We start from the raw sequence: 144179 nt of genomic DNA, 5'->3' as shown, positions 1-144179 counted from the left end.
CATGGAAGAAGGGCACGCTCAAGGAATGGGAGTGGGGTTGTTGCACAGCACATTGGGAGGCAGCTGCACCTGTAAATGAGAGGGTTACTATATGGAAGAAAGGCTGCACACTTAGGCCCCTTTCAGACGGATGGCTGAACTGCGTGTTTGCCTAGCAGTTCAGTCTCCCACCTGCCGCCTGCCAGTGCAGTTCGGGTGCAATTAAAATGCAGCCAAATTGCAGCTATTGTAACACCATGCATGTCAAGTTGTCACGCGATGGTGTAACTGGGCGGAGGAGGAACACGACATGTTGCAGCCGCGCTCAGATGTCACTCCATGGGGGGCCGCTTGTACAGCACTGGTACCGGGGTGCAGGAAAGCAGCTGACAGGTGGTAAATTCATTGCTTGTTAGCTGCCTGTGCAAAAGGGATCTAACAGAAATGTGGAAGCACTAGAAAATTAGCCTAGGTGTGTCAATTCTGGTTCTGAATGGTGACTTACCCTACTTTACTACAAGACTTTTTGCGATCAACCTTCATCTTCCATTTTCAGATTGCAAATCTAAAACAGGTCTGCATTGACCAAACAGCTCTTTTACACTACAGTATAGCTAGAGAATAGGGGAGAACTTGTGGATTCTACTAAACCAGAACTGGATTTTTATTTTTAATTGTCCATTACTAAGTGGTAGAACTTTGCAACCACCTGTGTCATATCAGATCACAGTAAGAATTGCAAAATCTTTATAGTGAAATAGCAGTCATGTGATTGTGTGTGTGTGCATGCGCCTGCAGTGCAAACCTTTGTAGCAAGTGTAGATTATCCTACATGTATTCAAACCAGTTGTCACTGCACTTGTGTATTGCAATTGTACAACTCCTGTTTTGTTTACTCGCTTTTTAGCCATCCTCACTACAGTACAATGTGATGGGAGACAGGCAGTTGCAAACATTTTCTGCCCGATAATTCACTAAGATCATGCTGGAGATAATAAGGCAAGAGAAATCGTACCTCCACACAGTGCGAGAGTTATCTTATCTCTTCATTCCTTAAGTTACCTCCTCTGTAGTTAATTTACCTCCTCTGTAGTTAAGTTACCTCCTCTGTAGTTATTTTCACATGCAGTTAATTAACAACCTGTCTTTAACTCTGGAGTTATTTTAAGGATTGAAGAGTTAACTTAAAGACAGAAGAGTTAACTTTAGGTTTGCCTGAGGTAAAATGTTTCCTGAATACTACATGCCCCGTCACCATGGTGATAACTATAGAAACATTATTAAAGACAGGCGATAAGCTTAGTGAATTGAGGCCAATGTTTAAAAAAAACAGTCCAAGTTTGCTTGATCACACAGGCTCCACTACTATCCAACCATAGTAAATCAGGAGCTTAGCCTCCATACAGTTTGAAAAGACCTTTTTGTTGTAGGATATTGGGAGCGTTTTGGGATCGCCAGCAATTCCCAAAAACACCTTGCCAATGAAAGTGAGTGTGGGGGAGGGGGATCCCATTAGTACAATTGCAATTAGGGGTAATTGCAATTGCAGGACATGTAGCAATTTGAGTGCTCAATGCAAAGTATATAAGCTCTGCATAAATCACTTATCAAAGCAATTTTTGCAGTGCTTTGGGGGACCAAGCAATTCCGCTATTAAAAACGTTATTATACTGTACTTACCGGGTTTCTGTATTTCCTTCTTCCGTCCGTAGCCAGGGCCGGATTTGTACTCTTTACTGCCCAAGGCCACTGCCACCAGCCCCCCCCCCCCCAGCGTGATGACACCTCCCCTCCAGTATAGGTAGCCAGATGACTCCCTTAATCCCTCCTTTTCCCACCTCCCTTTAGTATAGGTAGCCAGCTTGCCTTCACACCGCAGCCATTGGTGTCACTTATTTCTCAGCTCGTCTCCAGTGCCAAAGCTTCCACTTCCTTTCCATCTCCAATGCAGCCCAAGTCCATAGCCGCTGGCCACAATGCAAACGTGCACAGAGAGTATTATTATTATTAAGTATTTATATAGCGCCGACATATTACGCAGCGCTGTACATTGTATATATATATATATATATATATATATATATATATATTGTCTTGTCACTAACTGTCCCTCAAAGGAGCTCACAATCTAATCCCTACCATTGCCATATGTCTATATTATGTAGAGTAAGTACTGTAGTCTAGGGCCAATTTTTAGGGGGAGACAATTAACTTATCCGTATGTTTTTTTGGAATGTGGGAGGAAACCGGAGTGCCCGGAGGAAACCCACGCAGACACAGAGAGAACATACAAACTCTTTGCAGATAGTGCCCTGGCTGGGAATCGAACCAGGGACCCAGCGCTGCAAGGCGAGAGAGCTAACCACTACGCCACCGTGCTGCCCAGAGTAAGGTGGCTGCTGCACAGGTGGCTAGCAGCAGAGTACTGCGGTCAGGCGCTCACCTGATCTCCCTGTGTTGCAGCATTTGCAAGCTTGCAAATGCTGCACCAGTTTAGCCTGCTGCTTTATTGCCCTTGCTCCTGTGGTGCCCTAGGCCATAGCCAAGTGGCCTTTCCCTAAATCCGGCCCTGTCCGTAGCCCCGCTCTTTAAAGGAAGAGGTCACAGCCGCTTCTCTGATTGGTCATAGAGGAGCACCTTTGACCTCTTCTTTTAGGGGCGTAGCTACGGATGGAAGCCGGATATCCGACACCTGGTATGTATAATAAAGTTTATTTAAAGAAAAAAACACCACGCGAATCCCAAATCAGAAGCGCTGTACAGGTTGCTGTACAGCGCTTCCAAGCATCTGGTAATCGCAATCGCAAACATCCTAATCGCTGCACACAGCACTGCTGCGATTTTAAAGTGTTGCAGCGATTGCTAGTGGGTTCCCAGCTTTACTTCTATTTGGAATTTGAATGTGTATATATGTCAAATGTTAAAGTCCAAGGATTCAATTCACTAATACCGGTTCGGTAAATAACCTCATGTTGTAAAAAATATATATATTTTGTGGAGTATTCACTATGAATTTTTATACATAAGATCATAGTTGGGTAAATAATCAAACAACTTTATGACAATTCATACAGTATTTAAGTATTTTAAGAATTCATGCGCTATTTCATTCAGTATTTGATGGATTATTGCAGTAATTGGAAAACGGAAGCCAGAACTGATACAGATAGCATTTGTAATTATAGTGACAATAAGTAAAATGCACTACAGTCTGTGCCCCACCTATCAGTTAATGAATCTCAAACATTTCTTTAAATCAATATCCTATAAAGAACTCAACACCAAAACACCTGTTTAGAAATGCTCAGTGAAGCTGCCCCCTCTACATTCAGCACAAATAAAAATTCCATCATGTTTGGTTAGTGCTACATTTCTGCCCATTTGTGCTGCATTCGATTTGAAAAGCAATTTTTTTTCATTTGATGACATCATTAAGCCCCCTACAACAGCAATCGGACACAAAAATGGTATAGTTGGTTAATGCCAAGTATGTACCCATTTGTGCTGCAAAATTCACCATTCTATCTGTTATAGTTTGAGATATTAAAGATTTTTATAAAGGTCAATTGTTCACCCAGCCGACCCCCCCCCCCCCCCCCCAGCGCATGGACAGGTTAATGGTATGGTTGGTTAGCCCCGGGTTTGTGCCGATTTGTGCTGCGAAAACCACTGTTCTATCCCTAATAGAACATAACATAACATATCCCTCAATGAGATATAAAAGATTTTTATAAGTGTCAAAAGTTCACCTAGCATTCATTCACGTAAATATTGAGAGGTTTCTGGTCCATTTACTGTCCGTTCTTTATAACTCTCAAAATAAAAAAAGCACTGAAATAATTTTAAAATTCCTTTTGCTTCTGATCAACAAAAAATTGTTGCACAGATGCCCAGCCCATAATCTGAAAAGCACAAAACACACACTGCAAATATTTCACCTACTGTAACAATTGGTGTAGCAACACAGACGTCTGATTATGTGTGATCTGCAGAATCACCAATAATACAGACGCTATACCTGATTATGTGGTGATCTGCAGTATCACCAATAATACAAGTATAGCTGGCAGAATACAAAGTATGTAGTGCTTGGTGCAACAGTAACAGAATAGTTTAGCTGGACCTCACCAGAGCAGCTGGTGGGCACTATTGGTACACAGTAACTGAATAGTTTGACAAAACCTCACCAGAGGAGTTGGTGGGTACTATTAGAACACAGTAACTGATTAGTTTGGCTTAACCTCACCAGAGGAGCTGGTGGGTACTATTAGAAGAGCACCTCACCAGTGACAAGGGCTCACTGGTGAGTAGAAAGTTCAGACAGGCTAGGATCAGTAACAGGCGGGCAGGTGCAGTACAGAATCGGCAGGCAAGAGTAGTAAGATGTCAGGCAGGGTTCAGCAACAGAGTCAGATGGGCAGAAGTACAGAAACGATAAGCAAGAGCAGAGTCAGAGGGTAGCCAGAGTCATACACAGAATATCAAAATACAGTAATACAATAATCCTAGTGCCGTGAGTCTCCTCTGATGTCAGCCGCCCGGCTGGTCAGCTGACGGGCCTCCTCCCCACATAAAGGTCCTGTCTCCGCACGCGCCCGCGCGATAGGGCAACCCTATGTGCAAAAGACAAACCCGTCCTCGGCGTACTAGACGCCAGAGGCACGGCCGAAGTCCCTGAACAGGAAGGCAAGTCAGCTGCGGAGACACCCTGCGTGCCCGCAGCCGCCATTACTGCGGATGTTACAGTACCCCTCCCCTGAGGCGTGGACTCCGGACACGATCCACCTGGTCTGTCATGATGCAACTTATGAAACTCTTCCCTAAGTTCCTCTGCATGCATGCGACAAGCCGGCACCCAAGATCTCTCCTCTGGGCCATACCCTCTCCAGTGTACCAGGTACTGTAGGGAGTTACGCACTACCCGAGAATCCAATATCTGCTCTATCTCATACTCGGGTTCCCCATCAATCACCACAGGGGGGGAGAGGAATCCACATGCACAGCAGGCTTCAAGAGGGACACATGGAACGATTTGACACCTCTCATAGAGGGCGGAAGTGAAATGACATAGGTAACATCATTGATCCTTTTGGACACTGGGTATGGCCCTATGAATTTGGGACCCAGTTTTGCAGAGGGCTGCTTCAAAGCTAAATGTCGAGTAGACACCCACACCATATCACCTGGTGAAAAGACCCACTCTACAGATCGTCTCTTGTCTGCCTGCTTTTTCTGGGTAGCAAAGGCCTTCTTAATATTTCTCCTGACCATACCCCAGATCTCCTTTAAAGTTCCCTGCCACTCCTCCAGAGCCAGGAAAGGAGATGACACCACGGGCAGTGGGAAAACTTAGGTGATCTCCCTGTTACAACCTGAAATGGGGAGAACCCAAAGGAAGCACACTTCAAATTATTATGGGCAAATTCTGCAAAGGGTAAGAACTTGACCCAATCCATCTGGGCATCCGCCACATAGCACCTAAGGAACTGTTCTAAGGACTGGTTAACCCTTTCGGTCTGCCCATTAGTCTGTGGGTGGTAGCCGGAGGAAAACGGTAGATTCATACCCAAATGATGACAAAAGGCCCTCCAGAACTTGGAAACAAACTGGACTCCCCTATCTGACACTACACTCTCTGGGATACCATGCAATCTGAAAATGTGGTGAATGAAGAGCTCTGCCAGTTCCTGTTCAGAGGGGAGTCCGTCGAAGGGAACAAAATGGGCCATCTTACTGAACCTATCGACTACCACCCATATGACTGTTTTCCCATCAGATCTGGGCAATTCACCCACAAAGTCCATGGACAGGTGAGTCCATGGCTGCTCAGGCACCGGTAATGACTGTAGTGTACCCACAGGAGCCCGTCTAGACGACTTACTCCTGGCACAAACAGAACAGGTTCCAACAAAGTCTTTACAGTCAGAGACAATAGACGGCCACCAGACACATCTGTCCAGCAACTCCTGCGTGCGGGCAATACCTGGGTGACCTGCATTCTTATGGGCGTGAAAAACATGTAGAATTTGAAATCTGAACTGGAGTGGTACAAACAGAACCCCATCTGGTTTCCCTTCGGGAACCTCCTGCTGAAAAGGGTTCAAGACAGATGCCCAATTTTCCCAGGTCTCAATGTCAGGGGCGTCAAAGGACTGTGGTGACCCTCCCTCCACTTGAATCTCGGTAGCGCCTATAATGACTTTCTCCAAACAATGATGACGACAGTAGGAGGACCAACTCAACAGTTGTCTGGAACTCCAGTAGATCTGAGGAAAGTGTTTCTTTAGCCATGGCATACCAAGAATTACAGTGGAGGTGGACATTTTAAGAACCAGGAACTGTATTTGTTCTTTATGCAACACTCCTAGCTGACATGTTAGCACAGGAGTCTGAGTAAGTGGTTGTTTCCCCTGCAATGGTGAGTCATCCATTGCGGTAACCACCACCTGGCGTCCCACAGAAAGGAGAGGAAAACCAAATTTAACGGCAAAATCATAGGCAATCACATTAACTGCAGAACCCGAGTCTATAAAGGCCTGGGTGGAATGAACTTGAACCCACCCAGGCAATAGAACATGGGAGAAGTAAACGATTGTTTTTTAAAGGTAAGACTGGATCGCCTAGGGTAGTACCTCCAGCTACACCTAGGCGATAGAGTTTTCTGCCTTTCTGGGACAATTTGACACTATATGTCCTTTCTCTGCACAATACAGACAGAGTTTCTCAGCATGTCTCCTGTTCTTTTCAACCTCTGAGAGTTTGGTCTGTCCAATCTGCATTGGCTCATCCAGAAGCGGAGGGGAAGGAACAGGAGGTGAAAAAATACCAGGAGCGATTCTCCCTGGGATTTTACCCCGAGTTTGCTTTTGGTAGCGAACTCGCCGATCAATCTTGATTGCCAAGGATATAGCCTCATCCAAGGACTTAGGCTCAGGGTGACCTAATATCAAATTGGCTACAGCATCAGACAATCCCATCAGGAAACACTCCAGCAGCGCATACTGCCCCCATCTGGCTGATACTGCCCACCTTCTAAATTCAGCTGCGTAAGTCTCGACAGGGATATGCCCTTGTCTGAGAGTCTTAAGTTTCCTCTCAGATGTTGTAGCCAAATTGGGATCGTCATATATAACTGCCATCGCTTTAAAGAAATCCTGCACAGAGGCCAAAGCCTCACTACCCTCGGGGAGACTGTAGGCCCAGGACTGGGAATCACCAGTAAATAAGGTCTTTAAAAAAGTGACCTTCTGACTCTCTGTACCTGAAGATACTGGCCGTAACTCAAAATATGATAAGCACTGGTGCTTGAAGTTTTTCGAAAATCAGAGCGATGCCCCGAGAATCTTTCAGGAGGGGGCATCCTGGGCTCAATAACTAGAGGGGAGGACACTTGTGCATTAGGACCTTTAAGACGGGTAACTGTCTCAGCCATATGGTCAATCTGGGTTTGCTGTATGGTAACCGTCTTGATGAGATTGTTAACGGTCGTGGTCAAAAGTTCAACCCGATTGCACAGTGTCTCCATAATTTTTTGGTCTGCTGTTCTGTAACGATTGGTGTAGCAACACAGACGTCTGATTATGTGTGATCTGCAGAATCACCAATAATACAGACGCTATACCTGATTATGTGGTGATCTGCAGTATCACCAATAATACAAGTATAGCTGGCAGAATACAAAGTATGTAGTGCTTGGTGCAACAGTAACAGAATAGTTTAGCTAGACCTCACCAGAGCAGCTGGTGGGCACTATTGGTACACAGTAACTGAATAGTTTGACAAAACATCACCAGAGGAGCTGGTGGGTACTATTAGAAGAGCACCTCACCAGTGACAAGGGCTCACTGGTGAGTAGAAAGGTCAGACAGGCTAGGATCAGTAACAGGCGGGCCGGGCAGGTACAGTACAGAATCGGCAGGAAAAAGAGTAGTAAGATATCAGGCAGGGTTCAGCAACAGAGTAAGATGGGCAGAAGTACAGAAACGATAAGCAAGAGCAGAGTCAGAGGGTAGCCAGAGTCATACACAGAATATCAAAATACAGTAATACAATAATCCTAGTCTTGTGTGAAATCCCTGGTTTCCTCCCAGATCAAAGCACACCGGATACTATCTAAGGTCTGAGCGCTAACACGTGAGTATTCGCAACAGCAGACAAGTTGCGAGTGAACAGTGAAGGCTTATGAAGCAGAGGAGACCCCACGGCCACGCCCACAACAATCAGCCAATCCGGAGCGCCGTGAGTCTCCTCTGACGTCAGCCGACCGGCTGGTCAGCTGACGCGCCTCCTCCCTGCATAAAGGTCCTGTCTCCGCGCGCGCCCGCGCGATACGGCAACCCTATAATAATATCGGACATGACAGAATTTATCTATCAGACTATCTAACACAAAATTGTATGATGTCTACCTAGCATAAAATAAACAGTTTACAGCCAGGGACAGCTCATTGTGAATGGGGGAGGAGGGAATATGCAAATACAGGTCTTTCTCTTCAGATCCTTTAGTTGTAGCTAAATAATCTCTCACCTGTTCTCATATAATTTGTGATAATGCAGTGCGTGTGTTAGCAGGGCAGAAACAAACAGAGAGGTGGAACCTACTCACATGGTACATCCCTGCCTTACCCACTCTGACTATGTTACAAAAGCTTATAAACAAAGCTTTCCTTTCACCCAGGCTGTGATGAGAGACCTCTGAATAGCATTATAGTGTTGCTGGCTAAAAGCTCTATAGGTATGTGGGGTTTACAGAAAAACAGTTTCTTTGATAGATGTTCTTTGATTATGAGGTTAGGTTCACAGTGGTCAGTTGCATAATGTATGCATTAAAATGTGTGTGAACTGCAATAAAGACTGGACATAGACTTCACTGCAAAGCCTGCATGCAGCAAGTTAAAATAACGTGATCCACAGGGGCAGACCGACAACTCATGGGGCCACCGAGCAATAGGAGATTATGGGGCCCCGTACACCCACAAGCCACACCCGCTTGCGCGGCAGAGGTATATAGGTAATATAGGTAGCCATTACAGTTGCCTCCAGTATTAGTTACATAGGTAGGTGCTTCCAGTAAAGGATAGGTAGGTTCCTCCAGTATAGGTTAGATAGGTAGGTGCCCGCAGTATAGGTTAGATATGTAGGTGCCCGCAGTATAGGTTAGATAGGTAGGTGCCCCAAATATAGGTTAAATAGGTAGGTGCCCCATATAGGTTAGATAGGTAGGTGACCGCAGTATGGGTTAGATAGGTAGGTTTCCCCAGTATAGGTTAGATAGGTAGGTGCCCGCAGTATAGGTTAGATAGGTAGGTACCCCGCATATAGTGCCTAAGCTTCTGTGACGTAGTAAAGTAAAGGTGCCCACACACTGGCTCCATTTTCCTGGCAGATTCCTGGCAAGCTGAAAGATCTTGCTGGAAAGGGAGCAGTCGGTTGCACAGTAGTAGAGGCTTTCAATTTTTGGATAGAGTTGTCTCGAACCTCGAACGCAAACATGCGGAAAACGTTTGTGAACATGCGAACTTTCGAACCGCCATAGACTTCAATGGGCAGTCTATGGCGGTTCGAAAGTTCGCATGTTCACAAACGTTTTCCGCATGTTTACGTTCGAGGTTCGAGACTACTCTATCCAAAAATTGCAGGTGAACCTTGTTAGAACCTGCTTCTATATCACCTTGCTTCGACACCAGTAACTTCTTACAGTTACGTCTCACAGACTGTGAGATCACTTGACTCTCCACACAGCAAGCAGGAGATAGACTTTCTCAGGCTTCTTCAATGTTTACGTTATTTATTCAAGTAACAGAAATACAGATAGATACAGTTTATCATCTCCTGGCAAAGCAGACCTCCATGTTGCGTTACAGCTGCGTGAGTACCTTCCTGCTGAAAGTACCCAGGTCTTCTTGTATCTACTCTATGTTACATCTAGACTACCTACGTACAGCAGACATTATATCAGATTACAGAAAGGAAGCACATACTTAGAGGTCCCAGTCAGCCTTGCGAGCTATTGCGAAAGTAAAGAGCAGAATGAGCTCCCATAGCTCCCTCAGCCTTTAATACTGACTAGGAAAGAGTTAAATATGACATCATCTTCGCCACCCCCTAGATCAGACTATTGGTGGACCCACTCGTGGTGTCATCATACACACCTACTTGATTAATAATCAATGAGGCTTCTGACCTATATGCAGGAATGTGGATATTTACATAACATGGCTGATGTTTATTGTTCTAGTGGCGGTACATGCGCAGGTCAGGGAGACCTGCGGCCTTGTACTAGAACAGCTTCTTGGTATGTTCTAGTTCTGCTGACAGAACTGCAGATTTTCTCTCTCAGAGAAAATCCCCTTAAAGGGCCGATCTGCACTCCAAGCCTTTTTGACTAACTCAGTCCCAAATAACTGAGGCCTACTTAAATTATAACAAACCTTCAAAACTACAAACATTAATCGTGGCCACTAAAGTGATGGAAAAGATGTTTCAAGGGGCCTAACACCTGTAGGGTGGCATGATGGAGTGGGATGCACGCCAAAAGTCCCGGGGAAAAATCTGGATTTTACGCACAGCAGGGTTTAAGGGCAGAAATTACATTTTATTGCTAAATTGTGAGAGAACGCGGAAAAGCCGCCGCGTGTGCTGCAGAGGAGGTGGCGGATTCCGCGTCCAATGCAGCGGTTCGCGTCTGGTAACAGGGCAGAACATGGAAAAGCCGCCGCATGTAACAACAGTAAGGCGGCTGGTTCCGCGTCCAGCACGGCGGTTTGCACGCAGCAGCATGTGTCTGGTGTGGCTGAGTCTGTTAGTGCACACAGGCTTAGGAATACGCGCGCGCGCGCTGAGAGGCAGAACTCTTATACTGGGCAAGGAGAGATCAGCTGATCACGCCGCTCAGCTGACTCCAGAGCAGGTTACTATTGGTTGATCAATTAGGGGTGGTGCCGGAGAGCACTACTCCATATATAGTTACTGCTGGCCAGTCTCAAGTTGTCTGCCGTTGCGAACACTACGTGGAAGCACTCAGACCTTAGTCAGATCCAACAGTGTGTTTGAACCAGGTGGACCTGGGAATTCACACTGAGCCAGATTACTTGTACTGTTATTCTGTTTATGCTCAGACTAGTTCCAGAGTGTAGAGACTATGGACCTCACACCCAGACTAGGGAACTTGTGTTATCTATCTGTTATACTTCAGACTAGTTCCAGGGTGTAGAGACCACGGACCTCACACCCAGACTAGGGAACTTGTGTTATCCATCTGTTATACTTCAGACTAAGCCTGTGTGCACTAACAGACTCAGCCACACCAGACACATGCTGCTGCGTGCAAACCGCCGTGCTGGACGCGGAACCAGCCGCCTTACTGTTGTTACATGCGGCGGCTTTTCCATGTTCTGCCCTGTTACCAGACGCAAACCGCTGCATTGGACGCGGAATCCGCCGCCTCCTCTGCAGCACACGCGGCGGCTTTTCCGCGTTCTCTCACAATTTAGCAATAAAATGTAATTTCTGCCCTTAAACCCTGCTGTGCGTAAAATCCGGATTTTTCCCCGGGAACTTGTGTTATCCATCTGTTATACTTCAGACTAGTTCCAGGGTGTAGAGACCACGGACCTCACACCCAGACTAGGGAACTTGTGTTATCCATCTGTTATACTTCAGACTAGTTCCAGGGTGTAGAGACCACGGACCTCACACCCAGACTAGGGAACTTGCGTTATCTATCTGTTATTCATCAGACTAGTTCCAGGGTGTAGAGACCAAGGACCTCACACCCAGACTAGGCATTGTTGATATCTGTTATGACTTACTGCTTTCCTGACTATCCCGTTGAACTCTGATTCGGTACCTCGCATATCTGATATTCCGTTGCCAGACCCTGCTTGCCTTGGATACCGAATCAGCCTTCTGTCTTTGTACTTTATCTGTCCGTGTGTTGCCAACCAGGCGTGCCCGACCTCGAGAGCTATCTCTCCTCTTAAGAGATAGTGTCCAGATCAGATAGTGACATCCACCTTCAGGTGTCACTCACTCTCTGGCCCTTCCTATCTCCAGCCTGACTCCACCCCTTGGAGAGTCTCAGGCTGCTGGAAGGTTCCTGTGCCCTCAAGAGCAGTATTCCTTTACTGCCTATAATCACCTGCTCAGCAGGTGCATTACTCAAAGTACTACTGTTACACCAAACACTCACATACCTATAGGTGTCCAGAGGTTAGCAATATATCTGTATTATCGGTGATTCTGCAGATCACCAATAATCAGATTCTCTCTACGTGCTGACACCAATCGTTACAGAACGGCAGGCCAAACCCAAATGGACGCACTCCACAGCCATCTCGGTGCACTCACCACAACGATGGAAAATGACACCCGAGTGCTGGACAGTCACCAGACTCAAATCAACGCTTTGTCTGGGACTGTACAAGTTTATCAGACGGCTGTGGATACCGTGCAATCTCCTCCTAGCACAGACATACGCATGTCTGTACCTGAAAAGTTTTCTGGTCACAGATCTGACTTCTGGAATTTTAGAAACAGAGTGTTATCATACTTTGAGTTAAGGCCTTATTCATCAGGGTCCGTAGCACAGAGAGTAACCTTTATTAAAACTCTATTGTCAGGGGATTCCCAGACTTGGGCATATAGTCTTCCCACGGGGGATAAGGCCCTGACCTCGGTGGAGGAATTTTTTAAAGCAATGGCTATAATTTACGATGACCCGGACATTGCCTCTACCGCTGAGCGTAAGCTCAAGTTGTTACGGCAGGGCAAAGGACCGGAAGAAAACTATGCTGCAGAGTTTAGAAAGTGGGCAGTGTCAGCTAGATGGGACTCATTCGCCCTTTTAGACTGTTTCTTATCAGGGTTGTCAGACGCAGTTTCTGATCTAATGTTGGGTCATCCTGAGCCCAAATCCATTGATGAGGCCATTTCATCGGCCATCAGAATTGATCGTCGTCTACGATACCAAAGACAGACCCGGGGTAGGAACAATGCGAGATACTTGTCCTACGCAGCATCTCCTTCTGTTCCATCTCCTCCTGCTTCACCTCCGCCGGAACCAATGCAGATTGGTCGGTCGAGATTGTCTCAGGTGGAACAGAGACGCAGAGAAACAGAGCAGCTCTGTCTATACTGTGCAGAGGGGGGTCATAAAGTGCAGAATTGTCCCAAGAAGTCGGGAAACGCTGCCGCCTAGGTGTAGTCGGAGGTAATACCCTAGGCGCGCAGTCATTACCTCTAGGTGATAAACGTTTTCTTCTCCCTTGTACTATATCCTGGCAGGATAAGACAGAGACTACTGAGGCCTTCATAGATTCTGGCTCAGCAGCTAATTTTATGGATTATGAATTTGCTAAGAAATTGGGGAATTCCGATCTCCCCACTAAAACAACAGATTCGATTCAATGCAGTGGATGATTCCCCACTGCAGAGTAACCACCCTGTCTCCCAGACCCCGGACTTGGAGGTCACAATAGGGGTGTTGCCAGGGGTCTAGTCCTGGGAAAAGAAGTGAGTGGACTCACCTGGAGAACCTCTGCGGCGCGCCAAAAAATGGGCGTGGTCAAGCACACAGTGGGCGTGGTCATGGGTGGGGCCAAATATACATGACCTTAGCAGTGATGTAAAAGGTCTGCCAAGGAAGTTTGAGCTCTGCCGTAGTGTATCCCCCAAAAATTGATGTAATCTGACAGCATTTCACCAAAAAGACACATAATCTGGTAGAAGTTCCTCCAAAATACAGATAATATGGAAGTGGTTCCCCCAAAATAGACAATGTGGCAGCAGCAGTTCCACCAACATACACATAATTTGGAAGCAGTTCCCCAAAATACGCGAAACCTGACAGCGGATCACCCAAAATACACGTAACACCCAAAAGACATAATCTGGCAGTAGTGGTCCCCCAAACATACACATAATCTGGCAGCATTTCCCCAAAATACACGTAATCTGGCAGCAGCCGTTCCCCTAACATACACATAATCTGGCAGCTGTTCCCCAAAATACATAACAGCGATTCCACAAAAATGCAGATAATCTAACAGCAGTTCCCCCAAAATAGGTACCCCCAGGTAGCCAGGTCTATAGGTGTCCCCAGTATAAGTAGCCATGAGTATAGTAGTCCCCAGTATATGTAGCCAGAGGTATAGTTGCCTAGTATATGTAGCCAGTGGGATATGTCCCCAGTATATGTAGGCAGGGGCATATGTCCCCAGTATATGTAGGCAGGGGTATATGTCCCCAGTATATGTAGGCAGGTGTATATGTCCCCAGTATATGTAGGCAGGGGTATATGTCCCCAGTATATGTAGGCAGGGTTATGTCCCCAGTATATGTAGGCAGGTGTATATGTCCCCAGTATATGTAGGCAGGTGTATATGTCCCCAGTATATGTAGGCAGGTGTATGTCCCCAGTATATGTAGGCAGGTGTATATGTCCCCAGTATATGTAGGCAGGGGTATATGTCCCCAGTATATGTAGGCAGGGGTATATGTCCCCAGTATATGTAGGCAGGGGTATGTCCCCAGTATATGTAGGCAGGTGTATATGTCCCCAGTATATGTAGGCAGGTGTATATGTCCCCAGTATATGTAGGCAGGGGTATGTCCCCAGTATATGTAGGCAGGTGTATATGTCCCCAGTATATGTAGGCAGGGGTATATGTGCCCAGTATATGTAGCCAGTGGGATATGTCCCTAGTATATGTAGGCAGGGGTATATGTCCCAGTATATGTAGGCAGGGGGTATATGTCCCAGTATATGTAGGCAGGGGGTATATGTCCCAGTATATGTAGGCAGGGGGTATATGTCCCAGTATATGTAGGCAGGTGTATATGTCCCAGTATATGTAGGCAGGGGTATATGTCCCCAGTATATGTAGGCAGGGGTATGTCCCCAGTATATGTAGGCAGGTGTATATGTCCCCAGTATATGTAGGCAGGGGTATATGTGCCCAGTATATGTAGCCAGTGGGATATGTCCCCAGTATATGTAGGCAGGGGTATATGTCCCAGTATATGTAGGCAGGGGGTATATGTCCCAGTATATGTAGGCAGGGGGTATATGTCCCAGTATATGTAGGCAGGGGGTATATGTCCCAGTATATGTAGGCAGGGGTATATGTCCCAGTATATGTAGGCAGGGGTATATGTCTCAGTATATGTAGGCAGGGGTATATGTCCCCAGTATATGTAGGCAGGGGTATATGTCCCCAGTATATGTAGGCAGGTGTATATGTCCCCAGTATATGTAGGCAGGTGTATATGTCCCCAGTATATGTAGGCAGGTGTATATGTCCCCAGTATATGTAGGCAGGTGTATATGTCCCCAGTATATATAGGCAGGTGTATATGTGCCCAGGTAGCCAGGTGTGCCCCCAGCCCCCCACCCGGAGGGAGCAGAGCAGGGAAGGCGAGCTATAGGGACAGCGGGGATGGGCGGATATCTCCCCCCCATCCCTCACCTTTGTGCGCCCCTTCCTGCCTCTCCCCTCCGGCGTTTTTAAGTGTCGGGCCGGCGGCAAAAGTGGGCGGAGACTTACCTCGTTCCAGTCGCATGGGACGCTCCGCTCTGTGTGCGGCTAGAAGACCAGACTAGCCGCACACAGAGCGAAGCGTCCCATGCGACTGGAACGCAGGAAGTCTCCGCCCACTTTCGCCGCCGGCCTGACACTTAAAAACGCTGGAGGGGAGAGGCAGGAAGGGGAGCACAAATGTGAGGGATGGGGGGGGGAGATGTCCGCCCATCCCCACTGTCCCTATAGCTCCCCTTCCCTGCTCTGCCCCCCTCCACACAAGCCAGGGTGAACGGCGTTCACTTTGAAGAAAAAGTGGGTGGACGCCGTTCACCCGCGTTCACGCAGGACTCGACCCCTGGGTGTTGCATAAAGAAAGTTTACCATTTCTTGTGCTACGAATGGCAACCTCCACGATCATTCTTGGCATGCCATGGTTACAAATTCACTCGCCTCAGATCAATTGGGCTACGGGTCAGCTAACAAGCTGGTCTGCCCATTGCTATCATCATTGTCTAGCGAAAGTAACCTTTGGTAAAACCAAGATCCACATGGAGGGATTGCCAGATCAGTATTCAGAATTTGCGGACGTGTTTTGTCCCAAGTCAGCAGATAAACTTCCTCCACACCGTCCTTTTGATTGCCCCATTGATCTCAGGTCTGGTTGTATGCCCCCTTGAGGTCATCTCTATAATTTATCTGGGCCAGAGAAATTGGCCATGCAGGAATACATCCGAGAGAACTTAGCTAAAGGTTTTATCCGCCCTTCTCGGTCCCCGACAGGGGCAGGGTTCTTTTTTGTGAAAAAGAAGGATGGAGGCCTCCGTCCATGCATTGATTATTGGGGCTTAAATAAAATTACAGTAAAAAATCGCTATCCTTTGCCTTTAATAGACGATTTATTTACTCAAGTCACCAATGCTAAGATATTCTCGAAACTGGATTTAAGGGGTGCTTACAACCTTGTGCGGATCAGGGACGGTGATGAATGGAAGACAGCCTTTAACACGCCCGACGGGCACTACGAGTACCTGGTGATGCCCTTCGGGTTGTGTAATGCCCCGGCCGTCTTTCAAGAGCTGATTAATGAAGTCTTTAGAGAAGTATTGGGCAGATTCGTCTTAGTATATTTAGACGACATACTAATCTTCTCGTCCAACCTCTCTGAGCACAGAAAGCATGTTAAATTTGTGTTACGGAAGTTGAGACAAAATATGCTGTACGCTAAACTGGAGAAATGCATTTTCAAAGTGACCTCTGTTGCCTTACTGAGGTACATAATTTCAACCTCTGGCCTCTCTATGGACCCTGGAAAAGTTTCAGCTGTTTTGGAGTGGCCCCAACCTGTGGGACTGAAGGCTCTCCAGAGGTTCCTGGGGTTCGCCAACTACTATAGGAGGTTCATAAAGGGGTACTCTACGGTGATCTCACCTCTCACCAGTCTCACAAAGAAAGGGGCAGATACTCATCACTGGTCCCCTGAGGCCCATGCTGCTTTCTCCACTCTGAAGAAATTGTTCTGTACTGCACCCATTTTGAGACATGTCGACACCACCTTCCCCTTTATTGTGGAGGTAGATGCCTCAGAGGTAGGGGTAGGGGCTGTGCTGTCTCAGCGTTCTGGGTTGCAGGGAAAATTACACCCCTGTGCCTATTTTTCACGTAGGTTTTCACCCGCAGAGAAGAACTACGATATAGGCAATAGGGAACTTCTAGCCATTAAGTTGGCCTTCGAGGAATGGCGACATTGGCTAGAGGGTGCAGAACATACCATTACTGTCTATACTGACCACAAGAATTTGGAGTACATTGAGGGCGCTAAGAGACTTAGCCCCCGACAGGCCCGGTGGTCATTATTTTTCTTGAGATTCAGATTTGTAATCAAGTATACCCCTGGTAGTAAGAACATCAAAGCTGATGCCTTGTCCAGATGTTTTGAGCCCGAGACAGCACAGCCCTCAGACCCAGAAACCATTCTTCCTCAGAAAGTGGTTCTGGCCACCACTGAGACCTGGAGGGACTGGACAGAAACGTTGGGTCCGTTCCAACAGGATGTACCAGAGGGGAAGCCTGAAGGGGTCATGTTTGTACCATTGCCTTTTCGTCTACAAATACTGCAGTTGTTCCATTCCCACAAGAATGCTGGGCATCCCGGGGCCACCAGAACTCAGGACCTCGTTGCGAGATGTGCCTGGTGGCCGTCATTGGCAACTGACTGCAAAGAGTATGTAAGAGAATGTGCAGTGTGTGCTAGGAGCAAACCCTCCCGTCAGGCACCTGTTGGGACATTGCAACCATTGCCAGTCCCGAGTGAGCCATGGACCCATCTGTCCATGGATTTTGTGGGCGAACTCCCCAGGTCTGAGGGCATGACGGTCATTTGGGTGGTTGTCGATCGATTCAGCAAGACGGCCCATTTTGTCCCCCTGAAAGGACTCCCCTCAGCCCAGGAGTTGGCCGATCTCTTCATCCAACATATTTTCCGGCTGCATGGTATTCCGGAAAATATAGTGTCAGATCGGGGAGTCCAATTTGTTTCTAAGTTTTGGAGGGCATTCTGCCATCAGTTAGACATGGAGCTATCTTTTTCATCAGGCTACCACCCACAGACCAATGGCCAGACCGAGAGAACCAATCAGTCTCTGGAACAGTTTCTGAGGTGTTATGTGGCAGATGTTCAAACCGACTGGGTCAAATTCCTGCCATTTGCAGAATTTGCACACAACAATTTAAAAAGCTCCTCCTCAGGTTTTTCCCCATTCCAGGTGGTGACAGGAAGGTCACCTAAGTTCACCCTATTACCAGTGGCTGCCACTCCGTTTCCAGCCCTGGAGGATTGTCAGAATTCCTTAAAGCAGATTTGGGGAATGGTAGAAAGAAATTTGAGGAGGGCTTTTCAGAGTCAGAAGAAACAGGCTGATAAGAGACGTTCCATAGAGTGGGAACTCCTTCCAGGAGACTTGGTCTGGGTGTCCACACGACATTTGGCTCTGAAGCAACTGTCTCCCAAGTTAGGTCCCAGATTTGTGGGTCCGTTTCCAGTGACCAGGAAAATCAATGATGTCACTTATGCCATCGATCTCCCTACCAGCATGCAAGGTGTGAGATCGTTCCATGTGTCCTTGCTCAAGCCGGCAGTGCACGTGGATTCCGCTCCCCCCCCCCCCCGTGTTGATTGATGACCAACCTGAGTATGAAATTAAGAAGATTCTAGACTCCCGGCTTGTGCAGAACTCCGTGCAGTATTTAGTGCACTGGAAGGGGTAGGGCATTGAGGAGAGAACTTGGGTGCCAGAATGTCGCATGCACGCAGAGGAGTTGAAAAGGGAGTTCCATAACTTGCATCCTGAAAAGCCGGGCAGGAGATGTCCGGAGTCCACTCCTCGGGGGGTACTGTGAGAGAACGCGGAAAAGCCGCCGCGTGTGCTGCTGAGGAGGCGGCGGATTCCGCGTCCAATGCGGCGGTTTGCACGCGGAAGCGTGCGTCTGGTAACAGGGCAGAACGCGGAAAAGCCGCCGCATGTAACAACAGTAAGGCGGCTGGTTCCGCGTCCAGCACGGCGGTTTGCACGCGGCAGCATGTGTCTGGTGTGGCTGAGTCTGTTAGTGCACACAGGCTTAGGAATACGCGCGCGCGCGCGCGCTGAGAGGCAGAACTCTTATACTGGGCAAGGAGAGATCAGCTGATCACTCCGATCAGCTGACTCCAGAGCAGGTTACTATTGGTTGATCAATTAGGGGTGGTGCCGGAGAGCACTACTCCATATATAGTTACTGCTGGCCAGTCTCAATTGTCTGCCGTTGCGAACACTACGTGGAAGCACTCAGACCTTAGTCAGATCCAACAGTGTGTTTGAACCAGGTGGACGTGGGAATTCACACTGAGCCAGATTACTTGTACTGTTATTCTGTTTATGCTCAGACTAGTTCCAGGGTGAAGAGACCACGGACCTCACACCCAGACTAGGGAACTTGTGTTATCCATCTGTTATACTTCAGACTAGTTCCAGGGTGTAGAGACCAAGGACCTCACACCCAGACTAGGGAACTTTTGTTGTCCATCTGTTATACTTCAGACTAGTTCCAGGGTGTAGAGACCACGGACCTCACACCCAGACTAGGGAACTTGCGTTATCTTTTATTCATCAGACTAGTTCCAGGGTGTAGAGACCAAGGACCTCACACCCAGACTAGGCATTGTTGATATCTGTTATGACTTACTGCTTTCCTGACTATCCCTTTGATCTCTGATTCGGTACCTCGCATATCTGATATTCCGTTGCCAGACCCTGCTTGCCTTGGATAGCGAATCAGCCTTCTGTCTTTGTACTATAGGTGTCCAGAGGTTAGCAATATATCTGTATTATCGGTGATTCTGCAGATCATCAATAATCAGGTATATATCTGCATTCTTGGTGATACTGCAGATCACCAATAATCAGATTCTCTCTGCGTGCTGACACCAATCGTTACATAAATTGGAGGCCTAAAGTGCTTTAAAACATCTTGCATGTGTATACATCAATCAGGTAGTGTAATTAGTGTACTGCTTCACACTGACAGACTAAACTCACTGTGTAACGCACCGCAAACAGCTGATTGTGTGGTGACGGCCATGCTAGACTGGTGTGCACCATGAGGAGAGTGCAGGCGATGGCGGTTTTCAAGCCCATATGGTCGCTGGGCTGAGGTAGCTGAATGACAGAACAACAGTGACTGAGTGTCCAGCTGATCGAATTTGGTCTGTCCCCAATAAAGCAACGACCTTATTATCTTGGGTGTGCCCCCCAACACACTCATATAGCCGGCGGTCATTGCTTCATTGTGATACACAAGCCCCTTCACTGCGGCAAGGCAACGATCACGAAGGGGAATTGACACATGTACATGCCTTTTGTTTTGTTGTTGCAGCCCCAGTGCATCCAGAAAAATTAGGCAGGCATGTACACGCACCAGAAAAATTATTATTCTTTTTGTTCAGGAATCCACCTGGAATCCTGGACCCTGTTCGTGGTGGCGGAGAAGGAAGTCAATCGGCCTGCGGGCAGAGATGCTGTGTGGGGACTGACTTAGTCTTAGGGCAGGCAGTTACACAGCTTGCAGGTAGAGATGCTGTGTGTGTGGGGACTGACTTAGTCTTTGGGCAGGCAGTAGCCCTCCGGGATCTATGCCTCATTCATTTTAATAAAGGTGAGGTACTGAACACTTTTTTTGACCTAGGCGACTTCTCTTCTCACTGACAATGCCTCCAGCTGCGCTGAAGGTCCTTTCTAGGACGCTTGACGCAGGGCAAGCCAGAAGTTGGATGGCAAATTGTGACAGCTTTGGCCACAGGTCAAGCCTGCGCACCCAGTAGTCCAGGGGTTCATCGCTGCTCAGACTGTCGATGGTTCTTTCTTTACCGTTGTTAAAGAAAGGGTACGGCCAGGGTATCGGGGTTCGAATTCTGGTCCGGACTGGGTGCCTGAGAAACGGCTACCGCCACACATCCAAGGAAGGCAGCAGGCACGGCACGCAAGTCCCGACCCGGGGAGGTAGTGACGAAAAATAACAATACAGGACTCTTTTGAGGCCCTGTATAATGATGAGTACACTTGAAATCCTTTAACGGGAATATGTCATGGATTGCAAGTCTGCCATTTATTCAACTGTATGGTCAACTCTCTTTGGTACTTTCTGCACCATGATGACCACGGGTAATGGCCGGGGAATCAGGGTTCGATTCCGGTCCGGGGTGGGAGCCTGAGAAACGGCTACCACCACACATCCAAGGAAGGACCCAAATGTGCTGTATAAGTAATGTACCTGCCCTGACCGTGCTTTTCAGACCAGGCATCTGTGGTCAGATGGACCCTTGACCCAACGCTGTGTGCCAGAGATGACACCACTTGCCTTTAACGAGAATCTGTTATGGAGGGCAAGTCTGCCATTCATTCAACTGTATGGTCAACTCTCTTTGGTACTTTCTGCACCATGGTGAACACGGGTAATGGCCGGGGAATCAGGGTTCGATTCCGGTCCGGAGTGAGAGCCTGAGAAACGGCTACCACCACACATCTAAGAAAGGACCCAAATCTGCTGTATAAGTAATGTACCTTCCCTGACCATGCTTTGCAGACCAGGCATCTGTGGTCAGATGGACCCTTGACCCAACGCTGTGTGCCAGAGATGACACCACTTGCCTTTAACGAAAATCTGTTATGGAGGGTAAGTCTGCCATCCATTCAAGTGAAAGGTATGCACTGACTCCCAGGTATAATACAATGTGCAGTGACAGATGCAGTGAAAGGTATTCAGTGACTGCTGGTATAACAATGTGCAGTCACACAGGTGCAGTGAACAGGTATGCAGTGACTGGTATATAAAACTGCATGCTGTCACGCAGGTACAGTGAACAGGTATGCATGGACTGGTATTACAAATGTGCAGCTGTCACACACACAGGTACAATGAACAGTTATGCAGTGACTGCTGGTATATAACACTGCGTGCTGACACACAGGTGCAGTGAACATGAACAGGTATGCACGGTCGGACTGGTATTACAAATTTGCAGCTGTCACACACAGGTGCACTCAGTGAATAGAGATGTCGCGAACGGTTCGCCGGCGAACTTCGGGTGGTTCGCGTTCGCCAGCGAAGGCGAACTTTCCCGGAAGTTCGATTCGCCCCATAATGATCTTTTGAGCAGAACTTTGACCCTCTACATCACAGTCAGCAGGCACATTGTTGCCAATCAGACTGCACTCACTCCTGGAGCCCCACCCCCCCTTATAAAAGGTAAGGTCCTTGTGCCGTTTTACTCACTAGTCTGCCTACACTAATTAGTTAAGGGACAGCTGCTGACAGACGCTGCTAGGGAGAGTTTAGTTAGGCACTTATAGGCTTGTTCCTAGCTAATTGTTATTACTTCCCTCCTTCCCTGGAAGATGAGACCCTCCTCCCAGAGGGAGGAGGGTCTCATCTTCCAGGGAATTGTAGAATTTCAAAAGCCAGCTTATATACCTTGGCCGGGAATTGAATCCAGGTCTGAGTGCTTGGTAGATAGCTCTCTTAACCGCTATACCACCACCAACACTACATGCTGAAGGCAGCCTAGCATGTACCATTATGATATATCCTAGAGAAAAATAAGCTTGCTTAAAGATGTGTAGGCTTTTAAAAGCCAGCTAACATACCTTAGCCGGGAATTGAACCCAGGTCTGAGTGCATGGTAGATAGCTCTCTTAACCGCTATATCAACACTACATTCAGAAACCAGCCTAGCATGTACCATTATGAAATATCCTAGAGAAAAATTAGCTTGCTTAAAGATTTGTAGGCTTTTAAAAGCCAGCTTACATACCTTGGCCGGGAATTGAACCCAGATCTGAGTGCATGGTAGATAGCTCTCTTAACCGCTATACCACCACCAACACTATATTCTGAAACCAGCCTAGCATGTACCATTATGATATATCCTAGAGAAAATGAGCTTGCTTAAAGATTTGTAGGTTTTTTAAAAGCCAGCTTACACATACCTTGGCCAGGAATTGAACCCAGGTCTGAGCGCATGGTAGATAGCTCTCTTAACCGCTATACCACCACCACCACTACATTCTGAAACCAGCCTAGCATGTACCATTATGATATATCCTAGAGAAAAATGAGCTTGCCTAAGGATGTGTAGTATGTCAAAAGCCAACTCACATTGGCCAGTAATAGAACACAGTCTCTGTGGTACAATTGGTTAGCGTGTTTGGCTGTTAACTAAAAGGTTGGTGGTTCAACCCCACCCAGGCATGGCCTTGCCTTTTGTGTTCAACAGTTGTCCGAAGAGAACCCCAGATAGTCATGTAGATTCATCTCTCTCTCTAGTAGGGATGGTCACCGCTTTCTGCGGAATTGTATTTTCCGCAACTTTGGGCGGAAATTGGTAATTCCATTCCGTTTGGTCGGAACGGAATTGCTTTTTCAATCCGGCAGAATTCCGAAATTGCCTGTGAAATTCTGCTGGTATCTGTTGATGCCATTGAAGTGAATTTTCAGCTTAAAACCATCAAGTCCTAGAGAGAGAGAGAGAGCAAGCTCAATTTTCTCTTGGGTATATCACAATGGTACATGCTAGGCTGGCTTCAGCATGTAGTATTGGTGGTGGTATAGCGGTTAAGAGACCTATCTACCATGCACTCAGACCTGGGTTCAATTCCCGGCCAAGGTATGTGTAAGCTGGCTTTTAAAAGCCTACAAATCTTTAAGCAAGCTCATTTTTCTCTAGGATATTTCATAATGGTACATGCTAGGCTGGTTTCAGAATGTAGTGTTGGTGGTGGTATAGCGGTTAAGAGAGCTATCTACCATGCACTCAGACCTGGGTTCAATTCCCGGCCAAGGGATGTGTAAGCTGGCTTTTGAAAGCCTACAAATCTTTAAACAAGCTCATTTTTCTCTAGGATATATCATAATGGTACATGCTAGGCTGGTTTCAGAATGTAGTGTTGGTGGTGGTATAGCGGTTAAGAGAGCTATCTACCATGCACTCAGACCTGGGTTCAATTTCCGGCCAAGGTATATAAGCTGGCTTTTGAAATTCTACAATTCCCTGGAAGATGAGACCCTCCTCCCTCCGCGAGGAGGGAGAGAGGGGTACACTGCCTGATGTTGTAAAGCAGTGTAGGCCTGTAATTGAACATTGAATGAGATTTGTGACCTTAAAATAGGGGTTTATGTGAAATCTAGATTTTTGCCTGGGACTTTTGATGTGTATTTCACTCAATCATGTCTTCCTCCAGGTATTAGACCCCTTAAAACATGTTTTCTAGCCTGATTGGCTGTCATGTGTCTGCTGACTGTAATGTTGTAGAGGGTAAAAGTTTTTAGCCCAATTATGTAGTATAGGAGCGGGTCAAACTCGCTATAAAGTTCGTGTTTCGACTTGAACGCGAAGCACCGATGTTCGCAGCCGAACCATTCGGGACAACTCTATTTCTGGACAACCAGCAGAACCTTGGCAGGTCTCCCCCATCTAAAATGTAGTCCCCCTGCCAGGTCCTCAGGTCTCTCCCTCTAATGTGATCCCCATCAGATGAGCCACCACCATCTGCTGGGCACCAAGGTCTCACCATCTAATGTGCTCCTTCCGGCCGAGCCACCACTTCCTGCTGTGTCATCAGGTGTCCCTCATCTAATGATTTTTGTTTCATGAATATAACATTACATATGTTCATAGGATGTTTAACAATGCAGAGGGGACTACTGCCCAAGTAATCACATAGAAGACAGCTACAAAGGCGTTTTTTGACTATTTCTACTGACTCAACACAAAGCAGCAATGCAACAAACTAACATGAACATAATAATGTCAGAACTTTATAGATTAGGTAACATTTTGTTCTAAAGAAATAAATCAACAAACATCATGTGGTAGAGGTGCATTATGCACATTCAATGTCATGCTTCTGTACAGACATAATGCAATGCCATGTTCTGTGTAAAATACTACCATCTAGTGTCTGAACAGGTACATAGAATATGTGTAAGGAACAGCAACACAGTGCTGGTGAAGTAATTTTCCATGTTTCCCTATGAGTACGTTTTTGTTACTGTTTCACATATATGTAGTTTAGCAATGCTGCAGACCCAATACTTTGCTATGCATACGAAAAGCGCATGAAATATGCTCTAAATTAAAGCCTAGCTTCTCAATTGGCCTCAATTCACTAAGCAGTTTAGAGTCTAAAGGACAGTTCCAAGGGAAAAAAAAACAAAACAATATCTACTTCCTCCAGTCCCTGGCAGGCAATCTGTCCCTCGCCACAGCTCTGGTATCCCGGGGTCCCCTGCGTTGCAGATGCCGACCTCGCCAGGTGGCCTCATGTGGCCTGGAGCGTTCTGTACAGGTGCCGAACGGCCGTGGGCTCACACAGGCACAGAAGAGGCCGACCTGGCAAAGTCAGCATCTGCAAAGGAGGGGACCCCAGGACACTGGAGCTGTGGCGAGGGACAGATCGCCTGCCAGGGGCTGGAGGAAGCCCCAGGTAAGTAGAGCTTGTTTTTTTTCCTTGGATGTGTCCTTTAAGGCTAGGTTCACAGTGGAAGCTGTGTTGCGTTCCCTGTGAGAGCAGCAGGGCTGAAGAGTTGGAGCAATTTTGGATGCCTAGAGTGGGAATCGTAAAAAAAATGCTCCAACTCCTAATTCATTTACTGTAACTACAATGGAGTGGACCAGGAGAACGAGGGAGCAGACTGACTTCAAGGGGCTGATGCCCCATGAAAGTAAAAATACTTTTCCCATTCGTCCCAGGTACACTGTAGCCCCTTTACATTTACCATGTCACATCCCAGTAATCAAGCCAGCAGCAGCTCGTCGCTGTGGTCATTAAGGTCTATAACACATGACACATAGCTTGCAGTGGGAAATCACGGAAGTGCTCTGGGCGCCACAGAAGTAAGGGCCCATATCCGCTAGTACGGAAATTAGGCCGAATCCACAGTTGCCCCGCAGGCAAATCGCGTGGGAAAACTCTGCCATTGGGATAATGCAGCAGCTGTCTGAATCACTTGCCATAGTCATTCGGACGACATTGCAGCATTTTTCCACCCACGCGAGTGGCAGTGAATCCCATAGTCGTGCATGGCACGGCCTCCTTGATTTGGCTGCGTACTCGCACAACAGGAAGTGCTGTCACGCGTCTCATAGGATGGAAACGGAGTCTTAGCCATGGTGTGACTGAAGAAAATGCAACTTCCAGGAATCGCAGGGTAACGCACTGCAGCATGTGCATTATGCCTAGTACACAAGATACGATTTTCCGTAAGATTTACCTGCCAGATAAATAATTTCCAACATGTTGGAAATTATCTATCTAACCATCTATCTGCCTATTAAGCAATTAAGCATTGCTCTACTCAGCAGGAGATAACCAGAAGACAATGCACCAGAGATAATGACCAGTCTCTACCAATACTTTACAGAAAATAATCTAATTACAGAAAATCTAACAGAAAAATCTTACAGAAAATTGTATGGTGTGTACTAGGCATAAAACGTGCCATGTGAGTCTCCGGCTGTGGTGCGATTCTTCCAAATCACACCGCTACAACAGCAGAATAAATGAATGTTATAGGGTTCCAATATATATTGCTAAAATCATAAAGTTTGTAATACCCAGTTACAGACAGCATCTTATATCAGCACCACTAAAGAACTCCTCGCTAACTCAAGACACCCCATGACAAACTCAAACTATGAAAAGCAACCAGCACTATTCATTATTTTCACTAATTCAGCTCGGAATCTATCTACTAGCCAATTCCCACCCACGTTCTCCGTGATTGGTCAGTAGGTAAGCCGGAAGATAGTGCATAAGTGAAAGGTACGTTGGCTTAGTTGAAACGCAGACATACCGTATCTAGCGTATGACTATGGGAGGGGGCGCGGCTCCAGCCAGCCAGTCAGTCTGCCTTCATCTCGGTCGCGCGCAATCTAGGCTTCCTCCACCGCTATCGTCCAATCACTGAGGAAGTGGGCGGAGGAAGTGGGTGGGATATTCGAAACTCCATGCTGTTGAGCGGCGCAGATGAATGTCGTCTGTTTTGATACGGAGTATGGCAACGCGGGAGTTATAATCTTTACTGAGGCGCTTACTACATCATTAGTTGTTGGTCAGTCAATGCTTGTTGTCTGTTATTATGGCTATTTTATGTGTTGTTTTTTTTTTCATTAAGGGATGCGGGTTGCTTTCTGATAATGGTGTCAGATTTTTTTTAACTAGTGCTGTGTTCCCTGGAGATCTGTCATGAGTGGTTTGTGTTCCCTGGAGATCTGTCATGAGTGGTTTGTGTTCCCTGGAGATCTGTCATGAGTGGTTTGTGTTCCCTGGAGATCTGTCATGAGTGGTTTGTGTTCCCTGGAGATCTGTCATGAGTGGTTTGTGTTCCCTGGAGATCTGTCATGAGTGGTTTGTGTTCCCTGGAGATCTGTCATGAGTGGTTTGTGTTCCCTGGAGATCTGTCATGAGTGGTTTGTGTTCCCTGGAGATCTGTCATGAGTGGTTTGTGTTCCCTGGAGATCTGTCATGAGTGGTTTGTGTTCCCTGGAGATCTGTCATGAGTGGTTTGTGTTCCCTGGAGATCTGTCATGAGTGGTTTGCGTTCCCTGGAGATCTGTCATGAGTGGTTTGTGTTCCCTGGAGATCTGTCATGAGTGGTTTGTGTTCCCTGGAGATCTGTCATGAGTGCGCGGTGTTCCCTGGAGATCTGTCATGGGTACTCGGTGTTCCCTAGAGATCTGTCATGGGTGCTCGGTGTTCCCTGGAGATCTGTCATGGGTGCTCGGTGTTCCCTGGCGATCTGTCATGGGTGCTCGGTGTTCCCTGGCGATCTGTCATGGGTGCTCGGTGTTCCCTGGCGATCTGTCATGGGTGCTCGGTGTTCCCTGGCGATCTGTCATGGGTGCTCGGTGTTCCCTGGCGATCTGTCATGGGTGCTCGGTGTTCCCTGGCGATCTGTCATGGGTGCTCGGTGTTCCCTGGAGATCTGTCATGGGTGCTCGGTGTTCCCTGGAGATCTGTCATGGGTGCTAGGTGTTCCCTGGAGATCTGTCATGGGTGCTAGGTGTTCCCTGGAGATCTGTCATGGGTGCTAGGTGTTCCCTGGAGATCTGTCATGGGTGCTCGGTGTTTCCTGGAGATCTGTCATGGGTGCTCGGTGTTCCCTGGAGATCTGTCATGGGTGCTCGGTGTTCCCTGGAGATCTGTCATGGGTGCTCGGTGTTCCCTGGAGATCTGTCATGGGTGCTCGGTGTTCCCTGGAGATCTGTCATGGGTGCTCGTGTTTCCTGACGGTTCCTCCTCTCCTTGAGAAAGCGGGGTTGCGCCCGCGTAACTAGTGGGGTTGCTTGAGGGGATCTGCCGTCTCTCCTGCTGACTGCTGCTCAAACCTACTACTGACCTGGGCTAAGTATCACCTCTCAGATTGTTCCTATGCACTTAGTCTGTGGGCTGCTACACTGTCATTCACTTACTTGCAGGTTACCTTGCATAAGCTCTACATGTATTAATTAATATAAATAAATATTTTTTTTTGTTTTTTCTTCTGCACGATAGCACTTTTTCCACATTAGTGGATCTTCTCAGTTTTGTCAGCAATAATGTGGAATGTTATATTTGTTTGTGTGATCATATACACTTTATCAACTTGAGGGTCTATTGTTGGATTTTTGTTTAATTGCTGTATTAGACCTTCTTTTTGAGCTATTGCACAGCACCATAATACTGAACCCGGGTTCATACAAGATACGGGTCCTATACAGAACCTGTACTCTTGTATTTAATATATATCTATATACATACTTATTGTTATTTTTGAGCAACATGCATATAATGATTCAGTATGGAGAATTTTTTATGGGATGTTTTATTATGTGGTTTTATTAGCTGCTGGGAGTGTATCCTTGTCCATGTGTTGTACCGTTAGGTAGATCATTTTGTAATAAAGATCCTTTATATTTCATTATCATATTGAGTGGTGCTTGTTCCAGGGTTTCTTTGCTCTACATACAGTTCTACTTGTTGACCCTAGCACACTCAACTACCTCCACAAAGGTGCGACCCAATCTTTGTTACTTGTTGTTCCCTGGAGATCTGTCATGGGTGCTCAGTGTTCCCTGGAGATCTGTCATGGGTGCTCAGTGTTCCCTGGAGATCTGTCGTGGGTGCTCGGTGTTCCCTGGAGATCTGTCGTGGGTGCTCGGTGTTCCCTGGAGATCTGTCGTGGGTGCTCGGTGTTCCCTGGAGATCTGTCGTGTGCGCTCGGTGTTCCCTGGGAGTCTGTAGTGACTGCGGGGTCTGTCGTGAGCGATCTGCGTTTCCTGGGGGGGGGGGTCGTGAGCGCTCTGTGTTTCCTGGAGGGTTTTTAGTCATGAGCTCTCTGTTTCCTGGGGGTGGTCTGTTGTGTGCCCTCTGTGTTTCCCGGGGGGGGGGGGAAATCTGTTGTGAGCGCTCTGTGTTTCCCGTGGGGGGTCTCTGTTGTGAGCCCTCTGTGTCTCCCGGGGGGGGGGTCTGTTGTGAGTCCTCTGTGTTTCCTGGGGTGGGGGTTGCCTGTCGTGAGTTTTCTGTGTTTCCCTGGGGTCTGCCGTGAGCGATCTGTGTTTTTACCCGGGTTTGTCAGGAGCACTCTGTTTTCTGGGATGTCTGTTGTGAGTGCTCTGTGTTTCCAAGGAGGTCTGTCGTGAGTATACTGTTAAGGGGCCCATACACTTGTCGATTTCAGCCATCATTTGATCGATCAGAAATCGATTCTTTCAAATTTATTGATCGAAAGATGGCCAATTGTGGCCGATTTCGATGGATTTGATCTATCTGACAGGATGGAAGATCTAGGTCGATCTGCTGCTGGTAGCAGATTGATGGCCAATAGAGTTAGATTGGATCTAATGGTCCAATAATGCATTTAGATAGATTTCCAATAGATTTCATTGTGAAATCTATTGGGAATCTGTTCCTAGTGTGTGGCACACATCAGATTCCTGTCGGATTTGACTTGACAGAAATCTGATAGTCAAATCTGCTGCAAATCTATCAGTGTATGGCAACCTTTATTGTGTGTCTTTTAAGGGGTGTTGGCTAATGTGTGATGTTGTCTGACACTGGTGTCTCAGATGGGAAAGGTGTCCGTTACTGACCTTTCTCATGGGTGGCTTTTCTTACTGGGTCCTTTCATGGGGTTATGGTCTTCCTGCATGACTGAACTGTTGCCCAAGGGATCGCAATCTCTTTGGGTAACAAATATTGTGCTTGTATACACCTTTTATGTAGTACAAAAGTGTGGCTGCATGCTAGATGTCTAGGCTAGTTTCACACTAGCATTAGCAAACATCAGGGACACCAGTAGAGAACCAAATGGTGCTGCAAGTTGAGTTCACCAAACACCATGCCAATCGATTGCCGTCATTCAATGCTAGGGTTAACGCTGTCTTTGAACCTCCGTGTCTACGTTTCACAGGCATTCCTCTATCAGTGATGGGAATGACATCACAATGCTGACGCTCAGTGCTAGTATGAATTTGGCCTTAGCAGAATAGCTGTAGATGTTAATTTTGAAAGTATAGGATTGTTTACCACCCAGATTTTTGAAACAGGTAAGAGAGACTATTTTTGGGCAAAAAATGGAAACCTGTTCCATGCAACACTACTAGCTGTAAGCACTGTAAAGAAAGTACCCCTGAATAGGGGGGGAAATTGCATGGAGGTCAAAATGCTGCCTGTTGTCTTCTGGGTCCTTCCCCGTCTCTGGTACTCAATGTATTCAACTGGATACCTCCGTGGAATACTTTTCGGAGAGTTCCCTGAGCGATTCTAAACTGCGCAGACACGTTCTGAATTGTATCCATATAAATGGCCCACCCTGTATAGCAGCAACAAGCGTTTGTCAAATAAGTTCTGAGGGACCTTGTGCAGAAATGGTGGCCCCCAAGATGAATTAGGAAGCATTTGGACTATCCATGTTTTGTTTCTGCTTTGGACGTTACACGTTCACTTCAAGTCTTAAAATTACTTTTCGTGAATTTCCTGCTGACGTAGCTTAACACACTCACTCACTCAAACTAATATTTTGGCTAGTTAACTAAAATGAAGCAGTGGTAATGTGCAGCTTCTTTCTCTTTTCATTCACAGCCCCTTCAAATTGTGACCATGTACCTGAGCTCTGAACAAGTAGCACTGGTTGGCCAGGTGTTTGAATCCTATGTCCTTGAGTATCACCAGAGGGAAATAGTAAATATACTGACGGAAAATGATGACGATGCCCACTACTCAGTAGTTGTTAATGCCATGACATTATTTGAAACAAACATGGAAATTGGAGACTTTTTCAATGCTTTCCCTAATGAGGTGTTACAAGTCTTTGACAATGCTTTGCGAAGAGCAGCAATGAGTCTTATGCACTTGAACTCACAACATGACAAATTCATCATGAAGCAAAATCTGCATGTCAGAATCACAGGTATGCTACATGTCTACAACTTTTTTTCAATATTCTGGTAGATGGAATAATGTGTTGCTTTTGATGTAATGATGTGGTTTTCATGCATCCCTTCATAGCGATGGTCACCGTGTCTTGGATTTCTCTCCTATTAATAATGAGAACATTTAGGGTTGAGTTTGAGAGTCTTTGTAGTGACACTACCAGAAGTGTCAGGGGCTTACTGAATGTCTTGTGTACCACCAAAATGGTTATATGCTTTGCAATGGTTTTGCCAAACTGTTGTTGCAGAATATTATGGTGCAATTGGTGAAATGATTGAAAGTATACCTGAAGTGAAGGATATGCTGGCTGACATATTTATTTCCTTTTAAAGTAAGCAGATTTCTGGCTGTTTTGCTGAGTCTCTGTTTTTAATACTCCTAGCCATAGACCCTGAAAAACATGCAGATCAGATGTTTCTCACTGAAGCCCGACTCAATTAGCTACGTGCTTGTTTCAGGTGTGTGATTCAGACACTATTGCAGTCAAATGGATCAGGATGCTAGGCAACCGGTATTGTTTAAAAGGAAATAAATATGGCAGCCACTATGTTTCCCTCTCAGTTCAAGTGTCCTTTAACTAGTTAACCACTAAGTGGTTTTTTTCCCCTTAAGGACCAGAGCACTTTTCACCTTTCAGCACTGCTCCCTTTTATTCACCAAAAAATTAATCACTTCTTATCACAACAAAATAATCTATATCTTGGGTTTTTTTTTTTAGACCTAATAGCAGATTTATGTGAGGAGATCCGCTCACGCAGCCGTTGTGTGGCCTTTCCAACATATAACAGCTCGTAAGGGCACTTCAGTAGATATACTACGAAGGAAGAGTCACATGTATACAAACCGCATATACAGAATTCGGTTCCCTTTGACGGGTGCCTGAACTTATCCCATTTCAAAATCAAGCTGCACATATGACATTTTAACCACTTGAGGACCGTAGGCTTTACCCCCCTTAAGGACCAGACCCTTTTTTTCCATTCAGACCACTGCAGCTTTCACGGTTTATTGCTCGCTCATACAACCTACCACCTAAATGAATTTTACCTCCTTTTCTTGTCACTAATAAAGCTTTCTTTTGGTGCTTTTTGATTGCTGCTGCGATTTTTACTTTTTATTATATTCATCAAAAAAGACATGAATTTTGTAAAAAAAAATGATTTTTTTAAATTTTCTCTGCTGACATTTTTCAAATAAAGTAAAATTTCTGTATACATGCAGCACGAAAAATGTGGACAGACATGTTTTTTAATAAAAAAAACAAAAACATTCAGCCTATATTGATTGGTTTGGGTAAAAGTTATAGCGTTTACAAACTATGGTGCAAAAAGTGAATTTTCCCATTTTGAAGCATCTATGACTTTTCTGACCACCTGTCATGTTTCATGAGGGGCTAGAATTCCAGGATAGTATACATACCCCCCAAATGACCCCATTTTGGAAAGAAGACATCCCAAAGTATTCACTGATAGGCATGGTGAGTTCATAGAAGATTTTATTTTTTGTCACAAGTTAGCAGAAAATGACACTTTGACAAAAAAGAAAAAAAAAGTTTCCATTTCTGCTAACTTGCGACAAAAAAATAATAATCTGCCACGGACTCACTATGCCCCTCTCTGAATACCTTGAAGTGTCTACTTTCCAAAATGGGGTAATTTGTGGGGTGTGTTTACTGTCCTTGCATTTTGGGGGGTGCCTAATTGGAAGCACCCCTGTAAAGCCTAAAGGTGCTCATTGGACTTTGGGCCCCTTAGCGCAGTTAGGCTGCAAAAAAGTGCCACACATGTGTTATTGCCGTACTCAGGAGAAGTAGTATGATGTGTTTTGGGGTGTATTTTTACACATACCCATGCTGGGTGGGAGAAATATCTCTGTAAATGACAATTTTTGATTTATTTATTTATTTTTTTACACACAATTGTCCATTTACAGAGATATTTCTCCCACCCAGCATGGGTATGTGTAAAAATACACCCCAAAACACATCATACTACTTCTCCCGAGTACGGCGATACCACATGTGTGGCACTTTTTTGCAGCCTAACTGCGCTAAGGGGCCCAAAGTCCAATGAGTACCTTTAGGATTTCACAGGTCATTTTTGTTTCAAGACTACTCCTCACGGTTTAGGGCCCCTAAAATGCCAGGGCAGTATAGGAACCCCACTAATGACCCAATTTTAGAAAGAAGACACCCCAAGGTATTCCGTTAGGAGTATGGTGAGTTCATAGAAGATTTTATTTTTTTGTCACAAGTTAGCGGAAATTGATTTTAATTGTTTTTTTTTTTCACAGTGTCATTTTCCGCTAACTTGTGACAAAAAATAAAATCTTCTATGAACTCGCCATACTCCTAACAGAATACCTTGGGGTGTCTTCTTTCTAGAATGGGGTCATTAGTGGGGTTCCAGTGGGGTGTTATTGCCGTACTCAGGAGAAGTAGTATGATGTGTTTTGGGGTGTATTTTTACACATACCCATGCTGGGTGGGAGAAATATCTCTGTAAATGACAATTTTTGATTTATTTATTTATTTTTTTACACACAATTGTCCATTTACAGAGATATTTTTCCCACCCAGCATGGGTATGTGTAAAAATACACCCCAAAACACATTATACTACTTCTCCTGAGTACGGCGATACCACATGTGTGACACTTTTTTGCAGCCTAGGTGCGCTAAGGGGCCCAACGTCCTATTCACAGGTCATTTTGAGGCATTTGTCTTCTAGACTACTCCTCATGGTTTAGGGCCCCTAAAATGCCAGGGCAGTTTAGGAAACCCACAAGTGACCCCATTTTAGAAAGACACCCCAAGGTATTCCGTTAGGTGTATGGCGAGTTCATAGATTTTATTTTTTGTCACTGGTGGTGACTGGTGGTGGTGATGGGGAGTGATTGATGGGTAATTGATGGGATTGATGGGTAATTAGTGGGTGTTTAGGGTAGAGAACAGATGTAAACACTGCACTTGGGAGGTGATCTGACGTCGGATCTGCGGGCGATCTATTGGTGTGGGTGATCAGATTGCCCGCAAGGGGCAGGTTAGGGGCTGATTGATGGGTGGCAGTGACAGGGGGTGATTGACAGGTGATCAGGGGGGATAGATGCATACAGTACATGGGGGGGGGGGGTCTGGGGAGAATCTGAGGGGTGGGGGGGGTGATCAGGAGGGAGCAGGGGGCAGTTTAGGGCATAAATAAAAATTAGCGTTTACAGATAGTGACAGGGAGTGATTGATGGGTGATTAGGGGGGTGATTGGGTGCAAACAGGGGTCTGGGGGGGGGGGGTTCTGAGGGGTGCTGTGGGCGATCAGGGGGCGGGGGGGGGAAAATCAGTGTGCTTGGGTGCAGACTAGGGTGGCTGCAGCCTGCCCTGGTGGTCCCTCGGACACTGGGACCACCAGGGCAGGAGGCAGCCTGTATAATACACTTTGTATACATTACAAAGTGTATTATACACTTTGTATGCGGCGATCTGGGTGCTAGTAACCTGCTGGCGCTTCCGAATGGCCGGCTGTGTGTGTGTGTGTGTGTGTGTGTGTGTACACGTGTGTGTGTGTACACGTGTGTGTGTGTACACGTGTGTGTGTGTACACGTGTGTACGTGTGTGTGTGTACACGTGTGTGTGTGTGTACACGTGTGTGTGTGTGTGTGTGTGTACACGTGTGTGTGTGTGTACACGTGTGTGTGTGTACACGTGTGTGTGTGTACACGTGTGTGTGTGTGTGTACACGTGTGTGTGTGTACACGTGTGTGTGTGTGTGTGTGTACACGTGTGTGTGTGTGTGTGTGTACACGTGTGTGTGTGTACACGTGTGTGTGTGTGTGTGTGTGTGTGTGTACACGTGTGTGTGTGTGTGTGTACACGTGTGTGTGTGTGTGTGTGTGTGTGTGTGTGTGTGTGTGTGTACACGTGTGTGTGTGTACACGTGTGTGTGTGTGTGTGTGTACACGTGTGTGTGTGTACACGTGTGTGTGTGTGTGTGTGTGTACACGTGTGTGTGTGTGTGTGTGTGTGTGTGTGTGTGTACACGTGTGTGTGTGTGTGTGTGTGTACACGTGTGTGTGTGTGTGTGTGTGTGTACACGTGTGTGTGTGTGTGTGTGTGTGTACACGTGTGTGTGTGTGTGTGTGTGTACACGTGTGTGTGTGTGTGTGTGTGTGTGTGTGTGTGTGTGTGTGTGTGTGTGTACACGTGTGTGTACACGTGTGTGTACACGTGTGTGTGTCTGTACACGTGTGTGTGTGTGTGTACACGTGTGTGTGTGTGTGTGTGTGTGTGTGTGTGTACACGTGTGTGTGTGTGTGTGTGTGTGTGTGTTTACACGTGTGTGTGTGTGTGTGTGTGTGTGTACACGTGTGTGTGTGTGTGTGTGTGTGTACACGTGTGTGTGTGTGTGTGTGTGTGTGTGTGTGTGTGTGTGTGTGTGTGTGTGTGTGTGTGTGTGTGTGTGTGTGTGTGTGTGTGTACACGTGTGTGTGTGTGTGTGTGTGTGTGTGTGTGTACACGTGTGTGTGTGTGTGTACACGTGTGTGTGTACACGTGTGTGTGTACACGTGTGTGTGTGTGTGTGTGTGTGTACACGTGTGTACACGTGTGTGTGTGTGTGTACACGTGTGTGTGTGTACACGTGTGTGTGTGTGTGTGTGTGTGTACACGTGTGTGTGTGTACACGTGTGTGTGTGTGTGTGTGTGTGTACACGTGTGTGTGTGTACACGTGTGTGTGTGTACACGTGTGTGTGTGTGTGTACACGTGTGTGTGTGTGTGTACACGTGTGTGTGTGTGTACACGTGTGTGTGTGTGTACACGTGTGTGTGTGTACACGTGTGTGTGTGTGTGTGTTTGTGTGTGTGTACACGTGTGTGTGTACACGTGTGTGTGTGTGTGTGTGTGTGTACACGTGTGTGTGTGTGTGTGTGTACACGTGTGTGTGTGTACACGTGTGTGTGTGTACACGTGTGTGTGTGTACACGTGTGTGTGTGTGTGTGTGTGTGTGTGTGTGTACACGTGTGTGTGTGTGTGTGTGTGTGTGTGTACACGTGTGTGTGTGTGTGTGTGTGTGTGTGTGTGTGTGTACACGTGTGTGTGTGTGTGTGTGTGTGTGTGTGTGTGTACACGTGTGTGTGTGTGTGTGTGTGTGTACACGTGTGTGTGTGTGTGTGTACACGTGTGTGTGTGTGTGTGTACACGTGTGTGTGTGTGTGTGTGTACACGTGTGTGTGTGTGTGTGTACACGTGTGTGTGTGTGTGTACACGTGTGTGTGTGTGTGTACACGTGTGTGTGTACGTGTGTGTGTGTGTGTGTACGTGTGTGTGTGTGTGTGTACACGTGTGTGTGTGTGTGTGTGTGTACACGTGTGTGTGTGTGTGTGTGTGTGTGTGTGTGTGTGTGTGTGTGTGTGTGTGTGTGTGTGTGTGTGTGTGTGTGTGTGTGTGTACACACGTGTGTGTGTGTGTGTGTGTGTGTGTGTACACACGTGTGTGTGTGTGTGTGTGTGTGTGTGTACACGTGTGTGTGTGTGTACACGTGTGTGTGTGTGTGTGTGTGTGTGTGTGTGTGTGTGTGTGTGTGTGTGTGTACACGTGTGTGTACACGTGTGTGTGTGTGTACACGTGTGTGTGTGTGTGTGTACACGTGTGTGTGTGTGTGTGTGTGTGTGTGTGTGTGTGTGTACACGTGTGTGTGTGTGTGTGTGTGTACACGTGTGTGTGTGTGTGTGTGTGTACACGTGTGTGTGTGTGTGTGTGTGTACACGTGTGTGTGTGTGTGTGTGTGTACACGTGTGTGTGTGTGTGTGTGTGTACACGTGTGTGTGTGTGTGTGTGTACACGTGTGTGTGTGTACACGTGTGTGTGTGTACACGTGTGTGTGTGTGTGTACACGTGTGTGTGTGTGTACACGTGTGTGTGTGTACACGTGTGTGTACACGTGTGTGTGTACACGTGTGTGTGTGTACACGTGTGTGTGTGTGTACACGTGTGTGTGTGTGTACACGTGTGTGTGTGTGTACACGTGTGTGTGTGTGTACACGTGTGTGTGTGTGTGTGTGTGTGTGTGTGTGTGTGTGTGTGTGTGTGTGTGTGTGTGTGTGTGTGTGTGTGTGTGTGTGTGTGTGTGTGTGTGTGTGTGTGTGTGTGTGTGTACGTGTGTACGTGTGTGTGTGTACGTGTGTGCGTGTGTGTGTGTGTACGTGTGTGCGTGTGTGTGTGTGCGCGTGCGTACGTACGTACCGCGCGAGGGGGGCGGAGCCAGTTCCTGGCGGAGGATCGCGTTTCTCCGCCCATGCCCGTACAAGGACCGCCGCCAATTGTACAGGCGGCGGTCCTTGCGGGATCCACTTTCCGGCCGTCATTTGTACATGCGTCGGTCGGGAAGCGGTTAAACAAGGAAAAGTCCCATTTTGGCCACTCTGCCCCACAGCGTGTGAGGAACAGGACTGAAGCTTGTACCTAACAGTGGGGGCTCTCTTGAAAGATAACATAGGTGGATATTTGAACTCAGGAACATGCGGAAAGACACTCTGTAAGTGGCCCCAATGTTGCCGCACAATGGACCCCAGCTTCTGGCTGCAGGTATTGTCGCAATCTGTTTCGGTTCACTTCACCCAATTCTGCCACTCTATCCCACAGTTTCGTGTTCAGGTCATTGATGCTGTGCCCATTCATTTAAGGGGGGAGAGAGAAAAGGAACTACTTAGACGTGAGGCGGGTTGGATCAGGAGACTGGGTACCCTGGGTGGGGGCGGTCTCAACCGTGACTATGATCTGTCTTTCTGCATTTAAAGGGGAATTGAAGAGAGTGGTATATGGGGGCTGCCATGTAGGGCTGCACGGTTTTTCGGTTTAAAACCGAAACCGCGGTTTGTGACAAGACGATCTAGTGATCGTCAGTATCCTCGGTTTTTTCCCCGCTGTCTGTATGCTTTTATCTGGCCCCCTGTGCGCGGATTGGCCAGAGCAGTGAATATGCAGTAGTTTTAATGAGCGGGGGGCGGATCTACTCGAGCGAGCAGAGTGGATCCGCCCCCCCGCTCATTAACCCTAATGCATATTCACTGCTTCTGGCCAATCCGCGCACAGCGGGGCCAGATACAAGCGCAGTGTTCTCTCCAGAGCCATTTACCTGGGCAGGCCGCCTGGGTGAGATCCATGAGCGCCCGGGTAAAATTATCCCTGCTCTGTGCATTTATTAGTGATCAGCGGCGGCTGTATCATTGCAGCCAGCCGCTGTCACTCAGGGACGCTATCTCCGCCCTCCTCCTCAGCTCCTGGCAGTTGTGTGTTGTGTGGAGGGGCGGGAAATGCAGGAGACGTCACACGAGAGAGCGCGGTTCTCGGAATGTTCAGCCAGATGCTGTCCTCCTTCTCTCCCTGTACTCGCAGCTCATAGAGCTGAGCTGCAGCTGGGAGATAACACAGCTCTGATCTTTGTCGCATGTCCAGCCAGACGCTCTCCTGCTTTCCCTGTACTGGTCCCAGCCGCAGCTTGTGCATGTGTGTGATCTCGCTGGCTACTACTAATGGAGGAGGGGGCCCTCTAACTCAGCCCCCGCAGCCAGAACTTTAGGATGCTTGACCCTTTCACCCCACAATTATCCTGTCATGCCCTGATTGATGATAGAAGTGAGTGTCACTCCTGTGAGGGAGCTGCAGTTTGGGGGGGGGGGGGGGGAGTGAGCCAGTGTACAGATGACCACAGACTCACCCATGGCATCGACAGACAGAGGCACAGAGTGATTAGTGAGAGACACCCTGGCCTTTGACAGCTGCTAGTTTCATAGTTAAATCAGCTGAAAGGTAGTTAAACTTTAAAGGACACTTTACCGGTTAAAGGAGCATTGCCAGTTACTTACCTGGGGCTTCTTCCAGCCCCTTAAATTGTTCTTGTCACTTTCTAGTCATCCCGCACTGCTTTTTTCCTCTATGAACACTGCATGTGCAGCCACATGTCACTCGCCTCCCCTATCACATTCTCATGACCAGTAGCGTTTTGCACTTGCGCGGTAACTAATAATTGCTACTGTGCATGGGCAAAGCACTCCTGGCCACTGGAGCATGATCGAGGAGGTGCGGAGCTAAGGAACAGAGGAGAGTGGAATGGCGGTGAGGGAGCAGGAGGACTTTAGGGGGCTAGAAGAAGCCCCAGGTAAGTAACTAGCCTAATTTTACTTTAAGAGATTCCAGTACAAAAAAAAAATCGTGAAAAAATCGAAATCACAATTTTTGAGAGAAAAATCGCAATTTCAATTTTTACCTAAAATCGTGCAGCCCTACTGCCATGTTTATTTCCTTTTAAGCAATACCAGTTGCCTGGCAGCCCTGCTGATCCTCTGCCTTTAATACGATTAGACATAGCCCCTGAACAAGCATGCAGCAGATCAGGTGTTTTAGACTTTAAAGTCAGATCTGACAAGACTAGCTGCATGCTTGTTTCTGGTGGTGTTCAGATACTACTGCAGAGAAATAGACCAGCAGGGCTGCCAGGCAACTGGTATTGATTAAAAGGAAATAAATATGGCAGCCTCCCTATACCTCTTACTTCAGTTTCCCTTTAATTAGATTCAAGTTATGTTCATGGCTAGGCCACTGGATGGTCATGTGCCGCTAGTCATACCGGGTTGTTGATAGGATGCCTGCCTAATCCAGGTGTGTGTGTGTGTGTGTGTGTGTGTTTTTCCCTGTGCGGGTTGAACTATTAGTACACTGTGGGTAGCTGTTTTGGTGATTTATTTTTCTTTATTGTTTTTGTATTGATACCAACTCCCAACAATGAATAATGTTTGGTTTTGAGCTGCATCGCAGTGTTTCGCGGCCTGCCTCTTTGTGACAGGCTGTGTCTTTTTCTGCCGCATAGCTTGTTTTTTGTTTGTTTTGGTCACTCAGTAACTGACTGGATGTTATTTCCCGTCAGTATACTTTGGTTTGGCGTTTTTGCGGTTTTCCGCATTGCTTTACGAGTTATTTTGACGATAGTACGTGTTGGCAAGGCATATTATGTGCCCTAGTATTTTCCACCTCTGCTTTGCAGATTACTCTTGCGGATTTCACTTACTGCGGATTTCCACACTAGCATGCGGAAATGCATCCGTCATTCTGATACCGGCGGCGGTTTTGTTGATTTCTGATGCTATGCTGCTCCCATTGCCCTCTGGGAGAGTGGGAGGAGCAGGCAGACTGTGATGCAGTTCCCCATCGGGCCACTCGCTCTAGCGCGCACTCCCGCTGGTAAACACGCCGCCGGCCGCTCGCCCGGAGATCAATGAACGGGAAAATCCATTCCCGTTCGTTGATCTAAGCCCCGCAATGATCCGCTGCTTCTCCGATAAACAGCACGATCATTGTGAAAAATAAAATAACAACTTTCTCAGCCTCCTAGTACTTCCTGCAAGCGTCCGGAAGGACGCTTGCAGGTCGCATTAAACAAAAAGTTACTGTTGCCATCTTGTGGCCAAATAGTAAAACTACACCCTAAAGCATTTTTTTACATACAAATAAATTAGTTTTACACAAAAAATTAAAGAGACACTGAAGCAAAAAAAAAAAAAAAATGATATAAACAATTGGTTGTGTACTATGAATAATTACTAGACGTTTAGCAGCAAAGAAAATATTCTCATATTTTTATTTTCAGGTATATAGTGTTTTTTCTAACATTGCATCATTCTCTAATATGTGCAGAGTACACAACACTCAGCATTCAAAATGATTCTTTCAGAGCAGTCTGTGAACTAATGACCTCTCCTCTGGCAGAGAAAAAGTATAAAGTAATAGTTCAATAACACTTGAGATAATAAAAGTCAGATAACAGCCCTCTCCACGACTTTGAAAGTCGCAGAGCGTAATTGCTTTTTTGCATAGAGATAACAACTGGAGTTTCTTAACTCTTCCTGTACTGGAAACAATTAGACTGATGTATCTGATCTTAATGTTTTATTTCTTAGCTGTACTATGCATACAAATCATAATATCCTAAAAAAAAAAAATAGCTTCAGTGTCTCTTTAACTCTTTACCTCCCACACTCCCCATTTTTTATTTATTTTTTAATAAAAAAAAACAACAAAACACAAAAACAAAATTACAATAAAAAAAATGCATAAATAGTTTTTAAATATTTATGTCAAGAGGATATAACACTGTTACTTTATAAACTATGGGCTTGTAATTAGGGATGGATGCAAAACTGAAAAAAAATGCACCTTTATTTCCAATTAAAATATTGGCGCCAAACATTGTGATAGGGACATAATTTAAACGGTTTTATAACCGGGACAAATGGGCAAATACATTTCATGGGTTTTAATTACAGTAGCATGCATTATTTAAAAACTATAAAGGCCTGAAACTGAAAAATATTTTTTTCCCACATTTTTTCCTATTTTCCCATTAAAACACATTTAGAATAAAATAATTCTTGGCATAATGTCCCACCTAAAGAAAGCCTAATTGGTGGCGAAAAAAACAAGATATAGTTCATTTCATTGTGATAAGTAATGATAAAGTTATAGACGAATGAATGGAAGGAGCGCTGAAAGGTGAAAATTGCTCTGGTGGTCAAGGGGTAAAACCCCTCAGTTGGGAAGTGGTTAACAGCTGGTGATTTACATACTTGTTTCCCATCAGGTCCTCTCATTATTCTCTGCTTTGCGATTAGATGTTGGTATCTACACTTGTTTGTTTGGTCCATGTGACCTTATTGAGATGGTATATAAATGCCTGTGTGCCTGTTTTTTCTTTTGAGTGAGCCTATACAGCTTGAGGAAGGAGTGTCTCTCAGAAACAGCGTCTGTTGCTGTTCCTGGATTTCATCTCTTTTATGCAATAAAGAGCTTTAAATACGTCTACGTGGTGCTGCTGATCTCTGATTTTCCTGATTTGGGTGCTGCTAAACTACAGCACCATATGACAGTGTTTTTCCCCAGAATTTTTATCCAGCTGGGTGGCATGAAAAAGTAGCTGGGTGGCATTAAAAAAATAGCCGGGTGGGGGATGAGAGAATGCAGAGCTGGTGCTTCTCTGCTTACAGCATAGGAGGAGGTGAGCCGATGACAGCCGGGTGCTCACCAAACTAGCCGAGTGGAGGACCCGGCTAAAAGAGCCTAGGGAGAACACTGTATCAGCCTAGCACATGTCTACCCTCATTGGAGTGCCTATCAACTTCGCTTAAAGTGTACCTGAAGTGAATAAGATTCTTACCTCAGTTGTGGGAAGCCTCTGGATAGTGCACAGGTTCTCCCCACACCCCACCCTCCAGCCCACCATTATAGGTCTGAATCCATCTAAGCATATTTGACAAGAGCTTGTTAAAGGGGAACTGAAGTAAGAGGTATACGGAGGCTGCCATATTTATTTCCTTTTAATCAATACCAGTTGCCTGGCAGCCCTGCTGGTCTATTTCTGAGCAGTAGTATCTGAATAACACCAGAAACAAGCATGCAGCTAGTCTTGTCAGATCTGACTTTAAAGTCTAAAACACCTGATCTGCTGCATGCTTGTTCAGGGGCTATGGCTAATCGTATTAAAGGCAGAGGATCAGCAGGGCTGCCAGGCAACTGGTATTGCTTAAAAGGAAATAAACATGGCAGCCTCCATTTACCTCTCTCTTCAGTTCCCCTTTAAATATGCTTCTCATGTCTGTGCTCTCCCCAGTGTATAAGTGCCATCTGTACTGGGCATGCGTGAGTACGGTCTGTGCCTGCCTAGTCCAGCAAAGCGGTTTGTGCACTTTTTCTGCACACAAGCAGTTTTGTTCTACTCGGCACTCGCAGATTGTACTCATGCATACACAGTACACATGCACTCATATATGGAATGCAGTCAGAAAAAGAGGGTCGAGCGCAGCAGTGCTGTGATAAAGTAGCATCTAGGAAGCCTCTGGACCATCTAATACAGTGGTCCTCAAACTAAGGCCCGCGGGACGAATGTGGCCCCCTGAGGCTTTTTTACCGGCCCCCCACACAGAAAATGTATTACTTATAGATGCGGCCAGCTACATCTTTAAATATTGGTGGTCCGCATATGGAATAGCAGTGCTAGCACCACCCTTCCACATGGAAGCCAGAAAGCAGTAATTTCGCTGATTTCCAATCAAATTCCACATCAGGTGACATTGCTGTCCAATTGGACAGCAGGAGTCACCTGGGTATGCTTCACTGTCTGGCCCGCAAAGACTTCTACATCATCTTGTGTATACTCCGGCCCCCCCAGCAGTCTGAAGTATGTTGACCCGGTCCTCAACCCAAAACGTTTGGGGACCCCTGATCTAACACTTCACCTTTTTTATACCTGCTGTCATCTCCAGGTGCCTTTGCTCTGTGCTGTCCTCTTCCAGAACACTTCACCACCTCTCAACCCCCTCACCTCACATAGATATTGCTGTGGCCCCAAAACACCTTTCCTATCGGTAATATTGGTTGATTTCTGCAATGTTTAGGCAACAATCGTCAGTGTTTTCAATCACCATGATTTAATCAGCCAATGAATGTTTCATGCTGTATGGGCAACCTTAATAATCAGATTTCAGCAGAAATCTGTTGGTTGAATGTACCCAAAAAGTTGTATCACTCGATGCAGTGTAACATTAGGCAGCTATCAATCTTTGGTGGTCCACCCCTGCTCGCATGGACACTTTCCAACATGCTTGATCATACTTCAGTGTCCCCCCCCCCCCCAGGCTCCTTTAGCCAGGTCCTTCACCCGCGTAGTTTTGGTGAGTACCCAGCTTTCATCGGCTTACTTCCTCTTCTGCTGTAAGCAGAGTTGTGCAGAAAAGTGCTGACCCTGTATTCTTTCACCTTGCCCCACCTGGCTACTATTTCATGCCACCCGGTCGAAAAACATTTCTGGGGAGAGCACTGTTACTTTCAAGCAATAAACTGCCTGAAATCAATCAAATTATTATTATGCTTGGATATGATGGGACAACAGTCTGCACCAGTATGTGAATTGTAAGGCCTTAGTACCTTGCACTAACTAAAATTTAAAACTTTCAACAACTTTAAAACCAAACTTGGTGAAAAAATATATTGTGGCAAGGGTTAGAAATTGCTGCCAGTGTCCTCAGTGGGAAGGTCCTCTATTACTTCCTGTCCGTGGAATGTCCTCTCTGGCTTTCCCTTTTTTATTGCACATGTTCATTTTCCTTTCCCTGGAAGTCTTTTGAGTGTATTTTACTTGTGCTGAAACTAAATTTTGTAGCTGAGGCAGGAAAGAGGCACATAAATCTCATTGTCAAGATTAATTGCCTTGCGCCTCCCTTTCAATCTACAAATTGAATAACTAGAACTTTGAAAGGTGTGTGGTGGTGTTTTTTTGTTTAGGTGGCACGTACAGTGGTTTGCAAAAGTATTCGGCCCCCTTGAAGTTTTCCACATTTTGTCATATTACTGCCACAAACCTGAATCAATTTTATTGGAATTCCACGTGAAAGACCAATACAAAGTGGTGTACACATGAGAAGTGGAACAAAAATCATACATGATTCCAAACATTTAAAAAAAAAAAAATCTTCAAAGTGGTGTGTGCGTAATTATTATTCAGCCCCCTGAGTCAATACTTTGTAAAACCACCTTTTGCTGCAATTACAGCTGCCAGTCTTTTAGGGTATGTCTCTACCAGCTTTGCACATCTAGAGACTGAAATCCTTGTCCATTCTTCTTTGCAAAACAGCTCTAGCTCAGTCAGATTAGATGGACAGCATTTGTAAACAGCAGTTTTCAGATCTTTCCACAGATTCTCGATTGAATTTAGAACTGGACTTTGACTGGGCCTTTCTAACACATGGATATGTTATTTTTTAAACCATTCCATTGTTGCCCTGGCTTTATATTTAGGGTCGTTGTCCTGCTGGAAGGTGAACCTCCGCCCCACTCAAGTTTTTTGCAAACTCAAAGAGGTTTTCTTCTAAGATTGTCCTGTATTTGGCTCCATCGATCTTCCCATCAACTCTGACCAGCTTCCCTGTCCCTGCTGAAAAGAAGTACCCCCAGAGCATGATGCTGCCACCATCATATTTGACAGTGGGGATGGTGCGTTCAGAGTGATGTGCAGTGTTAGTTTTCACACGTAGCGGTTTGCATTTTGGCCAAAAAGTTCAATTTTTGGTCTCATCTGACCAGAGCACCTTCTTCCACATGTTTGCTGTGTCCCCTACATGGCTTGTGGCAAACTGCAAACAGGACGACTTATGCTTTTCTGTTAACAATGGCTTTCTCCTTGCCACCCTTCCATAAAGGCCAACTTTGTGCAATGCACGACTAATAGTTGTCCTATGCACAGATTCCCCCACCTGAGCTGTAGATCTCTGCAGCTCTTCCAGAGTCACCATGGGCCTTTTGACTGCATTTCTGATTAGCGCTCTCCTTGTTCGGCCTGTAAGTTTGGACGGCCTTGTCTTGGTAGGTTTACAATTGTGCCATACTCCTTCCATTTCTGAATGATTGCTTGAACAGTACTCCGTGACATGTTCAAGGCTTTGGAAATCTTCTTGTAGCCTAAGCCTGCTTTAAATTTCTCAAAAACTTTATCCCTGACCTGTCTTGTGTGTTCTCTGGACTTCATGGTGGTGTTGCTCCCAATATTCTCTTAGACAACCTCTGAGGCCGTCACAGAGCAGCTGTATTTGTACTGACATTAGATTACACACAGGTGCACTCTATTTAGTCATTAGCACTCATCAGGCAATGTCTATGGGAAACTGACTGCACTCAGACCAAAGGGGGCTGAATAATTACGCACACCCCATTTTGCAGTTATTTATTTGTAAAAAAAAAAATGTTTGGAATCATGTATGATTTTCATTCTACTTCTCACGTGTATACCACTTTGTATTGGTCTATCACATGGAATTCCAATAAAATTGATTCATGTTTGTGGCAGTAATATGACAAAATGTGTAAAACTTCAAGGAGGCCGAATACTTTTGCAAACCACTGTATGTCTTCTTGGTGTTACTTTCATTTAATAGTGTGTTTTATGTAAAACAGAGTGATATTCTTGTTTTTGTGATATCCACTGTCTTTCCTTATGTTACACAGGTTTGCCAGTGTGTCCAGAGCTAACCAGAGAGCACATCCCTCGTACCAGAGATGTAGGACACTTCTTATCTGTCACTGGCACGGTCATTCGCACCAGTCTAGTGAAAGTTCTAGAGTACGAGCAAGACTTTATGTGTGCAAAGTGCAAACATGTCATCACAGTAAAAGCTGACTTTGAGCAGTACTACTCATTCTCTCCTCCTGTTTCTTGCACCAATGAGGAAGGCTGCAATTCCACAAAATTTACCTGTCTGTCTGAAGTCTCCTCTCCAGCAACTTGTAGAGACTACCAGGAGATAAAAATCCAGGAGCAGGTATTGATGCTGTTTGTAAGTTTAAAAAAAAAAGTACCGCTGTATTTCTATAAAAATGGGGCTAGGCTTTACCTTTTGAATCTATTTGGATGCATTTCTGATTTACATTTTTAAGATTTTCCGTACTGTAGGACAACAATCTTTGTAAACTTAGGGCCCTTTTACACTTAATACATTGGTATATAGGTTACGCTTTTTTTTTTTCTCCATAACAGTGCAATGTGAAAAAACTTTCAGTTAAAATGCGTATAGTGGGAACTGAGCCAAAGGAAAACATGGACATTACTTTGAAAATCAGTTGTCCTTTCAGTTATAACTGAGAGCAACTGATAAAGTGTAAATAAGTCATTACGTTGCCAGTTAGGCACTGTTAAATGCCTATGAATACCTTTTGTTGTGTAGGTATTCACCGGCATCTTACGAAATCTTACTGGTTACCATCGTTGTTTCTTTGAGTATGAGAGTAAGGATACACAGTAATATGTTTGAAAGTGTAACTGTCAGGCATAAAATCAAAAATCAATTCTTTATTTTTATCTGGTAAACAAGTAATAAGGATGATAACCAGGCAATCCAAAAGTTAAAATCACTATTACTATTCTTGCTTATAAAAAAAAAAAAAAGTTTGCTTTCCTAAAACAGAAAGAATTTGCGATAATTCAGGTTGGAGTGAGCTCGAGATGTCTCCCAGGCACCACTGCTGAATATTTGCAAATTAACCATTGTACCCTTAGAAGCTAAACACACCACCACCACGCTGGAATGCAATGATGTGTCAGCTTGTTAATATGTACAGAGCCATAATAATCCAACATGCATACAGACTGTTTCGGATTGTTTGATCCTCATCAGTGCATGGCATGGATTAATTTGGCTCTATGGAGTAGGGCTTGTAAATCCGAGAGGCACAGACAAACACAGACTCTTGCTTATAAATGATCATTCCCCAGTTTACCTGACTCTTATTTGGTACTTGCCACAAAAAGGAAGTTGCAGGGCATGCTGGGTTGTCCTGTTTTGCTTCAGTACATTAGTTAAAAGACAATCCAGCATGCCCTGCAACTTTGTGCGGCAACATACCAAATAAGAGTCAGGTAAACTGGGGAATAATCATTTATAAGCAAGAAAAGTAATCGAGATGCTAACTTTTGGATTGCCTGGTTATCATCCTTATTACTTGTTAACCAGATAAAAATAAAGAATTGATTTTATGACCGACAGTTACAATTGAAATAAAGTATGTAAGTGTGTTTGTCAAATATATACATATCAATGGACTTCCTTGTAAGACAAAGCTAAAGGTATTATAGCGAGTAGTGGTTATTGCTCCAAGGTGACCAGTATAAGCATTCCATGTGCATACAGTATTTCTTTCCTCAGTGTGCTTGAATTGCATTGCATTTAAAGCCACTATGTTGAGGTGTGGTTTTCATTTATTTTGCCAACCAGCCATTTTCCTAGACAGGTTCAGAGCCTCCACACCATGGTACAGCATACTGACATAAATGTACATCTCTCTAGCTCATGCTTTGACATGCAGATGGCTTTTTTAAACCACAAACTTCACATTTGAACTTTTGCTCCCCAAGGCATTTGGTTGTTGCACCTTGCTTCATGATGTTAAACGTATTGCAATCTGCTCTGCTTGCGGTCTTTCCACTTGATTTCAGAATTGCAGCACCCCCACAAGACATTTCCCGACTCCTAATTGAATCATTTGCTTTGGGGCCAGATGTCTCTGCCAGATGCTGGGCAAGAATGTCTCTGAACGAGCTTCAGTTTCCTTGAAGTGACCTATTAAATTATGTTTATCAAATAGTCTTTTTGGGTGCATTTTTTCCCAGTTTCTACAGATCTCTTGTGACCGCTCTAATATCACTTCTTTTGGCTGTTGCTTACTGGGTGTAGCCTTGCTTTTATTAAACTGATTTTACGTTCTCCAAAATGTATTGATTCAGCCATTTCTAAATATTTTCCATATTGAGAACAGAAGAAAATCTTGTTCCTTTTATTGCATTATTGTTTCTTTGGATACACTGTAAGATTAAATATGGTAGTTGTAGTATTTTATGTTAGTAAACGCCTCCCAGATAGTTTTAAACATACAGGGAGTGCAGAATTATTAGGCAAATGAGTATTTTGACCACATCATCCTCTTTATGCATGTTGTCTTACTCCAAGCTATATAGGCTCGAAAGCCTACTACCAATTAAGCATATTAGGTGATATGCATCTCTGTAATGAGAAGGGGTGTGGTCTAATGACATCAACACCCTATATCAGGTGTGCATAATTATTAGGCAACTTCCTTTCCTTTGGCAAAATGGGTCAAAAGAAGGACTTGACAGGCTCAGAAAAGTCAAAAATAGTGAGATATCTTACAAAGGGATGCAGCACTCTTAAAATTGCAAAGCTTCTGAAGCGTGATCATCGAACAATCACGCATTTCATTCAAAATAGTCAACAGGGTCACAAGAAGCGTGTGGAAAAGCCAAGATGCAAAATAACTGCCCATGAACTGAGAAAAGTCAAGCGTGCAGCTGCCAAGATGCCACTTGCCACCAGTTTGGCCATATTTCAGAGCTGCAACATCACTGGAGTGCCCAAAAGCACAAGGTGTGCAATACTCAGAGACATGGCCAAGGTAAGAAAGGCTGAAAGACGACCACCACTGAACAAAACACACAAGCTGAAACGTCAAGACTGGGCCAAGAAATATCTCAAGACTGATTTTTCTAAGGTTTTATTTTTCTAAGGTTTTATGGACTGATGAAATGAGAGTGAGTCTTGATGGGCCAGATGGATGGGCCCGTGGCTGGATTGGTAAAGGGCAGAGAGCTCCAGTCCGACTCAGACGCCAGAAAGGTGGAGGTGGAGTACTGGTTTGGGCTGGTATCATCAAAGATGAGCTTGTGGGGCCTTTTCGGGTTGAGGATGGAGTCAAGCTCAACTCCCAGTCCTACTGCCAGTTTCTGGAAGACACCTTCTTCAAGCAGTGGTACAGGAAGAAGTGTGCATCCTTAAAAAAAACAATATGATTTTCATGCAGGACAATGCTCCATCACACGCGTCCAAGTACTCCACAGCATGGCTGGCAAGAAAGGGTATAAAAGAAGAAAAACTAATGACATGGCCTCCTTGTTCACCTGATCTGAACCCCATTGATAACCTGTGGTCCATCATAAAATGTGAGATTTACAAGGAGGGAAAACAGTACACCTCTCTGAACAGTGTCTGGGAGGCTGTGGTTGCTGCTGCACGCAATGTTGATGGTGAACAGATAAAAACAGTGACAGAATCCATGGATGACAGGCTTTTGAGTGTCCTTGCAAGGAAAGGTGGCTATATTGGTCACTGATTTGTTTTTGTTTTGTTTTTGAATGTCAGAAATGTATATTTGTGAATGTAGAGATGTTATATTGGTTTCACTGGTAAAAATAAATAATTGAAATGGGTATATATTTGTTTTTTGTTAAGTTGCCTAATAATTATGCACAGTAATAGTCACCTGCACACACAGATATCCCCCTAAAATAGCTAAAATTAAAAACTACTTTCAAAAATATTCAGCTTTGATATTAATGAGTTTTTTGGGTTCATTGAGAACATGGTTGTTGATCAATAATAAAAATTATTTCTCAAAAATACCACTTGCCTAATAATTCTGCACTCCCTGTATTTTGGCAGCAACTATTACCATATATTTCCACAACTATTAACTCAACTAAATTGCTTGAGCAGCACTTTCTTGATTCTATCTACCACCAGCACCCTGTGGGAGTTGACGACTATTACAATGGTCAATATCGCCTTCATAGGTAATCCTGGCCAGACAACACTTTTGATCCAATATGGAAGGTGTGTTCTTCAAAATAACACTGTTCATAGAGCAACATGCATAATTAACATTACAAATGTATTATTTATTTATCTATTTATTTTTTGTTCTTACAAATCAATAGCTTTAAAGGGAACCTGAACTAAGTAAAATTATTTAAAATAAAGATGTGAGGTAACTTCAAATCAGGGCTGTGGAGTCGGTACAAAAATACTCCGACTCCTCAGTTTAGGATTCCACCGACTCCTCGACTCCGACTCCTCTAATTTGCATATTACAATCTTGTTGATTGAAAGTATGTAACATGAAATGCATCTCTTAGGCCCCGTTCACACTGCACGCGTTTCCAGCCGCGTTTTGGAAACGCGTGCAGGTGGCCGACACGCATGACATCAGACATTGCATAGAGTGCAATGTCTGATGTTCACACTGCATGCGTTCCGGACCTGTGCGGTCCGGGAACGCATGCTGCACGCATTTTTTGTAAAAACGCGTGGCTGTCCCATTCACTTTTCAGTGATGGGATCAGCCACGCAACGCACACAAACGCGGATGGCGTGCATTCGTACGCGTTGCGTTCCGCACGCATGGCCATCCGCGTTTGTGATGTGAACGAGGCCTTAACTGCCAACGCTTAGGCATTTTAAAAGACAACTGAAGTGAGAAGGATATGTAGACTGCCATATTTATTCCCTTTAGTCATAGACTAAAACAAGTCCTTGGTAAGAGTACTTGAAAAAGGTACAGACCAGAACAAAGGACATCTATCAGGCCCTAGGCAATGTAACTGTGGGTACATGTAAGAATGATGTGCAGATACTCTGCAGGAGAATAAGGAGATACTTCCTCTATTACACATTCTTCATGCACAATCTGAACCAGGTTTATGGGGGATAGACAACACCTCTCTGTTCAATGTGCACAACATTCTCAGTGGATTCCCTGCAGCTCTGTGGGGAGTGCATATGTAGAGTATAGTACTACTGTGTAACAAAGTAAACCTGAAACAGATGAAATTAAAGTTTTATACATACCTGGGGCTTCCTCCTGCCCCCTTCAGGCTAATCAGTCTCTCGCTGTCCTCCTCCGCCACCTGGATCTTCTGCTATGAGTCCAGGTACTTGAGCCAGTCTGGCGTAGTGCGCATGCACACACTCTGCTGCCGTGAGCGTATTACACCCGCGCAGCACTATTGCGCAGGTGCAGAATGATCCTGGCTATAGGAGCGGCACGTGGTTGGACTGCGCTGACTGGCTGAATTACCTGGACTCATAGCAGAAGATCCTGGTGGTGGAGGAGGATAGCAGGGACTGATTGGCCTGAAGGGGCTGGAGGAAGCCCCAGGTATGTATAAAACTTTTCTTTTCATCCGTCTCAGGTACCCTTCCCCAAACCAAATTTTAACATATCAAATTATTTGATTTCATGAGCAAAGAGAGTGCATACATTTGCATAAATCAGCATCAACGCAGAATTATTTCCATCTCATTGGCCATCTCTATTAGTGACACGGCTACACATCAGGCTTTATTCTTACAGCATAGATGTTATTTAGTACATATAAGAGATTCCTGTGTACACATCATATATACTGTACAGTCACAATCAGTTATGTATATACGGGGACGGAGTCGTGGTTTCATAAACTGAGGAGTCTGAGTTGGAGTCGAAAGATTTTTGTACTGACTCCACAGCCTTGGTTGCTGTCAGTAATAGCTGAGAGGACAACTGATGTGCCAGGTAATCTCCATGTTTCCCTATGACTCAAGTGGACGATGTTACAGTTTAACAGTGCGCTGATCAGAAAGCATTTATGGGGTAATGGCCATTTTCAAAATGGAGGACGAAGAATTCCATTGATCACAGTGGACAACCAGGACGCGGGAGAGGAGAAAGTGATTGAGGAGTAGACTACACAGGAGGTAAGTATGACCTGTGTATGTTTATTTTGACTTGATTTCCAGTTCAGGTTTTCTTTAAAAATGGCACAGAGTTTTGGTGTTAACTTACTCTCCCCCTCTTTCTCCTGGTCTGACCATGCAGCTGGGGTTCCGTCTAAAGGTGGCCACACACCATACAATTTTTTTAAATATCTGTTCAATTTAAGAATTGCAATCAATTTTTCTGACGGATTGTAACCTTTCAAAAATATAACCAATGTACCACACACATATGTAAAATTTTTCCCCAATTATGATAAAAATGATTAGAAACACTGAGAAAATTGCTTGGGTGTGTATATTAATAAATTGACAATCTAACACACACCATACAATCTTTAGAGAAATTGAAGAAAAATATCTGGCATTCCGGATAGATAAAAATTGAGAAAAAAACCTGGAAATCCGATCGGATTTTTCAGTCGAATAAAAAAAAGCTTTCAATTTTTTTCTGGAGATCCGATCCTTTTTATCGAATTGCCGTAAAATCGGATCATTTTTGTCATTGTATCGTGTGTGGCCACCTTAACTCTTCTTGCATTCTTCTGCATACAGTCAAACCCTGAGCAATGCTGTCAGAAGCTCCTCCCAACGCATACCTATGAATCGGCTGCTGGGAGACTTAGGGGCAGGATGAAGCCGATATACGGCTTAATCTGCTTCTGCACAAGTCCAGTCAGCATTAATTACTATTCCCCCTCCAGGTCAACATGGATGGTAGGGAATGATGTAATTTGGCTTCCAGCTATCTGCGCCGAAGTTACTCACCATACGCTGCTATAGACGTTATTCCTATTACGGCCTATGGTGGCGCCGGCTGTGCCCAAATCTCCTACGCTGTTTTAACAGCACTCGCTCCCAACCAGTTTTGTCGTGTTTTGTGACTCATTAGGGGAATGGGGCTTCTGCGGTTGGATAACTTTTTTTTATCATTACACACCCAAAACATGGATTGGGAAGTTGTGTTTAGCTCCCTCCCCATTTTTTTCCCTTGTTGTTCTCCGTGGTAAGCGAAGAGCTTCTCCGCCTCCCTGAATACCACGTGTTATTGGTTGAAGCCTGTGGTCATGAATATGCATATATGTAATCCAGGCATGTCCGCCCCCTTGACATTGTTTTACACACACGCACGCACCCACACACACCCTTTTTCTCATTTCCCTCATTCCGAGAGTGGGGAGCAGGTTAATACTCCACCACAATGCTTGTGTGTATATGTATATATATGTGTACATGCAAGTTGTGTATGGCTACGAATGTATCTTGTGTGTGTGTGTGTAGTCATTTTCTTGTCCAGAGATATCTGGGTTTTGCACTGTGGATTAGTTGTTTAGCATTACCATGTATTAAAGATTAATCTTGGAACCTGTGTCCAGCTTTTCCCTAAAACTTACATTTGCATCAATTTAGGTTCAGAGGCTGTCAGTGGGCAGTATCCCCCGATCTATGATAGTGGTTTTGGAAGATGACCTTGTAGACAGCTGCAAGTCTGGTAAGACACCTCCTATACAACCAAATACATAAAGAAAATTTTGATTTTCAGCTGAAATTGAAATTAGTTAAATCTCAAACTTGGGAGTAGGTGTATATCCTACAGTAAAAGCACAGCTCTACTGTACCTTGTCAGTATGCATCTGTTGTGCTGGTCTTGATTATTCCTTAAGATGTGCATGAAAGGCCGTTGTAAACCTTCATGAATCCATTTAATTTTTGCACCAATCTGTTCATTCATTTGTGCACCTGATGAAGTGCTAAATTCACAATAACTTTTTTTAATGGCTGTTAAATATTTTTAATTTGGAAATAAACTGAAGTCAGCAAAATGCTTTAACGATTTCAGCCCAAGGGTATTTTTCACCTTATGGACGAAAGGAATTTTCACATTTCAGTGCTCCTCCCTTTCATTCCTCAATAAATGAGGAATGAAAGGGCTATACCTTTGTTTTTTCTGCTACCAATTAGGCTTTCTTTGGGTGGTAAATTTCTAAATGCATTATAAGGGGAATAATAAGAAAAAACAGGAAAAAAAATGTATTTCTCAGTTTTCAGCCATTATAGTTTTAAAATAATTCATGCTACCATAACCACTTAAGGACCAGCCCATTTCGTGCTGATCTGTGCAGCGTGGGCTCTGCATCCCACAGCACAGATCAGCAGACAGCCAGGGCGACCAGACTTCCTCCGCCCCCCCCTTAAAGCCCCCCTCCGCAGCGATTCTCAGCCTCCCTGTCCTTTCCTCCCTCCCCTCCTTTCCCTGGGCGGCGCAGGACGGAGATCCGTCCTGCACCGCCTCTAATAGGCTTCGGTACAGGGTGTACATCTTAAAGGACTTACGAGCCCAAATAGCGAAAAAAAGATAAGTACCTTAATCAGTTTTAAATGCACGGAGGACGCCGTCCGCGCCCTCCGTGCAGTTCCGCCGGGTCCCCGCAGTCTGATCGCCCCCTGTGCCGCTCCCGACCCCACGGACGGGGTCGGGCTCCCCTTCCTCTCCCAAGATGGCCGCCGGAGCCGGCCGCGGCTGCGGCGGCCATCTTAGGAGAGGAAGGGGAGCCCGACCCCGTCCGTGGGGTCGGGAGCGGCACGGGGGGCGATCAGACTGCGGGGACCCGGCGGAACTGCACGGAGGGCGCGGACGGCGTCCTCCGTGCATTTAAAACTGATTAAGGTACTTATCTTTTTTTCGCTATTTGGGCTCGTAAGTCCTTTAAAGAGAACCAGAGACGAAGCACCCTCATGTATTTTATTACATTTATCAGTGGGAACATGACAGTAAACGCCTACCCTGCTTTTAGTTAGATTCTTATCTGATTAATTAGTCTTATAGCAGCTGTGATAAGAATCCCCGACTGGCTCAGTCGAGGTTTGACCTGGAATCATTATAGCCGAGTCACTCTTTTGTGGAGTCTTTTCAAGCCCAAGCCTGCCACCTCCAGGCTCAGATTTACTGCTTTGCATACTGAGAGCTGTGATGACATGGGAGGGGCTGCTCCTGCTGACAGAGAAACTCTGAAACGGACAAGTTTTCAGAGCAATATGCAATATGATCTGTGTGCTCTGTGTGCACTCTGTCTGCATACTGTAGATACTTATGATGACTGCGGTTTCATTCCCATGAGAGGCACTTCCTACAGGCAGCTGCACATCGTAACAAAATGAAAGCACACAGATGAAAAGCATATAGCCTAGACAGCACATCCAGAACAACTCATAACCCGGAAGCAGTAGGGATATGAGCCGGCGGCCATATTTGATTTTTTCCTGGAGCAATAATGAATAAAAAACACTAAAAAAGGCACACCAGAGCGGCAAAATTATCAGGTAGAGCATTTATTCTTTACAAGCTATCGACTGATATGTTTATTTTGTGTGAAACATTCATCTCTGGTTCCCTTTAACAGTCCTTTATACAACTGCATTGGACACTTTGCACTTGGTTATGTAGGGCTTGGTTTCAGCAGCTACTGAAACCCGTGCCATGAAGCTGGCGTCACACTGTTCCTGAGCTAATCTGCAGGTCATACATAGTTTGGGGGTCTATAGCTATTGACTTTGCTGACTGTGATTTTACACTGCCTACCACTTTGTGGCTGAGTTACTGTTGCTCCCAGTTGCTTCCACGTTGTTATATCACTGGCAGTCCTGAATTTTGTTTAAGGCTATGTACACACAAAATTAAACTTGTCTGGTAAATGAATCTTCTGGTAAATGAATTTACCAGAATTCACCAGTAATTCAGCAGAAATAAGCACCACATTAAGGTAACATTATCTTTGTTGTGATTTACTTGTATTGCTGAACACTATTGCTATCTAACTAGATCATCTCTGCCTTTGAATCTGAACTGCACAGCCCACAAGCCACTCCATCAAATAAAAACAAACATGCATGATTGCAGGACCTCACCAGGGCTGCCCCTACTCTCTGGAACTCACTCCCTCCAGCCACCAGACTTGCCCCCACCTTTAATACCTTCACACAAGCTCTCAAGACTCACTCTTTCATGCTCGCATACCCCCCTACACCAGCACCATAATATGTTCTGTTAGACACTCTCTCAACAGATGCACCTATTGTCTCCACCCCCACCCTTTAGATTTTAAGCCTCTGGGAGGGCCCTCCTCCCCAGTGTTTCCAGCTTGATTATGCAATCTTACTGACAATCACCCCTTTTGTGGACTAGAACAATCTCTATTTTGACCTATGACACTGTATTATCAAATCATTTGCATGATCTTGTTTTGTTGTGAGTTTCCTGTATGTTCTACCTTGTATGTTACCCCTTTTATCTATTGTGCAGCGCTGCGTAATATGTTGGCGCTATATAAATACAATAAATAATAATAATAATAATTGTCCGAGGAGGCTAATTAAAAACCACCTTGGGCAAGAATGTAGTGTGCATATGGAAGCCACCCGGCCACTCCTAAAGAAGCTTTGTGGCAAATTTTTTGCAATGCATGAGAGACCTCCAAGCACATAGTTTTCCCTGTCTGTCGCCCAGGGGATTGATCCCAATCACTGCTGGGCATCAGTCCCCGTGCAGCTGAGCAAATGGATTAATTGATTATTGCAGTTCCTGGGATTTGTGGTTCGTGTGTTACTGTTTTTCGCTTGCATATAGTGCACTATTCACAATATATTATTTTTATTGGTTTTTTATTTATTTTTATTTTTTAATGTCTGGTCTTCTGCAGATGACCACTCTTTGAAGCAAATACTAAATGTTTGTCATCCCCATAACAGAAGTATACCAAACTATGGCTGGCTTGTGAATGCTGTGGTTATAACCTGACAGGTTAGCTCAATGGTGCAGGCATACGTATAGTACTTTTCCATTTACAACCAGTAGGCTCTTGTAAGAGACCCCTTCCAGCCACCTATAATACTGTCTCCGATCTAACTAACAAACTCCGGATTTTGTGACACAGGTTCGTTTTTAAGCATTTAGGTCCATCGCCACCGCACATTGCATCTGTGTGCTTTTACTATATGCCTTCTAGGCTTCTGTTTGTGCACCTGTAAAGTCTTGTTCCAAAGATCCTTTTTTCATCTGTGACTAAACTTACTAATCTGACGTTTTGTACAGGTGATGATGTCACCATATATGGTGTGGTTATGCAACGATGGAAGCCCCTTTACGTAGATACGCGATGTGACCTAGAACTTGTACTGAAGGCAAATTACATTTCTGTGAATAATGAGCAACCATGTGGTGTGGTCATAAATGAAGAGGTCAAAAAGGAATATGAAGAATTCTGGGAAAGATTTAAAAATAACCCTTTAGCAGGTACGATTATTTACATTTAATTTGTCTGAGGAATGATATTCTAAAGCGGGCCATATTTCCTTTTTTTATTTTAACTTGTATTTTTGAACACAAGTACTGTTACAAATGTAAGTCACTTTGGTCATCTGCTCCCATGTAATAGCATTGCTTATTGATGTTTATGCAGAGCTTATGTTTGGTTTCAAGGTGCGTTTGTAGTTTCTTGGGGGCTCAGTGCACCTCTGATTGGTGGCCATTCGGCCGGGTGATGCGCTGATCCACCTTTGTGAAATTTTGAATTTTTATTTGGTAGTGCACCCAGGCTATGCATATGCATAATTTAGGATTAGTTAGTGTTAGGGCCCCTCCCATGGGGGATGACTTCTTGGCAGTGGGAGGGATGAGTACCTAATAAGTTGCATGGAAGCTATTATGGAAACCAACATCCTCCAATGGTAGACAGTTGCATGTTATTTGAATGCTGGGTGTGTATTTTATCCCACTAGGTAGTCATAAGAATGCGATCTGTTTTTAAGTAGCGCTGTTCCTTTCCTCGCCATGTACAAGTACTGTTACCTACTTTGCCCCAAAAGGGCATCAAAAAACTTAAATTGGCCTACCCAGGAAGAATAGGTACAGAGTCCAAGCTACTGCAACCTAGAGATACTCCAGTCCAATCTTCCCTCCATGCTGGCAGTTGTTAACAGAAGTAGCATTATCTCATGAGAAGTCCGCTATATTGCCATTGCAAAGCGGGCAAAGGTCACTATGCTATATTGGCCTCATCTCAGTCTCTGAACATCCTGGTTAGGAGGACCATTTTCTTTTTCGATTAACTTGAAGAAATTAACAGACAACTATACATGCAAATAGTTATCTCTTAAAGGATCTTTATTGGAAGGATTCAATCTGGCATTGAGTGATACTGCCACCTAAGCAGGTGTGTTATCTATGCAAGTGCTGAAGGGAAAATGGGGAGGGTTGTATTGATATGTAAGGGAAACAGAGGAGCACTGCAATGAGCAGTCACTGTATTAACCTCCTTGGCAGTAATCCCGAGCTGAGCTCGGGCTATGCTGCGCAGGAGGATTGCTCAGGCCCCGCTGGGCTGATTTACATAATATTTTTTTTTGTTGCAGCTGTGAACTCACCGCTCGCCGCGTTAGAGGGTACCCCTCCCCTCCGCCCTCCCCACCCCCCAGACACCTGCGCAGCCTGGCCAATCAGTGCCAGGCAGCACTGAGGGGTGGATCGGGACTCCCTCTGACGTTACAACGTCCAAGACGTCATCGCGCCCGTCGCCATGGCGACAGGGTAAAACCTAATGGAAATCCCGTTCAGAATGGGATTTCTTGATGGGCCTGATCGCCGGAGGCGATCGGAGGGGGTGGGGGGAGGGGGTGGGGGGATGCTGCTGCTCAGCAGCTATCATGTAGCTAGCGCTAGGCCAGCTACATGATTTATAAAATGAACAAAAAAAACTGCTGCGCTGCCTCCCTGGCGGTTTTAATTGACCGCCAAGGAGACAAAGGGGAACTGAACTGAAATGTTGGTGTATATAATCTGCAATTCATTCTATCTTTTAAGTGTGTGTGTGTGCGTGCGTGCGTGCGTGCGTGCGTGCGTGCTGTTGTGGTGAGCCTCACTACTTGCCTACGGGCTGCTGTACCTCTGGCCCCCTCCTTACCGGTATAAACCATCATCTCCACCCAAACAGCAGTATCTGCTGCATTTTGCTGTTCCCAGCAGTGTCTCACACAAGTGCTCCACAATGCATGCTGTAAGATGTAGTTCTTGGATGTAAGAATAGCTTACCTTCAATCGGCCATAGAAATATATAAACACATAGGGCCGCAGCACTCAACCAAGAAAAAAAGTAAATGGCTCTTGGCCTCTATATCCAAATTGAAATGCATATTTCTAGATGCATACCAAAAAACTCTGTATTAAATGTTACAATACATATAACAAGTAATTGAAAGTATATTAAAGGACAACTAAAGGGAGAGGAATATGGAGGCTGCCATATTGATTTCCTTTTAAAGGGAACCTGAACTGAGAAAGATATGGATTTTTCCTATTAAAATAATACCAGTTGTTTGACTTTCCTGCTAATCCTGTGTTTCTTATACTTTTGGCCACAGCCCCTCAACAAGCATGCAGATCAGGTGCTCAGACTGAAATCAGACTGGATTAGCTGCATGTCTGTTTCAGGTGTGAGATCCAGATACTACTGTGGCAAATTGATCAGCAGGAGAGTCAGGCAACTGGTATTGTTTAAAAGGAAACATCCATATCCTTCTCAGTTTAGGTTCTCTTCAAGCAATACCAGTTGCCTGGCTGTCCTGCTAATCCTCTGCCTCGAAGGGCTCGTTTCCACCATAGCGAATCCGCATGCGGCGACGAGATGCGGATTCGCTTGTTACACTGAAGTGGCCGGGGCTGTTTCCACATGTGCGGCGTGCGGGAGCGATTTAGCGGCGGGCCAAATCTGCACGACTGGACCCACCGAATTCGCCTGCGTCGGGAATCCGTGCGAATCGCCGCTAATGTATTTAATAGTAAAAACGCATGCGTTTGTTACATGCGTTTTACCCGCGATTTCGCGTGCGATTTCGCACCTTTTTCAATGTTATTTTGCCCTGGCAGTGTCATGGTTAATTTCGCATGGCACCCTGCCATGCGAAATCGCGGGTAAAAACGCATGCGAAAACGCATCCGCATGCGTTTTTACAAGCGTCGGAATGCCTGCGAAATCGCGTCGCAACAGTGGAAACGAGCCCTAATGCTTTTAGCCATAGCCCCTGAACAAGAATGCAGCAGATCAGCTGTTTCTGACATTATTGTCAGATCTGACCAGATTATCTGCATGCTTGTTTCTGGTGGTATTAACACATACTGCAGCCAAATACTCCAGCAGGGTTGCCAGGCATTTGGTATGGTTTAAAAGGAAATAAATAAATATGGCAGCCTCTATGTACCTCTCACTTCAGTTGTCCTTTAACCTTGGTGGAGCTGTGGAACCCAGTCTTAACATACAGCAGAGCCCACAAACAGCCTAAGAAACTGGTCTTCACCACTGTGAGTACTGCTGGTGATGGTTGGTTGAGACTGCGGGTTAGTTGCGTTGCTGATAAGCAGAAGGACTTTACTGTGGAATGCTAATCAGTGTTATGGTCATTTGGACTTATATCATTAAAAAAGTCTTATTTTATTTTTTCACAGGAAGGAATGAGATCCTAGCTAGCTTATGCCCACAGGTTTTTGGCATGTTTGTTGTGAAGCTAGCAGTAGGCATGGTGCTTGCTGGGGGCGTTCAGAGGATTGATTCAGCTGGAACTAGAGTGAGAGGTTTGTGTCTACAATTTAAAATTTGTCTTTCACTGTTGGCAAGTATGTGGTGTAAACCAATAACAAGTTTATAATGAAAGTGTTACAAATTCTGGCTAAGATTGGAGGTTATCTCTGGTCATAGCTGTTGTAATGGTCTAATGAAAAAAAAGAAATGGGCTACGGATACAGAATAGGACTATTAAATAAATACATAAATAACAGAAATCCATGTATGGAATGCCCTCAGACTCAACTCGTGAACCTATGTAGCAGTGCTAAGGGAAATGCATTTCTTTGCTTTAACACTTCTTTAAACAGGATACAGAATATGTGTGCTCAATTTTTAAATATATATTTATTATACATATATATTATACTCTGTGTACACACACACACACACACACACACACACACACACACACACACACACACACACACACACACACACACACACACACACACACACACACACACACACACACACACACACACACACACACACACACACACACACACACACACACACACACACACACACACACACACACACACACACACACACACACACACACACACACACACACACACACACACTGAATAGCCTTAGTGCAAAAAAAATGTAAATACCTGATGCCTTGAGCAATCCAGCTGAATAGTGGTTAGAGCAGGCTGTGTGGGTGGGGACAGCTGCTCCTACTTGGCTTTGACTGCTCATCATATAGTGGTATTCAAACTGCAAAGGGATGGCACTCCGAATTAACTTTCTGAGAAGACTGAAGCATGCAGCTCTGGATCAGTCGTCATGGAATCCAATCCAAGGAATTTACCAAAGTTTGTGGTAGCTTTAGACAGTACTGGCTTGGTTTATACACTGTTTATACACTGTACTGTATAATCCTTTACACTGTACTGTATAATTCTGAATCCTTTTTTTTTTTTTTAAGGGCTCGTTCACACTAGGGCCCCTTTTTTTTTTTTTTTTTTTTTTTTTTTCAGCGCAGGGGAATTTCAAAATCGTCCACAAAACGCTTGTGCAATGAATCTCTATGAGAAGGTTCACATCAGCACGTTGCGTCCGCTTTGCGGTCCGCAAAGCGGTGCCTGTACCATTTTTTTTTTTTTTTTTTTTTTGCTATAATGGAAGGTATAGGAAGACGGCTAAATGCTCACAAAACCGCTTTATGCTGCAATTGTGTACGCGTTTTTTTTAGAATAAATACATTGTATTTATTCTTTTCTGGGTCAAAGAGTTCACTTCCTGACTTGCGTTAGGGAGTGAATGACAAAACCGCTCGGGAAAAGTGCTTAGAAAAGCACTTTTACCAGAAACGCAACACGCAGTGGAGCGCTGGGAGGGGAAAAACCGCTGCACAAAATTGCAAAACATTTGCGGTTACGATTGAGAGAGTGTTTTGGCTACAATTGCATCCCCTACACCTCCAAATTGTACAGGCTGACCTCAAAACTGTAAGTTCTATATTCTGACCCTTGCCTATGTAATATCACCTATTCCAGTGTTTTTCAACCAGTGTTCCGCGGCACACTAGTGTGCCGCGGAACGTTGCCTGGTGTGCCGTCCTCTTCTCCCCCTCCCGCCCGTGCCGCCGCTGTTATTAGCATAGCAGCGGCCGCTCTCCCCTCTCCGGCGCCTGTATATTCTAGCAGCGTATCTCCGGCTGCTCTGTCTGTGTGATGCGGAAGGAGGGAGGGCTCGGTTCCCATAGTAACGGCGATACATATCGCCGTTACAGGAAGCCGCTGCCCGGATGCTTCCTTCCGCATCACACAGACAGAGCAGCCGGAGATACGCTGCTAGAATATACACGCCCTGGAGAGGGGAGAGCGGCAGCTGTTAAGGTAATAACAGCGTTGGCCGTGGGGACGGGCGGGAGGCACTATACTGGCTATCCTGGGGCACTATTCTGGGGCACTATACTAGCTATACTGGGGCACTATTCTGGCTATACTGGGGCACTATACTAGCTATACTGGGGCACTATACTGGGGTACTATTCTGGCTATACTGGGGCACTATACTAGCTATACTTGGGCACTATACTGGGGCACTATACTGGCTATACTGGGGCACTATACTGGCTATCCTGGGGCACTATTCTGGGGCACTATACTAGCTATACTGGGGCACTATTCTGGCTATACTGGGGCACTATACTAGCTATACTGGGGCACTATACTGGGGTACTATTCTGGCTATACTGGGGCACTATACTAGCTATACTTGGGCACTATACTGGGGCACTATACTGGCTATACTGGGGCACTATACTGGCTATCCTGGGGCACTATTCTGGGGCACTATACTAGCTATACTGGGGCACTATTCTGGCTATACTGGGGCACTATACTAGCTATACTGGGGCACTATACTGGGGTACTATTCTGGCTATACTGGGGCACTATACTAGCTATACTTGGGCACTATACTGGGGCACTATACTGGCTATACTGGGGCACTATACTGGCTATCCTGGGGCACTATTCTGGGGCACTATACTAGCTATACTGGGGCACTATTCTGGCTATACTGGGGCACTATACTAGCTATACTGGGGCACTATACTGGGGTACTATTCTGGCTATACTGGGGCACTATACTAGCTATACTTGGGCACTATACTGGGGCACTATACTGGCTATACTGGGGGGCTATACTGGGGCACTATACTAGCTATACTGGGGGGCTATACTGGGGCACTATGCTGGCTATACTGGGGCACTATTCTGGCTATACTGGGGCACTATACTGGCTATACTGGGGCACTATACTGGGGGGCTATACTGGGGCACTATACTAGCTATACTGGGGGGCTATACTGGGGCACTATGCTGGCTATACTGGGGCACTATGCTGGCTATACTGGGGCACTATTCTGGCTATACTGGGGCACTATTCTGGCTATACTGGGGCACTATACTGGCTATACTGGGGCACTATACTGGGGCACTATGCTGGCTATACTGGGGCACTATTCTGGCTATACTGGGGCACTATACTAGCTATACTGGGGCACTATGCTGGCTATACTGGGGCACTATGCTGGCTATACTGGGGCACTATTCTAGCTATACTGGGGCACTATACTGGCTATACTGAGGCAACTAAACTCCCTACACTGGGGCAACTATGCTAGCTATGCAGCCGCAACTCCGCCCGTCGCCGCCCCCCCCCCCCCCCCCCCCCCCCCCCCCGCGCCGTTCCCCGGAGAAAAATTTGGTCAGGCAGTGTTCCCCGGGCCGGAAAAGGTTGGGAACCGCTGACCTATTCCATAAAATGTGTAGATCTAGCAATGATTTTCGAAGAGGGTTTACAAATAATAATTTTGAGGTTTCCAAAGTGTTAGGGCCTATTCATGCTAAAAGAAATGCAGCCCTCCCACTTCCACTGGGTGGCCTCCCCTTTACACCAAAGGCTGCATATTAAAAAAAAAAATGCATCAGCCAACTTTTTGATGCACTTAGCTATTTATATTAACTAGTGACCTTAGCCAGTTCACCGCTCATCCGTCGTGCGCACACATGCCTGCCCCTCCTGGCTCCCTGTGTTTGTATGTATGTATGTATGTGTGTATATATATATATATATATATATATATATATATATATATATATATATATATATATATATATATATATATATATATATATATATATATATATATATATATATATATATATATATATATATATATATATATATATATATATTAGCACTGCATCTTACACCATTGTTGCCAGTCGTAGCCTGCTTTTAGTGTAAACAGGCCTTCTCAGGGCTCCTGTTAAGTGATGGAAGAGCTTCCTGTCTATGCCTTGGTGCCTGCTTGTAGCAGCTGAAAACTACAGATAATTTTAAATAAAGTTTTCATCTAGTGAAAAGCTTTGAGAGAGATTAAGATTGCAATGGAAAACTGAAGACAAAAAACAAAATAAAAAAGGAGTAGACATTTCCCCTTTTATTTACAGTGGGTTGCAAAAGTATTCGGCCCCCTTGAAGTTTTCCACATTTTGTCACATTACTGCCACAAACCTGAATCAATTTTATTGAAAGACCAATACAAAGTGGTGTACACGTGAGAAGCAGATCGAAAATCATACATCCAAACATTTTTTACAAATAACTGCAAACTGGGGTGTGCGTAATTATTCGGCCCCCTGAGTCAATACTTTGTAGAACCACCTTTTGCTGCAATTACAGCTGCCAGTCTTTTAGGTTATGTCTCTACCAGCTTTGCACATCTAGAGACTGAAATCCTTGCCATTCTTTTTTGCAAAACAGCTCCAGCTCAGTCAGATTACATGAACAGCAGTTTTCAGATCTTGCCACAGATTCTTGGTTGGATTTAGATCTGGATTTTGACTGGGCCATTCTAACACATAGATATGTTTTTGTTTTAAACCATTCTATTGTTGCCCTGGCTTTGTTTAGGGTCATTGTCCTGCTGGAAGGTGAACCTCCACCCCAGTCTCAAGTCTTTTGCAGTCTCCAAGAGGTTTTCTTCCAAGTTTGCCCTGTATTTGGCTCCATCCATCTTCCCATCAACTCTGACCAGCTTCCCTGTCCCTGCTGAAGAGATGCACCCCCCAAGCATGATGCTGCCACCACCACCATATTTGACAGTGGGGATGGTGTGTTCAGAGTGATGTGCAGTGTTAGTTTTCTGCCACACATAGCGTTTTGCATTTTGGCCAAAAAGTTCCATTTTGGTCTCATCTGACCAGAGCACCTTTTTCCACATGGTTGCTGTGTCCCCCACATGGCTTGTGGCAAACTGCAAACGGGACTTCTTATGCTTTCTGTTAATGCCTTTCTTCTTGCCACTCTTCCATAAAGGCCAACTTTGTACAGTGCATGACTAATAGTTGTCCTACGGACAGAGTCTCCCACCTGAGCTGTAGATCTCTGCAGCTCGTCCACCAAGGGCCTCTTGACTGCATTTCTGATCAGTGCTCTCCTTGTTCGGCCTGTGAGTTTAGGTGAATGGCCTTGTCTTGGTAGGTTTATAGTTGTGCCATACTCCCATTTCTGAATGATCGCTTGAACAGTGCTCCGTGGGATGTTCAAGGCTTTGGAAATCTTTTTGTAGCCTAAGCCTGCTTTAAATTTCTCAACTTGATCCCTGACCTGTCTTGTGTGTTCTTTGTTGCTCCCAATATTAGCCGGTGTTGTTGCTCCCAATATTCTCTTAGACAACCTCTGAGGCCCTCACAGAGCAGCTGTATTTGTACTGACATTAGATTACAAACAGGCGCACTCTATTTAGTCATTAGCACTCATCAGGCAATGTCTATAGGCAACTGACTGCACTCAGATCAAAGTGGGCCGAATAATTATGCACACACCACTTTGCAGTTGTTGATTTGTAAAAAATGTTTGGAATCCTGTATGATTTTCGTTCCACTTCTCATGTGTATGCCACTTTGTATTGGTCTTTCATGGGGAATTCCAATAAAATTGATTCATGTTTGTGGCAGTAATATGACAAAAGGTGGAAAACTTCAATTGGGCCGAATACTTTTGCAAACCACTGTATAGCAAACAATGTTGTTCCATAATAAGTACCCAGTTACCAGTTTCCCAGCTTGATGGGTCCTGTGCAGAGACAGGTAAAAGAGGCGCCGGACATTTGGGCACAGCTGGGCACCACCATAGACTGTAATGTGAGCTACGGCTATAGCGGCACTCAGAGGGTAATTTAGGCGCCAGCAAAAGACTGAGCACGTATTACGAAAAAAAGTGCAATTCAGCCACTTGCAATAGCTGGCAGCTGAATTGCATCTTACCCCTGTGTCCATGGCAGCCTAAAAGGGGGAACAGTAATCTGCCACCGGGAAATTTCTGATAGCCGTTTTTCGGCTTCACCCTGTGCCTGAATTTCCTGGTGCCCTTTTTACATGTATACTCCTGTGCTGTGGCAGTTCTGTTTTTTCTTTTGTTCGTTTTTGAAGTGCCTATGTTTACTTTTGTAGGGGAGTCCCATCTTTTGTTGGTTGGAGATCCTGGCACAGGAAAATCTCAGTTTTTAAAATATGCAGTCAAGATTACACCAAGATCAGTCCTGACTGCTGGCATTGGATCAACTAGCGCAGGTAAGTTGTGCTTTCTCTGTAAACATAGTGATGCCTAAACACGACAATAAACACAATTCATTTCATGATCAGATTTCTTTTTTTTTTTTTTTATCAAATTGCCAATCAAATGGCTTTTTATTCTGCTGTCTATTCAATTTGATATCAGTTTCTGGCTCAAATTGAAAATTAAAGGATCAACTGTGATGCAATTTTTTTAATGAAAATTATGTAATTACCCTGTTTATAGTCAATCGAAGATACCAGAAATTATCGATTTTTAGTTTGAAAAATGAAAGTGGATCAAAATGGAAAAATTGCCTGATTTAAAAAAAAACAAAGGATCGCAGGAGCGATCAGACCCCTCCAAAAGAATGTCCTGTTAAGGACAATAAAAGGTTAAATTCATTTGTGTGCTTAGTTGTAGGGATGTGCAGAACAGCTCTGTGTTGTGAAAAATGGCCTGGTCACTAGGTGGGTGTGTGCCTGTGGTCGGGAAGTGGTTAATGTGCTTTGCAAGTTCTCCCATGGCTTCTTCAGTTGAGAATTGACTCTGTACTCATTATTATTCCCACTACCAAAGTAATGCAAACAATGAGAGAGGATTTTTAAAGACGTTTATGCAATGTAAATCATGGCACTGACACAGTGACAATCTTGAATTTTGGAAAATTCAAACCAATTTTATGGTATGGTATGTGATGGATTGTGAAATTGTATTCAACCAGAAAAAAATTGTATGTAACTATTCAGTACATACCAAACCTTATGTATTCACTTTTTTCTCTTTTGACTTTTTTAACCAACCAATTTTTTCAGAGTTTACGGTCTTTTATCCCGAAATTGCGGCAATCTGGAAAATGCGTGATACCTCGAAGCTTCTGATCAAAACGTCCGATCAATCGGAAGATTGGATCGGAATGCTCGAATCTAATACAAATAATTGTATCGTGTGTGTCCACTAGTCCAAAACTTGGATCAAAGGGGCCTGACGCTAACGAAAAAAAGTCCCCTCTGGGGTACTTATCTCGGGAGGGCGAAGCCTCTGGATCCTAACAAGGCTTCCCCCATCCTCCTCCTTCCCACAGTGGCAGCTGTGGACACCCTTTCGACTTGCGCCTGCTCAGTAGAGCGGACCTAACTGGGTTCGGCTAGTTCCGCCTGATGCCGATCAGAAAGCCGCTACTGTGCCTGCGCTGGAGAGATAAATACTTACATGCCCGCCGTCCCTGGCTGCCACTGTGGGACAAAGGACGACGGGGGAAGCCTCACTAGGATCCAGAGGCTTCCCCCTCCCGAGGCAAGTATCCCGGGGGGGGGGGGAGGGATCGTTACAGGTTTCCTTTAACCTCCTTAGCGGAAATCCTTAGTCACGGGACGGAAAGCCGCAGGACAGGGTGGTAATCTCATGCCTGAATGAGTTTCATGCAGGAGCTGCTGCAGATTTCTCTGTAGTATGTTTTTCTTCTTGTTTTTAGGGTCTAAAAGCTTGTGAAAAAATGTTATGGCTTTTAGACCTTAAATCTGGAAATAATCATAACGCCAGAGAGGTTATTAAAAAGGAAAATACAAAACTGTGTGTTAAATAGTAAAAGGGAACACCATTCCAAGTAAATCTTTCGTATATGCATTGATGGTTTGTTACAGATTTAACAGTACCATTCCATGTTGTGCGGTCCGCAGCTTTTCTCAGCCTACTTTGAGGTCTAGTTTTCAGTTTATTTCTGTACTAGTGACCTTAGCCCGTTTAAAAACAGGCTAGGTCTGTCTCCGCACGCATGCGTGCTCCCGCCCGTCACGCACCTGCTCGCACACCCGCCTGGCTGCGTCCTTCTCGTCCTCCTTGTGTGAGGCTGGGTCCGTGCTGCGCACATGCGCAGTAGCAAAAAAGCACGGACCCAGCTACACTGAGACAATTGTCCCTGCTATTATTTCTGTATGCTTGCAGTTGAGGCTTCCACTGTCATGTGATTAAAGGAAGCTATGTTTCAGTTTCTGCTTAACATAATGGTGGTGAAATTAAAATTCAGCTATTGCCTGTGCTGCAACTTTTCTCTGTCATCTGTAACTTTTGCTTCAAAGCTGAGAAAAATTATTCATACACAAACTGCCATTTCTGCAGCAATGAAGATTCATTAACAAGTGTTGGTAGGTTATGTAAGTTACACCGCCTCTAATGCTGCATGGGAAAGGTGTGACTTTACAGAAGGGTGCATTAATGGGAGCACAGCTATAGCACATGAATGGCAGCCTCTCCCCTTTAGGTGTCAGGAACTGCTGTAGTGCAGGTAAGACATTTTTGATGCAGAGGGGTCATAAGATATTTTGTTCTATTGCATGTGCTGGCTGCTCTCTTGTGCAGTAACCAAATCAGTACAGCTACGAGTAATAGATAGGCTCATGGGCAACATGGTGGTGTAGTGGTTAGCCCTCTCACCTTGCAGGGTTATTTATTGCCTAATAAAATACAAATCATTTTTAAACTGTAAGACTAATTTGGAAAAGGAAGGGGGGGTGCCTGTGAGGAGAGATGCAGAATTGTAAAGGAGGGGGGGGGGGGGGGACAGCCTGGACAGTTGTTTCAAGATTGTGAAAGGGGTCTAGGTTTGGGGACATTTGCCTGAAAATTGAAAGGGACTATTAGTAGACTTAATAAAACTAATTTTAGGAGAAAAGAGCATTGCAGTATAGCCAAAGCTGAAGACTAAAACAGAATAGTGTTGAGAACCTTGTCTTGGTCTTCAGACAGATTCACACTGGCTATGTCTCTTCTTTATGGCCTCCACATCCTTTCTCAATAAAGTAAACATTGGTAAAATGGCTTTTCATACTTGTCTTCATGTGGTTTTAAAGACCTCATCCTTTATCTAAGGTCTGTGGGCAGCTTTACATCTTCACACCCTGCAGCAGAGAGCACTAATATATGATCAGCCAGACAGCTCTCCGCACTGCGGTATACAGCACACAGCCATGAATATAAAGCTGTACTTTGATAGAAGTAGCCAAGCATACACTGTTTTAAATAAGTTTCGCTGCAACAGCAGTTTTGGAAGCAAACTTGCGTAAACTGTGAGGAGCCACTCTAATGGCAAATTAAACTTCCGTTTTTATATTGATATGGTTGTATGCAGTATGATCAATCCATTATAAACACACGTTTACCTTGCCACTAAATTGGCTCACCATTTATAATTTAGAATTGTGAGTCATGAAGGGGTGAAACCATGTGAGAATAGTAAACTGGGCTTAGGCTACAGGAGGCATTCCTCATTGCTAGGGCTCAAGCTGTGAACCTGTACAATTAAATTACTAAATGAGAAATGCAGTAAAAAGCTGTTCAGTTCATACATCCAATTATATACATACAATCGGAAATAAAAGCACTCTATACAAGACCAGCTGAAGTGAACGTAGGCTTGTTTCACGGCTGTTCACTTAAAGTAAAACCTCACTATATACTGATATTTCAGCTCTGTACAGTACATTCCAGATATTAAAGGGAAGCCTTATTCCAGCTTGCTTGCATGTAAGCGTTAGGCACATGTACTTAACGTGTATCTGTGAGACAAAAATTCAAACGACAGATACTTGCTTCAGTAGAGGTTCAGAGGCTTCCTTCATTCTCCATCACCTCACAGATCTAGTGCTGTGATCCTCTAAACCTATTCGACAAAAGCTTGTCAAATATTTTTATGCGGCCATGCTCCCATCCATGTACGGGTTTGGCTGCATTGCGCAGACGCCAGGATGGCATAGAGCCGCTTGTGCATGTCTTTCTCCAAAGCACCTGTGTTGCAGCGAAGGCACCAGCTTGCAATTTGCACGGCGAGCCTATTCTGAGTACACAGTGATTGCTCTGTTCGTCTTACATGCGGGAAACGCTGCGTATTCAGAGCTAGTGGAAATGGGCCCTTACTCATAATGTGTTTTGGATCTGAGCACCTTCCCCCCAACCCTCTAGATAGAGCACCATCTAAGAGTAGGAATCTGGCTGTCATTCATGTTGTTCAGCACAACAGAAGATCCAGGTAGCGGAGGAGGACAGCGAGGGACTGATTAGCCTGAAGGGGGCTGGGGGAAGCCCCAGGTATGTATAAAACTTTAATTTCATCTGTCTCAGGTTTACTTTGTTACACAGTAGTACTATACATATGCACTCTCCACAGAGCTGCAGGGAATCCACTGAGAATGCTGTGCACATTGAACACAGAGGTGTTGTCTATAACCCATAAACCTGGTTCAGATTGTGCATGAAGAATGTGTAATAGAGGAAGAATCTCCTTATTCCCCTGCGGCGTACCTGCACATCACTCTTACATGTACCCACACTTACATTGCCTAGGGCCCGATAGATGTTCTTTGTTCCGGCCTGTACCTTTTACAAGTACTCTTACCAAGGACTAGTTTTAGTCTATGACTAAAGGGAATAAATATGGCAGTCTCCATATCCTTCTCACTTCAGTTGTCTTTTAAAATTCCTAAGCGTTGGCAGTTAAGAGATGCATTTCATGTTACATACTTTCAATCAACAAGATTGTAATATGCAAATTAGAGGAGTCGGAGTCAGTGGAATCCTAAACTCAGGAGTCGGTGGATTTTTGTACCGACTCCACAGCCCTGCATTTTTCTGCACACATTTTCGTATTTGTGTCGGCATGTACCGTATGTGAGCGCGCAGGAAAAAGCAGAAAACTGTGCGTTTAAAAAACACGAACACAAATGTGAATGGACGCAACGTGAGCGGCATAATGCGCACGATTCTACAGACTTCAATAGTCTGTAGAATCGTGCGCATTATGCCGCTCGTGGCAAAAAACACACAAACGCGGGTAGTGTGTTCCCTGTCTCAGACATTCACATTTCTGAATGTAGCTTGTCCTCCATATATCCTCACTGTGGGGCTACCCATACACTGTGCAACTATTTCAGTAGATGTAGTATTGTATATAATAGGCGTGCTAGAAGCAACAGCAGTGTGTGATCAATGTTTGTTATAGCTTTGTACTGCATGCAGCAGTACAAAGCTAGCAGCTCCAGTGGGGAAACCGATTTTAGAAAAAAACTTCTGCTGAAATCTTGTCTAATGCTGGGCATGCACAGTTCGTTTTTTTTCTATCAATTGAGCCGCTGATGGCTCGATTGATAAAATCTGACGTGTCCGATCAGCGCCTGGATCGATTCCGCGCTCGATACCCGCGGGCGGAACAATGGGAGAAAATGAGCGGAAGATAAGAAGCGCCCGTGGGGACGAGCGGGAATCTGTGCAGGCGCCCGTGGGGACGTGCCGGAATCTATCGTGTGGCTCGATTCCAGCGCATAAACGAACCGTGTATGCCCAGCATTATATATAATTATGTGAATTAGTAGCACATATTGTTTACTACTTTACTTGATCTAATGCTAGGTACACGCCATACAATTTTCTGTTTGATTTTCTGTTATGCTGGGAATACACGGGTCGACCCGGCGGCTCGATTAGCCGCCGGATTGTCCCCGCCGCCGTCTGGATCGATTCACGCTCGTCGCCGCGGGCGCTCCTTATCGTCCGCTCGATTCCCCGTTATTGTCTGCCCGCGGGGATCGAGAGGGGTCATCGGACCTGTCGGAAATGAACAATCGAGCCATCAGCGGCTCGATTGATAAGCAAGAATCCTACCATGTATGCCCAGCATTCGATTTACCTGCCAGATAGATAATTTCCAACATGTTGGAAATTATCTAGCCATCTATCTGCCTAGCAATTTTGCATTGTTCTACTCAGCAGGAGATAACCAGAAGACAATGCACCAGAGGTAATGACCAGTCTCTACAGAACATAATCTAATGTTGGGAATACACGGGCCAATTCTGCGCCCGATCGTTTTGCCCGCTCGATTTTTTTATTTTCCGATCGTTTTTATCTTTTTTTCAATTCACTTCAGTGACAAATCGAGCGCCAAAACGATCGAACGGGAGATCGGACATGTCGGAAATTATCTATCGAGCCATCTTATCGGCTCAGAATCAAGCCATGTATTCCCAGCATTAAACAGAAAAATCTAACAGAAAATTGTATGGTGTGTACTAGGCATAACATTAATTTTTTGTGTGTGTGGGCAGCATAAAGTTTCCAATGGATCTAGCTAAATGAAAAGGCTGATGTCCTCAGGGGCAGATTCATTAGGCCCAGTATTGGTTTGGGTCACATTTCTATGGCAAGTGGATTGCTCAAGTCCAGTCTTATCAACTGAACGACAGAATGTACACATGCCCGATTTGACGTCCAAACGACTGGTCGTTTGCGAAGATCCGACGTGTGTATGTACCTTAACTGAGATGATCTCCACTATTTTTCTTCATGGAGATGGTCAGTTTAAACACTTTTTTTGTACTTTTATGATTTGTAAGCATACTTATCCTTGCTTAAAGTGGGACTCTTTAATAATGCAGTATGTTTGTAATATTAATTTTATTCCCATCTTAAGAAATTGGCATAAGTTGCTGCTTTGTGCTTGTACTGATGGTATGTGAGCTTATAGTGTGTGCTGATCCCTTTATGAAGAATAGTCTAAAAGTATATGCACAGTGGGTATACTTTCAAGGAATGTCTACCTCTACTCAAGTGCTTAAAGAGAACCCGAGGTGGATCTTTGGGGGCAGATGGGACACAGAGGCATGTTTTCTGCCTAATAACATGGCTCTGTGTCCCCCAACTGCCACTGTCTGCTCCCCCACCGCTGCGCTATAGCCCTCTGAGATTAGCAACAAGGTTTGTCGCCAACTCGGAGGTACACACAGGGGAGAGGAATTCCCTGTTTAAAATACACGCCAGGGGCGTGCCTGCAGGGTTTCCTGAGCTGTCATTTGGCAGCTCTCTCTCCCTGGCCGCTCCCCCGCCTCCCTGCACCCTATGAGAGACACAGTCTCTCAGTGCAGAGTCGTAACCCAGAGGTCGCAAAAAGGGAAATTGGGCCATTGCGGCTCACGGGAGTGGTGGTTTTGCAGCTACCTGATCCGCTCAGCCCCGCGGATCAGGTAGCCTACTTTTTTTCCCCCCCCCTTTTTTTGAGCCCACCTCGGGCCGTCTTTAAGGGCTCATTCACACTACACAACACATGCACTAGCGTGATTTCCGCCATATGTTCCTGACGCACAGAGTGTGTGTTGCAGTGCATTATAATGTGAATGACAGCGCCTTGACACACTACAACCAGACGGGAAACCGTGTGCAATGAGATGTTCCTGGCTGCATTACAGCACAATGTGCAAGCACGCACACTGTTCTGTGAAGGGTAATATGAAAGTCTATAGACTTTCCTGTTACCTTGAGCATTGCGCACTATGCGGCGCATCATAACTGACAGCAGCGCACATAGGGCTTGATTCACGAAGACAAATAGCATGCCTTAGCAGAGATAACACGCCTTATCAGAGTAGCATAGCGAACGCGACGACCGTATGCCTGCTAATTGGCAATGACGAGAGCTCCACTCGTCCTGCCCTGAGCCCCTGGGGGTTCGTAGCGCTCGCTATGTTACTTTGATAAGGCAGGTTAACTTTGATAAGGCGTGCTAACTTTGATAAGGCATGCTATTTTTCTTAGTGATTGAAGCCCATGGTGTTAATGAGCCCTAAATCATCTTAAAACTCTGAATAGAGACTGGTGATACTTATTTGTAATGTAAGCAGTTGCAATATCAAGCTTTTATTTTAACACAGGTAAAGTCAGCGTTGTGTCTACATAATATTGTTGATTAGAGCCTCATTTTAAGTATGGTCAGTGTACATATATTAACACTTTAGCACAATAGAACACCAATAATGCAGTATGTGTGTAGTGTGTAACAGGTGAATCTTCTTCTTTTCATTCTAGGGCTGACTGTTACTGCAGTAAAAGATTCTGGGGAGTGGAATCTAGAGGCTGGTGCGCTTGTCCTAGCAGATGGCGGATTGTGCTGCATTGATGAATTTAACAGTATTAAAGAACATGACCGGACCAGTATCCATGAGGCTATGGAACAGCAAACCATCAGCGTGGCCAAAGCTGGGTAAAATATCAGAATCCTCTTTATTATCGCCAAGTACACCGATTGGTGTGCCCGGAATTGCTTGTGGTTAACATGGCAAATGGCAGTTCAGGAACATATAACAACGCAAGACAATCATATAAAGCAACACAAGTTTGAATCTTGGGATGGTCAGCGTTTACAGCAGTTAGGAAGGGTTACCCTGAGGGCTATAGTGTCTCAGTGGTGCAGACTGGGGGGGGTCTTGAGTTCAGTGAGTTCATCAGGAGATAAATGATAAAAGCTGATCTGTTATAAATGTGAATATGTTCAAGGCCATGCTATTAAATATAGTACTGAAAATAACCCATGACAGATGTAGAGTGAAGCTTTTTGGAATAGTAATTCACACGCCACTGTGACGTTTAAGTTTTTACCAAAGGTAGACACCGGTACAGTCCTGGAGCCAATTCTGCATCTGTGCTGCTTTCTCTGATGGCAGAAAAGAAGTCTCAAAGATGGAAGCCTTCTGTTATTTCATATATGCATTCTCTGCATGCAGTTAATTAAGCCATGGTTTAGGCAGAATTTACTACCATTGCAAACCACAAATACAGCTGACTTCCAGCTTTACTTTTTGGTGAATATAATGTATGTGAAGTAAGCATTGTTTAAAGGGAACCTAAACTGAGAGGGATATGGATGTTTCCTTTTAAACAATACCAGTTGCCCGACTCACCTGCTGATGTCTTTAGCAGCAGTAGTGGCTGAATCACACACCTGAAACAAGCATGCAGCTAATCCAGTCTGACTTCAGTCAGAGCACCTGATCTGTATGCTTGTTCAGGGGCTGTGGCTAAAAGTATAAACGTAGGTTCACAAATCAGATAAAAGTCTTTGGAAAATGAAAGACCACAGACCAATCGTACCCCCTTGCATGTAGTATGTGAGCCATTCCTGCAGTCTATTCTATTGAGCTGAACTCCTCATCAGATAAAAAGCTTTGCAAGATGATGTACACAAAGATGCTGTACACATGCAACAGATCAGTATCTGCAAAAGCTCAGTTCCTGCAAAAAAATCAGTTTCTGCAAATTACATTCATAGTCTATGATATCTGCAGAGCTCATACACACCTTGTTTAACAAACATTCATCTGCAGATCAGATCCACCAGGATGGATCTTCAGATCTGCAGATGATTGTCTAAACAAGGGGTGTATGAGATCTGCAGATATCATAGACCATGAATGCAATTTGCATGAACGGATCTTCTGCAGATACTGATCAGCATCTTCCAAAGATTTTTATCTGATGTGGATTTCAGCTCAATAGAATAGACTGTGCAGGTATGGCTCACATACTACATGGAAGGGTAAGATTGGTCTGTGGTCTTTCATTTTCCAAAGACTTTTATCTGATGTCTGTACCCACCTTTAGAGGCAGAGGATCAACAAGACTGCCAGGCAACTGGTATTATTTTAAAAGGAAAAATCCATATTCTTCTTAGTTTAGGTTACCTTTAAAGGGAAACACATTGTGAGGGAAAGTTTGAAATCCAACAATCTGCAGATAATGCTGATTGCATGTCGGCTGAAAGGTACACATACGTCACTCAATTGTCCATTGATCAATCAAACAATCAACTTTATTGGGCGATCAACTACAGTCGATCGACTAGTGGCTCACACACTACAAGCAAGATCCCGTGCGATTCCCATTCACTAATCGATCTGAATGTTATTCTGAACCTAAAAATTGATCCTGTGTCGATTTAAAATCATGTGAACTGTAGCTGAATCCTGTATGATCGACCAATAACTTCCATCGTGCACAATCAATCAAATTGGTTGATTGGACCAGATATGTGCCAATTTCCGTCGTTCAAGCACAATGGAACATAATCTGTTTTTTTTCTGATCCTATGAAATAAACAAATGATTGATCGCGCACGAAAATTGAGTGGTGTACACATACTAGATTTTGGTTGCCAAGGATTATTTTAGATGAAAGTCTAGGATTCATACAGGTATCATATGACATCACTTAACATTCCATTCAACAGCCAACATACAACTGCTATTATTCATCCTCCCTGTCCATAAAATGGAACAATTTAGTCATATTTAGCAATCCTTCATTTTTTTTTATGTTTTTTTTTTTTTTTTTTTAAACCAAAAGGGTCTTTATTGAATTTATAAAGGTGGTCACAACATACAAGTATAATGCTCAATATTAAAAGGAACATTATCTAATTAGCATTACATTAATAAAAATAATATTCAATAGGCAGTTAGAGATGGAATTTAAACAGCATAGCGAATAGGTTTATACAACAAAAGTGATCAAGAACCAACATGCTTGCTCTTGTTAGGTATGTAGCACCTCATGCACACATATTTAACAGAGCGTACTTCTATTTCACATTAAGGTATCAAAGATACTGCATTAGGTGCATTAAGATTAAAGCCTATCTGTTACCGTAATGCATTTGTAAACAGGTGTATAATGGTAAATATAGGACAGCTAATTGGCATTCATTCTTCTATCACCCTAATTATAAATGTGCCTTAAGATATTTGCACTTTATATATATGTAAGGAAAAAAAATCTCCTATGATGCATCACTTCTGCTCTGTGAGTGGAAATGCAAATCATTCCTTTATATCCCTGAAACCATTAATGATGGTTTACATTAAACCTCGAGCCTGTTAACTTTACAGGAATGAAAAGGTGATGGACAAACAGTTAACCAGGGGTTCTCAGTTTGCAGGGACATAAAGCAGTGATTGGCATATCCACTCACTGAAGTGATGTATTATGGGAGCCCCTTCTTTCTTATATGAAGCTGGATAATTACAAACGCCTTCTCTTTCTTAAGAAGGACATTTAATTATTTAGCATGACGTTTAGTTATTGAGGAGACTTGTGGGTTCCCTTTACTCTGTTATAAAATCCTACAGAGTACCCAGAAAGCACTTGTACTCTCCTATTGGTTCTGATTCAATAAGGGAGACCGAAAAGCCCTCTAATAAAAAGCAACACTAAATACAATTTTGCCTTTCTTAAAACTGTATTTGGGATGATTCAGTTTTTAGTGAGCATTTGTGATTTCCATGATGCATCACTCCCGACTATGCAAATCATCTCGACAGTTCGGGGCCACGTGTCGTACAGACATGTCACAAGGAAACAGCCTCGTGTCCTGTCCTGTTGCTATGGAGGGGGAGGAGGAAGAACAGCATGGCACACAACAGTGTGGCTTCCATCGGGCAAGGAACACTGAGCTCAGGCGAGATGATCTGGCACTAGAGATGTCGCGAACCTCCGCGAAAGGTTCGGTTCGCGAAAAAGTTCGCGAACCACAATACACTTCAATGGGGAGGTGAACTTTGTAAAAAAGAAAAAATTCTGACACCTAGAAAAATGATGGAAAACATGTTTCAAAGGCTCTAATACCTGGAGGCAGACATGATTGAGTGAAATACACATCAAATGTCCCAGGCTAACATCTAGGTTTCACACAGACTCCTATTTTACTCCTCCCTCCTCCCTTCTACCCTTCTACCTATTCCCTCCTACCGGAGGGAGGAGGGTCTCATCTGCCAGGGAATTCCAGTATTTCAAAAACCAGCTTATATACCATGATAGGGATTTGAACACAGGCCTCAGTGTATGGTAGGCAACTAACATATCCATTGTACCACCAACACTACTAGCTGAATGTAGCCTAGCATGTACCATTTATGCTTAATGCAAGAGAAAAATTAGACAAGACAAATAACATTTATATCACACTTTTCTCCTGGCAGACTCAAAGCACCAGAGCTGCAGCCACTAGGGCACATTCTATATAGACAGTAGCACAGATATGTAGCCAGACATGGCCTTGTATTTTGTGTTCAACAGTTGTCAAGAGAAAAATTAGACAAGAGAGCAGTGTTAGGAAGACTTGCCTAAGGTCTCCTACTGAATTGGTGCTGGCTTACTGAACAGACAGAGACGAGATTCGAACTCTGGTCTCCTTTGTCAGAGGCAGAGCCATTCACCATTACACCATGCAGCCACTGCTTACAGACATGTAGCCAGACATGGCCTTGTATTTTGTGTTCCCCCGAAGTTCGCCTGGAACCGTTCGCCGGCGAACAGTTCGCGACATCTCTATCCGGCACTCCGGATCTCTCGGCAACACATTGGGGCTGATGTATACTTGCTAGATTCCCAGCAGAGAAGAAAATGGGGACAAATGGCAGCCTCCATGTCTTCGAAGTTCTGATTGCTTTTAAAACAACGAGAACACAAACTAGGGTTGCAAATACTAATATATATGCTGTTTTTTGTTTGTATATATACAGTATTTATTGTATCTTAAATATACAATTTAGTGGGGGGAAAATTATTTTCCATTTAGTTTTCAACCTACAACAACAGAACAAGCCCAAGGCCTTTGTAAACACGTGATATTAGTGCTCTGTGTATTGGGAAAGGGATCATGCTTTTTCTGTTTTTATTTGTCAGGTTGGTGTGTAAACTAAACACTAGAACGACTATTCTGGCTGCTACTAATCCAAAAGGGGCATATGACCCAAATGAATCCATCTCGGTTAATGTAGCTCTTGCTAGTCCTCTGCTTAGCAGATTCGATCTGGTACTGGTTTTGCTGGACACCAAAAATGAAGATTGGGACAGAATCATTTCTTCATTTATATTGGAGAACAAAGGTGAGTATATGTGACTGATATTGTCAGATAAATGTTTGCTCAACAGTTAAACTATACCCAATTATCAAACTGGGAAACATAACTTTAATTTACATCTGTGTTTTATTGCTACCTTGTTTTATTTTACCATTTCTCTTTTTGTATCTTCTAAATGCCTCGTATTTTGTATAAATAGTACTGAGACCTGTCCAAATGGCAAAACTAAAGGTGGCCACTAATGGTTCAGATTTCCTGAACGATTGATCAGCCGATCTATAAATATTTCATCAAGCAAGCAGACAGACAAATGACAGCACTCAAGGCTGCACCTGAAATGAAAACTAAGGCCTGAAACACATCAGAGGAGTTTTTCTGAGCGTTTTGAGTTTTTAAATCTGCTGCTAAGGTTATCCTATGTGTCTGTGCACACTGGAGCGATGAGGTTTTGTAAAAAACCCCATAGCATTACATTGGGAAGAAGTTTTGAAACCTCTAAAAGCTCTTCCCAATGTAATGCTATGGGTTTTTTTTTACAAAACCTCATTGCTCTAGTGTGCACAGACACATAGGATAACATTAGCAGCAGATTTAAAAACTCAAAACACTCAGAAAAACTCCTCTGGTGTGTTTCAGGCCTAACAGAGGCATGCAGAGCCCCACTGGGGCGAAATACATGCCTAGAATGCAAAACAATAGACAAAGAGGAACCAGGCCCTGCTTCAAATCAACAAAAACTTTATTTATCAATAAAAAAATACTCTATATATCACAAAAAGTGTCAATTTAAAACCATAAAAATCACTCTCCATGCTTTATATAGTTTGCAGCCGGCTGGGTTCACACACAAGCACACGTCACCAAACACACCACTCAAACACAGGTCCGTTGAATCGTGCACTATCTATAGGAATATATCAGTGACTCAATCATGTTGTCTTCAAAGTATTGTCTGCAGAGTCCCACTTATCTAATGACCATAACAGCATGTCTAGCGTAACACTTGTGGGAGAGAAAAAGGGGGGTGCCAGCCCCAAACGTAAAGACAATCTTGGTATGATCACAGTTGCAATCTCATAACAGCATCAACTCCGGGATCCACCTCTAAGTCCACTGTATTCAACATAAGCACATAGCTTTCCTAGTTGCTTCATACAGTATTGCACTTCAAAGCATGCTTTTCCACAGTCCACATGCAGGAGTCTCTGGTTAGGGAGCTAGCAAGCTGGAAAGAAACATGTGTGCACATGACCCAGTAGCAGATTGCTGTTATCCACGCTGCCTCTCTCGTCACGCCACAAGCAGTCAGCTAATACCACGCTGTCTTGCAGGGCTAGACCTGCTGTTGTGGACATTAGATAAGTGGGACTCTGCAGACAATACTTTAGACATCTTTATTGAAACACTGATATATTCCTATAGATCGTGCACGATCCAACGGCCCTGTGTTTGAATGATGTGTTTGGTGACGTGTGTGAACCCAGCCGGCTGCAAACTATATCAAGCATGGAGAGTGATTTTTTATGGTTTTAATTGACGCTTTTTGTGGTATATAGAGTATTTTTCTATTGATAAATAAAGTTTTTGGTGATTTGAAGCAGGGCCTGGTTCCTCTTCGTCTATTGATTTTTGATCATCCCAAGACCCATGCTCCCTCATACACTGAGGTACAACCAGTTACTATGGTCAGTTTGATCCGGGAACTAATTTTTGTTAGAATGCAAAACAGATGCATATTATGTACTAATTCTAATCTAAAATTTTGAATGTAGATTTGAAGCAATTAATCCAGCTAGCCACTAGTATACTTACGTTCAATTTGTACAGCAGGAGACATGGCAGCGCTTTCAAACAGAAGTTATACCTGAATGATCTATCTGCATGGATGTGCAGAGCTCCAGGAACTGGACTATATTACACACCTAGCACTCAAAACGGGCAAAGGAGGGTTTTATCTTCAGTGAATCTGTGCACAGATTATTACCTAATAGACTTCCCCACAGCGATGATGGACCCTCTCGGGGAAGGCCTAACACTAGTCTACCAATAAAAACATAATATTCCTTGTGCTGCTATCATTATTCACTGAAGCTAAGCCCCTTCTTTGCCTTTTTTAAAGTTTTTAGGTGTGTAATATAGTCCAGTTCCTGGAGCTCTGCACATCCATGCAGATAAATCATTCAGGTATAAATTCTGTTTGAAAGCGCTGCCATGTCTCCCGCTGTACGATCTATAAATATGATCCGTCAGAAACAATCAATCCGTACACTAATGGAAAGGAAACATGTACCCAATTTGATCAATGGAATCGATCCAAAAAGCAGTTTGATTCCATGGATCAGATCAGATTGGGTACATGTTCCATTCCTGTTAGTGGACCCAATCAATTGTTTCTGGCTGATTACATTTATTGTATTGGTTGATCTTTCAGGAAATTGGACCATTGTTGGCCTCCTGTAGGGACACCTTACTTTCTATATGCTTCTCCTGTGTTATGGACACCAGCACCCAGGATGTCAGGTTACACATGCGGTAAATAATGGCAATTCTCTCTATTTAATCAGGATGTCATCGTAAATCTGGCAAGCTCTGGAGCATGGAAAAGATGAAAACCTATTTCTGCCTGATAAAAACATTGCAGCCTATGATGTCTGAAGGAGCCAATATGATACTAGTGCGCTACTATCAGCTTCAGAGACAGAGCGATAGCAGAAATGCAGCCCGAACTACTATCCGCCTACTAGAGAGCCTGATACGGCTAGCTGAAGGTAAGGCACTGGTTTACACTGAAAATGGATAAAAACACATTTTAACTGATTTTGTTGTTGTTGCACTCATCGTTACTATCCTTAAAGGACCACTATCGCGAAGTTTATAAAAAATAAACCGAAAAAAAGATATGTACTGAAGATAATGATAGCAAAGGGCTAAGAATTAGTTAAAAAAAAAAATCGCCCTGCTGTCCTGACAGCGTGAATGTGAGAGGACCTTAGTGACTGTTTATGGGAGACCGAACTGTGGGCTGCTAGCTGTCCAATGGCATTTCAGCTAGTAGTAAAACCGTCTGTCCTCTCACATTCACAATGTCATGAATGTGTAAACAGCAGGGTGATCTATTTTTTTTACTAATTCTGAACGCTTCCCTATCCCTTCTACCAGCATTCTCTTCAGTATAAATCTTTTTTTAGTTCTATTTTTTTTTTTAAATTTTGTGATAGTGGTCCTTTAAAGCAAACTGAACAGTGATATTTTTTTTACTTAAAAAAATAAATAAATAAGAAAAGCCTCCCCGTAATGGAGCTTCATAATGGTGTGTGCCATTGAGTGTTGGGGGGAGCACTATATTTTACCTATGGGGTGCTGCTCCTCTGGTCTAGCCCCTATGAAATGCTACATCTTCTTCACCCAATTGGCAGCTGCAGCAGGCCTTTGTAATTCCTGGCAGGGTCGCACACTCGCAGCAGTACATGCCAGGAGATGTAGTCCCTGGATGCAACTACAACTCTGTACTAGCATCTCCCAGACTACATCTCCTGGGATGCATTGCGGCGAGCATGCAACACTGCGGGGAATTACAAAGGCCTGCTGAAGCTGCCTTTGCTGCATGCTACTGCTTGGAAGATTAGAGTGTAGGTCTCTGATGATGCACCATAACCTTAAAGTGGACCCGAACTCTTGCACAGGACAGAAGAAAACATATAGAAATGCACCCTGTATGTATTTAGAGAGTTTAACATGTCTAACTCCACCTCATCTATGACTAAGCACAAGTTGTAATTTGATTCCTCAGCCGTGTCAGCTGACTGCCACGGCAAAGAGCTAATTGGTAAACACAAGATGTTAACAATATGTCAGTTTCATATTAGACTACTGCAACGCCCTGTTAATCGGATCTACAGATAAGGTTCTGCGCCCCTTACAGCTAGTACAGAATGCTGCAGCCAGACTCCTAGCCAATGCCCCCCGCAGCTCACACATCACCCCAGTACTGCAAACTCTTCACTGGTTGCCAGTAAAATGGAGAATCAATTTTAAGATCTGCCTGCTGACATTCAAGGCTCTACACCACATGGGACCCAAATACATAGCGGATCTATTGGAACTTTATGCCCCTCCACGCACCCTCCGCTCTGCCAACAAGATGAAGCTGGTTATTCCCAGGATACACTTAACATTTGGTGCTCGGGCCTTTTCCTATGCAGCCCCTACTCTATGGAACTCACTTCCACAATCCAGTACGTGAGGCTCCTTCTCTGGACAGCTTTAAAAAAAGGCTAAAAACTCACCTCTTTTCCCTAGCCTTTGAGACTGCATAATGCAGGGTCACAGCGCTTTGAGTCCCCAGGGAGAAAAGCGCTATATAAATATTATTGTTATTGTTATTGTTGTTTCCTTGAAAGCAGGAAGTATACAAACTGCAGATTAATTTCAGGATTTGTATCAACTGTAACAAAGAAATGTTTTTCTTTAAAGCCCCGTCTACACGTATCGATCCGGCGGCTCGATTAGCCACCGGATCGCCTCTTCCGCATCCCCGCGCGTGCGTCGGATTCGATCCGCTCTCGTCCCCGCACCACGCCACTTAGCTTCCGCTCGATTCCCTGCCATTGTCCCCTCGTGGGGAACGAGCAGGGAATCGGCGGCGGCAAGATCGGACCTGACGGATCTTATCAATCGATTGATAAGGAACATCGCTCCGTGTAGACGGAGCTTTAAGGTTAGTATGTTGTTGCTTTGCTTTTAGAGCCGAGAGGAAGTTCTAAGTTCAGATCCACTTTAATGGCAGTTTTCAGCAACTTTGCGGGCATGTACCTCTAATAATTTTGCTTTTATTAAGACAAATCTTTGACTAACCTGGTGACCTTAGAGCATCACATTAAGATTTTCCTTTTTTGTCATGGAACATGCAATCTTTCCTGTTAAAATGATATGTATAACTTTGATACATATATGTGTACATGCATATCCCTAAATACATGAGCCTATTTATACAACAGTATTGGATGAAAGCCATGATGAAAACGTAGTAGCAGATACAGTGGGATGCGAAAGTTTGGGCAACATTGTTGTTCATGATTTTCCTGTATAAATCATTGGTTGTTACGATAAAAAATGTCAGTTAAATATATCATATAGGAGATACACACAGTGATATTTGAGGAGTGAAATGAAGTTTATTGCATTTACAGAAAGTGCACAATAATTGTTTAAATAAAATTAGTCATGTTGCCATTTTATTGATTCCAAAACCTTTAGAACTGATTATTGGAACTCAAATTGGCTTGGTAAGCTCAGTGACCTCTGACCTACATACACAGGTGAATCCAATTATAAGAGTATTTAAGGGGGTCAGTTGTAAGTTTCCCTCCTCTTTTACTTTTCTCTGAAGAGTAGCAACATGGGGGTCTCAAAACAACTCTCAAATGACCTGAAGACAAAGATTGTTCACCATCATGGTTTAGGGCAGGGGTCTGCAACCTTTAAGACATAAAGAGCCACTTGGACCCGTTTCCGAAAAGAGAAAAAAACTGGGAGCCACAAAACCATTATAAAACAAATCTAACACTGCATATATTGTTTCTTACCTTAATGCTATATACAGGATCAGATATGACCCCAATATGCACAAATCGTTAGCAGATATGACCTCAATATGCACAAATCGTTAGCAGATCTGACCCCAATATGCACAATCCTTCAGCAGATCTGACCCCAATATGCACAATCCTTCAGCAGATCTGACCCCAATATGCACAATCCTTCAGCAGATCTGACCCCAATATGCACAGTCCTTCAGCAGATCTGACCCCAATATGCACAATCCTTCAGCAGATCTGACCCCAATATGCACAATCCTTCAGCAGATCTGACCCCAATATGCACAAATTGTTGGCAGATATGACCCCAATATGCACAAATTGTTGGCAGATATGACCCCAATATGCACAAATTGTTAGCAGATATGACCCCAATATGCACAAATCGTTAGCAGATATGACCCCAATATGCACAAATCGTTAGCAGATCTGACCCCAATATGCACAATCCTTCAGCAGATCTGACCCCAATATGCACAATCCTTCAGCAGATCTGACCCCAATATGCACAAATTGTTAGCAGATCTGACCCCAATATGCACAAATTGTTGGCAGATATGACCCCAATATGCACAAATTGTTGGCAGATATGACCCCAATATGCACAAATTGTTAGCAGATATGACCCCAATATGCACAAATCGTAGCAGATATGACCCCAATATGCACAAATCGTTAGCAGATATGACCCCAATATGCACAATCCTTCAGCAGATATGACCCCAATATGCACAATCCTTCAGCAGATCTGACCCCAATATGCACAATCCTTCAGCAGATCTGACCCCAATATGCACAATCCTTCAGCAGATATGAAAAGAAAAACCCCTTTACTTACCTAGTCAGAAGACCTCCTGTCACGATCTCCTCCTGTCCCGACCTCCTTGTGGCGCGCAACTCCCACGATCCTCTTCCTTCCCGACGTCACGTCCTGCCTGCATTACACTGCAGGGCTACTGGAAAATGGCCACCCGAAGCCCTGAACTGCACCAGCCTCTCTGATAGACTGACGGCCAGCAGCAGCACACGTCACGCGCGCCGCAGCCACTGACACACTACCGGAGCCGCAGCAAAGGTGAAAAAGAGCCGCGTGCAGCTCTGGAGCCGTGGATTGCCGACCCCTGGTTTAGGGGAAGAATACAGAAAGCTGTCTCAGAGATTTCAGCGGTCTGTTTCCACAGTTAGGAACATATTGAGGAAATGGAAGACCACAGGCTCAGTTCAAGTTAAGGCTCAAAGTGGCAGACCAAGAAAAATCTTGTATAGACAGAAGTGACGAATGGTGAGAACAGTCAGTCAAGCCACAGACCAGCACCAAAGACCTACAACATAATCTTGCTGCAGATGGAGTCAATGTGCATCCTTCAACCATTCAGTGCAATTTACACAAGGAGATGCTGTATCCAGAGCACATTTGGACAAGCCAGCTTCATTTTGGAATAAGGTGCTGTGAACTGCTGAAACTAAAATTTAGTTATTTGGGCATAACAAGGGGCGTTATGCATGAAGGAAAATCACAGCATTCCAAGAAAAACACCTGCTACTTACAGTAAAATATGGTGGTGGTTCCATCATGGTGTGGGGCTGTGTGGCCAGTGCAGGGACTGGGAATCTTGTCAAAGTTGAGGGACGCATGGATTCCACTCAGTATCAGCAGATTCTGGAGACCAATGTCCAGGAATCAGTGATAAAGCTGAAGATGCGCTAGGGCTGGATCTTTCAACAAGACAACAACCCTAAACACTGCTCAAAATCCCCTGTGGCTCTCATGCAGAGGAACAAGTACATTGTTCTGGAATGGCCATCTCCGTCCCCAGACCTGAATATAATTGAAAATCTGTAGTGTGAGCTAAATAGAGCTGTCCATGCTTGGAAGCCATCAAACCTCAATGAACTAAGATGTTTTGTAAAGAGGAATAATCCAAATTACCTTCATCCAGAATCCAGACTCTCATTGGAACCTACATGAAGCATTTAGAGGCTGTAATTTCTGCAAATGGTCCCCAAATTTATGCACCTGCCTAATTTTGTTGAAACAATTATTGCACACTTTCTGTAAATCCAATAAACATGATTTCAGTTCTCAAATATCACTGTGTGTGTCTCCTATATGATATATTTAACTGACATTTTTTATCGTAACCACCAACGATTTATACAGGAAAATCATAACAATTAACAAGGCTTCCCAAACTTTCGCATCCCACTGTAGATGAGTGTTTGAGCAGCACATGCAGGAGACAAGACAAATAACATTTATATCGCGCTTTTCTCCTGGTGGACTCAAAGCGCCAGAGCTGCAGCCACTAAGACGCGCTCTGTAGGCAGTAGCAGTGTTGGGGAGACTTGCCTAAGGTCTCCTACTGAAAAGGTGCTGGCTTACTGAACAGGCAGAGCCGAGATTCGAACCCTGGTCTCCTGCGTCAGAGGCAGAGCCCTTAACCATTACACCATCCAGCCACTCCAAGTTGTATAAGATGTATAAGTTTTATAAGATGTATACACACAACCTTGTCAACCATTCTGTCTGCTTTTAGCAACTTCTTGCCTACACAGCCACACTGTACTTGACCCCTTCTATGCCTGCATTGGCATCCAACAGCCCTTTAAAGCAAAGAGTATCCTTCCTGACTTGGACCCTTTTCTACACATGTTGCTTTATGTGTGTAGTAATCATTTGTGGGTGCTTGTTATAGATGTCCATTGAGATGGTAATAAGTCCAGCTTACATGCAGATTTTTTGCAAATTGTATGTACCATGGAATTGGGCCACGCAAATGCATTTACAGTTACATTTAAAGGGAACCTAAACTGAGAGGGATGTGGATGTTTCCTTTTAAACAATACCAGTTGCCTGGAAGTCCTACTGATCTCTTTGGCTGCAATAGTGGATGTATCACACACCTGAAACCAGCATGCAGGTAATCCAGTCTGACTTCAGTCAGAGCACCTGATCTGCATGCTTATTGAGGGGCTGTGGCTAAAAGTATTAGAGACAGGATCAACTGGAGAGTCCAGCAACTGGTATTGTTTTAAAAGGAAGAAAAAAAACATATCCTTCTCAGTTTAGGTTCCCATTAATTAGCCCAATTCCAAGCTGCATACAGTTTTGTTTTTTTTGTTTAGTTTTTTTTTTCTTTAAATGTGCATGCTCACCAGAATAATTTAGAAATGAGTTGAAATGACATTTTATTAAAATGATGGCCTGCTTTTTTTCTAGCTCATGCAAGACTGATGTATCGGAATGTTGTGACGGTGGAAGATGCTATCACAGTGGTTTCAGTAATGGAATCCTCTATGCAGGTAGCTGTGTTCATTTAAAAATGAAGACACATCCACACTTGTCCACATTTAGGATAAAATGAACTTGTATTTAAGGCCACGTTCACAGTGCCCATTTCATTGCTTTCTCTGTGACAGTTGGAACACAATGCAATGGATCGGGAAAGTGCCGCTGCGTGTTACCTGCATGTTACATTCCATACAGTGTAGCATGCAGCCAATGAAAAGTATGTTTCATTGTAAACGTTAATGCTGGCCTATTGCAGTAATGCATTACTGTACCGCAACCCGTTATACCGCAACGTCGCACTGTGACTATACATAAGTGGTGCATTGCAGTAAGGCAAGCTACATTACGAAGTGCCCGTGGCACTGCACTGCAGTATGATTTAGCTGGAGCTTGGAAACTTGAAAAAAATCCCTCCTTTTTTGCCATAAAAATGTAAACTGGGCTAAAAGCAAGAGGTATTTGGAGGGTTCCATATTAATTTCCTTTTAAACAATACCAGTTTCCTGGCAGTCCTGCTGATCTTCTGCCTCTAATGCTTTTAACCATAGACTCTGAACAAGCATGTTTGCTTCTTGTGTTTGATTCAGACACTACTGATGGCAGAAAGGTCAGCAGGACTGCCAGGCAACTGGTATTGTTTGAAAGGAAACCAATATGGCCTACATCGCAGCCGCTCTCAGCCTCTCTCAGCCGCCGGCCTGGGGTCCTCGCCGATGCAGAGGCCAACCTCGAGGCCGCCCTCTACTGCGCCTGAGTGAGCGCAGCTGTCAATCGAATCACGTTGTGTACTGCGCAGGTGCGGGGGGAGGGGGTTTTGCCTGACATTTCCTTTAAAGAGGAGCTGTTAGGCATAGTGTCTCCGAAAAAAAAACCACATGTATAAGTAGATAAATACTTGCTGTACTTAACATATGCATTGCACTGTCCATGTTTTGCTTTGCAGCTAGTTATATATAGTACATAAAGAGATTTCTATTCCTGAGAGTTTCCATTTTAGAAAGACTGTGTGTGAAGCCAATCGTGATGTCATATCCTCCCTTGCTGTTTGCCCTCCTCCTTTTGATTTAGTATGCATTAGCACTCCCTTTTCCCAGCCCTCAGACACTCCCACCAAGCTATGGCTTCTCATACATCATCATTGTGCGACTCTGCAGAGCTTGTTTATGTTTGAGGACAGGATGTCAAAAAGAGGGCAAGTGATTCTGCATGTAGGTTTGTGCAGCAGTGACATAGCCTAAAGACTGCACTTGATAACACATTATTATTCATGCACACTGAATCATCTCTAGGAGGTGTGTGACAGCATGAGCAGTTACTGGCTAATGATAGACAGACCAAACAATGTGTCATGTCACAGCTCCTCAGCACACTTATATTGTTGCAGTTTGTCATGGGTGTACCTGTGTAAAATAGCTCCTATATCGAACACTACAATTGCGCTTGCCTCAAGCAGAGAGCCTCTTTCCATGACCATGCATTTAAATGCTAGCTACAAACCATACAATTCTACACGCCATACAATTAATAGGCAGATTTATCAGCCAGATTGATTATTACCAACATATTCAATCTGAACAGTTACTGTCCTATGGAGAGGCAGGAGGCAGCATGTACTGTCCTATGGAGAGGGAAGGAGAGGCAGGAGGCTGTATGTACTGTCCTATGGAGAGGAGAGGGGAGGCGGTCAGAACTGAGGGGATGTTCAGGGTAAATAATCAGCCAGGGTAGGGGATGGTAACAATTGAAGGGCTAGCCAGGGCCCGTTTCCGTATGGGCAAACAGCCCCAAACATGTGCACCCCCCACCTATAGAAGCGCCACAGCTTCCAGTTTGCCCCTCCATAGAAGCACTACAGTTCTCAGCATGCTCCACCTCTCCATAAAGGCACCACAGCTCCCAGCATTCCCATCCATATAGTATTGGAGTGTCCCCAGGGCCCAAGAGCTGGCTGCCGACCCCATCCCCCCAATGTGTATAGCGGTCCGCGGTGCCCCTGCAGAGTATTCGCAGCAAGACGCACTCACCTGTCCAAACGGCATGCTCCTCCTTCAGTCTGTGTGCATCATCCTTGTGGATGCCTCATCTCCATGACCTGGCGGCATGTACATTACTCGTGTGCCACTGGGTCATGGAGATAAGGCATCTCTGTGGATGGAGACGGAGGCACCCAGAAGAGTGTGTCAGAGGGACAGATGAGGGCACTCCGCTGCGAATACTCTGCAAAGGCGTCATGGACGACTATACACAGAGGGAAAGGGGGCATGCTAGGAGCTGTAGTGCCTCTACAGAGGTGGGCATGCTGGGAGCTTTAGTGCTTCTACAGAGGTGGGCATGCTGGGAGCTATAGTGCCTCTACAGAGGTGGGCATGCTGGGAGCTATAGTGCCTTCTATAGACGTGGGCATGCTAGGAGCTGTAGTGCCTCTATGGAGGGGGGCAGCCTCTATATAGGTGGGCATTCTGGGAGCTGTAGTGCCTCTGTATAGGTGGGCAAGCTGGGAGCTGTAGTGCCTCTATGGTAGGTAGAGGGAACAAAGGGGTCACCATCTAATGCTGCTGCCTGGGTGGGAGGTCAGGACCAGGTACTCACACAGGCTTGAAGTCACTGTCTGCAGCAGAAGTTTATTCTAAGCCAGGCACCCGATCCTTCAGCTTCCTGATCTCTATTCTGTACAGAGTCCTGCTTCTGCTTCTCCCCACCTGCACTTCGGATGATTTCAGCACTCTCTCCCTCCCCCGTGCTTTGCTATCGGGACTCAAAGGAGGGAGGGGGGAGTGTATACACAAATAGGGTTTGCCACCTTTTGGGTCGAAAAATACCGGCTTGGGGGTGTGGCCCAAAAGTGGGAGTGGTTTGCTACGTCTTTTTTTTTTTTCGGAAATTGCACATGATGGACTGCCTAGCCTGAGTGGATGGGCCTCCTGACTGGTTGTTGCTGGCCTTTGGCAGCAATTTAGTGGCTGGCTTGTGGCTGGATCTTTCTGGTTGTTGCTGACTGGATGGCTAAGTGGCTACATTGCTTGGGATTGGCCACCTGTTGAATCTGATCAGTGAGGGATCTATTGCCTGCCCACACACTGCACTATTGGAAACTGTCCTAGCGCCATGGCCCCCAAGTGTATGTTTCCCCCTCTGTGTTCAATGTTTAAGGGTCACCTGCCCTTGTCCAGTATCCATGAGTGCATGTACCACTGACACCGGCGCATTTAGTGACTTCATTACATGCGAGAATGTCATGTGGAACAGGTGATGCCGGACGCTGGAGGAGGCCAAGAATTGTGGCAGACAGGTGAACCTTCAACACTGCATACAGGCACGAGGAGACGTCGCAATACTGAACGTGGTTACCACTGCGCATCCGATAAAGCCCTTGAAAAAGAGATTTTCTGCCATTCCTAATCGCTTTATTCTTCCGATTTTGGCCACAAATCGATCAGGCAGCAATATTTGGCATCGATTCTCTTCCAATTTGATAAAATTATTGAATTGGAAGGTTGATTGACCTGCAGTATTGAGGAACATACAGGTAATCTTAGTTTGGCTAACTTATTATTATTTACATAGCGTTGACATCTTCCGAGGTGCTTTTACAGAGTACATACCGTAGTCATGTCTTCAACTGCACCTCAGAGGAGCTCACAATCTCTAATCCTACCATAGTCATCAATGTCCTACCACATTATGTATTTATACTGCACTGACATCTCCTGCAGCACTATGTACTAGAGTACATACTCATGTCACTGACTGTCCTCAGAGGAGCTCACAATCTAATCCCCACCATAGTCATAGTCTGATGTCCTACCATATTAATATTGTTTTTGTATAGCACTGACATCTTCTGCAGCACATTAGAGTACATAGTCATGTCACTGACTGTCCTCAGAGGAGCTCACAATCTAATCCTACCATAGTCATAGTGTAATGTCCTACCATATTATTATGTATTTATATAGCACTGACATCTTCTGCAGCACATTACAGAGTACATAGTCATGTCACTGACTGTCCTCAGAGGAGCTCACACTCTAATCATCCTACCATAGTCATAGTGTAATGTCATAGTGTAATATTATTATTATATATTTATATAGCAGTGACATCTTCTGCAGCATTTTACAGAGTACATAGTCATGTCACTGACTGTCCTCGGAGCTCACAATTGAATCCTACCAAAGTCTAATGTCCTACAGCTTCTGCCTCATTTTATAGAGTACATATAGAAAATTGAAAATACTGCTTTAACCAGTCTAATGGCCGGTCCCAATGCAGTAAGTGAAAAATGAAGATCCGCACATTACCCAATGAAAACCTTTGTTTGGTGCACATATCCAAAGTGAAAAACTGGACATGTAGCCAGAAAGCATAGTGTCCGTTTTTTCATGTTTGATACATCCACAAATGTTTTTCATCGAGGAACATGCAGATCTTCCTTTTTCACTTTGCAGTACAGTTATGTCACTAACTGTCCCTCGGAGGAGCTCACAATCTAATCCCTTCCATAACTATGTGTCAATCATAATCTAGGGCCAATTTAGGGGGTGGCCAATAAACTTATTTGTATGGTTTTGGGATGTGAGAAGAAACTTGAGTGTCTGCAAGAAACACATGCAGACACGGGGATAACATACAAACGCTGTGCAGATAGTGCCGCCGCAAAGCAAGATTGCTATCCACTACAGCTACGCCACCATGCTGCCCTTACTGGCTGTGGCTGGGCTTTGCTTTCTGTCTGTCTCCTGCGTGCTGGGCTGGCTTTTTGGATCCCTGCAAACACTCCCAGTGGGTTCCAGGTCTGACAGAGGGCACATTCACACTTGCATTCCATTCACACTTGTGAATTGAATTGTGAACTGCATTTTGATTCAATGACTGAGAATCACAATTTCTCCAAAAATGCTACATGCTGATGCAGACAGTGCATTGGCGATTTCGGAAAATTGCAAGTTCTGTAATGTGAATGATCCCATAGGGTTACATTATACACAGCAATTTGCTGATCGCTGGTGATCAGCAAAATCCCTCACAAAAGTATCCCAGTGTATATGAGCCCTGAGCTTCCTGGACAGCTGTCAGTGAGAGCCTGTAGTGACTGTGTGACTCACTGTCTCTTTACCTGGCTGGGCAGCTTCACAGTTAGTTTAGGCTGAAATATTGGGCTGGCTCAGGGCAGCTGCTGCTGATCCTTTCTCCACAGGACTCTGCTGCTGGACTGGCTCAGCTTCCTGGAATGCACACAGCCAGGGTGCTCTCCCCTGAACTCTCCTCTCTCCCCCATGCTGAAACTCCATACACTCACACACAGCCTCGGCCACGCTCAGCTATAGTCAGACAGCACTGAATCTGCAGGGACGGGGCACACAGACACGCTGCTCACAGAGGAAACACAGATCGGCTCCTCCTCCTTTCCCCAGGAGCCTGCCTGTCAGAAGAAAACAGCCTGGGGATGGGAAAATGCTCGCTCCTGATTGGCTGGCAGTGGCCCACAGGAAAGCCAAGCTAAGAAAAAAGCTGGGAGGTCTCGTCTCTGTTCTGCTACGAGAATTTCCGGCAAATGACGTGCCGGTAAAGGCGCCGGCTTTGTAGCAGAATTAACGGCTGGGCCGGCCAGATACCGGCTGGGTGGCAACCCTATACACAAAGCTGCTGTGGCCTTCCTGATGAGTGCTGCTGTGCACAGAGGTCTGTCTCCATCTCTGCCTGAGCCCTGGGGTTTCTGACGTGTCGTATGTCTGCCCCAGTGGCGTGGTGAGACCTCCGTGCAGCACTTGTTGCTCTATGCTGCTGCCTGCTCTGATCAGCTGATCGCTACTAACGTTCCGCATTAGCCGCCGCAAACAGTCTTGTATTCAGTCCTCCGGCAACTACAGATGACGTCGGTGACATCTCTGTATAGCCAATCAGAGCGGTGCAGAGGCGTGGCTGGGGAAACGTGAGGGGCAGAGAGAGCAGCCAATCAAGCTGCACTACTACATAAAGGGGAGGAATATGAAATGAAGGGGAGGCACAGGGAGGAGAAGAGGAAAACAAAAAGCCGCCCAACATTCACTGCTGCGGCTCTTCGTACGAATTAGGAGCTGGGAGGCAATGATTTGTAAATCATATTAATGTATAAATGTGAATGCTTTTTTAATGTTAATTAACAAAAGGGTACGGGATATCAACCCAAAATAGGCTCGTCTCACCCATAAAAATAAGGATATCAAAATATTAAAAGTATAGGGAGCACAGAGCTGGTGTATAAATGTATGAAATTTAATGGTATCGAAATTCTAGCTTACAAATTCAAAAAGCCCAAATAGCCCACAGACAGACAACAATCAAACAACATATACCCTCCCATAAAACCAACTGGAACTACTGACTGCCGGCAACAGCATAGAACCTGGAGTGCACTCCTTTTGAGTCCTAGCATGCATGCAATACCCAATCTTCAGGCCCACAGTAAGCTTGTTTCCAGAAAAAACGACCAGCGGCAACCAGGCAGGAATAACAGATGTAATGGCATCAACCCGTGTGTATATTAGCAGATACACGCCTCTATACCAATGTATATACGCTTCTCATCACTGACACTCATTTAGTGTCAAACCTCAACCCCCATTTAACCGTCAGCATGGCCGCTCGTTTTGCCCTTAGAATTGTGTGGCGGCGGCCAGGTGAATACAAGCAAGGATGGATCTTTTCTCACCACTCCACGGCTGTCACTGCGGAACCGTACATCACCTCTACTTTCGTTGCGTGCAGCGTTGCGGAAGGGGGGGAGGAAGAGATGCGGAGGCACGGGTGAGCTGACCGTAGTCCACTTCCGAGTTGCGTAGGTGTATTGCGTTACACGTTTCGTCACGACACACGTGACTTCGTCAGACGTGACGTAGGTAGGGGGGACGGCACCTTTTATAGCCTCCGAGTCTTTCTTGAAATAGGGTAATCTTACACAAATTAAAATAGAAAGTCTGATTGCTGCCATCTACTGGCCAAGATAAATGTTTGCATCATACGTCTGAATGCATACTTAGAACAGTTTTTATGTAACTATGACATCTTTCAGAGCAGTTCGTTACAGAAAAGATTTTATATTTAAATCCTTGTTGAGGCCTTTAGGGAATAGAGTTCCACACTTGTAGATCCACATAGATTCCTTTCTTAATAATTGTGTATCATAATCCCCACGGCGCGGGCTGATATTTAATTTGTAGATTCCCATGAATCGTAGGCCCGATATATCTGAGCCATGGGTAGTTTTAAAGTGTAGTACAAGAGGATTCAATTTCTTTTTGTCCACAGTGGTACTTTTTATATTAGAGATATGTTCACCAATTCTGGTATTTTTTAATGTGCCAGTGCCTTTTTAGCATGTGCAATTTGAAAGTGACTTAAAAGCTAGTGTATTTTCTAGATTTAAACATAATGTATATCCATTGTTTGCCAGAATACCGTGCTTACACTTGGGCACAATAGTTTATTCACACCCCTTAATGTTTCGTGTATTGTATCAGACAAAAAGATGGACCTTTTGTGTCACTAAAGCCCATGCCTACTTTGTTCTTATCCACCCTTTGTGTCACTCACCTGGTATACATTGATAGCAGGCAGACAAGTTTTAAGGCATTCCGATTCTGAAGTTAAAATGTGGACAGGAAAAAGGTATGCTAAGTCAGAATTGGAAACAATGTTATTGCTCACAAGAAGCAGAACAAAGCTGGTTTCAGAGGGAAAGTCAAGGTGAGGAGTAGACCAAACATTGTCAGTAAACAGGCCTAGGTCATACTGAATATGTCTGCTAACTTGCCAAATTAGAACCAAAGGATTAGGGGAAATTGCTAGCAATGTCAGTTGTTCGTCCTCTGCTTCCTTGTGTAGTCTGTCCCAGGCATCCAACTAGGGGGAAACGCGAGATTACATTTTCAATAAATGGTCAGCAGGTGGCTGATTTGAGGGATCCTCTAGGAAAGTGGCTGCAGATCTGATAAAGGAACAAAGCTCTAAATCAGTGGAGATAACCATATCAGAAACCAGGGAAATTGGCAGCCTAGGAGGCAGTAGTGGAGGAGCACAGAGTATTCTGCAAAGAGGGAGCAGAGCCACATACAGAAGTCTCTCATGGGGCAGTAGAGGCAAGAGTCACAGATCAGTTCAGGTACTAATCTGTAACTCTTCTACAACCCTTCATATAATTATATTTCATCTAAAAATAGTGTGCGCCAAGTCTTGGGCACTAATTTTTAAAATTCTGTCCATTGAGTATGCTTAAAAAATAATGCTATACATTAGTTCTGTTAATCAGCAAACATAGTAGAAATTTCAGTAGTGATGGATAACAAAACCAAGATAAATATCTGAAGGCAATAGTGACACATGGTAGAGATTCTCTACCAGTTGTCACTCCTCCGAAGCCCATAGTTGTCCATCATTCAGTACCACCAGGGAGGCATCTGATGGGTCCCAGCTTTATTTTTTTGTGAAACAAATAACCCAAATCATTAAGATTTATCTGCAAGGAATATGGAATCTACGGTAATACATTGGCTTTTTTTGTCACAACAGGGAGGAGCTCTACTTGGAGGAGTCAATGCTCTCCATACATCATTCCCAGATGATCCACGGGAGCAGTACCAGCTGCAGTGTGAGCTCCTCCTAGAGAGACTAGGTCTCCAGAACATACTGAGGGAAGAGCTTCAAAGGCTCCAAAGGTAAGTAAACTTGCTGCTGTAGTAAGATACAGAAAATGTTACTTTGCTAGATTCAAATTTCCTCTTAAAGTGAACCTCCAGACTAAAAATCTACTCAGCAGCACTAAAAAGGCTTGGTGTTTCTTTAACAGTTTCACGGCATCAGAACTTTTTTTTTTCTTACCTAAGCCTTATTTTTAGCTGCACATAAGCTAATCTCCGCCCCATCATAAAAAACTGCCTGGGCATTTTTCCCCTGATGCTGTGCAAAGCATGATGGGATTTCCTATGTTGTTCTCATTGCCTAGCAACTGGGAGGGGTGATGAGGACACAGGACAGTTGGAACTGTGTCTCATGCTCCCTGTCACCTCCTTTCAACCAAAAAGATGGCTGCCCCCATAAAATCAAACAGATCAGCATCAGAACTAGAGAGCCACAGATACGGTGTAGATTTTACCTAATGCGTTCCTGAACTAGTTAAAGAGACTCCGTAACAAAAATTGCATCCTGTTTTTTATCATCCTACAAGTTCAAAAAGCTATTCTAATGTGTTCTGGCTTACTGCAGCACTTTATACTATCACTGTCTCTGTAATAAATCAATGTATCTTTCCCCTGTCAGACTTGTCAGCCTGTGTCTGGAAGGCTGCCACGTTCTTCAGTGTTTTGGTTCTGCTATGAACTCCCTCTTCCAGGCCGCTCCATGCACACTGCCTGTGTGTTATTTAGGATTAGAGCAGCTTCTCTCTTCTCTCTTATCTTTTACAAGCTGGATAAATCGTCCTCTGAGCTGGCTGGGCTTTCACATACTGAAGAATTACAGACAAGGGCAAAGCTGTTTGCAGGAGAAAAACAAGCAGCCTGAAACTTCAGTGCATGAGAGATGCAGGGGGAAAGAAACACACAATGATCTCTTGAGCTTCAAAAGGAAGGGTGTATACAGCCTGCTTGTGTATGGATGTATTTTCTATGTGTGGACATACTGTACATCAACCTACTTCCTGTTTTGGTGGCCATTTTGTTTGTTTATAAACAAACTTTTTAAAACTGTTTTTAACCACTTTTAATGCGGCGGGGAGCGGCGAAATTGTGTCAGAGGGTAATAGGAGATGTCCCCTAACGCACTGGTATGTTTACTTTTGTGCGATTTTTAGCAATACAGATTCTCTTTAAGTCTATACCCTGCATTTGAATTCCTCAGTGTATGTGAGAAAGACTGTTCTCTCTTTAAATATTTGTCCTACCTCTAGCTGTCATTTTTACTGCTCTTATTTGCAAGTAAAACAGGGTAGAGACTAACATGCATAATTTGGATCTGCACACACTGCCCTGGGTTGCTGGTTTATCTGTTTCGCTAGAAGATGTGTTTTAGGTTAATTGAAGACCAGTGTCCACTAATCCTGTAACATTAATAGTGGAAATAACAGATGGCCAATGAGAGCAGCTTACTGAGAGCAGAAGGGGCAGGCACAAATTACAACTCAATCTCGCTGCATAAACATAACAGAATACGAAACACAACTCTTTGTTGTATCAATAACCATATAGTCAGCTGTCCTGAAAATATTCATCATATTAAAGGGAACCTGAAGCAGGTATATGTATATAGGTATATGAGGTATGTGTAGGCTGCCATATGTATTTCCTTTTAAACCATACCATTTGCTTGGTAGTGTTGCTGGTCTCTTTGGCTGCAGTAGTATCTGAATCACACACCAGAAATAAGCATGTGGCAAATGAATGGGAGATTTTTGTCAGAAACAACTTATCTGCATGCTTGTTCAGGGTCTATAGCTAAATGTATTAGAGGCAGAGGATCTGCAGGACAGCCAGGCAACTGGTATTGTTTTTAAAGGAAATCAATACGGCAGCTTTCATATCCCTCTAACTTCAGGTTCTCTTTAAAGGGCCATTAGGTAGATCTTAGAGGTTGGAGAAGAGCAGCTACTATCCATCCTTAACTAGTAAAGCAGTCATGATTAGTGACTTGACTACAACAAGACCCCCGATATCCAGCACAGACTGGGATTGACTGATGCCAGATATGTGTGCTTGCCAGTTGCTTGAGCAACAGGCCGAAAATGGCACAAACCTCCCCCAGTGCAGGGCAGAAACTACTTAGGAGCTAAACTATTTTCCGATCCTCCGGGCACCGTCTTCAACACTTCCTGTAGCTCCCAGCGGCTTTCCTCTGTCCTCTGTGTACGAGTCATGCCATGTGACCCAATAGGACTTGTACAATAGCCACAGGGAGCTACAGAAAGTGTTGAAGACTGTGCCTGGAGGATGAGTAAGTTGCTGCTGCAAAGCTCTGAATATTGCTAAAATACAGCCCCCGTTATCCCCCTCAGGCTTATGCGGGTCAGTTCAGACGTCTGGTTGCCTGAGTTCCAGATAACGGTGGTCTTGTTGTACATAACTGAAAACTAAAACTGATGACCTGCAGCTCAGTAAATCTATCCTCAGATTATTTTCTTTCCATATGCCCAAATTTTGTTTTTAAGCAGGTTCATGGTGAGCTTTGACTTGAGTAGTGAAAAGACATGTTCTTCAATCAAATAATATAAAAGTTACAGGGAGAACTTTAGTATTGTTACTAATGAGTAATATTCCTCTTCCCATCATGTGTGTGTTCACACAGTAGGCGAGTTCCTGTGATGAGACATTTGTAACAAACAGGTCCTAGCATTTGTAAATTCATCCCAAAGTGTCAACTGAAACCTTAACCACTTCACCACTGAGGGCTTTTACCCCTTGAGCACCAGAGCAATTTTCACCTTTCAGCGCTCCTTCCATTCATTCGTCTATAACTTCACCATTACTTATCGCAATTAAATGAACTATGTTTTTTTTCGCCACCAATTAGGCTTTCTTTAGGTGGGACATTATGCCAATAATTTTGTTCTAAATGCGTTTTAATGGGAAAATAGGAAAGAATGTGGGAAAAAATCATTATTTTTCAGTTTTCGGCCAGTATAGTTTTTAAATAATGCATGCTACTATAATTAAAATCCATGAAATTTATTTTCCCATTTGTTCCGGTTATTACACCATTTAAATTATGTCCCTATCACAATGTTTAGCGCCAATATTTTATTTGGAAATAAAGGTGCATTTTTTCCAGTTTTGCATCCATCCCTAATTACAAGCCCATAGTTTATAAAGTAACCGTGTTATACCCTCTTGGCATAAATGTTTAAAGAGTTCAGTCCCTAAGGTAACTATTTATGTATTTTTTTTTTATTATTGTAAATTTTTTTTAATTAAAAAAAAAAAATGGGGAGTGTGGGAGGTAATGAGTTAATTTATAATGTAACACTGTACATATGAAAAATGTTTTTGGGTGTAGTTTTACTATTTGGCCACAAGATGGCCACAGTAATTTTTTGTGCAAGAGTTCTGTAAGCGTAGGAAGTACGCTTACAGGAAGTGTAATGAGGCTGGGAAAATCACAATGATTGCGCTGCTTCTCATAGAAGCAGCCGATCATTGCTGGGGGGCTTAGAACAACGAACGGGAACGTTTTTTCCGTTCATTGATCTCCGAGCGGGCGGTGGCGTGCACTAATGCTCGGGAGCGTGGACAGCGGCGGGGGGTGCGTGTATCTACGCCCCTGGTGGGGAAAGGGTGTTAAAAGGGGCGTAGATACACGCACCCGCAGTGGTAAAGGGAGTCTGAAGGGGAAAAACAAACAAACAAGATGCTCACCTCATGGTCCCTGCGTTCCTCCACAGGCTCTCCAAGTCTAAGACGCACGGGTTATAGACTGCTCTCTTCCACGTCGGGCTGGTTTTGGTTGTTTTCAACGGGCCGATCCATACTGCGCACGCACGAGCCACCGGTCTTCGGGAGCACGAGTGCTTCTGAAGTCTCCTGCGGCTGGAGATTCAAATGGAGGAGCCTGCGGGGGTATGAGAATACCATGAGGAGAATGGGAAGGCTCTATAGGACCCAAAGCCTTCCTTCTCCTTAGGTAAGTATCTGTTTTTTTGGGGGGGTTTTTTTTTATGCTTCAGACTTGTTTTAAAGCATGTGATATACAAAATACATTGATATTATAGCTATATTTCATAGCTTCCATAGTGGCATTAATATTTGTATTTTCTTTTCTGAACAGACAACAGAATCTAGACACCAGCCAGCCACAGGAGAACCAGGGCCAGCCACAGCATTTCCAGGAGAATACCAATATGGTCAATGACCATTCTGACAATGATTACGCAGCACATGATGTTAATGCACAGCCAGAAATTTCAGGCCTGGGGCAGGCCAACACAGGAAGGGTCTCCTTAGACTTGGGGGCCAGAAAGACACAAGACACAGCGGAATGCTCTTCCCACAAGTCACCTGCCAGAGTTGCTACAAGCAATTCACAGGCTGGTAGAGAGATTCCTGGTGTATTGCCAAACCAAAATACATCTTTTAGCCAGCTAACTAAATCTCCTGAAGAACTGAACAGTGGACAAAAGCTGAGTCCTTCAGATGGTCGAAACAAGACAGGCAGTGATTCCAGTCTGGGATGGTTTGACTCTATCCAGTTAGGGACTGAAGGAATCAGTATGTCTCCAATATGTAAAGCTGCAGGTTACACAAGCCTAGAACATCAAACAGAAGTTCAACTGGGTCTTAATGTTAGAAGTTGTGGTTCCGCTAAAACTACAGTGTCTGAATATGCTAAACCGAAGGGCCCAGATATCTTGGGTGACACAAGAGGAAGCAATTTGCCTGATGCAGTTGTTACTGAGCGTGTTTCTAAAAAATGGCACAAACTAAATAAAAAGACTCTTAAAGGCACATCTGAGAGGCCTAGCACAACAGACCTGTGGGAATCTGGAGATCCTGCAGAAGACAGTGTTGCATCAGCTGGTCCCGTGCACAGCACTCCTGCCCGAGGCAGAAAGAGACGGCCTAATCTGAGTGACCCTGGAGGAGGGACATGTGATGTACAGGAACCAGACATGCAAGCAAGACTAGCCCAACTAGCAAAGTTTTCATTTAAAAAGAAAACAAAACTTGCACACAGTGCGGGCAAAGGAAATGAAATTAGTGTATGTGAGATTAGCGAGAGGGAAACTATATCATGTGGAACGGTAACCAATGAATCAAGGCAGCAATGCGCTGAAAAACTTCAGAGGATGCTGAATAAAGCAGCCAATGCAGATAAAACCAGTTCTGTCTGTGTGAGACAGCCTGAAGAAAGCAGTTCTTCATATATTGCCCCAACTGAAGTGGCGGCAGAGGTACATGCTGCAAGTAATACTGCATCCTCTACTGTGGTATTACATGAGGGAAATAAACAGACTGAGGCAGCACTAAGTAAAAAGGTTTCTTCTAGTACTCTGGCCAAGCTGTCCAAATTTTCCTTCACCTCCTCATCTGAAAATAAGAGAAGTGATACCACAGATGTAACTGCTGAAAAGGTAGGCCCATTATCTCCCAAGAACCCTAGCGTGGGAGGGAAGAGGAAATGTTTTCAGCTACACCCTCCCGATAACAACACCATAATTACAAGCAAATCACTTTTTTCCACAACAGACTTGGATGATGAAATGTTGGAATTTGACTGAAATAGAGAGATGAAAGGGAAATAATTATGATAAAATCACAAAGCACTTCATTAATATTAAGTACCTAAAATGTGATATTTCTGGTGGAAAAAATAACCTTGTATTGGATATTGGTAATCCTGCTGATGAGGGTTTACCTGGATGTGGTTATTAAGACTTTTCTATATATCATCACCAGATGGCGCTGCTTCCCTGTTCTTTCCTTACTATCACATTTTCTCTGAGAATGTATGTAAAGTGCACAGTTTTCCTTATATATATATACATGTATAAATATGTATATACTTGTACCTCAGTTCTGACATTTATGCAGTCCACTTTGTATTAAAACTGTACATTTTCTAATAGTGCCAAGGTTGTATGGATAGTGAAGCAATTGACTTCTCACTGTATGTTTGAAAGATGTTCCACGGACTTTAAGTAAGGTAGGGTGGGTTCACACTATATTGCAGAACACTGCATGCAAATAAATTATATCTCAACATCCAGCAGTATGTCGGCGCATAATGAGTGATAAGGAGTGGTCTCACCCAAATGGTTCTCACGCCTCAGTGATCTCTGACGAGTATCAACACACCGGCGGATTGTAGCAATCGTCACTCGTTAGGTTATCACCACTCACTCACTTCTGTTGGAGTCACTCTCCATAGATCGTTTGTGCGCTTGCAATTCAGCTGGTTATAGTCCAATAGGGTCTCGCCGTTACCTCATAAGCGGCTCCACAGAATGCACGCAGTATGCTCAATCTGCCATCCACTACAAAGGTGCCAGGTTGACGTCAACCGGTTTCACCGGACACGCCCGCTGTCTCAAGACAATGAATGCGCTGCATGTTAAAACTGCACTCTCATTGAAAATACTTTACTATGGTGGTGCGCAACGCAAAGGGATTAAAAGTCCCATAAACATGAACTTAAAAGGCTGCCCATCTCCTGTCGGTAGTACTACTTTAAGCCAATAAATGCAAGGTTCTCTCAACTGCGTAAAGCGTTGTTTATATTCTACTTGTGCCACCTTCACCACACCCTCTACAAAGCTACTCACCTAGAGGATGACCCAGCTTGCATGGGTCTGAAAATACCTGTACGTTAGTTAAGGGCCAACACCTGCTTGTCTCAGCTCTGCTCCTTCATTGATGCTCTGGACCAGTTTACCCCTCAGACAAACCATAGCTCCCTATAGTGTACAACAGTTTGAATGTAACATTTTAACATAGCACTTGCATACTCAAATCAATAAGCATAGAGTTTTTGTTACCGGCTTTCCCCCATATGTTGGCCACAGCTTGGCCCATCTGCCCGTAGTACCCTTACACTTGGTGTGCTGTAATATGGAGACCGTTCACTCCTCCCGTCTGTAATTAACATGAACGGCTGCATTTTAGTTCAATTGCACTTAGCGTCAGGTTCCAACTCAGCAGTCTTTCCCAACTCTTCTGTCAGCAGTGGGTAAGAGGTGTCCTGCAGAGAGGGGCAGCATACAGTGGTTTGCAAAAGTATTCGGCCCCCTTGAAGTTTTCGACATTTTGTCATATTACTGCCACAAACATTAATCAATTTTATTGGAATTCCATGTGAAAGACCAATACAAAGTGGTGTACACGTGAGAAGTGGAACGAAAATCATACATGATTCCAAACATTTTTTACAAATAAATAACTGCAAAGTGGGGTGTGCGTAATTATTCAGCCACCATTGGTCTGATTGCAGTCAGTTGCCCACAGACATTGCCTGATAAGTGCTAATGACTAAATAGAGTGCACCTGTGTATAACCTGTCAGTACAAATACAGCTGCTCTGTGACGGCCTCAGGTTGTCTAAGAGAAAATTCGGAGCAACAACACCATGAAGTCCAAAGAACACACCAAACAGGTCAGGGATAAAGTTATTGAGAACTTTAAAGCAGGCTTAGGCTACAAAAAGATTTCCAAAGCCTTGAACATTCCATGGAGCACTGTTCAAGTGATCATTCCGAAATTGAAGGAGTATGGCACAACTGTAAACCTACCAAGACAAGGCCGTCCACCTAAACTCACAGGCCGAACAAGGAGAGCGCTGATCAGAAATGCAGTCAAGAGGCCAATGGTGACTCTGGACGAGCTGCAGAGATCTACAGCTCAGGTGGGGGAATCTGTCCATAGGACAACTATTAGTCATGCACTGCACAAAGTTGGCCTTTATGGAAGAGTGACAAGAAGAAAGCCATTGTTAACAGAAAAACATAAGAAGTCCCGTTTGCAGTTTGCCACAAGCCATGTAGGGGACTCAGCAAAAATGTGGAAGAAGGTGCCCTGGTCAGATGAGACCAAAATTAAACTTTTTGGCCAAAATGCAAAACGCTATGTGTGGCGGAAAACTAACCCTGCACATCTCTCTGAACACACCATCCCCACTGTCAAATGTGGTGGCAGCATCATGCTCTGGGGGTGCTTCTCTTCAGCAGGGACAGGGAAGCTGGTCAGAGTTGATGGGAAGATGGATGGAGCCAAATACAGGGCAATCTTGGAAGAAAACCTCTTGGAGTCTGCAAAAGACTTGAGACTGGGGCGGAGGTTCACCTTCCAGCAGGACAACGACCCTAAACCTAAAGCCAGGGCAACAATGAAATGGTGTAAAACAAAACATATCCATGTGTTAGAAGGGCCCAGTCAAAGTCCAGATCTAAATCCAATAGAGAATCTGTGTGAAATCTGCTGTTCACAAACGCTGTTTATCTAATCTGACTGAGCTGGAGCTGTTTTGCAAAGAAGAATGGGCAAGGATTTCAGTCTCTAGATGTGTAAAGCTGGTAGAGACATACCCTAAAAGACTGGCAGCTGTAATTGCAGCAAAAGGTGGTTCTACAAAGTATTGACTCAGGGGGCTGAATAATTACGCACACCCCACTTTGCAGTTTTTTTTTTTAAATGTTTAGAATCCTGTACGATTTTCTTTCCACTTCTCACGTGTACACCACTTTGTATTGGTCTTTCATGTGGAATTCCAATAAAATTGATTCATGTTTGTGGCAGTAAAATGACAAAATGTGGAAAACTTCAAGGGGGCCGAATACTTTTGCAAACCACTGTAGCCTTCCATTTTTCACAAGATTGTGCCCGCTGTGGATGGACATTGGAGTTCTTCTCCACGACCCTCTCTTGATCTGCCACCTGCAATTCACCTTCCATGTTGACTGCAATCTTTTTCTTGCAGGGTCTCTGAAGGCAAGTTTGTAACCAGATTAAGTATTTTTGTATAGCCTAGTAACTGAAATCTCTGGAAATATGAATTATGAATATTTGGAGATAGATGGTTCAGAAAGGATAAGTGCACTTATGATGCTTACTGGTTCAAAATGCTGCTTAGAGCCAGTCTAACATTTACCAATGGTCCCCGAGGTCTCCTCAAACTGCTGCACACAGATACCGGGAACCTAACACTTGGTGCAATGTGTATTAGCATACTGCTCCACTACTGCTACCAAGTAGATGACTCTTTGTTACATAGAAAAACATCTTCTGAAGCTGGCCACTAACGGTCCAATTTCTTGCAAAAAATTGTTCGAGCGATCAGAAATTCTGATCGGATTGGTTGTAAATAATCTCAGTTGATGGGCAAAATCGATAATGAACGATTATAAAAACAATCATCCGATTGAATTTTCGGCAAACAAAAATTTGGATTTTCTTGTTGGTCGTGATAGATAGGAAGCAATGATTGGTTAGTTGATGGTGTAGTGAACAATTTTTCGTCCGATCAAAATTTCTGATCGCTGGAACGATTTTTCGCTAGAAATTGGACCGTTAGTGCCTACCTTTAGTGATACCACCTAGTGGCCAAAAGCAGGATCAACATGGCATGTAATCAAGCTGTGTGTCTACAATTTGAGAGTTAAACACCAATAGTGTAGCTGGGGAGGTTTTGAGAATGGGCTACATTTTAGACAATTGGATGGCTTAGGAATAAACTGGGGGCTGTAACGATTGGTGTCAGCTAACAGATATTCTGATTATTGGTGATCTGCAGTATCACCAATAATACAGATGCTATACCTGATTATGTGTGATCTGCAGAATCGCCAATAATACTGGTATAGCCAGACACAGGACTACCAATGTGTTTAGTGCTTGGTGCAACAATAATAGAGAGAAGAAGAAGAAGTCTCCCGAGGAGCGGGAGACTTCAGACAGTACTGCAGCCAAGGACCACCTGTGGAGCAGGCTAGTCCGGCTGTGCTACAGTTAAAAGGGCACCTGAGGAGCAGGTGACATAAGACAGTACTGCAGCCAGTGGAAACCTGAGGTGCAGGTGAAACATGCAGTGCTGGAATATAGCTTCACCTGAGGAGCAGGTAAATACTTATGAACTCTCACCAGTGGTCAGGCCCACTGGCAAGGCTAGAGAGGTCAGACAAGCCGAGTTTGGCAATGTACGGACAGATCAGGTACAAAGACAGAAGGCTGATTCGGTATCAAGGTACGAACAGAGTTTTGCAACAGTAATCAGATAGGCAGAAGTACCGAATCAGAAGTCAAGAGAGTAGTCAGGAGAGCCAAATATCATAACAGATAAACAGTATAAATACAATCCTAGTCTAGGTGTGAAGTCCTTGGTTTCAACACCTGGGAACTAGACTAGCAGAAGATAATACAATATAGCAATGCCCTAGTCTAGGTGTTGAGTCCTTGGTTTCAACACCTGGGAACTAGACTAAAGGATGTTATATAATTAAACAATATAATAGTACTTTAAAGCTATCAACGGAGTCTAAGTGTGAATTCCCAGCTCCGGCTGGTTCTAACACACTGTAAGATCTGACTAGGGTCTGTGCGCTCACACGTAAGCATTCACGACAGCAGACAACTTGCAACTGACAGGCAAGTCCTATATATACCTAGAGCGCTCCACAGCGCCGCCCCAGTCACTCAGCCAATCCGAAGTATAGCCGGAGTCAGCTGACCGGCTGGATCAGCTGACTCCCCTTCTACTAGCATAAAGGTCCTGTCGTCTGGCGCGAGCAGCTCTTAATCTGTGTGCACTAGAATAACCAGGCGAACCAGCAGCATGTAGCTGCACGGCAGAAGCCGCTGGCTGGAACGCGGAGATGGCCGCCATGCCGCTTGCCCATGGGGCGGCATCTCCGCTAACCTTTACAGGGGCTTTCCTGACATGATACATTCAGTTCAAGGTAAAAAAAAAACACCGAGTAGCACTACTGGTGGTTATGGTTGTCAGAATATAAGCAACCAACATATGTGGAAGTGTTTAGTCCAGGTTCTCCCTATACAGTCCACAATGGAGGTGGTAACTCTCTTTGTAAGCATCCCGCTATAAGAGACCAGAGATTTCTTCTCTAGGTGTTAGAGCAGGATGTTGCAGTACAACAAAAAGTAGTACTAGGAACCCAGAGTATATCAAATAAAGTGACACTATTGGAGGGATGTGGAAGTTGTGAGTTATTCTCTTTTAAAACGAGGTTTATTTCCTGGCAGTCCGGCTGAAGCTCTCCCTCCAGTATTTACATGTATGTGATTCAGGTGCCTAAAAGCTTGACCACATGCCTGCTTCAGGCCTTTAATTTCAGGACTCTACCAGAATGGGTGTAGAATTTGCTGAAGGGAAGAAGTACAGGTGATAACCCATTGCTAAATGTTCCTCTCCTGCAGCATCATTCGAATTACAGAGCAGAAGAGCACTGTTTCTAAAGGTATAAACTGCTGTAAAACTTATTTCATTTACAACATGTCGCAACTTTTTATATTATTAGTGAACAGTAATGGAATACCTTTGTGGTGTGGGTTGAGATGGGCTTTGTTTTAACAGAGGTTACTGGAACTGACATACAGCATAACGAGATATGGTAAATGTGAAAAAAGTAAGTCTTGTAAAGAAGAATAAAATTATCTAAATAGAGCTACTCATGTGGTACAGGTTGCCTCCAAATTAGGTAGCCATTATACAAGCCTCAGGAATTTAGATATGATCACAACTTCTATTCAGTCGTTTTCCTAAGTCGGGGACCAGCCATGGTGAACACCAATGTATATCTCTGTGAGTTGAACTGGGTAGGATAGTTAAAAACAAAAGTCTTATTTTAATAAAGCTTAAAGTCATAAACATGGATGTACCTCGGCATAGAGAATAAATGTGAAGATCAGACTATTTGCTCAAAATGCTAAACCCATTTCCTTGAATGTGCAAAGTCTGAGTGACTGTCAGAAGCAAGGCATTTATGCTTTTGCCTTCACTTAGACTTCACACATTTGATGGAGGTTTGACTTCAGAAATGTGTTGTAAGTGGATAAGGTACGATGTGCACATTTGTTTGTTTAGGTTTGTAATTTTGTCTGTGTCCCTAATGGCCATTTCCAGCAAGGAGCACATAACCATTGCGGATGTGAGGGAAATTGCATCATATGTCTCCTGTTGCCCACAATATTAAATAAATGTGTTCTGTCTGGTTTATGGCACAGCCAGGCTTTTAGAGTGCGGTGATGAGATAAGCGTCAGTCTGAGTGCTTTCTACTTCCTGTTGGTCTACTGAGCGTATAATTAATAATGCATACTGGCTGCATTATTCCTCCAGGGTCTCTTGGATTACTAGCCAAAATGGTTGTATTCAAACCTCAACCTTACTTTATATGAGGCACGACGTACATTTGTACTGCTATTTAAGAAAATGTATCATTTTGCACATTTTATATACCTGAGGCAAAAATGAATTCCTTTATTTGGAATTGCCATGACTTTCACTGTCAAGTAGCATTATTTAAGGGCAGTGATACACCCTAGTGGTTGGACATTGGTGGAGGCAACTATTCTTGGCATTTAATGCTGCACACACATTTCAAGTAAGTGAAGCAAAACCTGCGCACTGGGTACCCAACATTTAGCATGCAGCAGTCATCAGAAATTGTGGATATTGCACTGGCAGGTCGTCTCATTCTGTTTCCTGTGGCTTGAAGGGCAAAACTGGAGACCTCAGGTGATGAAAAGAGAAAAGGTGAATTACACTATGTGGGTTACATAACCTGTATGGTGTAACACTTGCGTAATGCAACACGTGCCGCACGCCTAAATGTATGTAATTTACTGTCTATTGATCTGTTTGTTAATGTGCTAAAACATTGCAGTACTGGACAATTAGCACATAAATGCACAGTCTTTAGAGCCACTAATAGCGTTGCGTCACACTGCAGTGTGCCTAGTGTGATTACACGCAATTCTTCTTGCAGTGAACTGTTTGCAGTACAGGAAATGTGAGTTGAACTGTAACTTTTCTCAAGCTAATTTCCTAAAGGGACACTAGGGGGTTCGGGGACAAATTAGTTGAACTTACCTGGGGCTTCTAATGGTCCCCCGCAGACATCCTGTGCCCGCGCAGCCACTCACCGATGCTCCGCCTCCGGTTCACTTCTGGAATTTCAGACTTTAAAGTCTGAAAACCACTGCACCTGCGTTTCCGTGTCCTCGATCCCGCTGATGTCACCAGGAGCGTACTGTGCAGGCCCATGGCAAGGAAATGAACAGTGCTACTTAAAAACGAACAAGTGCCTACCTGCAAAAGAGTGCAAGCCCCACTTGTGGGATAAAATACACACCTAGCATACACATGACCTGTCTACCACTGGAGGATGTTGGTTTCCGTAATAGCTTGCATGCAACCTATTAAGTACTCGTCCCTCCCACTGCGAAGAAGTCAATCCTCCATGGGAGGGGACCTAACACTAACTAAATCCTAACCTATGTATATGCATAGCCTGGGTGCGGCTAATCAAGTAAATTCGAAAATTGAAAACTGCGCAAAAGGTGGATCAGCGCATCACCAGGCCGCCTCCGAATGGCCTCAAATCAGAGGTGCGCTGAGCCCCCCCCCCCCCCCCAGAAACTGCAAACGCACCTTGAACCCAAACGCAAGCTCTGCATATACACCAAAAGCAAAGCTGTTAAGTGCGAGCAGCTGACCAAAAATCAATTAAATTAAAACATGGCAAGGAAATGAACAGCGCTACTTAAAAACAGACAAGTGCCTACCTGCAAAAGAGTGCAGGCCCCAGTATGGTCTGTGTCTGCGCAGTATGCTCCTGGTGACATCAGCGGGATTGAGGACATGACAACGCAGGCGCAGTGGTTTTCAGACTTTAAAGTCTCAAATTCCAGAAGTGAACCGGAGATGGGGCCGGAGCATCGGTGAGTGGCTGCGCGGGCACAGGATGTCTGCGGGGGACCGTTAGAAGCCCCGGGTAAGTTCAACTCATTTTCCTCCGACCACCCTACAGTATTCCTTTAAAGGAGTCATCAGTGGTTCCAAATGAAAATAAGTGCTACTTGCCTGGGGCTTCTTCCAGCCCCAAGCTCCCAGCCTGTCCCTCTCTGCATCTTGGCAGTGAGCCATTCGCCACCTCTCCCTCCCAGTCCCTGGCAATGACATCAGGCCGACCTGGAGATTGGCCTGCACGAGCGGCGCAGTTCGCTCCGGTCCACGTGGCGGTGATTGACATCATGGCCGGGGACCGGGAGGGAGAGGCGGTGAACGGCTCACCGCGGAGCTGCGGTGAGGGACATGCTGGGAGCTTGGGACTGGAAGAAGCCCCTGGTAAGTAGCACTTATTTTCATTTGAAGCCCCAGGAATGTATAAAATCCGCCGCAAGGTCTATGCAGAGTACAGAGAGTACAGCTTCTTCCAGCCCATAGCTGCCTGTCTGGTCCCTCGCAACTGCTCCGTCTTTCTTGAGTTTCCCGCTGAAAGCCATCTAAGGCTCTTTGGCCCGAGGGGTCAGTGTGTTGCAGATGAGGTAGTGCGCCGCCCGTGATTGCATTTACATCACAGGGAGCTTTCAGCATCTGCGCAGGTGGCGCACGCATATGCATGTGCACAAGACACTAACGAGTTGGAGAGAAAAACAGCATGGCCCTCAAGCAGGACTGAATTGTTGCGATGTAACAGACAGGGTTCTGGGGACTGGAAGAAGCCCCAGGTAAGTATAGCTACATAGCAAGGTTTCGCCTCGCAACTCCTTTAAGCAAAATATGGCCTGATGAGATAGGCATTTGTATGAATAGTGGTAAGCACACAAATACATATGGTGTGCTAGTTTTCTTCTTTCTCTGCCTGAGGCCTGGAACCCACTAGAGCATTTTTTTTTAGCGTTAAGGGAGCGATTTCAATTGCTAGAAATTTCCCTAAACGTTCTGCCAATGTAAATGGATGAGACAGATTCCACTATAGCGATTAAGGCAATCGCAGGACATGCATTTTGGGAGCGTTTCCAATCGAATGAAATGTATAGGAGCAGGGAAGTCGCTTGCAACACGCTATCACAAATTGCAATAGTGATTTGCCCTTTTTAGTGGGTACCAGGCCTGAAAGAGTTTTAACCCCTCTGTGCTGAGCTGCCTGTATATTCATGTTTCTGGCAACTTATTTGCCAGAACAATGTGAATTTTAGTCTGCAGCAAGGTTAAGCACAGTGCGCCTGCTAGCACGTGCCTGTGCTCATCACTGGTAACCTAAGAGGGGGAGGCACCAGGATCTAACACCCTGGTACTTGATTGCCAAACCGCAGAGTAGTTAATATTGAGCTATGCAACTGACCGTTTCTTTCCAGACAGAACCCAGTCGGACTATAGCGGCCCTCACTAATAAGGAATTTGAGCCACAAAACGCTTTCCTGGCAGAGAACTGGGAGCACGAAACAGATGGAAAAAAAGGTAAATGGTTCATATATTTTAGCTCCATGAGACACAGGACAAACTGTCATTGAGCTGAGACAAAACAATACATCTACATTTTCATGTTTTTAAACCTAGCATAAAACTGGGATTTCTAAGTCATTTTTAGGAGTAGGATAGACGCAATTGTTTGCGTCAGCATTTATTTTCACGTAACCTATTTTAGTTCCTGGACGTAGAAACTACGTCCAGGAACCATGCGTGCTCCCGCGCGTGCATGCGCACTCCCGACCCGCGGTTCGTTAGCCAGGCAATCAGTGAATCGGGCTATGGTGCCCAATCACTGATTCCTCTCCCCCGCTGAAAAAGCGACAGCTTCTCTCAGAAGCTTCACTTTTTCTGGCTGTTGCCTCCGCCATGCGTCTTTCTAAGCGTATTGTTACGCTTAGAGTGACGTCATGTAAACAAACTCATGGCCGCCATCTTGTGGCCAAAAAGTAAAACTACAACTAAAAGTAAAAAAAATAAAACTCAAGACACATTTACATTATAAAACTATTGTTTACATCCCACCCTCCCAAAAATACCCAAATTAAAGGTTTAATATAAAAAAACAAAACATTACAATAAAAAAACAAAAAAAAATTTAAATATTTACCTAAGGGTCTAAACTTTTTAAATATCAATGTAAAGATGAAATATTTCTATATATTTTTTTTTATTTTAAACTTGTAAATAGTGAAAGATGCAAAACGGAAAAAATGCACCTTTATTTCCAAATAAAATATTGTCGCCATACATTGTGAAAGAGACATAATTTTAACGGTGTAATAACCAAGACATATGGGCAAATACAATACGTGAGTTTTAATTATGGAGGCATGTATTATTTTAAAACTATAATGGCTGAAAACTGAGAAATAATGAATTTTTTCAGTTTTTTTCTTATTCTTCCTGTTAAAATGCATTTACAGTAAAGTGTCTCTTAGCAAAATGTACCCCCCAAAGAAAGCCTAATTGGTGGCGGAAAAAACAAGATATAGATCAGTTAATTGTGATAAGTAGTGATAAAGTTATAGGCTAATCAATGGGAGGTGAACGGGCAGCACGGTGGCGTAGTGGTTAGCTCTCTCGCCTTGCAGCGCTGGGTCCCTGGTTCGAATCCCAGCCAGGGCACTATCTGCAAAGAGTTTGTATGTTCTCTCCGTGTCTGTGTGGGTTTCCTCCGGGCACTCCGGTTTCCTCCCACATTCCAAAAACATATGGATAAGTTAATTGGCTCCCCCTAAAATTGGCCCTAGACTACAGTACGTACACTACATAATAGAGACATATGGCAATGGTAGGGATTAGATTGTGAGCTCCTTTGAGGGACAGTTACTGACAAGATATATATATATATATATATATATTATATATACACTGTACAGCACTGCGTAATATGTCGGCGCTATATAAATACTAAATAATAATAATAATAATTGCTCAAGTGAAAACGACGGAACGCGAATGGGTTAAGGTTCACTTTAAAGCTGTGAAGTCCTAAATTAAATTATAACAACCAATTTCCCAGTGACAAGACAGTTTCAAAGAGCCAAGGTGCATTCATTCTATAGATAAAATTGTAGAACACCATCACTATCTGTTTTGAGTTTTTACAATTCTTCCTGCAGCTGTCCAGCATGGAAGCTCACTCTCTGAAAATGGTGCACCCTGAAGACTATATGCCTATCCACACCAGTGCAGTGTGGCCTGAAAGAAAAAGCTCAGAGTAGCATTTTGTTGGACATGCAGATGGCCTACTCAAATCTTTGGGTTTAGGAAAACTGATTTAAAATGTTTCATGCAAAACTATTTATGGTCCCTTTCCCAGTTAGTAGAAATTACCTTATAGGATAATTAGAGATCTGATCCAAACCCCACATCTGCAATTAATGCCTGGTACACACCATGCAATTTCTCGTCAGATGGGTCAAATTATTTCCGACAGGTCTGATCAGGTTTACGACCGGTTTTCTGGTCAGATTTGTATAGAAGTTATCAGATTGGACCTATCAGAAATAATCAATTTGACCTGTCTATCTGATTGGAAATAGTTTGTTGTGTACAGTGGCGTAGGTAAGGAGCCATGGGCCTGGTGCAAGTTTTGCATCAGGCCCTCCCCCCAAGCATGCTATACATAACAATTGATACAGTTCATCAAAACCAATAGAGGACAATCGCAGTGTGTCAGATGCAAGAAGGGGATGGGTAACAGTTTAATGATTACTACTATTTAAAGCATTTATAGAAGTAAATATTATCGACACAGGACCAATAAAGAGCTAATATTGTGGATAATGGTGGGCCCCTCTAGCCCAAGGGCCCCGATGCGGTCGCTACCTCTGCACCTCCTATTGCTCCGGCTCTGGTTGTGTAACTGGCTTAAGAAAAGTTTGATCCTGTTTTTCAAAGCTTTTACTGAAGGATAGTACTTGCAGTGCTGGGTTCTTTGTTCAAATTTGCTCCAGGGCAACATTTGTATATTCTTCCTGTTTGTGTGGGTTTCCTTTGGGCAATATATTCCCTTCCACATTCTAAGACATGCAAGTTAATTAGCTTCCTCCAGAAAATTTACTTTAGACTGTGCTATAGATTGTGAGCACTTCTGAGGGACAGCTAGCGATAAGACTCTATATTACGTAAAGCACTGCGGAATATGTCATTGCCTCATTAATACTAAATAAGTTTAAAAAAATGTTGAAAACCTTGTTCTAGACAAGGAGTTTTTTTGTGTGACTATTATTAAAGATAATCCAGTGCCTGCATGAAGCTACTGATGTTGGATATACTACAGATATTGTGTATAATCAGACTGCGATCAGCATACATATATGTAAAAAAATTCAAAGCATGCTTTTGTTTCTGATAACAGAGCAATCAAGATGCAGTGCTGAATTTAGCCAGTAGAGGGCACTAGAGTGAAAGAACCTTCAGAATGAATCCACACTATAAACCTGGTGCACACCAGAGGAGTTTTTCTGAGCGTTTTGAGTGTTTGAAACCTGCTAATGTTATCCTTTGTGTCTATGCTCGATGTGGTTTTGTAAAAAAAAAACAAAAAACATAGCATTACATTGGAAAGAGCTTTAGAAACCTCTAGGGTTTTGGGAGCTTTTCTGGTGTGTCTCAGCCCTTACAAGAGATTCTGAAAATTGTATGGAAGATATACAATGTAATGTGAATGTGTACATCAAACATTTGGTTTAAAAAAATATATATATTTTTTTTCCACTTTACTGATAACAGAAGATTGCAAATATTATGTTAAATTTATTTTAAAAGATTATTTGAAATCAGTGCTAAAGATAAGTATACACGCATAAGAATGATCACTCTCAGGGATTGAAAATCAATCCCTGGGGCAACAGTTCAGGGCTGAGTGCTGTACAGAGGCATTGCTGGGTTACAGCCAAGTTACAAGTTCTGTTACTATGGAGAGAAGATGGACAATAGGTGTGGTGCACAATGGAGTGGCTGCAGTGGGTAGGTTGAAGTGAACGAAGCACCATTTTTAGCACCCAGTGCATCTCAATGGCACATTAAAAATACATGCACACAATGTCTCATTATTAAATTTTCCAATTTACCTTTTTCTTATTACATTTAAAAGTTAACAGAGGTTTTAGTAGCCAACTTCAGCCACCCTGCCAGACCGCAGAGGTTTTAGGCAGCTAAGGATTATTGTATACTGTTTAATTGAACACTTTAGCAAGAAGTAAACCATACCTTTTTAATCAACAGAGGAGGGTGGGTAATTAGGACACCTGCTTCAAAGAGTTTATCCAGAGGGAAGGTGTAAAGAAAGTATCTGTGACTTCTGTAAATTAGGACAGCTAGTAGGGGAGGGGGGAACATGGCAGCTCCTATAGCTATTCGAAACCAGGAGAAATTCCAGGGGAAAAAGGTGCTTTCCGTTTAACCACTTGAGGACCCACCCTTTACCCCCCCTTAAGGACCAGCGCTGTTTGTTGGGATCTGTGCTGGGTGGGCTCTGCAGCCCCCAGCACAGATCAGCGGGCACGCAGAGCGATCAGATCGTCCCCCTTTTTTCCCCCCCTATGGGGATGATGTGCAGGGGGGGTCTGATTGCTCCTGCCTGCAGGCATGTTGCGGGGGGGCACCTCAAAGCCCCCCTCCGCGGCGACATTCTCCCCCTCCCTCTCCTATCTGTCTCCTCTGGGGAGCGGGGCTGCACAGGACGCTATCCGTCCTGTGCAGCCAGTGACAGGACGTCCCCTGTCACATGGCGGCGATCCCCGGCCTCTGATTGGCCGGGGATCGCCGATCTGCCTTACGGCGCTGCTGCGCAGCAGCGCCGTACAATGTAAACAAAGCGGATTATTTCCGCTTGTGTTTACATTTAGCCTGCGAGCCGCCATCGGCGGCCCGCAGGCTATTCACGGAGCCCCCCGCCGTGAATTGACAGGAAGCAGCCGCTCACGCGAGCGGCTGCTTCCTGATTAATCAGCCTGCAGCTGGCAACACAGTACTGCGTCGCTGGTCCTGCAGCTGCCACTTTGCCGACGCACGGTATAAGCGCGCGGTCTGCAAGTGGTTAAAGGATATCTTAGGCCTAAATAGAATCAGAAATGGACGCGGTGTGTGCACACGTGTGTGGTTGTGTAGGTGCCCAGCATCTACTTCCTCTTTACACTTGTAACTGGCTCGTTTTAAAGCCGGGGTCAGCGCAGGTGCAGTAAGTACGCTGGAGTACCCGCGCACTCCTGCATGAAGACATAGCTGGTGCATTCAGTCATCTGACCTGGGCATATTTCATGCACATGTGCAGCATGTCCATTATGGCATCTAGTGACTGTGTGCACTAGCTACATCTTCCCTGCCGGCCAGGGCTTTAGAATGGGGCTGGGAATTAGCAATCTCCAACCGATGGGTTAGAGACTTCTCTCTGCCGCTGCGGTGGAGACTTCAGAAGTGTTTGAGAGCCTGAGTGCTCCCAAAGATGGGCATGCGCAGTACTGAGCGGCCTGTCTTAAAGAGAACTTTTTCTAGTCCTGGGTTTAAAGCAAGCTGTGACATTTCCTTAAAACCTATGCTGTATTCAAGGCTGGATTTATACTTTTTGTGCCCCTAAGCCAAGTATGTTTTGGCTCCCCTTTCATGTGCAGCAGTGCCCCTCCCATTCCATGTGCAGCCACCCCTTCTATATGTATCATCCATGTACTGTAGCCCCTTTCTTTCATGAACATTCCCCTTGGGCATCAGCTTCCTCTTTTTCATGTTTTGTTCCCCATTTTCAACCTCCTCTTTCATATGTAGCAACCCCTTGTTTATGTCCAGGTGGCCCCCTGGGCTGCAGCCGCCCAAGGCCTGGGCCTTTGTGGCCTTTCCAGAAATCCGACAATGGCTTTATTAGTCTGTGTTTTTAGTTACAGTACATTAGTAATTATTAGACGATACGATCAACAATGTTGATTAATTGATGTGATCATGTTTTTCTTTGTGCATAAAAGTGCTTAGCTATTGAGCCATGATGCTTGAGGAACATCCGCCATCTTTAGCAGGTGCACCTAAGTACATGTCATTTTTCTTTTATCTATTTCTCTTTTTTTTTCATTCTGTAAAGCTTGCTTCTAAATAAACCTGTTAACATTTGTTATTGATTCACGGTAGGCCAGTAAAATGATCTGCGCACGCTGGCAAGCTCCTTCTATGTCCTGTCTCCATCCCCCTGTCCATCTGTTCCCAGTGACCTGGCAGCAAGTACATAGCCATATAACATACATGCCGGTGGACAGGTGAGTGCGCTCCACTGCCAACACTCTGCAGGGTGAACACTGCCATTCCAGAGCAGGAGACTTGGGCGCAGCAGTGAGTAACCTCAGCGCCGTCAGAAGATGGAGCTGAAGTTGCTTATATAACACTATAATTCGGCCTCCAGCAATTGCTGGGAGCCGAATTATTTCATTCCCTACCATCCATGGCGGCCTGGAGGGGGAATAGTATTTAAAATCAATGGGAATTTGTGCAGGAGTGGGATAAGCCATACCAGCTGTATCCTGTGCCCCAGACTCCTGCGCCGATTCCTCTCGTATGCCTGCAGGGACCTGTAGAGCACTATTTTATATGGAGGAAACCTGGAACGGTTCAGTTAATTTGCTGCTGCAATTTCATCAAGAAATCGATCATAATTATTATCAGGTGGCAATTTTGGGGCATCTAAATCCTGCAGATTTTATCACAGCGATCAAATCTGCCAGGGAAAATGGATAACTATGGGCAAGATTAGTGTGATTAGAGGTGCTATTTTTTACTTTATCATGATAAAATGACACCCACCCTTATCTATTCTTTCATCTTCTGTGTCACTCCATCCATCTTTAATGTAATTTCTCCTGTCTTTTAACTCACCCCTCATCTGTCCCCTGTTCTCCTTGTCTTGACCCTCATTCATCATTTCACTACTTCCCCCAATGTATTGTTGTTTGGTGCTGTGCTCATGTTTTTTTTTTCTTCTCCCGTGTTAATTTTGATGCTATTGCACCCCTGTGAAAATCATGTTTAATAACCATCTAAATTTAGATCTGGATAGATGATTCTAGAAGAGTCTAGATATTATAGTTAAGTCAGGCTTAAATACAGTGGGATGCGAAACTTTGGGCAACCTTGTTAATCGTCATGATTTTCCTGTATAAAGCGTTGGTTGTTACGATAAAAAAATGTCAGTTAACTACATCATATAGGAGACACACACAGTGATATTTGAGAAGTTAAATGAAGTTTATTGGATTTACAGAAAGTGCGCAATAATTGTTTAAATACAATTAGGCAGGTGAATAAATGTGGGCACTGTTGTCATTTAATTGATTCCAAAACCTTTAGAACCAATTATTGAAACTCAAATTTGCTTGGTAAGCTCAGTGACCCCTGACCTACATGCACAGGTGAATCCAATTATGAGAAAGAGTATTTAAGGGGGTCTTTTACTTTTCTCTGGAGAGTAGCAACAAGGGGGTCTCAAAACAACTCTCAAATGACCTGAAGACAAAGATTGTTCACCATCATGTTTTAGGGGAAGGATACAGAAAGCTGTCTCTGAGATTTCAGCTGTCTGTTTCCTCAGTTAGGAACATATTGAGGAAATGGAAGCCCACAGGCTCAGTTCAAGTTAAGGCTCGAAGTGGCAGACCAAGAAAAATCTCGGATAAACAGAAGCGACGAATGGTGAGAACAGTCAGTCACCCCACAGACCAGCACCAGAGACCTACAACATCATCTTGCTGCAGATGGAGTCACTGTGCATCATTCAACTATTCGGTGCACTTTACACAAGGAGATGCTGTATGTAGAGGAAACCTTTTCTCCGCCCATAGCACAAACAGAGCCACTTGAGGTATGGTAAAACACATTTGAACAAGCCAGCTTCGTTTTGGAATAAGGTGCTGTGCACCGATGAAACGAAAATTTAGTTATTTGGGCATAACAAGAGGCGTTATGCTTGGTGGAAAAAGAACACCGCATTCCAAGAAAAACACCTACCTACAATAAAATATGATGGTGGTTCCATCATGCTGTGTGGCCAGTGCAGTGACTTGGAACCTTGTCAAAGTTTGAAGGACGCATGGATTCCACTCCGTATCAGCAGATTCTGGAGACCAATGTCCAGGAATTGGTGACAAAGCTGAAGCTGCACCAGGGCTGGATCTTTGAACAAGACAACGACCCTAAACACTGCTCAAAATCCAATAATTGAAAAGATGTGGTGTGAGTTAAAGCGAGCTGTCCATGCTCTGAAGCCATAAAACTTGAATAAACTAGAGATAATTTGTAAAGAGGAATGGTCCAAATTACCTTCAACCAGAATCCAGACTCATTGGAACCTACAAGAAGCTTTTAGAGGCTGTAATTTCTGCAAAAGGAGCATCTACTAAATATTGATTTCTTTTCTTTTGTGGTGCCCAAATTTATGCACCTGCCTAATTTTGTTTAAACCATTATTGCACACTTTCTGTAAATCCAATAAATTTCATTTCACTTTTCAAATATCACTGTGTGTCTCCTATATGAAATTTTTAACTGACATTTTTTTAGCGTAACAACCATCGATTTATATAGGAAAATCATGACGATTAACAAGGTTGCCCAAAGTTTCGCATCCCACTGTAAATCTTTGTCTATATGACAGAGCATATATTTATCAGAATAAGAGCACACTCTGCCTTGGTGCTGAATCCTGCATATTTGGGCTTTCCAGCAATCTGTGCCAAACCAAACCAATCTTGACATGGCTTCCTTCTCCTTTTTTTTAATGACCAGCTCTCCTCCCACTCTAATTCCACCACCCCAAAACATGTAAACATTAAACACTACACACAACAGCTCAAGTATAATTTTAGAAGACCACTCCAAATGCCTGCTGCCTGCTCTTTAAGTTGAGAACTACTTTATTTCTAGAAAGACCCTTCCAAGGATCTTCTATCATATTTATTTCCTTTTAAACAATACAGTACCAGTTGCCTGGCAGCCCCGCTGGTCTAGTTGGCTGCAGTAGTGTTTGAATGACACCAGTATGCAGATAATCTTGGCAGATCTCACAATGTCAAACACCTGATCTGCTTCATGCTTGTTCAGGGTCTACAGTATTAGTGGCAGAGAATCAGCAGCATAGCTTGGCAACTGGTATTGCTTAAAAGGAAATAAATATGGCAGCCTCCATGTCCCTGTCAATTCAGTTGTCCTCTATATAAAGACAGGAATATTTTTAATATGTTCACGTGTCCTTCAATTTGTGCAGGGTGTAAATCACAAGAGTTAAATACAAATGACAAAAGTTATATTCTTATTTCAGTTGTGCATTTACTTGTAAATTGTGCAATGTTCTCGGTGAAGCACTAAGGGTTATGCAAAATGGTTTTAATGGCAGCAGTGGTGGTAATGGTAATAACAGTAGTTGTAAGTTGTCGTCGTAGTAGTAATTATTATTATTAACCGCAGCAGCAATTTACCGGTAGCTGTTTAACTGGTGCTCTGGTATAAGTGGGATCATTTTCTGTTCAGGATGACACCTCCAACATATATATATTGGAGGAAAATCCACAATGGAGATACAAACACAAATGTACAATAAACTGTTTTAAATTAGGATACCCATGATCAGATAAAATTCAACAATACCCTTGCTGCAGAAGTCAGGACAAAATTGTGTATAAAGAGGCTGGTCTCTTTGAATTTTGCCATTTATTTGGCTGTCAACCCAAATATGTTTCATGCATCAAGCTGGGCTCCATTTTATAGTTGCACAGAAAGGATTTGTCCTGCCAGAGGCACCAGAGGTATTCTTGTTGTATGAAAGGACCCTTATTATTGCTTCAGGCAGAGCAGGGACAAGGTCCTCCAGCACCCAAGGCTGAGACACCAAAGTGCGCCCCTCCATCCCTGCCACCCCAGCCGTCTCACACGGATTGCTATTAGACTAAGAGGGCCACAGGTCCCACAACCTCCCCAACACCTTAATATATAGTTATCTGGCTTGCAGTCACTGCCATGTATCCCCTTTTCTTATTTCTTTCTGCTTCATACACAATTAGGAATGACAGTTGAATGAATTGTGCGCCCCCTCCTACACTGCGCCCTGAGGCTGGAGCCTCTCCAGCCTATGCCTCGGCCCGGCCCTGGCTTCAGGCGTACAAAACATTTTACATGTGAGAGCCTGAAAACAGAGCAATGTCTTTCAATACATGATACAAAAAACTATTTATCTCAAAGTGCATTAAGGCCAGGCATAAATGATTTTCCAGTGTCCAGCTACCATATATATGGATGACTGATAGCTGTCACCCAAAATGATTGTTATTTAATATTTTAAGTGACAGTTTTGGAATGTTACTGTACAGACATGCTGCTTGGCAATTTACCAAGCATTCTACAGACCTAATCGGAGCTTCTAGTGGATCTTCTGGGCAGAGCATCGCGATTATTATAGGGCAACTGCACGTCTCCAAAACCAGCTATTTTTGTCAGCTGTTTCAGGAACTGAAAGTTCTATTGCACATGAGTAATGTGGCACTAGTGTGATGATGATAAATGGTTACGCCATGACATTTAGGGGAGGCCAACAATCTAGGGCATACCGATATCACACCAGCTTAGCTGGTGATAAACAAACTGTTTTTATAATTAATTGATTACCTGTAATAGATTCTGAGGTGACTTTTTTTTTCTTTTTCTTGTGGGGACAGGTTTCAGATTAGGTCACAAACCGCCCTATTACCATTCTTTCAGAATAAGAGTGTTCTTTATGCTGTGATGCTGTATAATACTACTGTCCTGAAATCAATAATGCAACTGGATGTCATTGGTATTTTGTTTCTAGTTCTCTTTCAGCACAGGCCTGCACCATGAAGCCATTATGACAGCTGCGTCCCTCTGTCATCATGCACCTGTATGTCACCTTCGCCTCCTCAGCTTGCTATATTTAATAATGCTACCAATTCCTCGCCAGGGGTGAGTAAGTTTATTTCATCAGCACTGAAATGCTCCTTGATATGACATAAATGGTAATAGGAAATATCCCTGCTAACAGACTATGGCCTCAATTCACTAAGATCCTGCTGAAGATAATAAAGCAAGAGAAAACTTACCTCCACACATCGATTAAGGTGTAGAGATAAGTTTTCACAGTGAGAGAGTTATCTTATCTCTTCAGTCCTTAAGTTACGTCCTCTGTAGTTATTCATATGCAGTTCTGGAGTTATTTTAAGGATTAAAGAGTTAACTTTAGAGATCTCACCTTAACTTAAAGACAGAAGAGTTAACTTTAGGTTTGCCTGAGGTAAAATGTTTCCTGAATACTACATGCCTTATCACCATGGTGATAACTCTAGAAACATTATTAAAGACAGGAGTTAAGTTTAGTGAATTGAGGCCATATATCTACATTTTTCTTAAAGTGGAACTAAACACAGAACCTATTCTCTGCTCTAAAAATTAGTCACAGCATGATATCCTTTGTACATTTACTTTCATTACAATTTATGGAAATCCTAAAAAAAAAACAAAAAAAACCCCTAAAGCTTTACCAGGTTCCACTTTTGCAGGGAGCACTGAAAGGGTTAAGCCTCAGGCCTCTTTCACAGTGCGACGTTAAAGTCGCACGTTAAAACAACATTTAACGCAGAATAACTCACTGCAATGAAAAATCAATGCCCCATTCACAGTGCACACGTTGCGATGGTGACTAAGTGAAAGTACTGCATGCAGTGCGTTATACACGATATTAGCTGCGTTGGACTGTTTGCACATGCTCAGTAATGACTTGGAAACTTACTTTTCATTGCCTGTATGCTCTACTGTATGCGACAGTAACGGGGCATGAAGTTGCGTTGCGATTTTTTTGGGGGGGCATTGCAAAGTAATTTGCGTTGTGACTTTAACATCGCATCAAACTGCAACGTCCTACTGTGAAAAAGGCCTTAAGGTAGCCATACACTGGTCGATTTGCCATCAGATTCGACCAACAGATAGATCCCTCTCTGATCGAATCTGATCAGAGAGGGATCGTATGGCTACCTTTACTGCAAACAGATTGTGAACCAATTTCAGCCTGAAACCGTTCGCAATCTGTTGTGATGGTGCCGCCGCCGCTCCCCGCCCACCCGCATACATTACCTGCTCCACTGGCGCGACTGCCCCCGGTCACCGCTGCTCTGTCTCCGCTCTGGTCTCCAGGTCCGGCATGCTTTACTTCTTCCTGCCCGGCAGGAAGTTTAAACAGTAGAGCGTCCTCTATTGTTTAAACTTCCTGCCGGGCAGGAAGAAGTAAAGCATGCCAGAGACCAGAGCAGAGACGAAGCAGCGGTGACCGGGAGCAGTCGCGCCGGCGGAGCAGGTAATGTATGCGGGCTCTATTGCGTCGGTCGTCGGGCACTCGAACGCCGCTAGCGACGCGCTCCCTACCCACGGGCGATCGACGGTAATTTTCCGCACGGAGCGATCGACTGGATCGGACGAAATGGATCGAAATTCGGCATGTAGCGGGAACGATGTGACAGCAGATTCAATCTCAGTGATCGAATCTGCTGGCGATCTGGCGGGAATCGGCCTAGTGTATGGCCAGCTTTAGTGTTTACTGCATGCCAGAGTTGCCTAAGCAGAGCTTTCCTGCACTGTATCCACAGTTGCTGATAAGAGCTAATTAGACACTTTGATCTAATCTTAGAGAAACAGAACACACATGTGGAATGAAGACTTTTTAGTGTGTGCTATGCAAGAGTTCAGGTCCACTGTAAGTACATACATTGACTTGCTGCTGGCTGAAATCCTACTGTATAGTATGAAGCCCTCTTTACACAGGTATCAAAAAGTAGACCTCATGGGTGTTATTCACAACCACCAAGTGTTCCATGATGCCAGAATCAGAAACGACACACATTAGCACTTGGCCTGATTAATCTTTTATCACAGGAATAGAACAGTATTGCTTTCCAAGTGGTCATGGTGAACTGCAAAATCCAATAGCTTATTGCTATGTATTTTTTTATAGCACTGATATTTTGCAGAGTATATATTCTTGTCTTTATCTTCCCTTCAGAAGAGCTCTCAGGCCCGGTTCACATTAGCGGTTGTTTGCCAAACGGACCGGATGACCTGACCGGATCCGGACCGGATCCGGATCGGAACCGTACGGTTCTGATCCGGATCCGATCCGGATCCGGTCAGGTTGCATCAGGTGGTAATCAGGATGCGATCCGGATCCGTTTGGCAAAGTTAACGTAAAAAAAAAAAAAAATGTTGGGGTCTGGGAGGTCAGCAGAAGGGGGACCTGTGGAATCAGGCCCTCTGCTGTTTAGCACTCACCTCCACCTCCGACATGCTGCCAACATCCTGCCAACACCTCCAGCTCGTGCTGCTCCACTCCAAAATGCTTGCCCATGTGTCCCCAGCCAATATCGCCGCAAAAATCCGCATAGGAAGTGGGGTAGAACATCCGGATTTCTCAGCCAGTGTGTTGTGCGGCCTCCGGTTCCCATTTGTTTGTATTGGCCGGATGGTGCAGTCCGGCTCCGCCCCGGATACGGCTGCCGGAGGGGCCGGATGAAAAAATAGCGCATGTTGGAACGGAGGCCGGAGTCCGGATCCGGCCCGGATCCGGTCCGGCTCCGGTTCTGCAGAACGGACCCATGTGAACGGACGCATAGGCTTTAATTGCTATGCCGTGCGTCCGTTCCGTCCGTTCTGCAGGCGGTGCGGCTCCGGCACGGCGATTCCGGAGGGCCACCGCAAGTGTGAACCGGGCCTTAGGTCTCTTTTACACTTATCACATCACATCCTGGTACTCTTCCCCCACAGCAGCTTGTCACGGTGGCCATTAAAGTCTGAGACATGGAAGTTCTCCGGGCACAGCAAACGTAATGTACAAGCTGCAAGTGTGACTCCCAAAAGTGCACTGGAAGTTGTGTGTTCATATTTTTTTTTTGCTACCTGCAGTGCAAACCTTCTACTGCAGCGTTCTACATAGCACCGCTACCACGGGCCAGTAATGTAAAAGAACCATCAATCTAAACTCTGCCATAGTCATAGCCTAATGTCCCTACTGCAGCCTAAGGGTTACCATGAGGCAAAAGTGTTAGCCACCAATTAGAAATTGTGTGTAAAATGATTTTATTAACCTCCCTGGCGGTAAGCCCGTGCTGAGCATGGGCTATGCCGCCGGGAGGCACCGCTCAGGCCCCGCTGGGCCGATTTGCATAATTTTTTTTTTTTTTTTGCTGCACGCAGCTAGCACTTTGCTAGCTGCGTGCAGTGCCCGATCGCCGCCGCTACCCGCCGATCCGCTGCTATATGCGTCGCCGCAGCCGCCCCCCCCCCCCCCAGACCCCGTGCGCTGCCTGGCCAATCAGTGCCAGGCAGCGCTGTGGGGTGGATCGGAGTCCCCTTTGACGTCACGACGTCGGTGACGTCATCCCGCTCCGTCGCCATGGCGACGGGGGAAGCCCTCCAGGAGATCCGTTTTTGTTTTTTTTAAAACGTATTTGCTGCCCCCTGGCGGATTTTGACAAACCCCCAGGAGGGTTAATGTATTTGCTTCTTCTATCTGACCCTGGTTGTTGTTTTCTAACCCCTCTTTTAGCAGCGCTTCAGAAATGCATTTCTAGATTCACCTTAGTCGTCTCTCTTGCCAAACACAATCCAGTTTAGTCCTCATCACCTGTGTCATTTACATTTTCAGCATAACTAAGTTGTGAATAACAATTTGTAAATGATGAAGGGCAATAGAGAAAATTTAGAATATTCATGAAATGGTGATTTTAAAGCGACCCTGTAGTGAGAGGGATACGCAGAATTCCATATTTATTTTTTTATACAAGTATTAGGTTATCTGCCTAAAGCTGGCCACTAATGATCCAATCTTTTTCATCCAATCTTACCATTTCTATGTAATATAAGGTAACTGCCTGAAGTATCCATTTAGTATATTCACTTACTTTACCCTTATACTACATAGATTTGGTAAGATTGGATGAAAAAGATTGGATCATTAGTGGCCACCATAAGGCTCAACACACACCATACAATCTTGGTTGTTCAATCTTACTACTTTCATGTAGTATAAGAGCTTATCCAGTCAATCATTCAAGGTATTTTCAATCTGTTGGCCCTTATACTACATAGATTTGATAAATCTGTACAACCAAGATTGTATGGTGTGTGTTGAGCTTAAAGGCTAATCTGTATGCCAGTTTCAGGGTGGAGTTCAGACACTACTGAAAAAAATTAGGACAGCCAGGCAACTAACAGTTTTTTATTCTGTTATGGACTCTATCGAATGTGAAGTGAGCGAAGGGCGCAAGTAGAAAAACAATATGGAAACAATCTATATACTAGTTCAGTTGTTCAGTTGCTTTTCCAGCAGATTGAGTTGAGCTTCTGGTAAAGGAACAGCTCATCTGTATCAAAAGCTTGTGTGCACAACAGGCAGCCGGTAACACAATATACTGGAGTTAATAAATGGCCAAGCAGCATTTACTGATATATCAAAAAAGGATCCCAATTTATCTGTAAAGTTGTTAGCCTGTACTTCTGCATAACAGTCAAATGTTTATGAAGACTGACTAGTTACTTGGGCACCCAGTTACTTAAAGGGACTTAAAGCTGAAAATAGTAAAAAGATTTATACATACCTGGGGCTTTTTCCAGCCCCATTCGCTTGGATCACTCCCAAGTCGATGTCCTCCACTGCCCACAGCTTTGGTAACCGGGTCCCATCACTTGGGATGTGGTCAGTCGGCTCCAGTTTATGCAGGAGAAGTGTGCCCTCTACGTATCTCTCCAGCGGCTGCTGGAGAGATACGCAAACAGCGCACCTCCTGTGTAGACTGGAGCCGACTGATGTAAGTGACGGGACCCGGTTCGCGAATCTGCGGACAGTGGAGGACAGCAGCGTGGGAGCGATCCGAGCAGATGGGGCTGGATAAAGCCCCAGGAATGTATACATTTTACTATTTTCAGCTCTGGTACACTTTATCGTAGTGTAAATCACTGTTAGTGAGGCACCAACAAAGTATATGAAAACAAGATCATTACTGCAGTTGGCAACTGCACATCCTCTATTGATTTTGGGATACTTGAGGCCTATGGGATACTTTAAGTTATTGAAGTCAATCTACTATAGAAAGGTTTTCAATAAACTTAATCAGAAAACATATATTTAAACTCACCAGAATAAGTATATTTTTCTTACATAAAAACACAATGATATACAATGCACTGCAGCTAAGGCAAATCTTTATACATTATAACTTTTCAGTTGCTGTTCTGCCTTTATTTAGTAGCTGGCAGTTCTGGTGCCACTATGGCTGGATGCGGGTTAGGATAGGATCCCAAAAGATACAATTATAAATTAAGTGCAGCTTTTCTCTACAGCTTGAGTTAAATTGCGCACCACAACAGGAAAAAGTCCTAGAAATCTGTTTTGCAGAGATCTGCAAACCTCATGGAAATGTATAAGACATTCCCTGAATCATAACGTGCGCAGATACAAAAGCTGGGTTGGTGCAAAATGTAACATTCCAATTACAAAAGACAGATGGTATTTATGCTGACATGAAAGGGCTGAAGCAGAAAGTGTCTTAAAACTGTCTCAGAGGTTTTTGGAATCAGAGTAAAACTTATTTACATACTCTTATAGTATATTTAAGTCAACGGCAAACCATCTCCTCTCTGTAGTACAGTTAAATACATGTGATGCTCTGCTCCACCCTCTGAAAAATAAAGGTAATAAGATAGAGTGACCATATTTTTGTGGGTCCAACCCGGGGGGGGGGGGGGCGGCGCGCGCAGCGCGCCGCGGCGAAAAGTGGGAAGGAGTGAGGAGCACGCAGCGGCGAAGACTGGGCGTGGCCATGACATTGTATCGGCGGAGCTAACGTAATGATGTAACAGCGAGGCATAAGAAAGCAGTGTTTACGCCATGATGTGGACAAACGAGACTTTGTATCATGGGTGTGCAGAAACTGTGTGATGCTAATAGTATACCGTAACCACAAAGCAGCAAACATAGCCGTCTATGACCATTAAATAATAAATGCAGTAACAGTTACCCCGGACACCAGAAAATAAACGCAATAGGCAACATGTCAGTATAAAATAAATGCAATGCGGGCAAACATGTCAGTACAAAATAAACGCAATGCGGGCAACATGTCAGTACAAAATAAACGCACTGCGGGCAAACATTTCACCAGAAAAGAAACGCACTGCGGCCAAACATTTCACCAGAAAAGAAACGCACTGCGGGCAAACATTTCACCAGAAAAGAAATGCACTGCGGCCAAACATTTCACCAGAAAAGAAATGCACTGCGGGCAAACATTTCACCAGAAAATAAACGCAATAGGCAACATGTCAGTATAAAATAAATGCAATGCGGGCAAACATGTCAGTACAAAATAAACGCAATGCGGGCAACATGTCAGTACAAAATAAACGCACTGCGGGCAAACATTTCACCAGAAAAGAAACGCACTGCGGCCAAACATTTCACCAGAAAAGAAACGCAATGCGGGCAAACATTTCGCCAGAAAAGAAACAATGCGGGCAAACATATCACCTGGAAAAGAAACAATGCGGGCAAACATTTCACCTGGAAAAGAAACAATGCGGGCAAACATTTCACCTGGAAAAGAAACAATGCGGGCAAACATTTCACCTGGAAAAGAAACAATGCGGGCAAACATTTCACCTGGAAAAGAAACAATGCGGGCAAACATTTCACCTGGAAAAGAAACAATGCGGGCAAACATTTCACCTGGAAAAGAAACAATGCGGGCAAACATTTCACCTGGAAAAGAAACAATGCGGGCAAACATTTCACCTGGAAAAGAAACAATGCGGGCAAACATTTCACCTGGAAAAGAAAGCATTTACTCACCTGGCAGAAGTGTCCGGCCTCTGGCGCGCTGCTCCGTCCCGGGACCGTCTTCCTCCTCCTGCTCTTCTCTCCCGCGCTGACAGGGCTACGGCAAGATGGCGCCCGAAGCCCTGTACTAGTGACACAAATAGGTCTCCAGTACAGGGCTTCGGCAGCCATCTTGCCGTAGCCCTGCTCGCCTGCCGGTGTCGGAAACAGACACCGGAAGAGGAGGCTGGAGCGGGGCTGCGGGCAATGAACTGGCACGGCGTCTATAGACGCCGCTGCCAGTTCATTGAGGAGAGAGTGGCCAGAGTCCCGAGGCCGGGACGTCCCGCTGCTGAAAGCGGGACGTTTCCCGGGACCTCATTAAGCCTGGGACAGCGGACCCCGAATCCGGGACGTCTGGTCACTCTAAATAAGAGAAGCTGAATTTTCTGTGAATGGAATTGACATATGGGTACTATGTAGCTGCAGGCATTCCGTGGGCAAACTAGGCCAGAACAAAAGAATGTAATAGCACCAAAGTCAACCAGATCATGTGAACACTCTCCAAGTGAACCACTCACACAGAAGCAGCCAGTTAGGCCCCGTTGACACTTAATCAATTGGTATGCGTTAGTGTGCGTTACCATACGTTGGTACGCATTTTTTTTCCATAGCAGTGCATTGGGAAGAAGATTTTAGTTAAAATGTGTTAAGTGTGATCTATGCCATAGGAAAACATAGTCATTACTTTGAAAATCGGTTTTCTTTCAGTTATAACTGAGAGCAGCTGATTAAGTGTAAAAGGGGCCTAAGGATAATTGGGAAGTCTGGATACAAATAAAAACACAAGCATACGCTATCGTAGGGGTAAACGGTGATATCATGATGTAATTAACTCCAAAGGTGCAGATATCCTTTAAATTATTTGCTTCATCATTATTATTGCCTACTGTGTATAAGCATGTCACCTTCACAGCAGTTTGTCTGCTGTCTACCTTATACAACAGCTTATTTGTGGCTTCACTCTGCTGCCTGGAAGGGTACCTGAAGAATCACTCGCGTCCCCAGCCTGTCAGCTCCTGTCACCAAAACAAGAAGTGGCTGCCGGCGGGGCCAGGAGGATCGGAGGGAGACGGTGAGGGCACCGGACAGCTGCAGGGGGCTTTTGGAAGCCCTAGGTGAGTAAAGCTCTTTTTTTTTTTTTTGACTTAAGTGTCCCTTTAGCAGAGTCAGGTATGAGCACAGCCCTGTGCTCCTGCTGTGTGAATGCTTCACTTCCCCCTTCATTACCAATATCGGCTGTCCTCATTTTTATCTGTATCCAAACTGCTCCTCCCGTTGTTGATTGGGAGCAGATCGACATTTAGGAAATGTCAGATCCTGTCAGTCGGACAGGAAATTGCATTATGTGTACCCAACATGATGTCCTACCATATTATTATACTGTATTGTGTGTGGCTGAGGGAGACCTTTCAGGAATAACCCCCCCCCCCCCTTAAAAATCCTGGGTTTGCCCCTGCCCCATTGCCATGTCACTGACAGTAACATTGAGTTGTTATCATTAGTACTGTCATGGCTATTATCGTTTATTCAGTTATATGTTAGTTAGTGAAAAACATCTCTGGTCACATTTTTGGGATTTGGATAGTCTTTTTAGTGTTTGTTTAATAAGTAAGTTTGGTTTCCTTTGAGTGTGCTGCCTGCATTTCCGTGGGAGGGACACTGGTGGACATGGAAAGAGGCCACGATCAATAATGCCTGATTTACAGGAGGAAGGGATTGCAATTTACAGCTAATTTAATATACAAGTGCATTTATCCAATTTACAATCAGTAATAATATTTTAAATCACACTTGATTTTAATCACCAGTAAGTGAAGTATCAGAACTTAAAGTGTGGCCACATGAAGGGAAACTACTATTTTCAGCTAGTGACAAATTCTTTGCAGTATAATATAAGGAATATGGGAGCTGCAAGGGGACATGACATTAAGGATCAAATATTTTAAACATTTTCCCTTCTGCATCTAGCCCAGATCCATTCCATTCTGAGAGCACAATGGTGTAATCTGCTGGTGCATTCAGCACAATATAGCAATGCACTTCATGTCCCATCCATGGAAACTGATCTATTTGGTTCTTGTGAACATCGTCATCTGATGTCCAGTATAAGTTGATGCTGTATACGTCGCTCTCTTGGAATATTAAAGTACCATTAATCCCTTTGGCTGATCAGGTTACACAACGTTACATACTTAGCTGGGATGAAAACAGATCTTCACCTAGTGCAACCTTCATACTACTTCACATAGAACAGGCAAAAATAGCCCCTCTGCAATCCTAGCCAGGCTTTTTCCACTGAAGTAGAAGAAAGATCTGCATTGTGCATACAGCCAGAAACATTCAGAGCTGGGACTGCTTCCTCACCACAAGGGCATTTATTAATCGGGCTCTGCTCAGTGAAGCATAAACACAGATTTCTGTGGATCTTTATCTTACTGCAACTGCACTCCAGCCCTGTGCAGATAACTGTAATCTCATGTGTTTTCCAAGGAAGGAATAGCGCAGCGCATGTAATGACCCGTAGAAAATACAAAAAAATGTAACTCCAGTAAAATGTCCTTAATCTATAGAAATGTAATGATATGCACTACTACTGCTTTCCATTTATTTTGACGTGGGCAAACATTTTTTCTGCTGCTTTATCATTACATTTCATACAGTAATTACAGGTGAATATTGTGCATATGTCCAGTTATTTTAGTAATTCCAAAAAACTTAAAAGGTGAAACTAATATATGAAATAGGAACCCTTTGCAGGTGTTTTGCATTAATTAGCTGATTACAGTCTGACACTTTGAGCCTAGACTATTGGACATTTTCACAATATTTAAACGTTCTGAGATTTTGATTTTGGGGTTTTTACAAGCTGTAAGCCATAATCATCAAAATTATAAGAAATACAGGCTTGAAATATCTCGCTTTGCATGTAATGAGTATATTTCATATATTAGTTTCACCTTTTAAGTTGAGTTATATGGACTTTTGCGCAACTGTGATTTTTCAGGGTTCACCTGTAAATTTTTTAAGTAACAGTAAGCAAAGTCACAAAACACTAAAACCACTGAATAGTAGATGGCTAGAAGAATAGGTCTAAAAAAGCAGGGAGAAGGGTGTGATAATGAAAGGTGCCAACAGCCAAACCTGTTATTACGTTAAGCTATCTTGACATTGCACCCCCAATACCTAAGTCGTACACTGTGTGGGTGTGGCGCAGCGGTGGTTTACCTGCCAGTAGGAGTGCATCGGTACAGTGCTCTCCTGAGAAGGATCAAGTGAGCAGGAGCTCACAACCTACACAGAATTGGATTGCAACCCCCCCCCCCCCACACACACACACACACCATATTGCCCATTCTCTGTCCCAAAAGGACAGCCTCCAGAAGATCTTGATCAAATTTAGGTATCAAGTCTTGGGAGACCAAAAGGTGATCGTTCTTACAAATGTTCTTCTAACTGAACCTTTTACATTTACTGTAACTAGGTACTGGATCCCTTTTCTGGGATTTCTAGAATTCAAGACTGGCTCAACTTTGAACTCTTTCATTCAAATATGAGAGGAGGAGAAGGATTCAGGGATTACCATTTTCAGCATTGATGTATGGAATACTAGATAAATGAATGACTGTAGTAGGGATAGTTCAGAAGCTACTGAAATGAGCGTTTTCTTGTTACAGAAAGGACCAATACATACAGGGAGTGCAGAATTATTAGGCAAATGAGTATTGCCCCTCATCCTCTTTATGCATGTTGTCTTACTCCAAGCTGTATAGGCTCGAAAGCCTACTACCAATTAAGCATATTAGGTGATGTGCATCTCTGTAATGAGAAGGGGTGTGGTCTAATGACATCAACACCCTATATCAGGTGTGCATAATTATTAGGCAACTTCCTTTCCTTTGGCAAAATGGGTCAAAAGAAGGACTTAACAGGCTCAGAAAAGTCAAAAATAGTGAGATATCTTGCAGAGGGATGCAGCACTCTTAAAATTGCAAAGCTTCTGAAGCGTGATCATCGAACAATCAAGCGCTTCATTCAAAATAGTCAACAGGGTCGCAAGAAGCGTGTGGAAAAACCAAGGCGCAAAATAACTGCCCATGAACTGAGAAAAGTCAAGCGTGCAGCTGCCAAGATGCCACTTGCCACCAGTTTGGCCATATTTCAGAGCTGCAACATCACTGGAGTGCCCAAAAGCACAAGGTGTGCAATACTCAGAGACATGACCAAGGTAAGAAAGGCTGAAAGACGACCACCACTGAACAAGACACACAAGCTGAAATGTCAAGACTGGGCCAAGAAATATCTCAAGACTGATTTTTCTAAGGTTTTATGGACTGATGAAATGAGAGTGAGTCTTGATGAACCAGATGGATGGGCCCATGGCTGGATTGGTAAAGGGCAGAGAGCTCCAGTCCGACTCAGACGCCAGCAAGGTGGAGGTGGAGTACTGGTTTGGGCTGGTATCATCAAAGATGAGCTCGTAGGGCCTTTTCGGGTTGAGGATGGAGTCAAGCTCAACTCCCAGTCCTACTGCCAGTTTCTGGAAGACACCTTCTTCAAGCAGTGGTACAGGAAGAAGTCTGCATCCTTCAAGAAAAACATGATTTTCATGCAGGACAATGCTCCATCACACGTGTCCAAGTACTCCACAGCGTGGCTGGCAAGAAAGGGTATGAAAGAAGAAAAACTAATGACATGACCTCCTTGTTCACCTGATCTGAACCCCATTGGAAACCTGTGGTCCATCATAAAATGTGAGATTTACAAGGAGGGAAAACAGTACACCTCTCTGAACAGTGTCTGGGAGGCTGTGGTTGCTGCTGCACGCAATGTTGAACAGATCAAAACACTGACAGAATCCATGGATGGCAGGCTTTTGAGTGCCCTTGCAAAGAAAGGTGGCTATATTGGTCACTGATTTGTTTTTGTTTTGTTTTTGGATGTCAGAAATGTATATTTGTGAATGATGAGATGTTCTATTGGTTTCACTGGTAAAAATAAATAATTGAAATGGGTATATATTTGTTTTTTGTTACGTTGCCTAATAATTATGCACAGTAATAGTCACCTGCACACACAGATATCCCCCTAAAATAGCTAAAACTAAAAACAAACTAAAAACTACTTTCAAAAATATTCAGCTTTGATATTAATGAGTTTTTTGGGTTCATTGAGAACATGGTTGTTGTTCAATAATACAATTATTCCTCCAAAATACAACTTGCCTAATAATTCTGCACTCCCTGTATTGAAAATGCAATGTGAGAGAGAACAAATGCTTTGGTTCTTTGAATGTGTTAATACCAATATTCTCATTGTTACAATGTGTGTGGACTGTTGCATAGATGTTATATATGCCCAGTCTTAGAGTGTGATAGGGTCTAGACTGAGCACTGAGAGTGAATTCCAGTTAAGACTTCACAGAATATGATTGGACATCCATGGGTCATCTGAAATGTGACGTTCATCTCCATTTGAAATTCCTTGCTCATTTTGATTTGGAAAGTGGCTCTAACTGATTGTGACTTCTCTTGCTGGAACTCACAAGATAAATCTATGCCTATTTAAAGGGAACCTTAACTGTAAAAAAAAAAGTTTTACTTACCTGGGGCATCTACCAGCACCCTGCAGCCATCCTGTCGCTCATGGCTCCTCTGGTCCCCCGCTGCCAGCTAGTTTCGTTTTTGCCGACTGGGAGTCGGCCGGCCGCCATGCGTACGTTTTTACGCATCCCTGTTGGTGCAGGAAGCTATTGTAGACATCAACAAGTACATTTTTACGCGTTACGGTTGTAATGCGTAAAATTTTATGCATTACACCCGTAAAAAGAGAAGTCACGTAAAATTTTACCCAGATACATAGTGAAATGTGTCCAGTTGCTGGTTAACTAATCCGTAGCAACCAATTTCGATATTGGCTTTGACAAGGGGATTTTCTTACTATTTCTGGGATAGTGTAGATCTCCATGTGAGGAGGATTTTTTTATTCAACACTAGTAATGGGAGCCATACTTTTTTTTTTTTTTTTTTTTAATACGTCTTGGTTATGATGAAAAAGAGGCCATTACATTTACAATCCATTCCAGTTCTAGCCAGACATCCAACAGTAGTGACCCTGGAGGACCGGAATATGTTATCTTGATAACGGGGCATGCAAACAGTAGTAAAATATACCGTCTTAATAAATAACGAATAATAATTATGACTTTATAAATAATAATAGTAACTACTGTATCTACCTAAATTCCCAAATGAACAATGAAAAATAAAGATAGCAATTGGTGCAGCTCAGTAACTTCAGAGCCTTAAGTTTAGTCATACAGAATGTATATTATAATATATATTGTGTATATTGATATGATTTCCCTTCATCTCTCAATGCACGATATCATTAGGTAAATTCAGATGTATGAATGATAAATCAGACTTTATAATATCTTCAGGCCACAACAGCATTAATATTGGGATACAAGGATTTACAAGTAATAACATAATTTAGTATAGCCAGAAAATGTGACCACTGACTAAATCAAGAATACAGCAGTATCTACATACTTTGCAAACACATTTTATGTTCTTAAAAAAACTTTAAAAAAAAATGGTACTGGTTGTTGTTGCAAACTCTACTGAGCCTCTACTCATCCATGCTGCTGGATCAGATGACTATGATCTGACTACTATCTTCTCCACCTTCCCCATGTGATGGCTGACTGATTTTTAGGGAGAGACGGCACAAAAAGGTAGAAGTGTGGCTGTTGCTGGGCCTCCAAGCTACAAAGTTTAGCCAAATGCTGGTAGTCGTCAAGTTTCCACACAGGCTTGTTGATGAGAACAGCTAATGCTGCTGAGGTATTCAGGCTGTAAATTGTACAGCTTCAGTTGATATGGAATTTAAATCCACTGACTGCATAAGATTGAGAATTATTTTTCCAGCACAGAGCAGATCACTGGACACTGCAAACCACCTCCCTGTGCTGATAGAGATGTGGCCATCACTGCAGCTACAGCTCTTCCTCCACAGTGTGTAATAAAGCATTTATCCCTATCCATACTCTACTCATTGTGTTTTTGAAACTCACAGGTACCCATAATCACCTAGCCATGCCTGCAATAAGCCATTATTTCTCCCTGCTCTTTTATTTAACCTATTAAGAAAGACATGCAGGAGGGTGTAGAAAGGACTGAATTTTTTTTTTTTTAATACACTGAAGAGGGACAGGGAGATAACCCTGCCTAGTTGTAGTGTTGCAAAGTTGGCCACAAAGAATCTCTTAGCAGATGGAAGACATGGGTGGAGCCAGGTGATCTGTGCACACAAGGAAAGACTGGCTGTAGCCCCTCCTATTTCACATTGGTGAGCGGATAGGGGCAGTTTGTACCACTGTCTGTCCAATAAAATGACACCATTATCATAACAGGAAATGGAGCTACAGGACCCAGTCAGACAGAATTTGTATACATTTTGCAAAGTACAGATGCATTGCTAGTTGATGCAAGCCTACTACCATATGCATGAATTATTAAAAATGTATTATAAAATGTATTCAAAAATGGACATCTGCACTGTGAAAGGCCAAAATACACAGGAGAGGAGATAAGGCTGGATATAAGCACTCAGAATTAAATGTTTGCTGCTAAAGGCCCATACACACGTTGGATTTCCGCGAACGACGGGTCGTTTGAACGTCCGGTCGTTCCGTCGTTCGCCCGCTAAATCCGGCGTGTGTACAGGCTGTCGTTCGCTTGATAAGGGCGAGTTTGAGCGATCCACCGGGCGGATCGCTCAAACTCACCCTTATCAAGCGAACGACAGCCTGTACACACGGCCGATTTAGCGGGGGAACGACGGGACGTTCAAACGACCCGTCGTTCGCGGAAATCCGACATGTGTATGGGCCTTAATTCTCACATTTCCACCACAATGGGCATGATTCACAAAGCTTTTTCACCTGTTTTCCTCAGTTTTCACCTTATCTATGTTACATTTTAAAGCTTCCAAAGAGAAAAAATATACCTTAATCTAAGTATTGAAATTACGTTAATCAGGAACAACTTACTTTGAGTGATTATTTTGCTTGTAAATGTGCCAAAAGGTTATTTTTATCAATTAGGTGATAAATAAGTCATTAACCTCCCCGGCGTTCTATTGAGATCGCCAGGGAGGCTGCGGGAGGGGTTTTTTTTAATTAAAAAAAAACTATTTCATGCAGCCAACTGAAAGTTGGCTGCATGAAAGCCCACTAGAGGGCGCTCCGGAGGCGTTCTTCCGATCGCCTCCGGCGCCCAGAATAAACAAGGAAGGCCGCAATGAGCGGCCTTCCTTGTTTTGCTTAGATCGTCGCCATAGCGACGAGCGGAGTGACGTCATGGACGTCAGCCGACGTCCTGACGTCAGCCGCCTCCGATCCAGCCCTTAGCGCTGGCCGGAACTTTTTGTTCCGGCTACGCTGGGCTCAGGCGGCTGGGGGGACCCTCTTTCGCCGCTGCTCGCGGCGGATCGCCGCAGAGCGGCGGCGATCAGGCAGCACACGCGGCTGGCAAAGTGCCGGCTGCGTGTGCTGCACTTTATTTGAAGCAAATCGGCCCAGCAGGGCCTGAGCGGCAGCCTCCGGCGGTGATGGACGAGCTGAGCTCGTCCAGACCGCCCAGCAGGTTAATGAGAAGTTTTGTGAATAGAGCCCAACGAGCTGATTTTGCTTAGAAGAGAAAATGATTTCCTTACAACAATTTCATTTGAAGTTATACCTTGTTTTTCTCATGGATTGGGTAGAGACATCTCTACAAAAAGATGTTCCCACCAAGTGATTCTTTTATGTCTGGGAAAGCTTTATCGATGCCTTAACCACTGCCATTAAAGAACGTATTATTGAATGTTTTCACCTTACGCAGTGGATTCTAGAGAGGTTGCTGCTGGGTGATCCATCTGTTGTCCTGGCCACTGATGGGTGATCCTCTTCCTCTGTGCTTCAGATCATTACCTTCTTTTACTTTTTGCCATTATACTTGACTGTGCTAGGGATGATTTAATGGGCTCTATTCACAAAACTTCTCATAAATGACTTATCACCTACCTAATTGATTAAAAAAAATAACCTTTCAACACATTTGCAAGCAACATAATCACTCAAAACAGTATTACTTTTCTTACCTTAATTACATTATATTTTTGCTCTTTGTGGGCATAAAATGTAACCTAGATAAGGTGAAAACCGAGGAACAGGTGAAAAGTTTGTGAATCATGCCCAAGGTGTTTGTTCAAATATACAAAGATAAGCTTATTCTATGTTATTGCTTTGCATTTATAATTCAGGAATGTTTGAAATAGTTCATGCATGCCCTTCTATTGTCATACTGCTTGTAGATTTATAATATGTACTCCAATTTTGCTGTCTTTATTATGACAGTTTTGTTTATGCTATTTTTTTCCTTCTGAAAATTAAAAATGTTTTCAAACTAAAAAAAGAAGAGAAAATTAAGTTTATCACACTCTCTGTATCTCTTTCTCAGTTGCCATTAGCTATCTGTCATAGGAGGGGATATGTATTGTGGGGGGAGGTTACAGGATAGTGTTATCCTTAGTCTAGATTGCCTAATGGCAGCTAGAGGAGTGCATTGTCATTTCCCATTATGCATTGTGATGGTTAGTGGGTCAGGTCAGGACAGAAGAAGCGAACAGAACACTGAGAGATCAGGTGCTACAAGTGTCCTGAGGATTAGGTAAAGTAATTGTTATTGCTTCTGTGTGGCGGCAGAACCTAATGATTTCTGTCAGGCAGGCACACTTTGCAGACGTGGCACATTTGACCATGCTTTAAAGGGACTCTGTAGGGAGGTCGGGGGAAAATGAGTTGAACTTACCTGGGGCTTCTAACGGTCCCCCACAGACATCTTGTGCCCACGCAGCCACTCACCGATGCTCCGGCCCCGTCTCTGGTTCACTTCTGGAATTTCAGACTTTAAAGTCTGAAAACCACTGCGCCTTTGTTGCCGTGTCCTCACTCCCACTGATGTCACCAGGAGCATACTGCGCAGGCCCAGTATGGTCTGTGTCTGCGCAGTACGCTCCTGGTGCCATCAGCGGGAGCGAGGACACGGCAACACAGGCGCAGTGGTTTTCAGACTTTAAAGTCTGAAATTCCAGAAGTGAACCGGAGACGGGGCCGGAGCATCGGTGAGTGGCTGCGCGGGCAAAGAATGTTTGTGGGGGACAGTTAGAAGCCCCGGGTAAGTTCAACTCATTTTCCCCCGGCCCCCTATAGTGTCCCTTTAAGGTCCAATGCTGGATCCACACCATACACTTTTTTTGGCAGATTTACCTGCCTGATCGATCTTGAGGATCGATCATTTTTTTTTTTTTTTAGCGGTTTTGTAAACTATTTCCATAGAAACGATCAGGCAGGTAAATCTGCCCAAAAAATTGTATAGTGTGGATCCAGCATTACACTAATTTGTGAATTAAGATTTCACCCACAGAGCCATGTGGGAAATCATGTTAAAAGAAACAATATCTTTGACATAGTTCCATTTTGAAATGTTTGTAAATGTGAAAACAGAGAACTGTGAGTCCTTTTGCCCAAAAGAGCAAAAATGGTGCAAAATTCTTCATACATAGTCCTTCTAGTCTCCATAGGGAAGTCCAGTAGTAATTGAGAGATGCATGGCTTATAATGGCTGTGCCTGCTCTGCTGTGCGTTTCAGAGGAGTCCTGTGACAGAGTCATATAGCTGTAACCAGGCAGCTTGGCGTTAGGCAGTAGCCTGCTACTATTTACAGTGTCACTGTGATTCCCTCTCTGCAAGTTCTCTTTCCCTCTACTATGAACACTGCTGTTTGCTGCAGGGCTCAATAAAGACAACTTAAACTAAGGAAAGAAGAAAATCCTGTGAGGAAGTATGAAGAAGTCAAGTAAGATATAATGTATTCCTATATAAAAGGGGTGGTGCACACATTTTGGATAGTGTTAAGCTTCTGGTGCATAAAATATAGCAGGTGTTCTGGCTGTGGACATGCTGTGTAAGCTGTTGCCTTCTGCAAGCATATGGTGTTCCAACATGTTCAAAGTGTAAACTGTTTTTTGGGTTAACCCGCTATGCTCTATACATCCAGCCTGACCCATGGAAAACAAATTAGCTGCAGGTTAGGTTAAGTTCTTGCAGTGAGGTGTAAAACTCCTAATGTACAGAGGGACAGTTCTAAATCTCTTTTTTAGATTTTTCTGCTGCAGCAGGGCAGTGGTTTTGAATGTGGAGTGTGTGTATGAATGTTTATTCATTCTATGCTACAGATTTTCATATATCAATTGCATATAATCAATTGCATCATTGTCCATAAATACATTTATTGCATCTTTATTCTAGCGCCAACCTAGTATCATTTATTAGTTCTAAATCTCATTCAGGCTGAAATCAGAACAGACCAGTTGTTTCATTTTTGCTTTTTTATTAGTTTTCTTTCTTTTAACAGTGTCTTTTCCCTCATGTACTACTTATATGTTGCAGCAGTGTACCCTTTTTAACTACATAAATAACAAAGTTTCAAATTTGACTTCATGAACTGGTTAGTTAAATGCATGCATAATTTGTACTGAGTAAATTCTTTGTAATTTCCATGGAATTTCAGGAAAGGAAACCAAGTTTCATACAAGTAAAAAAACCCTGAGTGGTGGCTAGAGTTGACATTTTAGCATTTGCTTTCTTCTACACTGGAGGACCCTGTGAATATGCAGTCATTGGGAACACTTGTTGTTCGACATATACTGACATGTACTGAATGCCATTTTGGGAGCTGTGAACGTACAGTATGAATATACTAAATGGCTTTATAGTTCTGTTTGAAAGAAATGTGTGTGCAATTATTTTACATTTGAGAACCCCTTGGCTATCTGCTCACATCTCCCTCCTTTGATGGTGAAGAGGAAAATATTCCTGTGAAAAACTTGTAAAAAGGGTGGAGTTGTAATTTGGCAAAGGAATGACAAAGGAAAATGAGGAGGACCAGAGATGGTTTGTCTCTAAAGAAGGACATTTGGGAGCTCTGTCCATTTATATGTGCTGTTCTTTTTATTAACAACACGTATTCATAATAAAAATAAGGTACACTCTTTCAAGTCTAAGGTTTTGCATACAAGGCATCATTTAAAAGAAAAAAAATCTGGTACTTAGCAGGTCTAAATATTAGGTAAAAACTTCAGAAACACATGACATTGTACACTGTGCAATATATTTATTGTAAAAAGACTAAGTCAAAATGCAAATGCAATGTGTGAAAATTAAGAACACCCTTAACACTTCCATAGGAATTAAGAGAGAAAGTAGCAGCCAGGCACTGCTAATCAAATGCATAAGATTAACATCAGCAAGTGTGGCCACTGCTAGGAAAGCAGAAGCGCATTTATATATGTACAAGCACAGCTTATATTCAAGTCAAAGTCCAAATCTTTTAGGCCAGGTTTACAGTGGTCAGTTGTATAATGAATGAGTGTGAACTGCAATGGAGGCTGGACAGACTGTAGACTTTTTTTTTTTTTAAAGAGATTTTTTTAAATTTAATTTTGCTCATAAAGTTGCAAACGTTTACAACCCTTTCCCAGGTCCACCACCCCACTTAAGCATGAATCACCAAATTGTCCCCAATCATAACATGGTTTTTAAAAACAGGGAACACCAAGAGCCCCAATAGTGTAATTCGTACTGGACAAGGTGGCAATAAGTTTGTGTTGCTAGATACTCACAAGTCAGGGTCACCAGCAGGCAACCACTGTAAAGGCAGGTGGGGAGATTGTCCTGACCCCACTCAGGATTAAGAAGTCGCTCTGTAGACAGGAAGAAAGGGTAGCAACCCTCCACCAAGGGTGGACTCAAAATTGTATACAATGAACAGAGGTGCCAAAAGTATAAGATTAGATTAAATGAGTTTAAAAAACAACTTAAAGGGGAACTGAAGAGAGAGGTATATGGAGGCTGCCATGTTTATTTCCTTTTAAGCAATACCAGTTGCCTGGCAGCCCTGCTGATCCTCTGCCTCTAATACTATTAGCCATAGCCCCTGAACAAGCATGCAGCAGATCAGGTGTTTCAGACTTTAAAGTCAGATCTGACAAGACTAGCTACATGCTTGTTTCTGGTGTTATTCAGATACTACTGCAGAGAAATAGACCAGCAGGGCTTCCAGGCAACTGGTATTGATTAAAAGGAAATAAATATGGCAGCCTCCGTATACCTCTTACTTCAGTTCCCCTTTAAATGGCAAAATTGAAGGAGGAAGTGGTGGTCTTACCTCCCTCAAGCAGACACGACTGCGATTCAGACAGTCAAACACATTTATTAGGAACTCCAAAAAGAAATGCAACGCGTTTCGCAGGTTCAACCCCGCTTCATTAGGCAATATAGGGAGGAGTATCAAACAATCTGCACAAGGATTCAAATTAAGCGCTTAATTTGAATCCTTGTGCAGATTGTTTGATACTCCTCCCTATATTGCCTGATGAAGCGGGTTGAACCTGCGAAACGCGTTGCATTTCTTTTTGGAGTTCCTAATAACTGTGTTTGACTGTCTGAATCGCAGTCGTGTCTGCTTGAGGGAGGTAAGACCACCACTTCCTCCTTCAATTTTGCCATTTAAGTTGTTTTTTAAGCTCATTTAATCTAATCTTATAACATGGTTTTTGTATGATCACTTTAAACAGATACCAGCAAATCGTACATTTTCATTCCATATAATCAACATGATCATAAATAATCCAGAGAAGAACAATTGTTTAGATCCAGGTGCTCATAAATGCACGTCTGATACACTAATATTAGTAGCTAAATCTGGTATGACTGTATGAATATCTGCTACCCAAGCTCCCCAGATGGACATAGACTTAAATGCAAAGCCTGCATGCAGTGAGTTAGAATAACTTGATCAGTTTTAATACAGCAATGTGAACAGGCCCATAGAACTGT

General features: G+C 44.1%; 2 protein-coding genes across 2 annotated transcripts in view; both read left to right on the top strand.

The window, feature by feature from the left end:
- Positions 1-27023: 27023 nt before the first annotated feature.
- Positions 27024-104106, top strand: MCM9 (minichromosome maintenance 9 homologous recombination repair factor). The gene is made up of 13 exons (XM_068231368.1): positions 27024-27139; positions 31150-31477; positions 46539-46852; positions 54041-54122; positions 57720-57920; positions 61125-61250; positions 67221-67340; positions 75172-75346; positions 79822-80024; positions 82565-82768; positions 88818-88900; positions 97437-97582; positions 101679-104106. The coding sequence occupies exons 2-13, from the start codon at positions 31168-31170 to the stop codon at positions 103126-103128; spliced, it is 3414 nt and encodes a 1137-aa protein (XP_068087469.1). The 5' UTR covers positions 27024-27139; positions 31150-31167; the 3' UTR covers positions 103129-104106.
- Positions 104107-141046: 36940 nt separating this feature from the next.
- Positions 141047-144179, top strand: part of CEP85L (centrosomal protein 85 like) — a 273930-nt gene continuing 270797 nt past the window's right edge. The window contains exon 1 of the mRNA XM_068231365.1: positions 141047-141138. Coding sequence (XP_068087466.1) covers positions 141126-141138 — 13 coding nt within the window. The 5' untranslated portion in view covers positions 141047-141125. The remainder of the gene's footprint in view (positions 141139-144179) is intronic.

The sequence above is a fragment of the Hyperolius riggenbachi genome, chromosome 4, assembly GCF_040937935.1.
Source record: "Hyperolius riggenbachi isolate aHypRig1 chromosome 4, aHypRig1.pri, whole genome shotgun sequence".
Lineage (NCBI taxonomy): Eukaryota > Metazoa > Chordata > Amphibia > Anura > Hyperoliidae > Hyperolius > Hyperolius riggenbachi.
The sequence above is the reverse complement of the archived record's forward strand: the minus strand, read 5'-3'. Positions and strand labels throughout refer to the sequence as shown.

Coding starts and splice junctions, on each gene's coding strand:
- MCM9 (XM_068231368.1), top strand. CDS start 31,168: ATGTACCTGAGCTCTGAACAAGTAGCACTGGTTGGCCAGGTGTTTGAA. Junction 61,251..67,220: donor AGCTGGAACTAGAGTGAGAG/GTTTGTGTCTAC, acceptor TTACTTTTGTAG/GGGAGTCCCATCTTTTGTTG. Junction 75,347..79,821: donor ATCAGCGTGGCCAAAGCTGG/GTAAAATATCAG, acceptor TTTATTTGTCAG/GTTGGTGTGTAAACTAAACA.